A 107,765-nucleotide genomic window follows, 5' to 3' on the forward strand; every position below is an offset into this window, starting at 1 on the left:
CCTATTTTTCTGCACGTCGATCCTAGCTAACGAGATCTTGTCGCTTCGAGATTACGTCATTGTTGGTGGTAATTGTTGTCGAGCGAAGGTTAAGTCAGTCTTTTTTATCAGACAAGCAGCTTTTTTTTCCTGTTCAATTCATCAAAGAGAGCTTGCTTTTAAACGGCTCATTTGCTTTGATGATTAATATCATGAATTATGTTGTACTAAGATGTTAAAAAAACGTATAAAGCAGAGTTAGTTCAACACTGTTACTGTAAAATCAAATTTTACCTTAGCTCCTTTGTGGTATTTTCACAATACTTCCCTAGTAATATTTCTGTAGTCTGTAATATTTCTTATTGTGGCAACGAAATAGTGTAGTGTTTGTACAGTATTACTATAGTATTTTTGTGGTAGAATTTATATTATTGTAATACTTTGCTATCTCATTTCTTGTTCTAAATATGTTATGTCTATGTTCATTTGTCTTCAATTAGATTTTCATCCTCGAAATAATTTTTTATTTTTATAGCTTATCTATAAAAATACCGTTATATGTTTTGCAGAGAGCAGACAATTTTTTGCAATACGATGACTATTTTTCACCAAATGCATATTACACAAACCCCAATTGTATGTAACATCTTACATGCAATTATTTTTGTGTAAATTATGTATTAATTATAACTATAACCTTATCTTCTCTGTTCCTTTACCTCACTTTGAAGATGGAGTGTTATGCCAAATTTCATTGTCAGTTAAATTGTGTTAACCCATTTTGTAACTATGTCAGTAAATGTATATTCTATTCTATTATAAATGGTTTGCATTTATATAGTGTTTTTCAAGACCACGAGGGACTGCAAAAATACTATATGTTTTGTTTTTCGTACTTGGCCAATTTTCAACGTATTATTTTCATTTAATCAACTTTTCCCTTTTACATTTCTTCCTTTTCTTACTTGTATTCTCCTTGCTCTTCTCCTTAATGATTTACTTTCTTTTCCCGTTTTTACTTCCTTCTACCAACTCCCATCTTTCTGTATTTGTAACTTTCCTACCTGCTTTGCCAACAATTCATTCTCAACATAACATTTTTTCCTTCTGCACTTTCTAACACTGGCTTTTTAGCTTACCAGTTTAATGGGAAATTGACGTATAACCATCTCACTTAATTTTAGCTTCTTTTCAAACCAATTAAATGTACTATTTTAGCTTCACCTATTTAATGTGAAAATGACGTGTATCGATCTCATTTGTATTCCACTCAAAATAAATTATTATTCGCTCTTTTTCAATAATTTTGTACAAAAATGATTATCGCAAATCAATCTATTCCAATTTACTCAATTGGATTTTTCCTCATCTTTACAGTCCTTAATTTTCTAATTTTGAACTAAAAACCGGAATATTTTATCTTTATTTTGTTATTGTATCATTTTCAAGTGTTATTCTGGCATTAACTTCATTTAACGCATCTAAAATAACTCAAACATAATTTTTCTAAACTTTCCACTCCTGAATTTATCGTTTTCCAATTGAAAAAACAAAAATTGGACCGAAAAAATAATTTTGGGGAAGTCCTAGGCCCGCGGCCATTATGTTGCGCACCATTCGCGTGAAACGCCGATTTTCCAAAAAACGAACGTTTTCGATTCCTAACAAGATGTGCCATCGGTTCCACCCAATACAATATATTTTAAACGGTTGTACTCTTAAAAAAAAGGTTTATCTCGTTTCAATGTGCACTTCATTTGTGTCGCTTTTTCCTTTTTTTACGATATTTTCAAAACACAAAATAGACAACATAAAACATTGGAATTCAAGCGTGACAGGAAAGGATGCAGGGATGTGATTTTTCCGCTAATTCGCGGAATTCCGCTTTTTTTTATCTCCAAAAATAAAATTTTAAAATTTCCGATTTTTTAATTGGTAAAAAAAACGATTTCGTCTCGACACCATTCCATTTTAGTGTTTCCGTAACTGAAATGAAACGTACTTGCGATTGGTTGAAGTCTCCGTGTTGACCAATAAACGTGCTTGTTATAAAGGTGTAGGAGTATGCCATTGTTCATTTCTCACACGTTTTTGCCGATTGTTTAAAGAAAGATGTCCGAGATCGAACGCAAAGATGCTCCGCGAGTTAAAGAAATTGCTAAGATCGTAAAAACAAGTTTCGATCGGACTGGTTAGAGAAGGAATTATCTACAAATGTTGGTGACCCCGACGTGATCCAATGTAGCGAGCAGAGACGGGAGTCGTAGGCGGAGTGTCAAACAAAGGTGCCAACGAAAGCTGCTTTAATGACATTTAAACTGGCAATAACAAAACAAACACGAGAGTGGCCAGAACCGGCCGAATTAAGAGCCCCCCTCGGAACTCGCTAACTAAACAATGGTTCCGTGGGTGAATTGTGTACAACCCGCTACAGTACTTTCATTTATAATTAACATCTTCTGCTACAACAAAGACATTTGTGGTTTGTTCTAATATGAGTTACTTTTCATTTGGTCATGATACAATTATTTGTTCATGAAATTTGAACTCTTCAACATGATTTATGTGTTAACTTAGTAATCACATGAGTTAGATATGATGATATTCTCAGTGATAGTTTTTAAAAGCAAAGGCAGTCCAATGTTTTTTTAATGTGAGTGATTTTGAGTTGACTTAAACTGTAATTTTATATGGGATAGTTCAAAATACATTGAACATTTATGCTGTTGTTTTGTCTATTTCTTTGTCATCTGAGTGCATTGAAAGTACTTAAAAACACGGAAAACCCATGAGCTCCGGGGGGCTTCGCCCCACTTGTCCCCCCACCAAGGCACTGCCCTGGACCTAGCTGGGTGCCCGCGGCCCCCAGACCCCCGCCTAATTTTCAGATAATTTCACTTTGGTCAAATCACATCCCTGAGGATGACAACACAGATGACAGACATAGGGCCCACACAAATTATTTCGATTTACAGTGCACATTGAAGCAGTTTTTTATCTTAATTTTTATTTTGACCTGTTCATTTTAAAACGATTTAAAATAGGGGACTCTACCGACTGCAGATATTTAATATATTCACAATAGCGAACCAATTTAAACCTGTCTTCTCTCGTCCTACGATTTACGAGGCTAATTCCTCTAGTAGTATCATAGACTGCCGTTTTCTTTTCGGTTACCGGCTACTGAAATGAGGCCCATGCCTTCGAATTTCTTTGGGTAATACTAGTAATCAACCCCTACAGGCTACCGATCCCGTTAAGGGTGAAGCTAATTCTTTGAACCCGGAAACCGGCTCGTCAATATATGTATCACACATACACACACACAGATTATATATATATATATATACTGGACTGTCTCAGAAAATTAGAATATTGTGATAAAGTTCTTTAATTTCTGTAATGCAATTAAAAAAACAAAAATGTCATACATTCTTGATTCATTACACATCAACTGAACTATTTCAAGCCTTTTATTATTTTAATATTGCTGAATTTGGCTTACAGCTTAAGAAAACTCAAAAATACTATCTCAAAATATTAGAATATCATGAAAAAGTATACAAGTAGGCTATTCAACTAATCACTTGAATCATCTAATTAACTCGAAACACCTTGCGAGGGTTTCCTGAGCCTTAAAAACACCCAGCTTGGTTCAGTAAACTAAATCACAAGTTATGGGGAAGACTGCTTATCTGACTGCTGTCCAGAGGACCACCATTGATACCCTCCATCAGGAGGGTAAGACACAAAAAGAAATTTCTCAAAGAGCAGGCTGTTCACAGAGTGCAGTTTCAAAGCATATCCACAAAAAGTCTGTTGGAAGGGAAAAATGTGGCCGGAAACGCTGCACAACCAAGAGAGATGACCGCAGCCTTAACAAAATTGTGAAGAAGAGCCGCTTCCAGAATTTGGGGGAGCTTCAAAGACAATGGGCTGAAGCTGCATTCCAGGTATCAAAAGCCACAGTTCACAGACGTGTCCGGGAAATGGGCTACAATAGCCGTATTCCCATGGTCAAGCCACTTCTGAACTCAAGACAACGGAAGAAGCGTCTGACTTGGGCTATGGAGAAGAAGCACTGGACAGTTGCAGAGTGGTCCAAAGTCCTCTTTTCAGACGAAAGCAAGTTTTGCATTTTATTTGGAAGTCAAGGCGCCAGAGTCTGGAGAAAGGCTGGAGAGGAGCAAAATCCAAGTTGCTTGAAATCCAGTGTGAAGTTCGCACAGTCAGCAATGGTTTGGGGAGCCATGTTAGCTGCTGGTGTCGGTCCACTGTGTTTCATCAAGTCCAGAGTAAATGCAACTGTGTACCAAGAGATTTTAGAGCACTACATGCTTCCATCTGCTGAAAAGCTCTATGGAGATGAGGATTTCATTTTCCAGCATGATCTGGCACCCGCCCACAGTGCCAAAACCACCAGTAACTGGTGCACTGACCATGGCATCACTGTCCTTGATTGGCCTGCTAATTCCCCTGACCTGAACCCCATCGAGAATTTGTGGGGTATAGTTAAGAAGAAGATGAAAGACACCAGACCTACAAATGCAAATGAGCTGGAGGCCGCTATCGAAGCATCCTGGGCATCAATAACACCTCAGCAATGCCACAGGCTGATTGCCTCCATGCCACGCCGGATTGATGCAGTTATCCGTGCAAAAGGATTCCCAACCAAGTACTGAGTGCATCAATGGACATTTTCAAATGTTTGATTTAGTTTTGCTGCTATAAAATTATTTTTTTACTTGGTCTGAGGAAGTATTCTAATATTTTGAGATAGGATTTTTGAGGTTTCTTAAGCTGTAAGCCAAATTCAGCAATATTAAAATAATAAAAGGCTTGAAATAGTTCAGTTGATGTGTAATGAATCCAGAATGTATGACATTTTTGTTTTTTTAATTGCATTACAGAAAATAAAGAACTTTATCACAATATTCTAATTTTCTGAGACAGTCCAGTATATATGTGTGAACATACCCAAACATATTTGACTTAGTGAAGCACACCCTCGAACCTATTTGGTGGTTCGCTAATGAAGCCCCTATTTATCAACGTCTTCTTTCATTTTATGGCTTTTCTTGAAACTATTTTTAATCTTATACCTTGATACATGTTCTTACCTGAATAAATGCCAGTCTGGTTCTTTTGGAGCCTCCTTGAGTCGTCCAAGACTCCAGAATGCTAACATCGTGTTGCTAGACGCCATTTTGTCTTCCCCATGTGCTTCTTTGTTGTTTGTCTCTCAATCGGTCTCCATCGGACAACAACGGAGGTCCAAGCGTTTTTTTTTCGGCACCAAAATGATAAAGTTAAAACTTATATAAACTCTATGTTGGCAGAATTACTCAAATAAAAACAAGCAAGGTAAATAAATTTAATAGCACTGTCCGGTGGCCAATCGGGGCCACCACCTCGGGCGAGTGCCCCGGCAGCACTGCTCGGCCCCGTGTGTCTAGTTAACTTCACACAGAAAAAAGAAAAATACACCGGAATGCGACTTCAAAATAAAATAGTACAAGACTGATACACGTACAAAAGATGCAATTAGACTGATTATTGAAACGTTACTTCGTGTGTGTGTGTGTGTGTGTGTGTGTGTGTGTGTGTGTGTGTGTGTGTGTGTGTGTGTGTGAAAGATTGTTTTTATATTCCTAAATATAAAAACAAGTTATATTCACACAGTGAATTCTGAGAAATGTTACAACCAAAACGACCAACCAATCAGTTTAAAACACAATGTGAAATGACTTTTGAAAATCGAAAACGTAAATATTGCTTGCACCATGAAACACATGTCAAGCCATGTTTATTTGGACAACCCTTATTAACAAAAACTCATAGGGCTGCACAGACCATCATTACAACATCCCCTGATTTGAAACCTACATCCATTCATTATCTGCACCGCTTATCCTCACTAGGTAGTTGCCAGTCAGTTGCTGGGCACACAGGGACTGAGAACTTACTCGCTCATTCAGACCTAGGGACAATTTGGACTGGCCAATTAACCTGAAATGCATGTTTTTGGAATGTGGGAGGAAACGCACGCAAGCACAGGGAGGACATGCAAACTCCACATAGTAAAGCTGATAACTGGATTTGATCCTATGAAGTGTGTCCCGGACGCGATAACAACTCAGCCACCTGGTCGCCATTGAAACCTACAGTATGTCACAAAAAGAGAGTACACCCCTCACATTTCTGAACATATTTTACCATGTTTCATTGAACACTCTGAAGAAACATTACTTCAACCAGTGTATGAAACTTGTGACAAAAAGTTACCGGACGCTCGGGCAGACAACTCTGAAAAGTTTCCTGCCCAGCCATTAAGGTGCCTGCCCCATTTTTCACAACTTGAAACACAATAAGATGATTAATCGCAAAAAAGAAAAAAAAACATTGTTGCAAAGTATAAATGATTGGTAATCAAAATATATAACAGAACAACAATTAATTATAAAACTACTTATAACATTCATTGCTTGTATATGACATATGCCATCATTATATACCAGCATTTAAACATCTTCATTCATGCAATGTTTGCGTTACGTCATGTGCTACAGGCAACGTGAACTCCTTTCCACGATGCTTTTAATGTACATTTACTTTTTGTAGCGTCATAAATTTGGCTTCTTTTGAATCTTCCTTCTGGGGCTGAGGTTTTGGCTTGATTCCTAACCACTTCTCAATTTTTCTTGTGTTCTCTGTGCGTCTATTTGGAAAATGATATGTAAATGCATGACCTTAAAACGCTCAGGAAAGTCCGGAAGCACGAAGTTATAGGGTCTATGCACGACTTACTTCCACGGTCGAAGAAGGATGGTTAGTCATTTTCTGTCTATCGTAAACCGAATTAACAAAGCGCGAAATAGCGCCATGGCGGAGTTAACGTATACACGCTGCTTGTTGGAGTTGCCAAAGGATCAAGGTAAATTATGTCCAGAGAATTGTCTGCGCGTCCAAGGCAGCACCATAGACCAAACTTGAAAAAGCAAGAGCAGCCGTGTCACATTTCATGGAGGTCAGTCATGTTGCTTCAAGCAAAGCAGAAAACCTGGCAGAAAGACTCACCGGAGGAGCATGACAAACTGAACACATGAAGAAGGGTCTGCAGATAGAATCAATTGCCTTAAAGGGTTATGCCATTTTAAAAAATGTGAACTTAACCACGTGTCGGCTAGTGGTTCATCCAGATGTACCATGGTTGGGTGCATCACCTGATGGGCTGGTATATTACCCTATCGATCGATCATCATTTGGGCTGGTTCAAATTAAATGCCCAAATCAACCCCGTGAAACTTCATCCTGCAAAGTTACACGGATTGTACCTCAAAAGTACCTCAAAAAATTGATCATGGTGTGCATAAGCTTAAGGAAACCATTGCTATTTTTGGCAAGTCCAGGGGCAGTTGCTGATTACAGGACTTGAATGGTGTGACTTTGTTAGCTTTGCCAATGAAGACATTCGTGAGCAGCGCATTCACAGAGAAAATGCATTGTGTAAAAGAGTTGATTACGGTAGTTTTTCTTGTTTCTCTTTTACACACACACACACACACACACACACACGTCAAACTTACCTTTCAATGTGCAAATAAGTTGACATGGAACAAATTTCAAGACAATACATTTATTAAAGAAAACGTCAACATGCTGCAACGAGAGCCATGTGTGTAATTTAAAGAAAGCAAAAAACATAAGACAAAATTCAACACTAAAGCATATTCCTGGCAAGTTGTCAGGAGTCAAATATCTATACATATCTGTGGGCATTAGCTATCAGGTCCGTGCTTTGAAAATGTCGGCTACACACTCGAGAGCTACTTTTAACAATTAAGTCGTCTCTTCGATTATTGATGACCCACCGTTTTCGTAAATCGGTGTTTTGGGGAAAGGAATGGAAGTTTAGGACCAAATTACAAGTAGCCCATGCTTTAGATTAAGGTAGCAGTGGTGGCTGGCTGAACTGTCTCCCCGTTTTTTTAAAACAAACATTTGTGCATTTACAAGTCATTCTGACCTTGGTGGGCATAAGAAGAGTTGAAATGAGTAGCAAGTAACGTCCAAAAACAAATCCGTATTCGGCTTTGGCGGGTTTGTTGCTCGCGAAACATTGAGACCAGCGCTGACCGGAAACAACCATCCTGAGATTTTCCCGGAAATACGTTATCGTCTCGCGTACATAGAGCCTATTCCAGGGGTGGCGAACAAGTTTGACACAAAGAGCCGAAAATTTTAACCGTGAGAGTCAAAGAGCCACACCACGCACTGACCTGTCATGACAGACAGACACACACAATTAAAAACATATTATTTCCCATAACACACTCCTCTCCTTACAATACAACAAGTATTGTTCTTGTGTTAATTTCAAGGAAAGTGTCCACCCTCAATACACACAAAAAAACTAAACATGAAACAAGGCAAAGAGCCACAGCACTGTATATAGAAACTGGACAATTCCCGCCGCAATTGTAAGAGATGTGATTGATCTGGAAGATGATCCCGTCATGTATATATAACCCCGGTTGTTAGCATTATGAGTTGGCATAAAATTTTCAACCCAGAGAGATGTTTCTGTCATTTTTTTACTTGGTTCTGTGGGGGGACTCCGCCCCCCCAGACTCCCCCCCGGTACTGGCAAGTTCATTTCAGATGGGCCCATAATCGTTAACAACAAGGATATGCCTTGTGGAGGTTGACACCGATGCTGGATGGCAGCCACTTTGGACAACACTCCCTGAAGTTTCACAGGGTTGATATGAAATTGTGCATTGTGGTTGCAAAAAGGGTTGTACTGGGCACTGTAAATGTAAAAACAGCCTTAAAATGCACCGCACTGTGCAAATGCTCCTGTGACTGCAGCGATTAAATTCGTGTTCTGCAGTTGCAGGAAGAGTTCTGGAGTTTCAGGTCAACATCGTGTTGTAATTTCTTCTTAAATCAACACAAACTCCAATTAATCATCTGACTCCAATTTGTGACCTTTCCCAATCACCACTCATCCAAACAATTCGCGCGCTCTTTTCTGCATAGAAAGTTCTCAGAAGATGGCATTTTCACTTACGAGTGGATTTATTTCTAACACACAAATCAATACAGCTCTGCACGCCTCTCCTTCCAAAAGCCGACTCCTCTCCTTCTTCCGAGTTGCTCAGCAAATAATCTCCTCCGCCACTTGGCTGGATTCCATTGGTCTCCGTCCCGGAAGAATGGCGCGTCGACTCCGCCTGGTCGCGGCGAAGCCCGCTCCCATTGGTCTCCTGTTCCCGGAAGAATGGCGCGTCAACCTCCTCCACCTCGGCCCCCAGACAGCTGGTCACCTCCCACTGCCTGAGAGCTGCCTCACGTCAGAATCTGCTCCAGAAAACTTTTGCACAAAACACAGAGTCCAACAGAAAAACCCAAATTCAAACTTCCATATTCCTTTAATCGCAATCACCAAAAGTCGTGGTCCTGAGAATGAATGTACATACTTTATGTAATCTGTTCAACTGTTTACACCACATATCAACTTTAAGTTTTTAAATAGTTCAGGTTCTTTCGTATTTGTATTCATATAGTATAGGTTCTTAAAATCCAAGAGTTTTGTATAGATCTATCAAAATGTAGGATGATTTCCAAACCTTGACCTCCCAGCCTCCATAAAGTTGTCCTTTCAGAATGATATTAATATTAAAAATGGGTTTCTCATCCACATTTCCATCAAATGTCCATCCCAAGGTACACATGTATCAGATTCTATGCATAGAAATGCATTATACTGGAGGTCATTGACCCCTAGCTGACCCCAGAGATGAACTGTCAGAGTAATATAAATATTAAAAATGAGTTTCTCCAAGCCAGAAACATGGATATACACATCAAATCCACATTGCTATCAGATTTAGATCCTCAAATGTAAATATTTCTTATTTCATGCAAAGAAAGTTTTAATTTGTGGGGTCAATGACCTCTACCTGACCCCTGGAGAGACATATTGGTATTACATATAATTTTTCATGCCCAGGCATATGGAAGACATATTCAATTTACATGCTGCCACATTTAGGTGTTAATATACACCTAAATTTAATGCATAGAAATGTCATATTATGGAGGTCATGACCTCTGTCTAACCCCAGAGGTCAAACCGAGAATGGCTCCACATCTCAAATTAAAGTGTATGCCTTCAAGAACAAACCCTGATAGTTTCATGCTTTTTTCATTTGGTGCACAATTGTTATGATGATGAGAGCTTAACAGTCCACAAATAGGGGATATTAAATCAGAAAGAGGAACAAATCCATACAACGCTGTGTAGTACCAACCAAACCTCAAAATCACATCTTAAACTAAGTGCAGGTCAGCTAAAGTCGGGGTAATGTGATAAAATGTTGTTGTTTCCTAGTTAAAATCCTTGCTGCAGCATAAATGCAGAAACTGCATATGGAGAATAGCATTGAAACATTATAACTGATCCTCATTCATTATTACCAGTTGTGGTATCGGCAATTATTTCCACAGAGCTGCAAGTGTGCATGCAGCATCACGTTTCAGCATTTAAGTCAAACCCAATTTGTGAACCTTATAAGTAGACTTGTACAGTCGCGTATGTCAGAATAACTCCATAGAAGCCCAATAATTGCTTGAGACCTTCGACAAACTATAGTCATAAGAGGAATTTGTATGTTTTAATATATAAATAAAATTTGCCAACGGATCTCATACTGACGGTATTTGCGGCGTTGGGAATAATGGAGTTATAAATAATGCCGTTACTTTTCCAGTAACGGGGTAACTTAATTAATTACTTTTTCCGCCGTTACAACGCTGTTAATAACGGTCCAACGTGGTGCGTTACTTTGGATACACCGATTTGCTGTTCCCTTCCCAGTGTGTTTATGTTCACACCTTTTCGTATCATGTCCCCATTCAAAATTGCGACTACCATATAGTTAGACAGCAATTACAAACATAGTACTGTATTTACTAATGTGCCTAAAGAAAGGGCGAATGACAGCAATAAATTTGAACACCCCGACTCGTGACGTTCATGATATCTCTTGGAAGTGGGTGCCCACCAGTCAAGAGCTGGTTCCCTTTGAATGGCTAATTTTCTCCTGTGATTGCTCAAAAGCTTTTTAGGGATTATGTGCTGTTGACTTTGAATTGGTTGAGTGTAAATAGGTTACAACTATTTTGTATTTCATCTTTGTAGATTTATAAATAATTTCATGAATTTTCCTGTGTTTTTCAGTGGTAACGTTTGATAATTGTGCTTTATTTTCCCCCCTTTTAAGTCATTCATAATCAGTGATAATATGGGCGGCCAGCAGCCTAGTGGTTAGCGCGTCCACAACATAATTCTGAGGTCATGGGTTCAAATCCAGCTACCAGCCTTCCTGTGCAGAGCTGGCATGTCCTCCCCGTGCTTGTGAGGGTTTCCTACGGGCACTCCCACATTCCAAAAATCATGCATGTCAGGTTAATTGGCTGTGTGACTAGCGAGTGGTTGTATGTCTCTGTGTGCCCTGCGACTACCTGGCAACTAGTTCAGAAAGTCCCCTGTCCAAATAAATGCTATTATGTAATAGAATAACACATATGGGCGGCAGTAGCTCAGGAGGTAGAGCGATCGTTTTAGGATTAAGGGATCCCAGTTCGAATCCCCGCTTGTCCGTGTTACATGTCGAAGTGTCCTTGGGTAAGACACTGAACCCCCCAAACCCCCAATAAGCAGGTTAGCGCCTTACATGGCTGCAAGGCCGCTATTGGGAAATGTGAAGCACAATGTAAAGCGCTTTGGGAAGTCATTGACTTGAAAAGCGGTATATAAATGCAGATCATTTCATTTCATTTCATATGTCAAAAATGTTTAATTACAATGTGCATTATGTTATTATTTTTGGTAATATACATTTCTCTTTTTCCCTTTCTTTTTTTCGGTTTCTTTTTTATTCTTTTTTTTCTCATTTTTTTTTCTTTTTGTAATACCTTTCACACATACTTTTTTTTACTTCTTCCGGTCTAGCTTTTTTCTTGTTTTTTTTTTACTTTCATTTTTCTTGATTTTTTCCTTTTACCTTTTTCCTCTTTGTCCTGTTTTATTTTTTTCTTTTGTGTCTTTTTCCCCATTTTCTATTTTTTCTCTCTTTTTGCTCTATCCCCCTTATTAAATGTTTAGAGTTGTTTAGCAGCGTTAGATCCTGTGTTTTAAATACCTAATTTTTACATTTACATTTTTATTTGTTCAATTTCTATGACTTGTTGCATAATAATTGATAATACTGTACACAGTACAGATTAAACTTTAATCTGTGGTTCCCATGGTGGGCGGTGCCGCCCCTCCTGGGGGGGTGGAAAGATCTGGGGTGGGGGGTCAGTGAGGAAGAAAGGGGCGGTAGAGGGGCGGGAGTCCGAAGTCAAAGTCAGAAGTTTGAACGTTTGTTTGACGATTTGTACCCAACACATTAAGGCTCCACGATTAACCGAAATCAAATCGACATCGCAAATGTGACGTAGTGCGGTTGTGAAACTGCAAAGCACTGCGTTTTTTTTCAAGGTTTTGTGGTGAGTAATAGAGTTTTGGCCAACCACAATTGTTACTGTTCGAGTTTTAAAACCGCCGACCAATCAGAGGCAAGTTTTAATAGTAGAACAAGCCAATAAACGCCATTCAAAGTTTGCAAGCACCACACTATGCCACACCCACCATGTGAGCTCATTGAGTGTCATGGCGGACTCCGTAAAACATAGTCCCAGAGTCAACAAATGAGAAGGAAACGAAGCTTGCACCGAACAAGGGCGGTACATAACTTGTTTAGACCTATTTTCGTTTTAACAAAGCGGACGTGGAACAGAAAAAAACGCCCGTTGCGGAATTTGCTTTCGCGTAGTCGCTAGGTCCGGAGGAAACACAAGTAATTTGTACAAGCACCTTAAAATTATCACATATTAAAATACACGACATGTTAAAAAGGATTACAAGTAAAAGACAAAGAAGGTACATCTACAAGTGAACTGGGAGGTAACAAACCTCCATTCAAGCAGCATTAGCGCCTTTCACACCATACGAAAAACGTTTGCAAAGGCACAAAGACATAACCAATGCTGTGACTCTAGCTAAAAATAGTGTCCAACCCCAAACCTGCATAATTGATTAGAGGTAACACTTTTTATTTAAGCAAGTTAATAAGTGAAATGTTATAAGAGTAATAAATAGTTGTAGCAGTAGTGTTAGTAAGTTAGCAGGAATGGTGGGTTTGAATTAATAGTTGAATACATTTTTTTGCACTGATGAACATGCTGCAGTAGCACATGGTAAATTTTATACTACACTAATTGCAGACATGTTATGTTTACAGCCTTAAAAGTATGTGGATTATTTTAAGTGTGCTATGTTTACATTTTATAGCGTGCACAATTTATTTTGTTGTTATTTACTTCATTTTAGATGATTTTTTTAATGTTATTTAGTTCGATGTTGACTTTGTTATGAAGACAATAAATAATTGGAATGTTATTTTGTGGTGTTTTAGTTCTAAAATTCTCCAGAACACTATTTTAATAAGTTTGAAGTGCTATCTAGTGTATTTCTTAGGTGGGTGGATACTTTTATCGATTGAAGAATTGAAAATTTAAAAATGGTCAACAGAAAGCAACCCGAACAAAGCTCACCAGAAGATGGTTCTGTTTTCTGTAGGTTTAACATTTCAATATGGTTGAGTGTTATCCATCCATCCATCCATCCATTATCTGCATCACTTATCCTCAGTAGGGTCGCTGGGCTGCTGAAGCCCATCCCAGCTATCTTAGAGCAGTGGGCAGGGGATACCCTGAACTGGTTGCCAGCCAGTCGCAGGGCCCACAGAGACAGACAACTCACTCGCTCGCTCATCCACACCTAGGGACAATTTAAACCGGCCAATTAACCTGAAACGCATGTTTTTGGAATGTGGGTGGAAACCCACGCAAGCACGGGGAGAAAATGCAAACTCCACACAGGAGGTTTGCATACCTGTCAACCTCCACAGCTCCATGCCCTTACAAACTGTCACATTTTGCCTTACAAAATAATCTTACACCATATTTTTTTTCAAACGTGTTTATTTATGTAGTTTAACATGTTATATTGTACATGTGTTTAGTTATATCATATATACTGTTAATTAACATTATGTTGTGAGATACTGAGTTGCTCGACATGAATGAGGTTTATTATAAAAAAGTTCAAAAATTAAGTAGCTTGGACGTTCACTGTAGAAGAAAAAATACCTGCCAATATAATTAAGTAGAATAATACATTTTCTTATTACAATTATTAATTCATTTTCTGCATTAAATTATCGTTGGTAATATACTGATTAAAGGGATAACCACAAACCTGCCTATTTTCATTTTCTACTTTTATACTTACTTTTTTCTTAACTTCTTTATACAACATAATAATTCGTTACATAATGCATCGAAGCAAGTGAGCCGTTGGAGAGACGGCTCTCTTCAATGAGTTGAGCCGAAAAAGCCGGTTCTCTAAAAAGAGACGGACTTCCTTTCACTACACAACTCAGACTCATTTGACTTGATTGATTTACTGCTTCGTGATAGTCGGTGTATACCGGATGGTACCCATAATTGACATATATGCGTTTTTCCGTACAGATTTTCTTGTACGTCGTACACGTCTTGAAATGCATAATAAACGAAAACGTACAGGTTGACAGGTATAGGTTTGATCTCATGACCTCAGATCTGTACCGCACACGCGTAACCACTGCATCGCCGTGCTGCCCTAATTGAGTCTTCAAAAATTAAAAAAAATAAATTAACACAGTGTGGGAAGTCACTGGGGAACCAAGAGAGCGCCAGTCTGCAAAAATTTGGGAACCATTGGATTAAAGCAACAAAAACAATCTGAGGAGCAGAAAGAGACGTTTCTATTTAAGGAACCGAGCTAGAATGAACGCGCCTCCTACAGGGAGTACTAAGGGTATGTTCGTTTTGTGCACTTGATAATCCATCACCAACTCGACACCCGAAAGTCGATACCGAAACAATATCGAATTCGATGAAATTTTCAAGAGACTTACAATTTAATGTGTATTCAAATCAGTAAATTAATTGAACATGTTAATGAGGACATGTCGCAGCTGATGTCAGTTGCACGTCCAGGACACCACGTGAAAAAATCAAGCGCTATTAGATACTCAGTTGGAACTTCCTACTTGGCGAGTGCCAATGTTCACTAGTGCCTAACTCGTTAGGTAAGTATGGAAAGAGCTCACAGGGCTTCGTGGGTGAAATATGGCTCTGCAGTTTCATTATTTGTCGTTATTCTGGCTGTTTGGTTTCGGTTACCCAACAATGAGGTTCTGGACGGACGGCTGGACGTCGTGTTGTCGTCGCTTCTTCGCGCCGAGAGCAAAGTCGGAATAAATCAAGTTGCTCGTCCAAAAGTAGCCATCGGTAAGGGTTGTTCAGCACAGTTTAGCTCCTGCCGTATCAATAAATACCTAATTTATTTACATTCGAATTTGTACTTGTTCAATTTCTACGACAGCACAATTGTTGTGTTTTGTAACGTGTCATTAGTTTAAGGTAGGCCTAATTTGGTCTGTGGGAACTCGACATTCTTCAAGAATTGTGTTTCAAGCAAATGTCCTGCTTAATTGAAGTGATTTCAAAACGCAGGGTGTCAAGTTGCAATTAAATTATGAAGTCATATGCAAAATTCCAGTCCACACAACGTACATCGTCTTGTTCAAGTTTATTTTATCAGACGCCCCTCAGTCTGGTCTTGGATACACGTGCATTCGAATATTTTCAAGAAGTGCCAAAAACGTGCAGTTATTCAGAATGTTTACTTTCGTTAGCTAGATGTATTCGTGCGACATTGGTCCAAATAAGTAGATACATATGTATTGCATAAAGGTAAAGCTTTTCATTTAATCCTGGCATTATTGTACAACAGCATATTGAAATTAGTTATTATCATTTGTCTCCAACCTTTGGCCACTTGGAGCCACATGGACATACCATTATGTGGGTTAGCATGTACTTACATAATGCATGTATGTGCTCATGCTCGTTATGTGAAGCTTCTACGTGGCATCTATTGTAGTGTTTAGGATGTCTCGGTATGCGCCAGTTGACCAGAACTGCCTACATGAATACATTTCCCCGCTGGGCTTTTGGTTGTGTTGGTCATGATTGTTTTCTGTTGTTGGTGTCAAGGGATTTGTTCAGACCAAAAAAAGACAATCACTTTGGCCTGGACAGATCTATTGACACTAACAAAGATGTCATATAATGAAATTGTGAATATGTTTGATTGCTAATAGGATTTTCGAGAAGGTTTGTTCAAACCCTCACATTGTGTTTGCTGTTAATAACATCATATTGGAATATAATATTGTGAATGTGCTTGATTGCTGTTGTGATTGTCATGATTGTTTTTTTGTTATTAGTGTCAATAAATTTGTTCAAACCAAAAAAATAAACATTACCATCATGTTTCACGCACTTTACACAATTTCCATACACTAGGATTGGGAATATCGTTCCAAGTATCCATGTTATCGATAATAGGCAAGTAACTGAACCAAATCAACACTGTTGTCCTGGGATCAATACCTTGCTCCTACACCAAATTTCTCAAAGCATCGCTTTTTTATGTAGATAGTGCAGCATTGCATTCTCATCCAGCACCCTTGACCACTCAAGTGTATGCCTGATTGTGCAACTCACAGTCACACTTAGCACATTTTCCTACCTGGCTTGCTGTTGCATCCTACCTGCCAAGCAGAAGAGTAGGCAAAATTAATTCCTCCCCTACCAGAAGTGAGAAAAAATTGAGGCAGGCTTTTAGTGTAGTTTTTTTTGTAACTACAGAACAGGGAATATCATGTGTCATTTTTTGTGCTTAAGTGGTCTGCTACTGCAGTAACACCACCAATTGACACAAGCACTTGAAAAAAATGGAAACATGTTACTTTCCCTCAATCCGTTGTCTTATTGGCAACAGAGACAATTCACACATAGTAGCATTACATTATAGTTTATTTTTAAATATGTAATGAAATTGACTTTAGTTCTTTAGCTCAAATAGTGATACAATATTTGTATTCTGTTACATTGCTGCTTTTCGGTTTGACTTTCTTGGATTTAGTTCTGAAAAACTTGTAATAGAGATTTTTATTTCTTTTTTTGTACTGCTAAAGTTTGCAATGCCATTTAATGAACAAAATTAAACATTTCTAATGCCTAAATATTTGTACTGTATTTACAGAAATTATAAATTAACTCAAGGGGGAAGCGATCAATTATTCAATGATGACATTTGGAAGCAAAATCGAATCTGTATTGATCAATAGTCCCCCAGGTTTACTAGAATTAGACCGATTTAAAAAATAATCCCAGTATCACCCGCCCACTACTATCTATTGGTTTTCGTGCAGGTTTTGGGGGGTGTGTGGATCTGCTTGTGGACGGTGTGTCTCTCCTCCATAAAATTGGCCTCACACCCGCTGAGCAGCCACTTCATCATGACTACATAGAAAATGCTGAGCAACTGTCTCAGAGCTTTGCCTACTTTTTTGCTCCGGGGGCAGCAGCAGAGTAAGTAACTTTAAAGCTTTGTTTTAAATAATGTGTAAAGTCAATACTGCATGTTCATGTATGTACTTCTGTCATCAGTACGCCTGTGTAACTCCTAACATTTTTGGGCTCTACGTTTTTGTGTCAATAAGTTTACAGTTTAAAATACTCCCAAAATAGTGAGACAAATACATTTTGAACTTGCAAGAAGAACAAAGAAAACGTTACAAAACCCTAGATTTGTAAAAATCCAACCTTTTCCAAAAGCCCTTCTCAGAACCTGTTCTTATTTTATCAAAATCTCTTGAGTTACAAAAAGCAGACCAACCCTAAAGGGTGTGGATATTCAATGAACAACAACTTGATTGGCAAATCTTGACCATGATGCAACAGTGTGCATTCCCTCAACAATAGTCAAAATAATTATTTAAAGTGCACAATAATGTCTTTGCTGGTGTTCAATAGTTGAAAAAGGACTACATTGTCCATTGCAAGCAATTAGAATGAAAACAAATCTCAGAATAAACATTAAATTATGTTCTTATCATTCCCCTCTTTTTATTCAACATAATCAAAGTAACCAATCAACTCTGGTACTATAAACATTATTTAGTGTAGTAACCAAACATGTATTATCCTTCATAAGCTTTAAACAATTAAAAATGGCATAGTATGCTTTTTTTTGCATTTGTTCAATAGTAAAATAAAACCAAATTATTCATTGTAAGCAAGAAGAATTAAAAACAAATGTTCGACGAAACATTAAATGATTTTTAGTATCAGAATACTCAAATATGTCAAATTCAATCCATGCATAATCTCATGGTGGGTTTAGATTAGTCTATTTTGATTGTTATGAAACTAGGCATACTTTTTTATATTGATGGCAATTTTTTCAAATAAAATGCATTTATAGATATAAAATTAAAATAGTTTTTAGTCAATGTGTGCAAACTATAGATGGAATTTTAGTATGTTGACAAAAGGGTCCGTGACCACCCTAATGTAATCCCTATTTTCACAAACCCGACAAACCAGGTATTGTTGGAAAGGTAGTTAAACAAGGATCCTAATTAGCTGCAGGGTTTTCAAACCTACAACCTTCTTTAACACTAAAGTGTATATTGTTCGCCTGTTCCCTTCAGGTGTATTTGACACCATTGACACACATTTTTACAAAACTTTTATGTACATTTTGGAGTTCATTTATTGCCGACAATTTTTTTTAGAGCTCATGATTTTTGCAGCAAAAAGCCCAGAATATTAACATTTTGTGTAAAGATATAAGTTGGTGCACAATGTTGACTTTGTCAATCATATTCAGTTAAGTGCAGAGGTGGGTAGTAACAGAGTACATTTACTCGGTTATATTTACTTGAGTAAGTTTTGAGAAATTTTGTACTTCTGGGGGTATTTTTAGATCCCTATACTTTTACCCAAGTACATTTGTGAAGAAGAAACGGTACTTTTACTCCGCTATATTAGGCAACATTGAAGTCGTTACTTCGTTACTTAATAAACTCCCTCCATGTAAGTATGCGTCTGTCTTTATTATGACTGAGACTTCCGTCAGCCTCTACCATTTATAACCAATCAAACGTAGCAGCCTCATCACGTGACCATATTCAAATTGAACAGGGGAAATTTTGTTTACAGATGAAACCGATCGAAAAATGTCGCTTAGCAATACAGACTAAGAAATCACAAAACAGGAGGAGCCCCCCTGACCTCACATCAAAAGCATGTTTCCCTTAAAAAGGGTGCCAAACACCAGCTAGCTTGTCGTTATGCTTGCAGCGCCTGTGAAGTATTGGGGCTTTAATTGTGCTACTTTGTGCTACATGTGCTTATTTTATTTGATTTATATTATTATTTTTTTTTTAATTAAAGCTCTGAATTTACGTTGATTGTTTTAATCTACTTTTAAATTAAATGTATTTTTTTTGTTAATGAATGGACTTTGATAATTTGATGATCTGTTTTTTTTTAAACAATAAATATGATGTTGCTACAGTTACTCAGTACTTGAGTAATTTTTTTCACCAAGTACTTTTTTACTTTTACTCAAGTGAGTGGATGACTACTTTTACTTCTACTTGAGTAATATTATTCTGAAGTAACAGTACTTTTACTTGAGTAAAAAATTTGGCTACTCTTCCCACCTCTGGTTAAGTGTTCATTCAAAACCAAATCACCTCTATATTATCATCTCCTTTCATAAAACTGAACAAGAAACTTTTAAGTGCATTTGCTAACAATTCTAAAGCTACAAACGTCATTCATAACTAATTATAATGATGATAATATTTGCAAATTGAGTGTCAGGACCCTGTTGAAATTCAAGACTTATTGTCTTTCTCACTTGTTCTGTGTTCTATAAAATAAAGATTAATAAAATAACCAAAAATAATTTGAAGGTGGTGCCATTTAATCATTGACAACAGTCAAAATGGATCACCCGGATCAGCATTACAATTAATGAATCTTCTCATCTCATCTCATTAGCCGTACCGCTTATCCTCATTAGGGTCGCGGGGGGGGGGCTGGATTCCATCCCAGCCATCTCCGGGCAGTGGGCAGGGGACACCCTGAACTGGTTGCCAGCCAATCGCAGGGCACACAGGGACAGACAACTCATTCGCTCATTCACACCTAGGGACAATTTGGACCGGCTGAAATGCATGTTTTTGGAACGTGGGAGGAAACCGGAGTGCCCGGAGGAAACCCACGCAGGCACGGGGAGAACATACAAACTCCGCACAGGAAGTCTGGAGCTGGATTTGAACCCACGACAGGTTCCCATGACATGAACTGTGCCGCACAAGCGCTAACCACTGCGCCGCCGTGCTGCTTAATGAATCTTGTTGGAGTTTTTTTTCCTTTGTTATCTTTGAGTTGTAGTCAATGGCTAGATTCACACTGCAGAGTTTGATGCTCAATTCCGAATTTTTTGGAAACTCACCTTTCCATCTAAATACGACTTTTCTTGTGTGAAGGTGCCACAACTGTGAGACACATATCTCACGCAATGCACTTTTGTTTGCGGAAGAAACGCAGTTTTGGCGCTGAATTACTCAAGATGTTAACAGTGGCGCGTTTTCCCCCTAATACTATTTAAATCCAAAAACCTCGATTTCTTCTATTGAATGGCTTCTGTGTTGTGTGATTTGAACGTAATTATTGTTAAGAAACACTAGAGCTTTAAGAACAAACTCGAGCGACATGTTGTGAATCCTTGATGCAATGTCGGCTGTTCTGAGAGTTAAATATTAAACAAGTGTTCATTTTCCAAGAATGATGAATTTAATGTCCCTCCATCGTTTCTTCCGCCGTGATTTTTTATTTCTCTGCCACCTACCGCCTGGTTGAAGGCAGAATAGTGATGTTTACGACTAGTAGAGGTAAAATTATAAGCCCGGGCTTAAATTGTTAATCATTAAGTTGGGCCGGTCTGGCTTCTCTCACGTGAAGGATCTACACAGCATACCCTTACGTTTACTCAAGTAATTATTAAGATAAAGAAAATGCTTACCAAAATATCAGTTTAACTCAGAATCACTAAATCCTACCACACACAGACATCATTTCTGCTTCTTGCCGATAGCTTACAAGCTTTATAAACTTTATGCTTTTTCGCAAAATCTTTCACAATTTGAAGCTTGTAATCTGCAGAATTTGATTTTCTTTTCTGTCTCATTTTGTGCAGTTTCACTTTCGTTCATTTCGTTCAGTTAATTTAGGCAGTACATTTGCAGTGCACACTAAATTTAGGGGCCCGGCCCAAAGGAAACCCCAAGTTGGATAGTTCTGTCTAAACGCACATTTTGGCACTGAAGTACGCACGGCCGAAGTGAAACTTCGTGTTTACTTTAGCGGCAAATTAAAGCTTCAGGTTTATCAAATCAAGTTAATCCGTCGGGTTTGGGCGGGTTTGGGTTTATATACCAGCGACTTGGGTCGGGTTTGGCTAAATTTTTTAGACACGATTTTACCTCTACTGTTCATGATGCAAGTCACATGGATGCGTCTCAACTGTAACACAGCAGTCGCTTTCCAAAAGATGGGATACATATCGCGGCAGTAGCTCAGGAGGTAGAGCGCTCGGATCAAGGAATCCCAGTTCGAATCCCGGCTCGTCCGTGTTACATGTCGAAGTGTCCTTGGGTAAGACACTGAACCCCTAATACCCCCAATAAGCAGGTTAGCGCCTTACATGCCTGCAAGGCCGCTATTGGGAAATGTGGAGCACATTGTAAAGCGCTTTCGGAAGTCATTGACTTGAAAAGCGCTATATAAATGCAGATCATTTCATTTCATTTCGGACCCAATATGAAAATGGCCTAGGTCTGGTGTGAAAATAAGCGTATATGTGCCGTTCAGACGGACTTTAACACATTAGATACAAGTTGCGTCCGTGCATAAAAATCTGATTCCCCTGTAGTGTGAACCTAGCCTATGCGAGTTCATTAACATCACTAAATGGTTTACAGCCCTGCAGTTTGTCTGCTTCCCCCCCTCGGGATGTCTTCATAGCTGTGGCCAAAAAAATTTTAAAGTTTTTTTTTTTTGCTTTGGTTTTCCTCGTGTTGTTCCCAGGCGCTTTGTGCTAAATAAGACGCTCTTCGGCGAGCTGGTGGATGCATCCCGTGACCTACCTGGAAACCGATGGTCGGTTGGTGGAAACGCCCCTGTCATGGCCGGCCGCATGGCCAATGAGGGATGCGACGTGCTGCTAGGGGGAAGTTTCAGCCCGGACTTTACGGACGTCCTGTCAAAGCACATCACTGGTAATGAAGTGTAGACCATCACAAACTGCTGCAACCCCAAATGCCTGTCAAACTTTTTGTGTGCGCTGACTGCATTTTTGATTCACCAGTGGTCCCTAACCTTTTCTGTACCACGGACCGTTTTTAATGTCTGACAATTTTCTTTCGGCTAGGCCCAATAATAACATTAAAGAAAAAAACTGATGATGATAAGCCTAAATCCACTGGGGATGTAGATGCCATGTGAGAAGGCATTGCATTTTATCCCATCATCACACTTGCTACTCATTGTACCAAATGTTAGAAAGATAGAAATGCAACAAAAAAACCACCACAAGGAAAACAAACTATTTTACCCCCACAAGTTTGACTCTGTCGGACTTCGTTTTCTAGAACTACTTTCGGACGCCGTGCACCGCGGAGACCAACCGAGCTAGCGTCCGAATACGAGCCCACGGTGGCCGTTCGATTGATTTTGGAGCCGGGTTCAAATTGGTCACCCTGTCAAGCGAAGCTAGAGGGAGCTAATGTCGCTTAGCTTAACCATGTCCAAAACAGCAGCAGACCCCTGGGTACGATCATGTTCACCTACTATGCCAATCCACACCATTTAATGCCTATTTTGCCACTGCGTCTCATCTGTTCCCTCCGCCACTTGAACGCAGCAGGGTATAGAGGCAAACATGGCGGCACTGTTCTACAAAGCGATCATAGACCGGGTATAGAAGGTCCGGCAAAACAACAACCGGAGAGTCTGAGGGCGCTCGGGTGAGGGGATCAGCGGACGGTGCCGTCAAAGTAGCGTGGAATTTTTTAGATGGTGAGCAGGGACAAGGAACTTGAGGAAATCAAAAAGTCACTCAGCTTTATGATGGACAAAATGGATATAGGTACCAAACATCAAAATACAATCATGAGTTTAATGGCTGAAATCAAAGATCTAAACGACGAAAATATGAAGGACAAGAGGATTAATGCGCTAGAAGGTTGTGTAGCAGAACCGGAACGGTGCACCAGAATCATTATCTCATTGTTATCACCGGTCTGGACATCAAACCTCAGACCTATGCCAAGGCTGTGACAAATAAAAGTAATACAACGAAAGCTGTTTAAGAATCTGCTGAGCAACAGATCATTGCTTTTATGACTCATAAGGGGATATCTATCAATGCTGAGCACATAGAAGCATGCCATTCATTATCAAGAGGTGAGAACCAGCCTAAAGGTACCATACTGAGGTTTGTCAACAGGAAACAAATACATGAAATCCTTAAGTAAGTGAAAAAACTAAAAGGGACAAATGTTTATTTAAATGAACACTTAAGCGAAATTAAAAAAAACTGACATTGCAAGACAAGCTCAATTTTTGAGGAAAAAAATAAGATACAGGGAACTTGGACTTCAAATTGTAGAGTATACAAAAAGAAGCAAAAATTATATGGATACGAGAAATGCAGGAGCTGGACAGATTTGCCTGAAGGCCTGTATAGAGCCGTAAATACATATAATGACACTGGATAATCTCGGACAATGATGGATTCAAATGATACAATGGTATCCTGGACTGACAACATGGACACCTTTATTACAGATCACAATAAAAAAATCTATCAAAAAATCGGGCCTTAATTTGCCGGAACTGAGCATTATTGATTACACTGACTACAATAATTCACAATTGGATGAATTTGATCCTGACCACAAATTTCTATCAGCTAGCTCAGAAGATTTGCAAATACTATACTGTAAATTAATGTAATATTTATCAGAAGGGAAATTCTCAATAATTCACCTCATCAGTAGATGCATGTACACAAATTTTGAAGACATTACAGAATGGTTACAGCACTTTGAGAACCTGAACAGTTTCTGAAACGTGGTTCAATGAGGAAACGGGAGTTGATTTTGAATTAAATTACTATAGTTTGAACCATGTAAATAGAACAAACAAAGTAGGAGGAGTAGCAGCTATATATGTGCACAAAATATTTGAATCTAAGATTTAAAAAAAAGCATTTAATACCATTAATCAAAATATACTGTCTAAAAAACTGGAAAGGTATGGCATCAGGGGCTTGGCTTTACAATGGATTCATAGTTATGTGACGGGGAGGATGTAATATGTGAAAAGGCAAGAGTTGTCATCTGAATACTTTCCACAGGGTTCTATCCTGGGTCCCAAGTAATTTAATTTATTTATTAACAATATTTTTAATCTTTCAAAACTATTAAAATGAGTAATATTTGCAGACGACACTAACATTTTCTTTTTTTTTTAAACTTTTTATTTCTCACACCAATTTTGACAGAGGTTTGATTCCTCCATCATACATCAACACATAATATATACACTTGACACACTCATAAATAACAGAAGAAACAACAAAGAAGAAAAAAATACTATTAATAGAAAGGAAGAATAAACGTTCATACAATACATCCATACAAAAAGAAATATATATATATATATATATATATATATATATATATATAAAATAATAAATCAAAATATACACCCAAAAAAAAAAAACAACGCACATAATAAATAGGGGGAGGTGTTTAGACATCAAGTAAAATTTGTGTGATAGGCTTCCATCTTTTCTCAAATTGGTCAAGTTTCAGTTGAAGTCTTGCAGTGATTTTTTCCATAATGTACATTTGCTTTAATTTGTCTCTCCATTGTTTTATGTCAGGAGGTTGTGGTTTCAGCCAGGACACTGTGATCATTTTCTTTGCTACCAGAAGCATTACCCTTAGTATATATTTCTGTTGACCAGATAGTAATTCTTCTGGCAAAATTCCTATTACGTAAGCCTTTGGGTCCAACCGCAACTCCCAGCCCGTGATTAATTTTATTTCTCTCTGGATACTTCTCCAAAAATTTAATATTACAGGGCAATTCCAGAAAATATGCGTAAAGTCACCGACCCCCCCACAGTTACGCCAGCATAGATTTGAGGTATTTTTATATTTTGAAGTGATAGAGGGTGTATAGAAGAATCGCATTTTTACTTTCCATTCAAACTCCCTCCATGTCGGGCTGTTGGTCATTTTGTGTCCCTCTTTCAATGTTTTTTCCCATTCGTTGTCTTTTATCGCTACATTAGTTTCTTGTTCCCATTTTTCCTTAACTGCCATGTCCTCATTACTGAGATCCATTCTCAGGGCTTTATATAGTTTTGATATAACCCCCTTTATTGATTGTCCTTTTGTATACGATATTAATAATTCCTCTACCTTAGTTGGCTCCTTACATATTTTCCCCCATTCCTCGTGTTTCTGGAGGTAATGCCTTAGTTGCAAATATTTGTAAAAATCATTTCTGGGTAGGTCAAACTCTTGTTGGAGTTGTTCGAATGATTTCATTGCCTGTGCTTCCAATACTTGGGTAATCAACATCAGTCCTTTTTGGGCCCATTTTTGAAACCCTACTTCCATACCCCCAGGTTTAAAGTCTGGATTTTTCGCTATTTTGGTAGCCCTATTCACAGATCTTGATATTTTTAATTTTTTTTGTATTGTTGACCAAGTTTTAATAGTTCCCTTAATCCATTCATTCTGGATTTTTAATTTCTTCCACCTCGTGACTGATATGTATGGTAACGATTCCACCAGCATATTTGGACAAGATCGTTGCTCCATGTCCACCCATATCGCATCTTTGTCTGTAGTAATCCACAAGATGAGTGCTTTAATTTGAGCTGCCCAATAGTAATATTTAATATTGGGTAGGTCTAGGCCCCCCTTTTCTTTAGGAGCTAACAGGGTTTCGTATTTTATTCTAGGTTTCTTGTTTTGCCAAAGGAATTTTGCTATTAACTTATTTAACATTTTAAATGTGGATGCTGGGATCAGAATTGGAAGGGATTGAAACAGAAATAATAGTCTTGGTAATATGTTCATTCTGATTGTTTCTATCCTGCCGATAAGACTTAAGGGCAAAATTTCCCATTTTTCCAAATCTTTCCTTATTTCTTTTATCAACATTCCATAATTTGCATCAAACAGCTGTGTGGAATGTGGTGTAATGGTCACCCCCAAATATTTAAACCCTTTATTTGTCCATTTAAAATCAAACCTTTCAATCACATCTGTTGGACATTTTCCTGGTATCATCATTGCTATTGATTTGCTCTCATTATTTGAATACCCAGCTACTTCTCCATATATTTTAAGGCTCTCCAACAGTGGTGGTATTGATAACGAAGGTTCCTTCAGCATTACCAACAGGTCGTCTGCAAACAATGATATTTTATGTTCTGTTCCTCCTTCATCCAATATCCCCCTCATTTGCTCATTTTGTCTAATTGATTCTGCGAGTGGTTCTATGCTTATTGCAAACAAGAGTGGGCTTAAGCAATCCCCTTGCCGGACTCCTCTTTTGATTTCAAAGAAATCTGAACAGTGACCATTTACTCTAAGACGAGATTTCGGATTTTTATAGATTATTTTCACCCATTCAACAAATATTGGAGGGAAGCCAAAAGCTATAAGTGATTGATGTAAGAAGCTCCATTTCACCCTATCGAAAGCTTTTTGTGCATCCAAGCTCAGTAACATCGAGGGTTGGGTCTTAGATTTTGTGCTCGTAATTATGTTTAGTATCCTCCTAATATTGTTTGCACCCTGCCTTCCCGGAATAAACCCTGTTTGATCATTTCTAATTAATTTCGCTATAAATTTCTGCATTCTTTTTGCCAGTATGCTTGTAAGAATTTTTAGATCATTACAAAGTAAACTAACTGGTCTATAGCTTTCACACAATATTGGGTCTTTTCCTTCTTTGTGCAGGACTGTTATGATGTGGCTTCCGACCATGATTTGGGGGGATCTCCTTTTGTTAGAGCATAGTTAAATACTTTCTGCAGTACTGGTGTTAATTCTTCCTTAAAGCTTTTGTAGAACACCCCCGGGAATCCATCCGTTCCTGGTGATTTATTTATTTTTAAGTTATTTATTGTATCTTGTATTTCCTGTTTTGTAATGGGGTGAATAATTTCTAATGTATCCCCCCCTGTTAGTGTTGGTAAATGTAGTTTTCCTAAAAAGTTTTGTGCCGTGTAGTTATCTAAGTCATTTTCTGAGTCCTTGTATAATTCTTTATAATAATCTGCAAATGCTTCTGCTATACCTTTGGGTTTTACTAAACATTGTTTAGAGATAGGATGTTTTATTTGTGATATAATTCTATCTGTTTGGGCCTTTTTAAGTTGGAAGGCTAGCAGTCGACTGGCTCTATTGCCCATCTCATAGTATCTCTGGTTCACAAAGCGCAGAGCCCCTTCTGCTTTATTTGTCAAAAGTTCATCTAATTTGCTTCTGGTTGTTTTTAATACCTGTGATCTGGATTCATTTGGTGTTTTTTATGTTCTTCTTCTAGTTCCTTAATCTTATCCTCCAATTCCTTCTGATTCTTTAAGCGTATTCGTTTCAGCCGGGACGATATTTCTATTAATTTCCCCCTTATTACAGCTTTCCCTCCTTCCCATAATATTGTTGGAGAAACCTCATTGTTGTCATTGATTTGGAAATATTCTTTTATACACCGTTTTATTTCCTGTACTACGTTTTTATCTGAGAGGAGAGATACATTCATCCTCCAATACCTAAAATGGGGTTCATTGTCTAAACTTAATTTCAAAGTAATTGGAGAATGGTCACTTATAGTAATATTCTCTATACCACACTCTACTACTGTATGCATATGTTGTCTTGAAATGTAAAAGTAATCAATTCTCGAGTAGCTGCCATGCGGGTTTGAATAGAAAGTATAGTCTTTAGTTTGGGGATTCTTCTCTCTCCATGGATCTATCAATCCCAATTCTTTAGTTATGTTATTTAACATCCTCGACGTCTTTGTATTTGTTCCATGTACTGAAGGATACTTGTCCACTTTGCAATTCTGTACAGTGTTAAAGTCACCTCCTATAAGTAACATTCCCTTCGCACAGTTGGTTATTACTTTAGCTAATACTTGAAAAAAAGTCCCCTTTTCCTCAACTGGTGCATAAACATTCATTATTGATATTTCCCAACCGGCCATTGACCCTATAACCATTATATATCGCCCCAGATTGTCCTTCACTTCTTTTTCGACTTTAAACGCCACCCCTTTTCCAAGTAAAATTGCTACTCCCCTCCTTTTACCATAGGATGCGTAGAACACCTGGTTCACCCATTCTCTTTTTAGCTTCTTATGTTCAATCTTGGTCAAATGTGTCTCTTGTATTGAGCTCTGCAATGTCTTGAGTTGATTCAATATCTTTTTTCTCTTGATGGGGTGGTTTAGCCCATGTACATTATATGAAACAATATTTAGATTGCTCATGCTTTGTATTGAGTCTCACTGATTTTTGAAGCATACAGAAACACTACATTAATTACTAACACCTCCATTGACAAAACAAACCAAATTACTAACAAACATATTGACAAGCACACATAATTTCCCACCAAAAAGAAAAAAAACACACCCAAAAAACAAAAACCCATGTCTTCCAAGAGTCCAATTGGAGAGTTGTGGCTACCCTCCTGGAAATATGCACTCAGTGCGTGAACAACTTTTGTACCGTCGTCCATAGTTATAACTAACTAAATATTTTAAAGTAGCTCTATGCCAATATATATACATACATTGTTTTAATTTAAAGATAACAATTTTACTTGGTATTTTACTTACTTCTAACTTATTGAATTTATAATAGAAAGGGCATATATGGTCCTTACTCTTTCTCCCCAAATCCGAATATGGCTTCGTTTTGCTCCATAGGAGCTTGTAAGTCACCTTCTATGATGGGGGTGTTCCCTTGTCTTCCTCTCGATTCCGGTCACTGTGGTCCAAATGTTCTTTGACAACATCTTTTGCAGTGTCTCCGTGTTGTCCTCTTCCACTTCGATCCCCATTTCTTTTAGCAATGTTGCTGCCTCCATCAGTGTAGAGAATGTTCTTATTCCTGAGTCCAAAAACATCTTCAGCTGGGCGGGATATGGTGATTGTGCCTTTACGTTCTTTTCCTTTAACTTTTTGATAACGTCCCTTACTTGTTTCCTCTTTTTTTGGATTTCTGTGGTGTAATCTTGGTTGAAGTAAACGGTCTTGCCTTCGTACGTTGTCTTCTGCTTCCATGCTTCTTTCATTACGGATTCTTTCACTATGTAGTCGGTGAAACGTACGATAATTGCCCGTGGCAGTGCTTTACCTTGAAACTTGTTCCCCAGTGAGCGGTGTGCCCTCTCAATGCGCACATCCATATGTTCGGTTGTCGGAATGTTCGATTTAATAAAGTTTTTTATGAAGCCGATTGTGTCTTTTCTCTCGGCACCCTCGGGAATCCCATGTATCTTAATGTTGTTCCGTCGTGACACTTTGTTGCTAGTTTGGTGGTTTGTTGGAGCAAGGAGACTGTTAATTGCTCTAGTTTTGACGTTCGCTCTTCCGTGTTAGCATGTAGCTCCTCCATGCTTTCCACCCTCCGCTCCAGCAACACAGTGCGCTCCAGAAGTTCTTCGACGCTCTTTTCCAGTCTTGTCATCGCAGTCTTGCTTTCCCTTGCTGCTTCTGTGTGTTCTTGCCGTAATTTACGGATTTCGTGGAGGATGGCCGAGTCACGTCCCTCGTCGACCGATGCCATTCCTTCTGCTCCCTCGATCTTTTTCTCCTTAGCGCCCTTTTCCTCGACAAGTTTCCCCTTCTTGACCATGTTTTGTTGAATAATTTGTCTTTAATATGAGTCACAATTTATACCTTTTCTGTCTTTCTCCAAGTAAGTATTACATTACTCTTTAGTGATTTTTGTCAGAGCTACTTTCCTTGCTGCCGTCTACCTCATTGCGCCACCGGAAGTCCCCCGACACTAACATTTTCTATTCAACTGATAATTACGTTTATTTAGTAATCTGTATTAATTGTGAATTAATTCACTTAAAAGTATGGATGGATATAAATAAATTATCTTTAAATTTAAATAAAACCAAAGTAATATTCTTTGGTAATCGCAAGGCAAATCAAGATTTAGAAGTAAAAATGGGTGATGCTGCAATGGACGCTGTATCAGAAAGTTTTTAGGAGTCATAATAGGCAATAAATTAAGCTGGCAAACACACACCAGACACATACAAACTAAGGTATCTAAAAGCATTTCAATATTTATTGTATTGTTCTCTAGTTCTGCCATACTTGACATATTGTGCAGAAGTCTGGGACAATAATTACAAAAGTTCCCTACAGCCCTTTTTTATCCTCCAAAAACGTGCAACTAGAACCATACAAAGGGTAGGACATCGCGATCATACTAATATTTTATTCCCGCAATCCAAATTCTTAAAATTGGACGATTTAGTAAAATTTTTCACTTCACAACTGCTATTTAAGGTTAACAAAAACCGTGCCAGAAAACATCCAAAAATTATTCACTTGGAAAGAGGCAAGTTATAACTTAAGGGGCTGTAGTAAATTCAAAATCCCACTGGTGAGAACCACCAGTAAATGTATGTATGTGTCTGTGTGTGGAGTCAAATTTGGAACAATTTACGAGATCAAACAATGTCCAAATATTCACGTGGTCAAGTCATGTTTATTCCTATAGCCTTTAATCACAAGTGGTCTCAAAGGGCTGCACAGACCACAGACTATTATTAATACCATCCCCTGATCTAAAACCTACATGGGGGCAAGGAAAAATTCAAAAACCTCACCATGAGGAAAATGAAGAAACCTTGAGAAGGTAATCCTCTTTCCAGGATGACCAGGCTGCAATGGATGTTGCTTTAACAAATAATACACCGATATTGTCCACATGAAATATAGGTCATTCATAAGCTATAGAATAGAAGTGTGTTTTAAGCCTAGATTTAAACAGTTCCACTGAGGTCGAAGATCGAATCTCAGAGGACAGAGCACTCCACAACACCGGGGTCCGAATAGGGAACGCTCTCAAACTTGTGTTTCTCTTCTCGGCTCTTGAGATCACTAGTAGACCAGCATTTTCAGAGCAAAGGCTCTGGACCGCAACATTGGGGGAATTTAAATAGTGCAAACAAATGTGTGTTTAAATTTAAATACCAAATAAGATTATTGGCAGAATACAGAGATGACGAAAATGGGGTATGAGTAATACTCGAGATTGGAAATATTGCGTAGTAAATGGATGGTTTACAACTAGTTAACCTTGTTGTTATTGTTACTATTATACCATAACTGTTATCATTGCTTTTGTTGTTATTATCTTTGGTTTCTCAATGATATTTAGTGACTAGCAGCAGTATGATAGTAAATGGGTACTACGATGTTTAGTATACAACATGTGACTATTGTTATTATTATAATTATTGATATCCTACCCATGTAATATGTATCTGTGAGGTTTTGTTATATTTAGACACAAAAGAGGAGCTGTCTGTGAAATGTAATAAGAAAGATGATGGGGTAAGAAAAATAAGCATCTGGGTCTGCTTCTTACTACCCCTTTTTGAACATGTTAACATTTTTGTTGTTGAGTCATTGCGTTTGTCCTGTTTTTAATTTCTAATGTTCGAAATAAAGTTTTCATTCATTCAACTCTTTGGCGTATCTGATGACGGATCAAACTTGAAGGACATTAAATAAATACATTGTACATTTCCTTTTTGTATAGTGCTTATAATTTACGTTAGCAATAAATTATTTTAATCATGGCCCCACTCTTCAACAGTGTGGTAGAGTAATTAAAGATGGTGTGATGATGAGAAGAAAAAAATGAATGCCTTTTCCTATGTCATCTGCATTCCTAGTAGTTTTCGGATTTGATGCTCTCAGTGCTGCGATCCGGGTTTGATTCCTATTGCATTGAATGTTGTACAAATTTGGTTGAGGATATTTCTTGACTGATCAACCCTTGCTCAAATACCACAAAACATTTTGTGTAATATGCACCCAAACTTTGAGTTATTTTGTGGGTAAATGAAATGTGTTTTATATAAGGTATAAGCAAAATACTTTATTATGAAATAATAAGGCAATATGTGGCCTACCAGTTTTTTTGACCACAATGTAAAATAAATATGTACACCAATTAGAAAAATTGACTGTGAGGCCCACGCTTCCAGGACGAAGGGAAATTGGAGTGTATTTTTTTTTCCTGAAATCCAAAAACACTGAGAATGCTGTGAAAAGATGAAGCAACTGGAAGCTGTTTAACAGCACAGCAGCACTTTTTCACCAGACCCTGGGAGTCAAATAGAAATGTTACTAGGTGACGAGAGTGAATTTATCAAAGAGTGTTCAAAGAAGGCCAGGCTGAATACTTGGCCCTTGCACATTTTCAGCTTACCAAATCTGTCCCGCTTTCTGGAAAAGTTTGCCTTAAACCATTACTTTTTCTATTTCTCAGTTGCGGGCAACATTGTAGAAGAGCCAGACATTCATCTCATTCTGGAATATCCTGCTGGAGCAAAATGGGGGGATCATTTCTCCCGTAGAGCCAACAGGTGTGTCTGAGTTGGAAAAGAACACTGATCTAGTTCCTGTAAATTTGACCTTTTATTTTGCGAGCAGGTACATCGTCCACAGTGATGACCACAACCCATACCTGGCATCCATGGAAGAGTTCGCCAACAAGCTCAAAGGTTTTCATCCTGACCTCCTTGTAGTAGGTGGCTTGCAAATGATGGACAACTTTCCTTTCCGGTCAGGTAGTATAAAATCAAGGCAAGCATTTTATGGAGTCACTCATCTTGTGGAAGCTTTTAAACGAAGTTGTACATTAACTTAAGGCGAACGCGCCGCTCTGCTCTCCCGCCTGGCTGAAGTGCTGGCCACGTCTTCTCCCATGCTTGGTGTCCATTTTGAGATGGCTAGTTTTGTGGATGAGAGCATTATGGAAGACCTGCTGCATTATATCATCCCACAAGTATGTCAACATTTTGTTTGTGTAATCAAGGGGGTTCTAAAAGATCAAGGTCGATAGAAACAGACCTTAATCAATACTGCTGGGCGGGGCGCGAGGCCTCTGAAATTCTTTTTTTTTTTTTACTGTCTTGCAATAAAATGCAATTGCACCTCTACTACACTAGGTGGTAGTGGCTCTCTCATTGGCAGAATGGTTGTGGATGTTGGAGTTTGCTTTTAAAAAACATGTATATTATTGCATCTTTTTTTTTTAATAACTAAATCATTAAAATATAGACAGGCAAGTGTAGTTTACTTTAATAATCGTCTGCACGGTTAGACAACGTAGCTATGCGACCTTTCCTCCCTTCGCGAATACGTCAATGTTGCTGTACAAGTTTCCGTCTTTTTAGGGAAGGGTCTATTTCGGCTTGTCTCACAAAAAAGTTGCCTCCTTTGGCACCCAAACGGCTTTACAGTTTGTTTTTGTTGCGTTTCATCCATATATTACCAATTATTATGTAACATTGTGCACAAAATGATAACTCGTTTTTTGGTCTTATTTTTCTCCTTATTAAGTAAGGAGAAAAATAAGACAAAACAATTAGACAAAAATAAAAAACAAAGGAAAAATCTTTTTTTAAAAGAAAAAAGTCAAAAGCTAGAAAAAAGAAACTAAATGCTAGGAAGAAAGGAAAATGTTTTGTGGGGTCTGTTTGATCACTTTTGTGTTACATGCAAACAATTTGCAAACTATTTGAATTACTTTCATTTTTACAAACGTTGTACCTTTGCTTAAAAGTGTGTATAAATGGAGCTCTATTTTGTGTAACCAAATAAATAAATCCACAAAATGTTAGTATGTAACGAAGGATACTTTTTTAAAAACAGAAATCTCATGTAATAGTTATTGTAAAAACAACTGATATGTGGGCCATGCAACTTTTCGAATATTAAATTAGACAATTCATTAAAATTTTAAAAACTAACTAGTGTTGCCAGCAGAATGTAACTTGATAAGATGTCAGGTTTCGGACATGTTTGATAATGCCACACTTGGGATTGATGTTGCTCTCCGTTATTCTAATCAACGCTCACAGACTGATTGCTTAGTGTGATTGCTCAGATCCATGGAAGCCTACAGGAAACATTGGTGACACAATAGTGAAGGAGTGGCCCAGTCATATTCTGGATTTAAATCCACTTAAAATGTTGTGGTGTCACCTCAACAATTTTGCATAGAAAAGTGGGCCGAAATTCTTTCAAAGCGATGAGAAATTATCCTAAACATTTTATTTCTGTTATCACTGTCAAAGGTTCTTCAACTCACTAATATGTTCAGGGGGCAATTACTTTTTCATATAGGGCCGGATAGGTTTTGAATCAACATTTCAATAAGGCATTTTGTATTTCCTTTGGTAGTGTTTATGTGACAGTTAAAAATGGTTTGATGATGTGAAACCTTTAGGCATGATAAAAATGCAAAAAGACAACACAGAAATCGGGAAGTGGGCAGAAATTTTTATATGAACGATCAAATCATCTAACCTAAAAAGAGCCTCTTTAAATACTAAAATGGTGATCATGACGACTTTTGTGTATGATAAACAACTGCTCAGTCTTAAAGAAAGCATATTGCTGGTTCCTTAATCGTCATAAACTATAAAATGCATAGACTGCACATATTCTGATTGCCATCATGTTTCTTCTCACCCAGGCTGATTCTTTGGGGATGAATGAACAGGAACTTCCCAACTTACTGAGCCTCCTCAAAGGCTCCACTATCACAGTCCTGTCTGACCCAAACCCCAGAGTCGCGACTGTGCTGGACCAAATGAGAGAAGTCTACCGCATGGTTAATCAGCGCTACAAAGATGGCGAGCCCCAAGCGCAGGGCAAGCCCCTGACCCGCCTCCACGTGCACACCTTAGCCTTCCAGGCCATGATCGTGACTCGGGGCTCCCAGTGGAAGAACACCATGTCGGCCACCGCCAAGGCCTCGCTCACGGCCAACCGTCACGTGTGCGGTTCCGACCACATTGACCCCAGCAAGGCCCGACTCATCATGGACGAGTCTTTCTCCGTCAGCCGGCGGGAAGGCAGTCAGCGCATTCCACTGCAGGAAAGTCGCCCTGTCAGCTGCTGGAAAGAGGAAGACTACGAGATCTGCGTGGCGCCTGTGCTGGTTTGCACCAAAGTGTATCAGACGGCAGGCGGGGGAGACAACATTTCGGCTGCCGGTCTGGTGTTGCAGATTTGAGGGAGCCGAACCTAAGCACGATGTAACTCTGATCATTAGATGTGATGCAAAATACAGGCAAGGAATTATTAGCCCGTTAGCTGATAATAACAACAGGGGGCACTTAATAATTATAAGTGATAGCAATTATGTTTTAAGGGTTTCGTTGTTACCTTTCTGAACCTTTACGGGAAACGCAAATGGAATGCTCTTGAATGAGGAACTGTAGAGTAACAAGTGCTCTTTCTTGTTTTTAATTGTTTAGATCTCAAGCTGGTGACATGGTGGTAAGCACATTTGCCTCAAAGTGTCTGTGTTTAGTTGCCATGAACTGTCTACTGTACATTGTTGTCTCAGGCTTCCACCAAAATTCCCTAAAATATTCCTGAATGGACTGCATTAGGCGTGAGTGTAATAGACCTTTTATATATGCAGATCCCCTGTTAACTACTCCAACAGAAGCACTTTCATTCCAGTTAGCCAATCCAGTTACTTCATCATACGATCCCAGAGGTCAAAAACCTGTGAGCCCTATATGACTCGCAGATAAAAAGATTTATGCAATTTATCTATGTATTGCTCCATGCAAAGCCAAATGTTGAACATGCAAAGCTGAGACCACTAATGGCGTAAGGGTTTGGTCCAGTGTATATAGGACACAATTTTAACTACAGTTTAGAATCCAGGTGTCACACATACCCCGTTGTGGCTGTAAATCGCAAAACAATCTTGTACGTGGAAGTTCAATAAACAATTTATGTTCATTGTTGACACTTTTTAATGAAAAGCCACAGAACAGCCTTTAACCCAAGACAAAGGTATTAACCAGAGAATTTAGAGCAATTTCATTGGGTGAGTGGCAGTGTTCCTCTAAGCTGCGCGCGTGCGCAATTGCGCACTGCTCGCACATTCTCAGCACACAAGAAAATCTAGCCAGCGCACAAAAATGAGGGCTTAAAATTACTAATTAAGAAGCGACACAAGTCAAAGTTACAGTGCATGAAGGTAAAAATACACGGGTTCCCCTGACGCTGTGTCCTAAATGCGGTATTTTGAAGTCGAGTCGAAGGAGAACGAAGTTGAGTAAAGTTAGTAGAGTTTGTCGGGGAACCCGGCTTCGGCTCGGCTCACTAAAAGGAACCGTCTCTTTGGGGGCCTAAACGGCTCTTCGGCTGACTTAAAGGAAGGGGGGAATAGAACAAAAAGGAAAAATACCAAAATGAAAAAGAAGTGAAAAGCTGAGAAAAAAAGAAACAAAAGAGAAAAAAAGAAGGAAACATTTAGAAAAAAGCCAGAAAAAAGAAAAGAAAGAAATGTAGGAAAAAAAGTAACAGCTCGGAAAAAATAAACATAATGAAACGATTCAAATTGAATCGTTTCTTCTGGCGCCGTCACGAATGGCAGCCACTCCAGCAGCTCCCGTGTTATTTTCGATTGTTCTCGATTGTTCTCAGCTCAGGGATGCTGCTGGAAATGTGAATTTCCCTTCGGGGATGAACAAAGTATCTATCTATCTATCTATCTATCTAATGAGATTTTTTTAAAGGAATTTAAAAAAAAAAAGTAGAAACAAAACACGAAAAAAAGAAGAAAAAGTTTGTTTCATTCAAACAATTTCCAATTATATCAAGTGAATCTTATTGCCAACATCTTCCACTAAAAATGTGATTAAGTACAGTTCTGTATCTTACAACCGACTAAATTAGCCCCCAAAAATGTCAATATTATGCGACAAAATATGTCAGGAAATAAAAAGAAATGGAAATCTTGTGAAAGAATTGAAAGAACAAACAACAGTTGTAGGCCGTACAACCTTGGCAATAGTACATGAGTCCATTCATTCAAAAGAGAAAAATAATTTAGCATTGCCGGAAACTCAGCAAAATGCAACTTGATGTCAAGTTTTGGACATGTTTGATGATTAATTATCTTGCCACACTTGGGATTATGGTTGCTCACTGTTGTTTCAAGCGTTGCTCACCGACTTTGTGTGAACGCTCAGACTAGTGGAAAATTAGAGGGAACATTGGTGAGCGGTTGGAATTGGAAGAGCTATACACAGCGCATGCGCCCTTCTTTGCCCAGTACCGTCTTCACTTAGGGTAAATATGTTGGCATCCTTGATTGCAGTGTTTTGTGAAACTTCTACAAAAGAGCTTTGGAGGCACCCTGTTAAGAAATCATTACTTTGGACAAAAATGATTAAATGAGCCTCAACACTCTTAAATAACTGCGGCAGAGAGACCCATTTTAAGTAAAGTGGAACCTCTGTTTTCGAACGCTTCTCAGTTCGAACAAATCGGTTCTCGACCAAAAATTTCGAGAAATTCTTGCTTCGCCTTTCGTTTAAAAAATCTGAGTTCGAACGCCGGTACGCTGGGGGCGATGCTGAGCTGTGTACGGGTGTAGATTGCCCCCACCCCTCGTGAAGAACTGTTGTCACGTGAGCATGCACTTCTTTTTGCTTTCGTTTTGAATATCGGTGAAGGAAGTGTTTTAACCCCTAATTATGCCTCGGAAGAAGTTTGGTGCAAGCAGCAAAGTTGCTACAGGTGAAAAAAGAAGAGTAGTGCGTACAACTATTGCATTTAAGAAAGAAATAATAGCAAAATATGAAGGTGTGCGAGTTTCCGATCTTGCTATACATACAGCATGGCTTCTGCTGAGCACCACAAAGGTAAGAAATCCTATTCATAATTCTTTTCTTTATCCTTTAACCGCTCACCACTTGTTGTGGAGACCCGGGTGCTAAATGACGTGTAAACGACCTGATTTTTTTTATTTTTCCATGTTCATGTTAGTTCACGTTCGCGTTTCGTACGAAAGATTATGCTAACGCGAACGTACGATTAGCCTGGGTTACCTTCATGTTTATGTTCTTGCTAAACATTCAGGGTGTTGGAACGGATTAAAACGATTTTACATTACTTTTAATGGAAAAACAATTTTCCGCGATCGACCAAATTGGTTTTCGAACAGGGTTCTGGAACGGATTATGGTCGAGAACTGAGGTTCCACTGTAGTATATTTATATGTATATGAGACACAGGCTCTGGCATTATTATTTCATCAATTTAATTATATCATCCAACATCACACAGTGAAATAAAATGCGCTTATAAATTAGCTTTTGTCTGGGAAGTGGGTTTGGCAGTTTTGTTGTATTTTGTTTTAACTCTATGGTGTGGCTCCCTTTAAAAAAGACAAAAAAAAAAACCCATCCTTTTTGGGCTCTTTGGGTCAAAAAGGTTCCTGACCACGACACTATCATAACCACTCTGTTGAGCCTTTCCTGATTAGCTTGAGACGCGTTCTTAAGTTGTATCCTATCTTGAGTAGGTTAAGATAAAGTATCGAAGAGTAACAATTTTTTACGGTGTATAAATTGATGTTAGACTGGATGTAATTGACTAAGCATCAAACTATTTTAAATTGTTTGATTTTTTTTAAACGACTGTTTTTGTACATCTTGACTCCTTTTCCACAATTTGTCTTTTTGCTAACTACAAATGAATGCTGATGTACTGACTGCCTTAGCTTACACTGCTGCTTTATTGCGAACTCGCAGTTGAGTAAGTCAGTAGCTCCCATGCTGAGTGCGGTTAAGCACCTCGTTTGTTTGAATTGTTTAAGAATACAATTAACACAGACGACTCAATTGAGTAATATCTATAAATTTGAATGATTGAATAGTATGTAGAAATAAAAAAGAAATCTTATTGAGTCAACCCTGAAAACCACACCTGCCATCTATGTTGTGAAATGGAGATGAGTTGAAACTTCACTCCCAGAAAGTTGTATTTGATGACACATAATTAGAGAACTGCTGATGCTGAGTTTTCAATTAACATTGCTCTTTTTGTATTGTTCCTGTCTATTATGGGTTTGTGTGTTTTAAGGACCATAAAAAGGAGCGAGGTCTCCCTCCTACATTCCGCATGCACAAATATCTTTTCATCTTCTAATTTTGTAAACTTGGTTTTGGCCCGTTTACAGTGCAGCAAGTGTCAATAAGCTAATTTTACATTTTTCTCACATTCTGATTTGATGCTAGAGTTAATTAAAACGCGTGCTTGTGTGAAAGACAAATGGGTTTTAATATGTACACAGCTATAATAAAGCCAAGCTCATAGACTATTGCAATATTTTGTTTGAAAAGAAATTAATTCACTTTTAATCAAGATATCAGAATAATTTGACATTGTTGTTTGCTATAATCTCAGAAATCTTTAATGTCCATGCACAGTAAGTTTGACACATAACCTGTGAATATATGTTAACAAACTTCAGTCTTTTCTTTTCTGTTATAACTCGAGCTCCAAAATTGAAAAGTTCACCCGGGTATAATATGTTGCGCTTCAGTGGCTTTGTTGTCCCAATTATCAACTCAAATTATTTGCAATTCTGAGACTAATAAAACATTCCATTTTGTGATCATTTGTGTAGCTCAACTTCATCAACAGAAAAGTCATTAAAGGTGGGGTGCCTCTTTTGATGGGTCCACAAAAACGTAAAAGTTAAATCTCCATTAAGAACAATGCCCAACTGAGTTCAAAGAGCCATTATGTTTTAATTACCTTTGCCCCTATCTGCTTTGAATTTACTCTCATCAGGTCTGTGAGGGGCAGAGCAAATCCCCCCCAAAAAAGAGAATTCAAGCGTTTTTAAAAAATAAATGCAAAACGTCATAGTTGAAGACATAAGTTTTCAAATGATGCATTCCACCTTTAAAGCATGTGCAAGAATAGGACCAAATTATGATGCTGGTTTGTAACATGGAACTAAGAACTGATAAAGAATTTTATGTACATTTATTACAAATGCTCATTTTGCCATGCTACACTTCAGGGTCCATGATGAGATGGTTGAGCAAGTCTTTGCTGTAAATTAAATTGGTCTCATGATCAGTGAGGGCTGTCAGCATCTCATCCATCTCTTCTTGGGTGAAAGCCTCCCCTTATGTTGACCAAAAAAAATGCACAAAACAAGTTAATGTACAATAGCTGATCGTTTTTGACTACTATTTACTAAAATATTTTACCTTCCTCCATCATGTATTGTGACAAATCATCCGGGTCCAGGTAACCCTTCTTTTCTTCGTCAAGAACCTCAACACATAAGTATAAAAATAATTAAATTGTGAGGTACATGACATCCCCGGAACCCTAGTGGGGATAAGTGGTGCTAAAAATGAATATAAAAGGTCTGCATTTATATAACGCTTTTCAAGTCAATGAAGACCTTCCAAAGCGTTTTATATTGTGCTTCACACTTTTCCCTTTTACACACACACACACACTAACCAATAGCAGCAGCAACAACTTCCTTATCGGGGGGCATTAGGGATCTAGTATCTTGCACAAGGATACATAACATGGAGGAGCCAGGAATGAAACCTGCAACCTCCTGATCCCAACACAATCGTGTTACCTGCTGAGCTACTGCCGCCCCAATGAACATTTGACAACAGCCAACAATTGTACTCAATGGTCTTTATGCCACACCCCCCCGGTGAAAGTTAAGAATGTCAAAATACATTTCCAGTTTCTGTTCAGTCGAGCAAAATTTCTATGCTTGGAATTGATAGTGGCTCGATTTACCTTTGAATGTGTGTTAAGCAGCGGTGGTTTAAGGTTCAGAGCTTTGGGGGTGGGCAAACTACACCCCGCGGGACACATGCAGGCCTCTTCATCTGGCCAGCCATACGAAAAACAGTCAAAATATTATGAAGATAAACTAATTGTTGCCTGACCACCTCCTTTTTAATTATACTGGGTTTTTATTTGCTATTTATTACTGTTTGGTACTCCGTATACAGCGACCTTGTCCTGAAAGGCGCTTTAAAGTAGAATGAATTATATATATATATATATATATATATATATATATAGTGGGACCTTGCTACTTAACGGTTCCACATTCACGGTTTCAGAGCTTCGCAGATCTAAAAAAAAAAAGAAAAAAAATATTTAAAAAAATAAATAAATTTTAAAGCATTTTTGAAGGGGCGTCCCTACTTCGCGGTTCCACGGTTTTCAGAGCTTTGAGGGTCTAAAAATAATGATAATAAAATTAAATTGAAAAAAAAATAATAATATATATACCGGTATACTTATTTTAAAAAAAAAAAAAAATTTAAGCATTTTTGAAGGGGCGTCACTACTTTGAGGAGAAGTTTCAGTTGGCGTGTGTACAGCACAGTTCTGGAGGTCATGAGATTGAACCTCCTGTGTGGAGTCTGCATGTTCTCTCCATGCTTGCGTGCGTTTCCTCTGGGCACTCCTGTTTCCTCCCACATTACAAAAACATGCATGTCCGGTTAATCAGCCGGTTCGAATTGTGCCTCGGTGTAAATGAGCGAGTGTGTTGTCTGTCTCTATATGCCCTGCGACTGGCTGGCAACCAGTTCAGGGTGTCCCCTGCCCACTGCCTGAAGACAGCTGGGATGGGCTCCAGCACCCCCCCCCCACCCTTTTGAGGATCAGTGGTGCAGATAATGAATTAATGAATATATATATATATATATATAGATAGAGATAGATATAGATACTTTATTCATTCCCGCAGGGAAATTCACATTTCCAGCAGCATCCCTGAGCTGAGAACAGTACAATAATAAAGCAAAAAGAATACAATATACAAATACCCAATGTGACGTGCAAATGCCCACTGTAGCGTGTTATATAGAATATCTAAATAGTGCTACACAGAATACATATTGTAATAAAATTCGATAATATGCAATGTAGGGGGTGTGGTGTAATGTGGGCTTTTACTCTGCCGGGTAGAGTTGAAGAGCCTCATTGCATGAGGAAGAAAAGATCTCTTCAGTCTGTCCGTAGTACAAGACAGTGACAGCAGTCTGTCGCTGAAACTGCTCTTCTGTCTGGAGATAATGCTGTGTAGTGGATGGGATGGAGTGTCCATGATTGACCGCAGCTTTTCCAGTGCTGACTCTCAGCTACTTTTGTATTAGTGAATATAGTACTAGTGTTTTTTGTGTCTACAAAAATAGTATAGTACTACTTTAGTTGTATGTTTGTGGTATTTCTGTAGTCAGATTTTTGTTGTATTTTGGTAGTTTTTTTATAGTAATACTGTAAGGTTATTTTGAGGTATTATGTAGTACTTCTGCAGTAGTATCTTGTAGTATTACCATAGTACATTTTTTGTAGTATATCCGTAGTATTTTTGTAGTATTTCTGTCGAAATGTTTCTATAGAAGTAGCTTAAAGTATTTCCATACTAGTATCTTTGTAGCATTTCTTTAGTAATTTTGACTACTACTGGAGTTGTATTTTTGTACTATTTGCGTTGTAATATTTTTGTAATCTGATTTTTTTATCATAGTAATACTTTAGCAGCGTTTGACTAATATTTCTATAGTATTTTTTCCTATCAGAATGAAGACCAAATAATATGTGATGAACTAATTTAGTTTTGTGGTATTTTTGTTGCAGATACGCAAAGAGACAGTGGGGACAACATCAGCACCAAAAATGTTCTTTATTACTAGATCGATATTTGATATTAAATATGTCATTTTTGTTTGGAGGGGCGGATGAAGAAGCCTGACGGCCATGTGGCCCGCAGGTCGTAGTTTGCCCACCCTTGATCTGGTTGCTCAGCACCCCCGATACCCTGAACCCTAAATTGCCCCTGGATTGCAGGCTGAAGTTATCAAATGAGTAAGTAAAATACAAAAACAATTAAAATCAATATAACTATGTGCAGGGCGGCTCGACGGCTGAGTGTTTAGTGCGTCCGCGGCACAGTTCTGAGGTCACGGGACCAAATCTAACTACTGACCTTCCTTTGCGGAGTTTGCATGTGCCCTCCGTGCTTGCGGGTGTTTCCTCCGGGCACTTCGGTTTCCTCCCACATTCCAAAAACATGCCTGTCAGGTTAATGGGATGGTCCAAATTGTCCTTAGGTGTGAATGAGAGAGTGAGTTGTCTGTCCCTGTGTGCCCTGCGACTGTCTGGCAACCAGTTCAGGGTGTCCCCCGCTCACTGCCCGAAGATAGCTGGGATGGGCTCCAGCACCCCCGCGACCCTACTGAGGATAAGCGGTGCAGATAATGAAAGATGGTATGCAGTTTAACTATGTGCAAGTCTTACTTTATTTGATGTATTTTTTTGCTTAAATACCTTTTTTAAATGAAATAAGTTATTACATACATATCCCTGAAATTCCCTTTTGACCAGACAACTAGTATATAAAAAGAAAATATGGTAATATGCTGCCACCTAATACTATGGATGAATTTTACAGTTACCCGGCTGATCACTGGAAGAAAGCAAATATACTGAGCAAAGGTACTTTTTTGCAAAAACAAAAGCTGTCACGGCACGCTAGTGTAACCCGGAACACTGGTTGAAAAACAAGGTAATAAAAGTACACGCACGCCACATGCATGCACACGCACACACGCACAGAAAAAGAAGCTTGGAACTTGTTAAACAATGATGCATTCAATTCAACACAATTGTATGTGCCAATATTATTTTTATCTCGTTTTCATTTCCTCAAAATAACAATACACTTGATTTCTTTTTCTTTTTCTGATATTTAATGATAAAAAAAGTTTTATTTAATATAAAGGTAATTTAGACAAAAAGCTGTTATTGAAAAGGCTGGAGCTCTATTGTTTGAGGTAGACGGTGACATTTTTTTTCACTGGTTTGACAAGTGTGACTATGTTTCCAAGTATCTTTTTTCGCAAGGTAAGTAAACTTTATTACAGGGCAGGTGCTCTCACCTCAAACGCTTGAAGCAGAACGTCCTCAGAGATGGGAGGGAACCTTTAACATATGGACACATATACATCACAGAGAATAACTAGTTGGCTACGGTTAGTCATTGGCTAGCAAAATACTTCATCACACAGTGTATTTAGTTATGAAGAGTACCTTCCTCCTTCCTTGATCTCTAAGCACAAGGTAATACTTGCAAAACCAAAACAGGTCCAACACTTGATGTACAAGATTGTTCCGTATTAAATAAGCCATCTTACTTCTGCTCCATCAGAACCTTTGTCATGGCAGGTAGGAAGCGATCCAGGTGGATGAATCCAGTTTGGTCCTCCTCTTCCACCTGATTTAGCAAACACCATGTAAGCCGTTTGGGTGACAATTTGCAAATTGCTACACCCAAAATAATTCATAAACCGTACTAGGCACACGTTTTGGGGTGTTCGGCAACCATGCTGAAGAGCATGTGGTGAGGTAGACGACAAATACATGCATATATGTTGGTTTTGTTGAAAGACTAATGGTAGAAATTTTGATATGCTTTAAAAATGTGTTCTATGGGATATGCATAGATTGGGGAACCTATCAGCGGAAATACGGGGTGTTCTAAAAGTTTTGAGCACATCTGAAGTCCCCGTATCTCATTAACTTTGAATGGTAGTAAGGTAAACGTTGTGCCCTTGCAAAGCAAATTACATCAATTGGCAAAATGGATGAACTGCAGAAAAACAAAGAACACCACTTCTGAATTTAGAAGACTGAAATTTGAAAAGGACTTGGTCCAGGTTGCTATTCCTCAGTATTGCAATGTCACCTTTGTTGATTTTGTTTCACGTGTATTCAAAAAAGAAAAAATAGCACGATAAAAATCAGGTTACAAAAATTAAATGTATCAGGCAACAGATACTGCTCGAATCTTCACTTATTGACCACATAAATACCCCAATATAAAAAAGTATTATATTTTTTTTTGGTGCATTTGTAATCGATTTTGGGTTTTAAAAAGAGCAACTACTGTACAGTAATACATGTAGCTCCATATATATTTTGTAAACAATTATTTACCTCAGCTATAAAGTTGTGTAGGTCGGCCTGGCTGGGGAAGCCACCAAGAGAATAGATGATGGTGCCAATTTCGCTGTAATAAAAACATTTAAGTTATTGATTTACACTGAATTTGTTTTCTACTTTGCACTTAATTTATAAACAAACAAATAAATAAATGATTCCACAATGGCAGAATATGCACTAACCAACACTACCTTTTTACTAGTGCTTTTCTCCCCTCAAAAACGCCTACTGATTTTTTTAAAGAAAAATGTACATTTTTTCTAAACAAATCTTTCCTTGAGACTCATATTTTAGTGTAACCCTGTTTTATTTTGTAGGGAGTCTAAGTCTTTGTACGTCCAATTACATTAGATTTACGTTTTGGTAAAAGTTTGCCACTTCCAGTTTTAAAGGTGGAGTGCGTAGTTTGAGGTGTTCTTAAAAAGTTGAAACTTAAATATTTTCTCAATTACATATGTGTTGAACATGCCCAACTGAGTTCAAAGATCCATTATGCTTTGTTTTTCATTGCATGTATCTGATTTTATCTTACTTTCATCAGGCCTATTCAGGGCGGAACAATCCCCCAAACAAATTAAAAAAAGAAGGATTTATTCAAGCATGTCTAAGAAATGGACACACATTATGTATTACAGACGCTGCCCTCCTTACGAAACGAGATAGATGCCAGACAAACGTTCGTGAGTTGAATTTGTTTGTAAGTTGCTCCAGCGCTATATTTTATACGGAATGTATGTTTAAGGTTTATACAAGTATGTTTAAGGATTGAATAAGTAACCTGTATTCATTTGAAACTCAAAAATAAACGTTTGATAAAATAATGTGCTCTATAACGTTACAAAGCAGGCTGAATGATAAAGCATAGTACTGAAAAACAAAGCTACGCATTAGGCCTTGACATTCTGTGGTCTGTAAAGCCCTTTGAGACTCCTTGTGATTAATAGCGTCACAAATAAACACGACTTGACTATAAAGATAAATAATGTTAACTTACTTTTGGAAGAGTTAGGCGACTTCCTCCTCCGTGGTAGAGAGTGGACAAAAAAAAAGCGATCCAACAATTTTCTCAACAGCATCAAGCTTCCTTATTCCACTTTCATTTCAAAAGAAACAGCTCGCCTCTTCTTTACACTTTACACCAACCATATTGAATGGATGCACAAGATCTCATCTCATCTCATTAGGTGCACCGCTTATCCTCAGTAGGGTCGCGGGGGTGCTGGAGCCCATCCCAGCAATCATCGGGCAGTGGGCAGGGGACACCCTGAACTGGTTGCCAGCCAATCGCAGGGCACACAGGAACAGACAATTCACTCGCTCAGTCACACCTAGGGACAATTTGGACCGGCCAATCCACCTGAAATGCATGTCTCTGGAATCTGGGAGGAAATCGGAGTGCCCGGAGGAAACCCACGCAAGCACGGGGAGAACATACAAACTCCGCACAGTAAGTCCGGTAGCTGGATTTGAACCCACACAGGAGGTTCCCAAGACCTTAGAACTGTGCCGCACACGCACTAACCACTGCGCCGCCGTGCTGCCCGGATGCACAAGATATTAAACAATAAAAACGTCAAAGTTCTTAGCGTGCTAGAGATACAGTGCAGTGTGTATACATAAAAACCAGGAAGTAGAAGCTTGATCTCTTCTTCGGGGTGGATGCTGGGTGACCTCTCACAGTGCCAAGCAGCGGAAAGAAGCACGACAGCACTGTTATTTACTCGGATAAAAGTGCTCACAATACAAAATCTAATTTACAGCAATGTCCGGGTATTTTTCGACATCCCGAAAAAAATGTTCGTATGTACCATTGTTCATAACTTGAATGTTCGTAAGTAGGGGAGCGTCAGTACTCGGCTTCAAACTCCTAGCTTAAAGTAATAATTGCACCCTTTAGTTTTAAAATGCTGCACCCCACCTTTAAACAAGTATGTTTTATTTTTTTGGGGGGACGGCAGCGCAGTGGTTAGCGCGTGTGCGGCACAGTTCTGAGGTCATGAGATCCAACCTTCCTGTGTAGAGTTTGAATGTTCTTTCTGTGCTTCCGTGGGTTTCCTCCAGGCACTCCGGTTTCCTCCCACATTCCAAAAATATGCACGTCAGGTTAATTGGCCGGTCCAAAATTGTTCTTAGGTGTGAATGAGCGAGTGAGTTGTCTGTCTCTGTGTGCCCTGCGACTGGCTGGCAACCAGTTCAGGGTGTCCCCTGCCTGCTGCCCGAAGATAGCTGGGATGGGCTCCAGAACCCCCGTGACCCTACTGAGGATAAGTGGTGCAGATAATGGATGGATGTATGTTTTATCTTTTAAATTTTTGTAATATTATTAATGTCAAAAGGCTGGCATGTATTGAATATGTTGTTTTTGTGTTTTTTAATGGTGTTGTATGGAATTTGGAACTTTCATACTCGCTGATGCCGTCTTCTGGCATGTGTCATCATCGCAGTCTGTGACAAGCTATTGAGTTGCGCGTGCAAGTCCATGCATTTCTTAGATGTGCTTGAATAAACTATTCTTTTTTTAAATCTTCCATTTGATGTTTGGACAGTACTTAAAAATACATTTTCTTACTTATACTATTTTCATGCAACACTTACAAAAAACTGCGGTGACAAGCATAAACTCACTCTCAGACCCCCCTCCTCCAATCCGCGGCTCGAAAAGCTTTGCTAAAAATTTAGATAAAAGCAGAAATGCTTCGTGGCTAAAAAAATATAAGGTCTCTTTGAACTGGGTTGAGCATTTTTTACACATACTTATTAGATCAAATATTATATTTTAAACTTTTGAAGGATACATCAAAGCCAATCTTTAAATTTTCCGGCAAAAAGAAAAAATTGTCTTATCCAGCCAATAGTAGTAGCTCTTTTTATGCTCAATTTATTTTTTCTAATTTTGGTAGTAGTATCTACCAAATGCTCTATAGGATATTTCTTATTTTATTAGAGACCAGGGTTGGCGGATCAGTGTGTAATATTTAGGGCCTCCTAGTGGTACAAAAAACTTTTATTCAGTAAAAGAACATCAATATTGATTTAAATATTAGGCAAAAAGATAACTATCATACCAATGTTACTTTTTCATTAAAATAAATCATAGGTCGAGAATTTTGTATTTCTTTTACATAGTGGAATCCTTACTTAGGTCACCACCATGTATGTCTGCCGTTTGGTTGCTTGCTGTGGCACTGGTTTTCGTTTGCATGACTCAGTGCCATCTAGTGGTCAAATATTACACACTTGGTCTTTAACCGACTGTGGGCACTGTTGACGGTACCTGTCCTGCGTTTTGTTCATGGCAAATTTGTATAAGAAATAAAATAATGAAATAATTCAGAAAAAAAACAGATACAGAGACCCCTTGCTACTTTACGCTTAGGTTAATGCATTGATTTTGTCTTTGTTGTCAATATTGTATCATGCATTGTAAAGGGGCGCTTTGATGGTGTTCTGTTTTGGGTGAGTGCAATTCTGGAGTGGTTAATCAGGAAGAACGAAAGAAGCGCTAACCATTGCGCCGCCGTGTGGGCCCGATAACAATTTAATTTAAATATTTTGATAAAAGGTTTATATTTTAAAAGGACATTTTTATTTATTGAATGTTTGCTTCAAGGATATTTTTATTAATTGAATGTTCCCCTTTCTAAATTGAATTATGACCCTTTTGGGTAAAACACCGGAGCCTCCACAAACTTTGCCACCAGCCAAGCGAAAGTGGAGCGATAGCGGGGCTAGGAATCAAATGGACTGAACCATCAATGCAGTGGAGAACTGTATTTTTGACGCTACTGTGTCCCCGTTGCGGTTTGTTTTGTTTTACTTTTTAAAAATATTTGAGCTAGCATTTTTTATTATATTTATGCCTATCCTGTTCTTTATTAAGGGAAGGAGAGTTTTAAAAATGCTATCATTGTTGGGGGTTCTTGTCTTAAATTTGGGGGTGTTTGAGCAGGCCCATAATCGGGCTGGTTATGTCCATATATATACTGTAGATGTAAGGGAAATTGGGGTCTAAGTGTGCCTTTTATAATATAATACTTTATTATATATCTTTACACATTTATATATCTTTATATGTTTATGTACGTTTTTATATTTCTGTAATGTACTCAAAACCAGTTGAGCTTTCATGTTGTTCTCTGGAGCAAGCGCCTTCAAGGTCGGGACGGTAAGGTTCCCAAGCCAAAAAGCTACAATTCACATTCACTGTTAGACTCATGTTACCAAACAGGTGCAGGAAATCCTTTGCTATCCCATCTAGTTTCCCAAGCCAAAAAGGATAGAGTCTCTATAATTCAGACACTCGCTGTTAGACTCCTATCTGTTATGAAACAGGTGTATGGAACTCCCTTGCTAACCATCTCCAACTTGAAGGCCGCTGGGGACGTTCTGTGGAAGTTCGACTCCCAAATTCCAATATTCCATTGCTCATTTATTATACTCGAACGCTATCTAGCGACCAACATTATACGCTGCATTTCCTGTCTGAACCAATCAGAAACCTTACTGTGTCCTCCAATCAGAATCCATAAGTCCGTATAAAAAAGTTTCAATTTCAATTCACAATTTCAATTTACAAGAATGCAACATTGCCTTGTTTCTATGTGCTTGCTTTTCTTTAATAAACGAGTTTGATTATAACTTAAAAGTCTCTTAAATCATCTGGACATCGTTTTCAACCTGACAGTAGGTAAATATGTTTTTATCTATATGAGCCAATAATTTGTATATAATATTCCTTTGAATTAAAATGTAAAGTGTTTTTTTGTTAACATACAGTATATCTGAATTTCTTCCCGATAAAATTCCATCATAAGAGCTTGCTGCTGTTTCATTCATTCAAATTACTCCTCTATGGCTAAGTGGTCTGGTTTTGGGAAGAAAACTCCCAGGCTAAAAAAAAGGGGGGGTTTACCCCCGATGAGTGTGACTATCTGTGTGAGTGGCTGTGATACGCTGAGGTGACGGTTTGTATGTGCGTCTTGTGTATGCTGTCAGAAACGGCCAGGGCATGTGTAATATGTCAGAGGGCAGTCGTTCCATACTGTGCCTTCAATGGAGAAATTATTGGAAAGAGTCACAGATCCCATATTGGGTCTTGAGTATGTGTGGGAGTTTCGTAGCCCCAGCAAGACTGTCCAGCCACATTATGAGTGCAGGCTTTCCCAGGTGACCAACGTACAGCATGACATGGTCGCTCATGTCAAAAGCAAAAAGCACAACTACAAATATGTGGTAAGTCATTTGGCTCTCTAGGAGTCAAAATCAGCTTAATTTTAGTGTTTTGTCCAGACAAAAAGCTCTTTTTTGTAGTTTGTACTCAGTAGCTCTGCCCATGGTCACTAATCCAATCAGAAGGCGTGGTGTGGGTAGCGTCCGAGACTGAGTGTGAGAGGTGAGGGAGGGAGAGAGAGGCTTGGCTGCATTTGAGCAGAAATAATCGGTCCGTTGAATAAATATAAATGCAGATATTGATATCTGTCAAATTTCAAATATGAGTGCCGGTAATCGGCCTGCCTTTCAATCAGTCGACTTCTACAAAAAAACGCATTCATATTTTTCTTGAAAAATACATTTGTGGCAATGACGTTACATCCTATGCTTTTGAGTCATGGTAGTTTCAGGAGCGAGCAGCAGCAAGTCAACTGCAGGAGAGAGAGTGGGAAAGGTGAGATGGCACAACATTCATTTGGACAGGTAACTTAAATTAGTTTTACCTGGTTATATCAGTATCAGAAATTATTTCCCCCCCATTTTATTAACACTCCACTTATTGAAACATAAATATTTTGTTTGTTTGTTTGTTTGTACATGATTCAATTGTTTGTTTGTTTGTACATGATTCAAATTGAATCGTTTCTTCCGGCGCCGTCACGAATGGCAGCCACTCCAGCAGCTCCCGTGTTATTTTCGATTGTTCTCAGCTCAGGGATGCTATCTATCTATCTATCTATCTATCTATCTATCTATCTATCTATCTATCTATCTATCTATCTATCTATCTATCTATCTATCTATCTATCTATCTATCTATCTATCTATCTATCTATCTATCTATCTATCTATCTATCTATCTATCTATCTATCTATCTATCTATCTATCTATCTATCTATCTATCTAATCTACGTCTCAAGATCAAAACCGTTTCTGCGCACATATTCTAGCTTTTGGTGGCTCGTTACATAGAAAAGAAACTCATCAATTAAATTAAACTCTTAGGCATGGGTCCCAAACTCAGTTCTTGGCGGCCGCTGAGGCTAGAGTCGAGGTGAGCTGGGATGAGCTGGGACCAAATTGCGCATTCTGAATAAAATCTCTGGCTGTACTTGGCCAAGACACACTATATTGAAGAAATACATCAATAAAGCCCGGGCCACACAGGGGTGGACAGGCGTGCGTCTTGAAGTAAGTGGGTGCTCTTTGCTCATACCTGTAGTTGTGTGTCCATTCATTCATTAGCCGCTTATCCTCAATATGGTCACGGCCGTGTTGGAGCCCATCCCAGTTATCTTCGGGCAGCGGGCAGGGGACACCCTGAACTGGTTGCCAGCCAGTAGCAGGGCACAGAAAGACAGACGACTCACTCGCTCATTCACACCTAGGGACAATTTGGACCGGGCAATTAACCTGACATGCATGTTTTTGGAATGTGGGAGGAAACCGGAGTGCCCGGGAAAAAAACCACTCAAGCACAGGGAGAACATGAAAACTCCACACAGGAACTTTTGATCTCATGACTGTGCCCCAAATGCGCTAACCACTGCGCTGCCGTGCTGCCTGCTATGTGTCCAATTTTCTTTTATTTTGTCTAATGACAATAAAAGTATTAATTCAACTGCTATTATGTGTGTTATTATTTGTTGATCTATAATTGTTTCTATGTTACAGTCGTATAACCTCAGTCGGTAATGATGTCATCTCGAGGTAGTTTTAACCATTTCAGAGCTTTAAAGGTGGAATAGTACTTTGCAGATTTTCACTTTTCACTGGTGGTTCGTGTCCCCATCAACATCAAAAACTGAGAGATCTCTGTACCATATCAAGGAGGGGCGTTTAGACTCTTAGTGCACCATGAATTCGTTTATACAGCACTTTGAGTGGCTGCTTTACAAATACATTTGATTTGATATTCGACCGAATTCGATCATTGGTTTATGGAGACAACATATCATGAGCTCACCGGACATCGACAGTGTTGTTTGATTGGTAGTCAAATGCTTCAAAAGCTACTCGAATCTTGTTTTCGACTTCTGGGAGGAAGAACAAAATATAGACTCCGGTTGATTCATGTTTTCTTGGTTCTTTTTATGAGCTTGACATCATCCTGAAGTTTGTTGTGAGAAAAACCTCAACGCACCTGCACTTTGCGCGGTGGCCGCCATGTTGTTTGTTGTCGAACAGTTGCTGTGGCGACCATCGGTCACGTGATTTGTTGAAACGACAAAAGAAACACGACGGATAAAAATGAATGAAATGATCTGCTTTTATATAACGCTTTTCAAGTCAATGAAGACTTCCTAATGCGCTTTACAATGTGCTTCACATTTACCCATTCACCCACACTCACACACCAATGGCGGCCGTGCAGCCATACAAGGTTGCCAACCTGCTTATTGGGGTTATTAGGGGTTCAGTGTCTTTCCCAAGGACACTTCGACGTGTAAGACGGAGGAGCTGGTATTCGAACTGCGATCTCTTGATCCCAAGACGAGCGCTCTACCTCCTGAGATGGAGAGGTGGGACCAAGGACGGTTGGGGACAGGCAGAGGCTTGAAGAAGGTCATCTGGCGGCTGATTGAAAGACTTATTCCAGGAGCAGGTCTGACAGGCCTGGACGTATTCCCGGGTGTCCTTCACCAAGGAGGGCCACCAGAAGCGTCGAGAAAGGAGACTGCTAGTGCGAGCACACCCCGGGTGGCAGGCCAGGCGGGAGTCATGCCTCCATTTGAGAACTTCCGATTCGAGATACTCCGGAACGAACAGAGGACCGTCGGGGCTGGGACCCGGTTGGTCTTGGAGCGCCCTCCTCACACAGTCCTCGATGTCCCAGGTAAGCACAGCCACCACACGGGAAGCAGGGAGGATGGAGGCGGGAGAGGGCATCAGGTTTGACTTTGCGAGATCCCGGGCGGTAGGAAAGATTAGAGTTAAACCGAGCGAAAAATGGGGACAGAAAAATAGGGACCAGCAATACTGTCCCAAAATTGCTAAGTTAAATGAGAAAGAACTTTTAAACTGAATGAATCATGTGGTATAGTTCAATGGTAAATGGTCTGTATTCGTATTGCGCTTATCTAGTCTGAACACTTCCCAAAGTACTTTACAATGTACATCCCACTTAATCACTCACACATATAAACCTACACACTGATAGCGGTTTCACACGGATAGCACCTACCTGACGAATCGAACCTGTGACCTCTTGGTTCCAAAACCAGCGCTCTACCTCTGAAACTACTGCCATGATGATAGGTGAGACACAGCCCGGCATGACTCCCTTGACTGCAGGTGATATTGAAAAAAAAATCTGGAGAACTGGCCAGCCTGAACAACCTTCTTTATAGACTACATAACAGCACAAAAACTCCTTAACAAACAGAGAAAATGTTGCAGTTATATAGCCTACAAGCTGACTACAAAAGTCCCTGTTTTGTCATTCCTTCAATGGACAAGTGAGGCGATTTGCCATAAAGTTCCAGACTCTTGCAAAACAATTCTCAGAAACTCTTCAAAACAAGTTTAGAATATCTTGGTGTCTTCACTGAACTGAGACAGCTTCCCAAATCTGACCATCTATTTTTGATAAGAACTTACTGATTTTGACTTAAGCCCAAACGTCAGGTCAGAGTGACCAGAATCATGATTAATGTGTTTAGTTCATACAGATTTCCCACGACAGTCACTGATATCAATCATGTTAGAGGCTGATAAACACATTGAGGGGAAGATTATTGATTTATTATTGATGGGGGCGGCAGTAGCTCAGGAGGTAGAGCGATCGTTTTAGGATTAAGGGATCCCAGTTCGAATCCCGGCTTGTCCGTGTTACATGCCGAAGTGTCCTTGGGTAAGACACTGAACCCCCAATACTCCCAATAAGCAGGTTAGCGCCTTACATGGCTGCACTGATCACGGCCGCTATTGGGAAATGTGAAGCACAATGTAAAGCGCTTTGGGAAGTCATTGACTTGAAAAGCGCTATATAAATGCAGATCATTTCATTTCATTTCAGTGCACCAATAACACAACAATCAGGTGCACAATATGCAAACATCAATCATCTTTAGAAAGAACACACATTTTTAAACATAAAAAAACAAAACGAAGTGGTTTTAAAGTTTCAAAACATAAAAAAAAGAACATGTTTTTCTGGTATGAAATTATGGCTTCATTTTAACTTTAAGAGTGCATTTTTGTCATTTAAGACATTTGTCTACTACTGCAAACAATTTGCAAAAACGTGATATCCCAACATCAATTGCAACAGTCTGCAGTTCATATTTCGGGTAGAACCCTCTGCTCTTCAACTAAATTTTCTGGGACTTGATGTCCTCTGAATCGACTAATATGATGTTCGTCTTCTGTAACAACTTCTTGCTGTATTTGCTGTGGATTCATATGTCCGACGCGCTCCTCTTCCTTGGTTGCTTCCATTATCTCCCGCCTACTGTCAGTGCCGTCCGTCATCTCTTCTAGATTTGCTCCCTGAACATCAAAAGGTAAGTCGTTGTTGTCGTTGTTCTTTAGGGTCTAAGGGCAGAGAAGACCACAAAATGAGAGCCATTATTTTGAATAGTGTTTCTCAAAATAGGGGTACGGGCACAAACTTAGGTGGAACCTTGGAGGGTATGTGAGATTTTAAAATATATATTTTGAATATAAAGTAATTCTTTAATGATGCCATTATTTGTAGAACAGTTCAAAAGCAGTTCATACAAAATAATGTTTTATTAAATTCTCCATTAACTTTTTCCTCATCTACGATAATTTTAATCTATTTTCTTGTGAAAGAAGAAATAATTCTTAAAATGAGCTCTATTTTGAAAAGTATATTTTCTAACATACTAAAATGATACAATATTTTTTTTACCATTATTATCTTTTTACTTACATAACAATAAACATTCCATCAAGTTGACACTATTGTAGTAACTCAAAATAGCCGAGAACGAGAAGACATCAATGGATTTTGAACTAAAGGCCCGGAAGAAACACTCTCAGATAAGAAAAATGCCATCCCTTCCTAAACCTCCTCCAAGCCCTCTCTTTCTATTAAACATTTAAGGTTGCAAAAAACAGATCAGCTCTAAAGTAAACCCTTAAGGCTACAAAAAAACAGATCAGCTCTAAAGGGTGTAGGGATCAATGAACAGCAACATTATTGCTGATAGCAACTATGATGAAACACTGAAAACAACAACAGTGAGTCAAAATAAGGAACTGGCATCCCACAAAATCTCCTTTGCACTTGCCCAATAGTAACAAACCTATGAAATCTTAAAATTAATCTGCAAACAATTAAAAATGTCATTCATCAGCCATATCAGAATATTTTATACATTTCTTTTTTTATATAACTAGAAAAACACATTTTAAAAAAACGTTTTCTTTTCTTTTCTTTTTAAACAATTCTTAATTTTATGTTATGATAACGTGTGTGAAAAAACAACATAATGAAAGATTATTTTATGACAAAAGTAAAATATATATTAAATATGGAAAATTATTCAATATAATAAGAAGTTACTAAAAGTTTGCAAAATTATCTGGAAATGGACCATATATTTTTGCTGCATAAAAAGGAAATGTAACGATCAGTTTTTTAATGATGAAATAGAACACCACAATACAAATAAAGCTAGAAAATTAAATAAATCAATGGTGTTTAGCTGAAATTCAAAAGGTGACAGCGACTTATTGAAGGCTGCCTCAGCTTAGTCGTCCTCCCGATTTCCATCTCTATACTTAGATTTGATCGAAATCCACCCGGAATGAAAATGAAATTATGTTACAATATCTACGTGCTGTTTTGATTCTGTGAGTCATGACAACAGAATAGTAAAAATAATCTTGCCCAGTAGCAAGGAAGGGTAGAACACTGGCAGCATCTTTGCAAAGAAAGAAATTTGGTGAGCCACTAAAATGGCGCGTTTGTTTGACTTTTTGCGAGTCCATATCGGCAATGAGTAAAGTACTTTTTAATGAAAGCAAATAAATGGATGAAAATAGTGGCTCACATGTGTAGTTTATGTGTTAACTAAGGTAAACTTTAGAAGCATTTACTTTGAGACTAAGCATCCCTTTGAGACTCCTTGTGAATAAGGGCTGCCACCCTGCTGTCCCGAGAGCTCTGTCGCTATAACATCACCATGGCAGGGCTCTGTGAAGTACGATGGCAAGGCAATGGTGAAACAACAGCTGGCAACCATTGCTACATCTGGAGTGGCCCCGAGAGTCGGACCGGCCTTTACGGTGTGGCTCTTGCCATTCCAAAAGCCCTCCGGAGGTCCCTCATCAGCTGGACACCAATAAGCGACAGACTACTGTCTGCTCGATTCCTCCACCATCACGGCAAGATGACAGTGATCGTCGCCTACGCCCCCACCGATGTCGCTGATGAGGATGCGAAGGACACGTTCTTTGACCAACTCCACCAGGCTGTCAACCAAGCCCCACCACACAACGTCACCATCATCCTCACTGATGCCAACGCCACTCTATCCAGCAATGATCGGTCCCCCAGCTCACCTGTCGGCACCACCTTCGTTGACAGCACAACAAACGACAATGGCAACCGCCTCCTCCTCCTCTGCCACCAAAACAACCTTTGTGTTGCTGACACCTGGTTTCCCCGGAAATGCATCCATCACTGGACGTGGTACAGCCCAGATGGCAGAACCAGGAAGGCATTGGACCACATCCTGATATCACGACGCTGGAAGTCGTTTGTAACCAACTGCCGGGTGTTCAGAGGAGCACAGCTTGGCAACACAGACCATCGTCTGCTGGTGGCCCAGCTCAAGCTAAAGCTCCGAGCCAACCAGCACAAGACTCTGCCTCGCCTCGACTCCTCCCGACTCAGCGACCCCAACATTGCCAGAGACTTCAGTTGCTCCATCCGCCACTCTCTTGATACCCTGGCTCCTGACAAGCTGACAGACTGGGCGGCCTTCAAGGAAAGTGTCCTCCAGTCTGCTCACAATGTCCTCGGACGCCCGCGATCCTCCCCGAGAAAGCCCTGGATATCAGAGAGGACACTAAACATCATAGACCAGCGGCGTGAGGCCCGACTCCGAGGCGACCTCACAGAGTATCGGAGACTGAATCGCCTGCGCAATGTGGCCATTGCTGAAGATAGGGAGAGGTTTTGGCAGGCAGAAGCCCAACAGCTTGAGTCCGCGGCCAACAACAACAACATGAGCCGCGTATTCAGTCTACTACGCCAAGCCCGTAGCGGCCCACACATAAAGACAGCCCTGGTAAAGGACTCAGACGGCAACCTCATCATGACAGAAGCCAACTGCCTCGAGCGCTGGAAGGAGCACTTTAGCCTCCTCTTGCAGCACAGCACCATCCCGGCTGATCCCACCCTCCTAGGGGCTGCGAGCACAGCACCTCCTAACGACACCTGCTGCACAGACCCTGTAACACCCGAGGAAGTGAGAGCTGCTCTGAAGAAGCTGAACACCAAGAAAGCCCCCGGCATCTGTGCCATTACCGGCGAGATGCTCAAGGCCGGCGGTGATGGCATGGTGGAGTGGCTAACCCGCCTATTCAACCAGGTGTGGGAATCGGAGCAGCTGCCCACCGACTGGACCAGAGGAGTCATCTTGCCCTTCTGGAAATGCAAGGGCGACAGGCTTGTCTGTGGAAACCACAGAGGCATAACCTTACTCTCCATCCCGGGCAAGGTCTTTACCAGGATCTTGCTCAGCCGTGCCCTTCCAGCAATCAGAAGCTGCCGCCGTCCCCAGCAGGCTGGCTTTATGCCCAACCGCTCCACAACGGACCACATCTCTGCCGTCCGTTTGCTGATAGAAAAGACCCGTGAATTCCGTAAAGATCGCCATCTATATATCGGATTCATTGATCTGAAGGCCGCCTTTGACACTGTCTGCCACTCTTCACTGTGGAACATCCTCCAAGCTCTCAGAGCACCACCCAAGATCATAGCCCTGTTCAAGCTGCTCTACAGCAACGCAGAGAGCTGTGTCCGTATCAACGGCATTGACTCCGACTGGTTTGCTATCTCCAGCGGCGTTCGCCAAGGCTGCGTGGCTGCTCCCGACCTTTTTAATTGCATCATCGACCATCTGATGTTCAGGGTTAGTGAGCGCATCCCCGGAGTGTCTTTCGGCAACTACCACCTGACTGACCTGGAGTATGCTGACGACACCATCATTCTCAGCACTTCCTACAGCCAGCTGAGAGACGCTCTGGGCATTTACAGCGAAGAGGCAGCGCGGCTTGGCCTGCAAGTGAGTTGGACGAAAACCAAGTTCATGTATGTCGGTGATGGACCAGATCCACCTCCCATCCAAATTGGTAGCGACATTGTAGAGCCTGTCAAGAGCTTTGTATATCTGGGGTCCATGGTGACAGACAATGGGGACCTAAAACCAGAGATTCTCCGCAGAAGAGCCCTGGCAGCATCTGCTCTGCAGTCTCTCTGGAAACCACTCTGGCGGCACCAGACCATCGCACGCAAGACGAAGCTCCGCATTTACAACCTCGCCGTACTCCCTATCCTGCTTTATGGCTCAGAAACATGGCCCCTGAACGACACCCTGGCCACAAGAATCGATGGTTTTGATAGCAGGGCTCTCAGAACCATCGAGAACATCAGGTGGCCCCAGCGAGTCTCCAATAAAGAGCTCAGAGCCCGCACGTGCCAGCCCCAAGCATCTTCCTTGGTCGCACAACGCCGCACCCGCTGGTTTGGCCATGTCCTTCGTCTACCACCAGACCATCCGACACGAGCCATTCTCCGGTTTGACCCAAAGGCCGCAGGCTGGAGACGACCACGAGGGAAACCCCGCACTCGATGGCTCGACGTCGTTGCGGGCGACCTCCAACAACACGGAGTTGCCGTAGAGGATGCAGAACAGCTGGCACAAGACCGCCAGCATTGGAAAAACCTGGTTCATCTGGTCGGCTCAACGCACAGGGACGGGACCCCCCGACCTTCGCTGGAGCAATAAGTAAGTAAGTAGTAAGTGTAACATGTAACTTGAGTATGTCACTTAAATCTTCAGAAACACTGATTCAGAAGACTGCTTTTGTTTTGTTTTTACAAGACTCATCATTTGTTGATCGTACTTTGTTGACTTTAATGCATGAAACACAAAAATATTTAGAGCAGGGGTGGGCAACTGTTTGGAGTCAGGGGTCACATTGGGTTCAAATATTAGGGGACGATCCTGGAGACAGAACAAATTTTTTATTTAGGAATAAATATACAAGCAGCTGTTCTGTAGGAAATTTTCGATAGTAGTTGTTTCTGAATATAGTAGTACTGTAAATGGTATTTTTGTAATCGTAATTCTTCAGAATGGTTGTAGTATTCCCATCATCTCCAAACAGAAGAGCAGCTTCAGCGACAGACTGCTGTCACAGTCTTGTTCCACGGACAGACTGAGGAGATCATTTCTTCCTCATGCCATGAGGCTCTTTAACTCCACCCGGGGGAGTAAAAGCCCACATTAAACCACACCCCCACATTGCATGTTACCCTATTTTTATTACAGTGTGTATTTTATGTAGCACTATTTAAATACTCTATATCAACACGTTACATTGGGTATTGTTGGATCGTCTCGTACGTGTTCAAAGAAATGCAGGAATAAAAATGACATAAGAGGGAGTTCTTTTTATTGATACACAATTTCAACAAGAGACTCAGCGAATCAAAGATATGCGTGTGTCTTTATAGTTTTCAACATAGCACGTGTACCCGGTTTGGCCCCGTCCCTTTTCACGCCTGAATGCGTACATGCCCAGGTTTCCGTCCTTATTTGGAAGTGTTTTTAAGTTTATGCCAGTTTATGTCACCTTGCCCTTTGCCGTTATCTCTTGTCCTCCCTTGAGGAGGATTGTTTATCCGCTGAGACCTGTAAGCAAGTCTTTCTACATTTCTTTCCAAATGTATGCAAATCTATTCTACAAATGCAAGTTTATTTTCTACAACAGTATTTATGTATTATATTCCTTCTACTTTATTATTGTTTTATTTTCAACACATGGATACTGCTGGAAGTGTGAATTTCCCTACTGGGATGAATAAAGTATCGATGTATATATCTATCTATAGTAGTGTTTTTAATGTATTTTATTATTTTTATTTGTAATATTACTGTAGTCTTATTTTTTCGTATTTCTGGGGTAATATTTCTGTAGTAATATTTTTGTGGTATTCCTATAGATTTTTTATTTTCAGTATGAAAGCAAATCATATATGAGGTCCCTGTTTGTGTTTTGGTTCTAATTGATACATTTTAATCAACTGATTGATTTGCCGACTCATAAAGATGGAAACACACTAGACTTGGTTCTGACTCGAGGAGTCTCAACCTCAAACATGACGGTGTTACCGTCTACTACCGTTTTTTCTGATCATCATTTAGTTACGTTTGAGGTGCTAGCTAAATGTTGTATTAAAAAACTGGAGGATTTAGCGGACGCAGCATAAGCACTGGCATAGTTTCTGAGCTCTCTGATCTTCTTTCAGGAGTAGTTGTGTAGTTTCCTTTATATAAAGGCTCTATTGACTCGCTCATGAATGAGTTTAATGCAACCCTGGCTAGTGTCCCGGATTCCGTAGCGCCCCTACGCCTTAAATCAGGACCTAAAAAATGCACGCCTTGGTTTACTGATGAAACTAGATCGCTTAAACAAGAGTGCAGGAAATTTTGAAAGAAAATGGTGCGCTACCAAGCTTGAGGTTTTCCGTCAAACCTGGTGTGACAGCTTGTTAAAGTATAAAGCAGCCATTGCCTGTGAAAAATTTGATGACATTTTTCAAAGGTGATTACGGCATAGAAGAATAACCCCAAAATCCTTTTCGACAATGTAGCATCGCTAACGAGGCGACAGATTATGCCAGATAGTTCTACCCATTCAGCCCATGACTCTATGGTCTTCTTTAATAAGAAGATTTAACGCATACAGGAGGAAATTCCTAAAGACAATGTTAGTACATCACAATTTAAAGGTCTGAAATCTATAGATGCGTGACATGGTGGCTGTCCAGGGACTTTTTCCCGATTTAATGATCTGTCACTTGATAATCTTAAACAGGTGGTGAACCGACTACTTGCCTGTTTGACTTGCTTCCGGGTTCGCTGATTAAAGGTCTTTTTGGGATCCCTGGACATTCAGTTCTAAATATTATAAACATATCACTCCCCTCAGGTGTAGTTCCAGCGGCTTTTAAGTCCGCTGCTATTAAACCTACACTGAATCGACCCAACCTTGATCTAGAAAGTGTATCTAGTTATAGACCTGTGTCAAACCGACCGTTTCTTTCTAAAGTACTTGAAAAAATTGTGGCACAGCAGCTGTATGATTTTATATCCGAGAACAATCTTTTTGAATCAATGCAATCAGGATTCAGGGCTAACCACTCTGCTGAGACAGCCCTGATTGAGGAAACCAATGATCTTCTACTTCATCACTCTTGCTGCTGTTGGAGCTTAGTGCTGCCTTTGACACTGTGGGCCATAATATCTTACTAGAACGGTTGGAAAAATGGATTGGTCTCTCAGGAACCGTCCTCTTATGGTTTAGATCCTACCTCTCAGATAGGACGCACTGTGTTAAATATGGTGAAATGACACCTGTGGTGTTCTGCCGGGTTCAGTACTTGGCCCTCTTCTTTTCAGCATTTACATGCTTCCATTAGGTGATATTATTCGCAAATATAATATCAGTTTCCATTGCTACGCAGATGCCGCGCGCCCTCTGTTGGCTGTGGCTGCATCGGCTCGCTACAACGGGTCAGGTGTATCAACATTTCGTTCTGTGTACATTGTTACAAAGAATGACAATACAAAGGAAATTATTATTATTATTATTATTATGACACTCAACTATACCTTCCAATGGAGGAATCTGACACAGTAAACTGTGGAAATTTGGAGGCCTGCCTCGCTGAGATAAAAGAATGGATGTCACTCAACTTCTTGCGCCTTAACTCTGAAAAGACCGAAATGCTAGTTATTGGTCAATCTAAATGCAGTGACTTGTTCTCAAAAACGTCTCTGAACATTGACAAATGTAATATCACCCAGAGTGACTCAGTCAAAAATTTAGGTGTCATATTTGACCCCGATCTGTCCTTTCAAACACACGTTAAGAATATTACTAGAACTAGAGGTAAGATCGGGCCCAAAAAAAGCACCCGAGCCCGACGCAGGCCCGAGGGGTAATAAACCCGACCCGGACCGAGCCCGACTAATTAACTGGATTTGCTGGCCCGGCCCGAGGGGCCCGAAATTACATATTTTATTTATAAGGAGGGGTGATTTATGATAACAAATTAAACTCTGCCTTTTGTTACAACATCTAGACCTAAGTTAAATAAAACTGTATAAACATTTACATCTTTTATATTTCTGTGTCTGCACTGCAGATGTTACATTAAGCGACAATCTGTCATTGACGGGTTTTTTTTTTTTGAGGTAGCGAAAACATTTAAGGGCGTCCGTCATTTTGACGACTTGATCATTGGGCCATAATCCACAGCAGCAGTAGTAGTACGTCCTTAAGATTTTAGCGCACTTTCATTGAGGGGGTGTTGACGACGTGTTGTGCCCTTTTCCGACTCCTAGGAAAATTCCCCCCCCCCCCCCCCGATCGTATTCTTTATAAAACGCTTATTAAAACAATTGCTCCACACTTGACTCTTACCAGAGTGCGTTTTCCTCGTCAGTTCTCCTCTTTTGAGTTTATCCTTAACTTCTTGTTGGTCCGACTCCATATCGGGGATACCAGGCCAAAATCACGCGAATTTGCGGAGGGGAAGATTATTAAGAGGACAGCATTCACGTCACGTCACGTGCACAGAGCATGCTCTGGCTCCGTTAAAAGCAATTACAGCTCCTTCTCCGTTTTATCCAAATTATTTATTTTATAACAAGTATTCCTTGGTCTAGTATCCATACATAGTTTAAGTATATATTTTTAATGAACATTTAACACATTATTAATTAATTTAAAAAAAAAAAAAAAAAAAAAAAAAAAAGCAGGACCGAACCCGACCCGACCCGACCGTATGACTGACATTTCAGGCCCGACCCGGCCCGAAATTGCCTCGGGTTCGGGTTCGGGCTCGGGCCATAAATCTTAGCTCTAACTAGAACAGCTTTTTTCCATCTTCGCAATATTGCTAAAATTCGCCCAGTGCTGTCTCAGTCTGATGCGAAGATTATAATTCATGCGTTTGTTACCTCCCGTCTCGATTAATGTAATGCACTACTCTCCGGTCTCCCGAAGTCCAAAATCAAGAGCCTTCAGCTAGTACAAAATTCTGCAGCAAGGGTTTTAACTAAGAAAACAAAGTTTGATCACATTACCCCCATTTTAGCTAACCTGCATTGGTTCCCTGTTAGCTTAAGATGTGACTTTAAGGTTCTGTTGGTATTATATAAAATCATGCATGGACTTGCTCCCTCATATCTTTCAGATTTAATTTCCCCCTATGTTCCAGTTCGGAGCCTTCACTCTGAAAACGCTGGTCTACTAGTGATCCCAAGGGCCAAGAAGAGATCCACAGGTTCTAGAGCCATTCTCCATTCGGGCCCCGGTGCTGTGGAATGCTCTTCCCCCTGAGACTCGATCTGCAACCTCAGTGGAAATCTTTAAATCTAAGTTTAAAACCCACTTCTATTCTATAGCATATGAATAACATGTGTATCATTTGCCCTGATGTAGGTTTTAGATGAGGGGATGGTGTCATAATAGTCTGTAGTTTGCAATAGTCTTTGATCTGTGCAGCCCTTTGAGACGCTTTGTGATTAAGGGCTGTACAAATAAACATGACTTGACTAGTTTATTTACTTTGTGCTGATATTTTGATCAGTTTTTTTTGGAGGGCCGGATATAAAAGCCAGCCAGGCTACATGTGGCCCACGGACAGCAGTATGCCCACCCCTGATTTAGAGAGTTCAGAATGTTGCCCTACCTCTGCATGACCTGATGGGGGGGAAAGCAACTCTGAAGGGGCCAAGAGACCATCTCGGTTTGAATCCTGAGTCTGAAGGAGGAAATCCACCAAGGGCACAACCTAGAGAAATAATATCACCAACATCAATCACATTCAGTCTGACATATTCTGATCTTGCTCTAATTTGTATGTTTAAAGGGACACTGTGTAATAATAAACCGTTAGATGTTGCTGTATTGTGTAGTGCAAGAGTTGGCAACCTGCGGCTGAGGGGAAGCATGCCGAATGGCTCCATGGCACTTTTCCATAAATATTTACAAATTAAAAAAGCTGGGGGAGGGAAATGTATTTTTGTTTTATTGGTAATTTGGTTTGTGCACAGCCATGACATAAACCCTTTTAACGTTTTAAAAATATGTAGAATAAATAACATATTTCAACAATGGGTGTAACTATGAGATCAGCTGGTTCGAATTCACGGGTGGGAAGTGAAGGCTTTGACTGCTGCACTCTCACTGGTATCGGATTGTAAAATCACGGGATACAGGTTGTCGCCTCAAACGCAGCAAGGTCATGTATTGTGATGTGAAGTCGTGGCTCTCAGGTTTGAACTCCCGGCTGGAGAACATATCTGCAATGCAAAACTCCCAGGCTGCTTATCTCCACTTGTTTTCCTCTCTTTCCCACGTCTCCTGTGTAAGAGCCAAGCCGGCCCAAACTCCCCCCCTTTTAAAGGGTGTAGCGAATGTGGATAGGAAATAAATTATTCTAACAAACAATTAATTGACTAATCGAATTAAAGTTTTTCTTTTCAAAACTCGTCTCGCATTTTGGAGCACCACATACCTTTTTAGATCATTGTTAGGAAAACGGATGAAAAACCTTGTTTAGTTATTTGAAGGATGGCTTCACACTTTAGGTGAATTCTTTTTACCGTTTTGATAGTTCAATGTACTTTAATCAAGACACACACACTCTTGGATTAATGGACTTTTTTTAACTAATCATCTACTGAAGAATCTTAATTAGAACACAAAACAATAATAAGAAAATAAAACAAAGACAACTAGAAGCTGAGAACTTAAACTGGCACCATTTGGATATTAAACAACGTTGGCTTGATTTTTACGTTATTGTGTTTTGAGAGAGTTCCCCCTTCAACATCACACCAAAACTAATACCTAGCAACAACTAGATGTTCTGCGAAGTTCTGCTTTGATGAAGATGACGGCCCAGGAATCCTGGTGGGCTTGAGACCGGTTGGGACGAGGACCACTGGATGCAGAGTGTTGAAGCAGAGGTTGAATACTGGTGGCTTGAGGCTTCTCTGGGGTCGCTGGCTTTGTCCCACCGGTTTGGCCGCTAGCTTGATCAACCTCGGCTGCTGAATTGGCAAGATTCTCTGGCTGCTTGTTGAGCTCAGACATGGTCAGGACCAGCCAGGGTTTTGGTCCAGTTTTCTTGTTAGGATATGCCATCTTGCTGGCCAAATTCAGACTGCCCTTGCGGGGCGAGACGTGTACCAGCTCTGGCTTCCGGTCTCCTGAGAGGGGCGGACCCCCTGTGGTGGGGTTGTCAAGGCAACCTTTGATGCGCAAATGCAAGCTAAAAACGCACATTCCACCAGTATCAGTCAGATAACATTAAAGCGATTGACTTAAAACACAATATTCACTTCACATGTTTTGACATTGTCTGATCATTTTCTGACATTGCAAAACGGAATTCTGACCAAACGTTGAATACTCTACAAGGGTCACAAGTCAAGCAGGTAGATGTTTTAAATAAATCCCGAAGGTAAAAAGAGAAAATTAGCAGACATAAATCGAACTTAAACTGTATGAATGGGATTTTATTTATTTTACCTTTTCAAAAGGCTGCTATTTTATTCTTATACATGCATGCTCACATTTTGTTGCATGCACATGATGTATGTTCCATCTTCTTGTTGTTTCTTTTAAACTTCAAAATAAAAATGACATCTGCATGTATGTAGCCCTTTTTACGTCCATATGTTATATTATTATTATTATTATTATTATTATTCAGTAAAGCTAAATACCACAGCAGTAATACTATAATAATATAAAAGCACTAGAATAGAAATCTTAATACAGAAATACTGAAAAATACTAAAGATATACACCAAAAATTCTACTATGGAAATACTAAAAAAAATAAAAAAAATCTACAGTAATTCTAAAGAAATACAACAAAAAATATTGTATGGAAATACTACAAGGACACTAATACAGACATTGACATTGATTGATAGACATTTTTGGTGATAGTTGAAATCAATATTGTTTGGATAATAAGTGACATTTATTTTTACCACCAGGTCGCCCTACTTAATACACAATGTCCCTTTAACAATCTTGCCACATTTATCGTGATGTTTTTATTTTTTTCAGGTGTAAAAGATGGTACTGCATACAGTGGTACCTCTACTTTCATATTTAATTTGTTCTGGGAGTAGCTTTGTAACTTGAAACATTTGTAAGTAGGGACGCCTTTTGAATGAAGACATCCCCCACTCAAGAACCCTAACCCTAACCCTGCAACCCAGGTGTGTGGAGAGCTGAGGAGGCTGCGAACCAGCAAGGCAGCTCGTCCAGATTGAGTATCCCCCCGACTGCTGAAGGCCTGTGCGTTGGAGCTAGGAGACCCTCTACAGCGCATCTTCAACCTGAGCCTTGAACAGGGGAGGGTCCCTCAGCTGTGGAAAACATCCTGCATCATCCCAGTCCCAAAGAAATCAAGACCTGAGGAACTCAACGACTTCCGGCCGGTCGCCCTGACATCACATGTCATGAAAACCATGGAACGGTTGCTGCTGCACCACCTGAGGCTACAGGTCCGTAACGGCATCGACCCTCTGCAATTTGCTTACCAGGAGAAGGTGGGAGTGGAGGATGCTGTAGTCTACATGCTACACCGACTGACAGAGATGGGAGTTAGCTCACACCTTGTAGAATGGATTACGGACTACCTGACAGGCAGACCCTAGTATGTGAAACAGGGGGGCTGTACGTCGGACACTGTGGTTAGCAGCACAGGATCTCCGCAGGGGACCATGCTCTCTCCGTTCCTATTCACTCTGTATACATCGGACTTTCAGTACAACTCTGAGTCCTGCCACGTGCAAAAGTTTGCTGATGACACTGCGATCGTGGGATGTATCAGAAGTTGGCAGGAGGAGGAGTACAGGAAATTGATTCAGGACTTTGCCCAATGGAGCGACGCAAACCTTCAGGAGAACTAAAACTCACCCGGTTCCTCTAACCATCAAAGGAGAATGTGTAGAATTTGTCCAGACCTACAAATACCTGGGTGTGCAGCTGGACAACAAACTGGACTGGACTGCCAACACAGAAGCTCTATGTAGGAAAGGTCAAAGCCGACTTTAATTCCTCAGAAGGCTGTCCTCCTTCAACATCTGCAAAAAGCTCCTGAAAATATTCTATGAGACAGTTGTGGCAAGCGCCCTCTTCTATGCGGCAGCGTGTTGGGGAGGCAGCGTCATGAAGAAGGATGCCTCTCGTCTCAATAAACTGGCGAGGAAAGCGAGCTCTCTTGTGGGCACATAGCTGGACAGCCTGACAACAGTAGCTGAGAGACGGGCACTGAAAAAGCTGCGGTCAATCGTGGACATTTCATCACATCCACTACACAGCATTATCTCCAGACAGAAGAGCAGCTTCAGCGACAGACTGCTCTCACTGTTTTGTACCACAGACAGACTGATGAGATATTTTCTTTCTCATGCCATGAGGCTCTTTAACCCCACCCAGCGGAGTAAAGGCCCACATTAAACCACACCCCTACATTGCATGTTACCGTATTTTTATTGCAGTGTGTATTTTATGTAGCACTATTTAAATACTCAACACGCTACAGTGGGTATTAGCACGTCACATTGGGTATTTGTATATTGTATTCCTTTTGCTTTATTATTGTGATGTTCTCAGCGCAGGGATGCTGCTGGAAATGTGAATTTCCCTGCGGGGATGAATAAAGTATCTATCTATCTATCTATCTATCTATCTATCTATCTATCTATCTATCTATCTATCTATCTATCTATCTATCTATCTATCTATCTATCTATCTATCTATCTATCTATCTATCTATCTATCTATCTATCTATCTATCTATCTATCTAATACGTTCAAGCCCCGTAAAAGTATGATGTATATCTTTAATAAATTATATAAGGGCAACAGAACATGAAACAAATACATGTTAAAATTAGATTACCGCACAATAAGCCTTAAAAGGGGAACAAAAAATGATGAAGGATATAGAGAAGGGGTCGCTAACCTAGTGCCCGCTGACGCCCGCGGCGACATTATCACGTGCCCGTGGGCCCGTTCAAAAAACAGACCAAATCACGAAATATCGACGTTTAAAATGTGTTGCGTTTTGGTTTTTTTAAATGCATTTACAGTGATGTAAATTAAAAAACAAAAAGTATAAAAAATATATGAAAACCTAGAAAGAAAAAAAATAATAATAGTAGCAGAGTTTAATTATCTGAGAGCTCGGTCTTGCACGAAGAAGTCAAAATCGATTTCTACATACATAAACATGTCACAAAAGGGAAGAAACCTTATAATTTTCGTAATGAATGGGAGGAAGAATTCTTTTTTATCAATGTGAAAGAAAATTGCGACAGTCCGCTGCAAAGCGGCACAACAGGGAGCACCACTACAGCACTTGTCACAAAAATTTCCATGCTACCGTTATTACCCGCCCAACAAAGCACCAACTTTTATTTTTATTTAATTCAAAAAGAGCTTATTTTTGTTCCTACATAATTCATCATTTGTACAAACATGGTGCAGAGTTTATGAAACTCATGCTAGTGTCTTGAACAATTTAACGTGATTTCCGGCAAAATTTTGTGAAATTTTTCATTTTTCTTTTTTTGTTTCCTTTTGAGCATTTGTAATGGAAACAGTTGGAAAGGTAAAGAAGAGATAAAACATTGCATTGAACATGTGTATCTGTTTCTTACCTTGTTGAACCATTCTGAATAATTCTTAATCATTAAAAATCAGTTCTCAAGTAAAATATCAGTAAGATAGAAAATTTAATTAATTATTCAATGAAACATAATTCTTGTTTCGGAAGGGCGTTATCAATGTGCCCTTTGTGTTTACCCCGTGCCCTTGAAGTTGCTCTCGGCCTCAAAAAGGTTGGAAAACCCCTGATATAGAGCATCTGGGATTTACACATAGGCATTGGGTTGCCAGGTAGAACTTTGGAAGCGGCTAATGGCAGTGCGCACTGTACTGTATTTTTGACTTTGTATCCTAAAATGCCTTTGTAACTGGAGGCACTATTTTCCCATTCAGGTACTTGGTAGCCTAATTTTTCGTAAGTAGGGACATTCATGAATAGAGGTACCACTGTAACTGTTGAAAATATTTTGAAATCCTACGTGTGCACTGCTTCTCACCATGTCATTGATCTGTTCCTCAGCTGCATTTAGGGAGTTGTAGTCAGACAGTAGCTTCATCATCTCCAAGCCATCCAGCCGGTCACTGCGGTCAAAGTCGTAGAGGCGAAACAGGTAGAAGACCTCTGGCCACAAATCAGTAAAAACAAAAATAAATAAATCAATTTTGAGTTTGATGAAAAGTGCTGACGTTCACCTTCATCTCTTGAGTTGATATTTATGCCATCTTTTCTTGTCAACTCGATGTAACGTTGCAGCAACCTGTGGCAGATGTGACAGAAGATAAAATAATAATTCCAATCAGATGTATTACCCTGTTCACATTATTAAATAATTCAAGATTTGAATCAGTATCTTATCAGCAGTGTTGGGCAAGTTACTGTACCTTAAAAACGTAACTACTTATAGTTACTAACTACTTCTTCCAAAGAGTTAATTACTGAATTAATTTATGGTAAAAGTAACTAGTTACCATGGAAAGTAATTATTTTCGTTACTTACTAAGTTGTTTTGTGTTTATGTTTGAAATATTCTGAGTCAGTTGAATATAGAACAACAGACAGGTAGTTGTTTTATAAACTTGTAATATTTATTGCACCTCACTCGCATCAGATTTATCCTACTCTTGAAGTGCAACAAATATAAATATTAAACAATCAGCATGTACATAAATGCGCACAAAAACCTACGTGAACGTGCACGATAACCTATGTAAACACGCACGAAAAATTGTGTAAACAAGCACGAAAACATACATAAACATTCACAAAAAAGTACCTAAACATGCACAAAAACGTATGTAACCCCGCACAAAAACGTACACAAACACTCACAAAAAACGTACGTAAATACAAACAAAAAATGTTACGACCGGTACAAACAGTGGACCCAAATGAGCAACATTTCACATAACAATTTATTAAAGGATCGGGGGAATCTGACAGAGAGGAAAAAACAGAACGTATATAAACGCACACAAGAATGGAAATAAACGCACACAAGAACGGATATAAACGCATAAGAACGTACATGAACGCACACAAGAACGTACATAAACGTACACTAGAACATACATAATCGCACACAAGAATGTACATAAACGCACACAACAATGTACACAAATGCACACAAGAACGGAAATAAACGCACATGAACGTACATAATTGCACAAAAGAACGTACATAAATGCACACAAGGACGTACATGAACGTACATAAATGCACAAAAGAACGTACATAAATACACACAAGAACATATATAAACGCACACAAAAATGCACATCACGTGCCGCTTCCGTAACGGCGATTAAAAAAATCAGGGGCTTGCGTTTGGCGAATCCACAACGGTTTGGAGCAACGTCAATCATCCTGCCCTCCCAAACAGACTACGAGACTTGTCATGGATGGTGGCTCATGAAGTTCTCCCAGTCAGAGCTGTAATGCACCGCCGAGGAATGTCAGCGACTTCGACGTGCCCTCGACCTGGCTGTGGCGCCCAGGAGTCGGTGAGGCACCTTTTTTGTGAGTGCAGCGCTGCCAAGGTCTTGTGGACAATGGCCGAACAACTAGGAAAGTTCCCGGACTTGCCAGCAGGAGAGGTCCCTGATGCACAGTACGTGCTTTACGGGGTGAGTCGGTCGAGGAGGCATCGGAACGACTTTGCCAGGGACTGGCTCACTCTCGCCGCCATCAAGGACGCCATCTGGACCTCCAGAAACCTGCTGGTATGGAGGTGCAGGCAGATCCCCCCCGTGGCTGTGCTCCAAATGGCTGCAGATACCATACAATCTGCGAGCGGCGGGCCTAGGACGCAGCCATAAAGAAGACTCGTCTGTACCCACCCGGAGGGGGGAGCCGGAGCTACGCTGTGGGAGTCCCGGCAGCAACGGCCTGGGTTGTGGAACCCAGAAGGGAGAGGACCCACGCAGAAGGGAAAGGACCCACACAGAGGACTGGAAGAATGCTGCTTGGGAGGGTGGGATGGCAGAGCTATGCCCTTGCACAATAGTATTGCCTTTTACACGCTGGTTAACTACTGTTAAAAGAAAATAACTCTGAAATTGTTTAATTGATGTTGGAAATGTCAGGAAAAAATGTTAAAACGTCATATCGTCACGTCATATTGTCAAATATAAAAAAATTGTGAATATGCTTGATGGCTGTTTTGCTGCTGTTGGTGTCAGTGGATTTGTTCAGACCGAGGACAATCGACTTTGGCCTGGACGGATCTATTGACAATAACAAAGATGTTATATAATGAAATTGTGAATATGTTTGATTTTCGAGAAGGTTTGTTCAAACCTCACTTTGTGTTTGCTGTTAAAAACGTAATATTGGAATATAATATTGTGAATGTGCTTAATTACTGTTGAGATTGTCATGATTGTTTTCTGTTTTTAGTGTCAATAAATTTGTTCAAACCAAAAAAAAGATTACCCTGTTACTAAAACAATAATACTCTTATGTAACAGCGTTATTTTTAACGCCATTATTCCCAACACTGCTTATCAGTGTAGTACACATCGTCGTGGAAATACAGCAACTAAGGTCCACAATGACTAAACTACACGAGACTGTATTGACATACAACTTGTAGTTGTTGACATTACCTTCGCTCTTCTTCTCCCGAACCAAAAGGATTCGCCAGTACTTTGGAATTGAGGTGAGTGCTTTCTTGATCATCTCTTTGGAAAGATTTAAATTGTTGAAAGACACACATGAAAAATCACCCAATAATATTAAAAACTGTAAATACAACACAAATACACCACTTTTACACAATTTCACTACTACACGGATTTGCACCATGCATTGTCTTCTGCATTCTGATTGGCTGAACCAGGGGTCGGGAACCCATGACTCGGGTATATGACTCTTTTCATGAGTACATGAGGCTCTGAGGTAAAATTTAAATGTTGCACAATTCTCTGTGGCGTTCTTAAATTGGGTGATCCCCTTTTTGGTAGATGTGTGGCTAAAGCAGCACCAGAAGAACCTTGCTTCAGTCCATTCTATATAGGTTACATTCTCAACTACAGTTCACAGTCAGTGTCACACCAACATACCCCGTTTTGGCAGTACGTCTCTAAAAAATCCCTTGGAAGACCCCAAAACGCCAGCAAACAAATCACGACTTAAAAAGGGTGAAAAAATAAAGAAAAAAGGAAGAAAGTGGAAAAAAAGAAACAAAAAGAATACAGAAACAAAAGGAAAATGAGAGATAAAAGATTAAAAAAGAATAAACTTTACATTTTCAAACACAGTACCACTGAAAAACACAGAAAATCTAATTTATTTTTTTTATAAATCTACAAAAAAGCCAGGCCGCTGGAGAAAAGCATCAGGTGTGCAGGGAGACACCAACTTTGGTGTTCTGCAGCCAAAGTAACATCCGCTTTTGACCGTCCGTAATGGTAATAGTATTGTAACAGCGAAAAAAAGAACGAGTTAGATTTACCCGTTACTGAAAAAATAATGCTGCTACGTAACGCCTTTGTTTATAACAGAGTTGGTCCCGACACTGGCTCTCGCATTATTATTCTTAAAGAGTTTTGATCGATTCATCAAATATCACACAGTGAAAAAGAATGTGCGAAAGAATTAGCTTTTGTCTAGGGAGAGGGTTTGGTGGGTTTGTTGAATTTTGTCTTATAAGTTGAGACCCTCTCAAAAAAATAAGATCAAAATATTTTTGCTTTTATGGCTCTTTGGGTCAAAAAGGTTCCCGACCGCTGGGCTAAATAGTATCCACGCTTCTTTTCATTCTACAATAAGCTAGTGTACAGTTTCGCAAGATAGATCAATGGTCTGAAACCACTGGGCCATGCAGCGGTCACATCGGACTGAGGGGGAGGTCCGACGAATCTTCAAAGGGTTCGACACGGGATCCTCATCAGCCAATCCGACACGGACTTAGCCCGGAGAATGGGGTTAAAGCCTGTTCCCCTTCCAACACCAGTTCCTGCCCAAGCTCTGGACGCAAATTACAGAGCCAGTAAAAATGAGACTGTCCGGGAACCACCGCGAACGGATAAGTTTCCACCTGCTCCCTTCCCCAGGTCAACCGCTCGTCCTGGGACACCAGTGGCTGGTTCAGCACAACCCTCACGTCGACTGGCAGACGGGGGCGGTTCTGGAGTGGGGGCCTGCATGCCACCGTACCTGTCTGCACACAGCCTCTCATACTATCCGCTCTTTCATGATTACTGATGCGAGAGAGCACCATTGATGGCATAGGAAAGGTACTCGAACTGCAATGTAAAAAAATGTTACTGAACGTATGAAAAAGTGTAAAAACATAACAAAAAGTACCAAGAGGTACGAAAATACACAAAAATGAATGAAAAGTACTAGAAAGCCTCGGAATGTGTAGGACCTTCGCAAAGTTTTTTCATTTTCCAAATGCTGAACTTTTTGAGTTTTTTCTTTCCATTATGAAGGTTTTAGATCAAAGGATGATATAATAGTAGCCTGTAGTCTGTACATCCCTTTGAGACTCAAGGGAACACAAATAAACATGACTTGACTTGACGATACAGTAGATATTTGTAAAAAAAAAAAAAAACACTTATAAAGCATATTTGTTAAATAAATGCTTCAGCCTGTAAAACGTTCACAGATCAATTAACCATCTGGGTCGTAGGGGAACCACTTTCTGTGGTGTGTCTTTAGCCAGTACAGCCTAGCAGCACCCATCTGTATTTAATTGTATAATAATTGTAAAAAAATGTATGGGTTCTACTTCACAGATATTGATATTCATTTTATGGGGGTATCGTAAACCCGGCAAAATCAAGGGATTACTGCAGGGGTGTCAGAACTTCACCTTATCCCAGTGTTTGTTTTCAGTAAGCTTTTTGCAGCCGGCATGTTTCGTCTGGCAATGCCTCGTGTATTCTTTGAAAACAGCCACAGTTTTGGGGAAAATTAGGTTGACGCAGTTGTTTTGGATTTCGGTTAAAAATTACTTAATGTCGTGGAAGCTGCGGCTCTAACACTCAACTTTCCTTTTTTATTTACAGTCGCCATGTCGGAAATGGTATGGGCTAAAATTATCACAAAAAGCCAAGGCCAAAGGGCTACTGCCATCATCTGGTCAAATATTGATTTATTCAAATATTCATCTATTACAAATGTACTGTATACTGCGGTTAACATTACTGGTGGGCTACATTTTATTTATGACAGAGGCCGCCGGCCAGTAAAAATTTGATCACGGACTTTGGATCCACGGACTTTGGACATGGCTGCATTACTGCATAAAGCAATATTAATTAAAACCCAAATGATCTAAAATGAGCCAAAATATCTGGTTTACCTTTGAGGCGCAGTCTGTGAAAGATGAACCTGCAGGAACAGGGCCAGAACTAGGACTGAAGGGACCAGTATGTTCAGGTGTGTGGCCATGATCAAGCCTAAACAAACATGCTTGTGAGTCATGTTGTAGCGTGTTTATGTTTGAATTAAACAATGATGCAGCTACAACGCACTTTTTTCAAAGAGCACTCGTTAGCATGGGCGTAACTAGGCCTTTTGTGGGGGTGCGCAAATTCAACTCAAGCATCTCCAACAATTAGAGCATTTTAAAAACTTTATTTTCCTTAATAAAGGACAGAATAGGATAAATAGAATAAAAACACGAGCTAAAAGTAAAATAAAAGCAAAAATGTCAGCACCGCAGTGTCAGAAATTCTCCACAGCCTTGAAAAGGTTCAGTCCATTTGATTTTTAGCACCGCTCTCGCCTCCTTCTCCCGCTCCCCTTTCGCTCGGCTAGTGTCACTTGCTGCGGAATACGGGGAGGCTCTGGTGTATTACGGTGAGAGTATGGTATTATAAAATGAAAAGACTTTAGCAAAATATTTGAAATAAAATGTTATCATAATTGAATTTGACGTGTTTTTGTCACACAGCCGTTTGCGGCTGAATCACGGCTAAAATTTTGCGGTTTTTTTTTGCCCGTGGTTGCCCGCGATGGAAAATGCGCAAAATTGGCCAACCCGCTGTTCATCGGTGGTATGCCCGCAAAACAGACGCTGGCGACTGTTCCGCTTCCTCATCGCGTCATTTCTGCGTCATTTTCTCGTGTGGACCACGGGTATAAAAGCTCCCGAGCCGGTGTTGTGCCCAAATCCGACTCCTACGCATCCCAAACTACCCCCCCCCTCGCGCAAACGCGCATTCTGCTGCGATCGCTTTTGTTGGAAGCGTGCATTGACGTTGGTGACTTTTTCATCCGCGTTAACAAACGCATTTTGTAGAATACGATCGCACTTTATTGTTTAAATAAACGCGTTACATAGACTAGGATCTCCCAATTGTTATAATTAGCTCGCTTTATTGTTTTAATAAGCGTTTTATATAGAATACGATCGCTTTTGTTGGAAGCGCAGCAGAATGCGCGTTCACGCGAGGGGGGGAGGATTTTATATACGGTGTGCATTACCGTTCGATTACGTTCACAACAAAAACAAAGACAGAATGGTTTAAGTTGTATTACATTCCCAACAAATGCAAGACGAAGTGGTTTTGGTTATATGTTCGCCATTACATTCCCTAAAAGTGATATAAAAGTGAGATAAAACGAGGTAAAAGTGGTTGTAGTAGCGAGGGGATGCAAATCTCGGCAGGGATGTATTTCTCGGCATAACACCGGGCTGTAGAAATCATAACCGCTCAAGACACAGTACCGTGAAGATCAAGATTTCAAGCTATGGCACCGAAGAAGCCAATATGTCATTATTGTAATAGTTTTTCATTTAGATTTTATTATCTTGTTATGAAATGAAAATAAATGTCAAGAAATAAAAATGGATTAAGACGAGGTCACTACGGTGACGGGGATCCATGTTCACCCCTAGAAGTCTCGAGCACAACTGACTTGTGCTCGGCAAATCACGCTGTATATACGCGGAGAAAGGCGTTTGACCGTCACACGTGTAACACGCTAATTTCACGTAATAACACCGCGATACAGGCGCAGAACATGCTATTACCATGCTCCACCCACGATTACCCGCTGAAATTTCCCGTCCTACCCATGTGTAACCACGCCCTGGCCGCGGCCAGAGCACGTCGTTCCGCGTCATTTCCGCGTCATTACCTCGTGTGCCTCGTGTCCCCCTCAGTCCTTTAGCCCCAGAAGAAAGATTTAAAAGAAGCCAACAAAATTTATGACGCTTCAAAACGTAAACGTACATTAAAAGCATCGTGGAAGAGGAGTTCACGTGGCTTGTAGCGGACAACGCAATGCAAACATTGCATGAATGAAGATGAGTTAATACAGCTTCATACTGATGGCAGATGGAAAACAGCGATGTCATATACATGCAATAAATGTAATAAGTAGATTTATAATAAACTTAATTTTAAAGTGTTGTACTGTTATATATTCTGATTATCAATCCTTAATACTTAGCAACAATGTTTTTTTTTGCGATTAGTTGTCTTATTTTGTTTCAAGTTGTGAAACATGGGGCAGGCAACTTGATGGCTGAGCAGGCAACTTTTCAGAGTTGTCTGCCCTGTTGTCCGGTAACTTTTTGTCATGAGTTTCAGACACTGAGATTATTTTCACCCACCCTACAAATTTTTGAGGGAAGCCAAAGGCTATAAGTGTTTGATGTAAAAAGCTCCATTTCACCCTATCAAAAGCTTTTTGGGCGTCCAAACTCAGTAACATCGAGGGTTGGGCTTTATATTTTGTGCTCTAAATTATGTTCAATATTGTTTGCACCCTGTCTTCCCGGAATAAACCCTATTTGATCCGTTTCATTCTTCCCGCTATGAATTTCTGCATTCTTTTTGCCATTATGCTTGTAAGAATTTTTGAATTGTTACGCAGTAAATTAACTGGTCAATAGTAGCATTGGATCTTTTCCTTCTTTATGCAGGATTGTTATGATAGCTTCTGAACACGATTTGGGGGGGATCTCATAAATACTTTATGTAGTACTGGTGTTAATTCTTCCTTAAAGCTTTTGTAGAACACTCATGGGAATCCATCCATTTCTGGTGATTTATTTATTTTTAAGGTCTTTATTGTATCCTGTATTTCCTGTTTTGTAATGGGGCGAATAATTTCGAATGTATTCCCTCCTCATAAAGTTGGTAAATGTACTTTTTCCAATAAGTTTCGTGCCGCGCAGTTATCCAAACAATTTTCTAAGTCATTGTAAAAATCTTTATAATAATCTGCAAACGTTTCTGATATACCTTTGTGTTTTCCTAAACATTGTTTAGAAATAGGATGTTTTATTAGTGAAATAGTTCTATCTGTTTGGGCTTTTCTAAGTTGGACGGCTAATAACCGACTGGCCCTATGCCCATTTAATAATATCCCTGATTCGTAAAACGCAAAGCCCCTTCTGCCTTATTTGTTAGAAGTTCATCTAATGCATTCTTTTATGTTCTGCTTCTACTTCATAATCTTATCCTCCAATTCTTTTTGATTATTTAATCGGGCTCATTTAAATCGAGAAGATCTTTCAATTACTTTTCCACTTAATACAGATTTCCATCCCTCCCATAATATTGATGGAGAAACCTCCCCATTGTCATTGATTTGAAAATATTCCATTATACACTGCTTTATTTCCGATTCCACATTTTTATCTGATAGAAGAGACACATTCATCCTCCAATACCTAAAATGTGGTTAATTGTCCAAAATTAATTAAAGTAATTGCAGCATGGTCACCTATAGTCATATTTTCTATACCACACTCCACTACTATATGCATACGTTGTCTTGAAATGTTAAAGAAATAAATCCTTGAATAGCTCCCATGAAGTTTCGAATAGAAAATATATTCTTTAGTTGGGGGTTGGTGTCTCTCCAATGATCTATAAGACCCAATTCGTTAGTTACGCTATTAAAAACCTCTTTGTACATGGTCCATGTTCTGATGGGTACCTTTCCACTTTGCCAATTTATTGTTTTTAATGTAAAATATAGGCTAAAACTAAAACACATTCAACAGGTTTCAAAATGTATTTATTTTTATATCAGCTTCTTATTTTTAATAAAAAAAATGTTACAATAATAATACATATTATTTTATCCAATTTATTTTGCTTTCTTTTTAAGCATATTCTGTATTTTTCACATGTGACATGGTATATTATATTAATGGAGTACTGAAACCTTAAAAAGCTGGTATCAGCACTGATATCAATAATTGTGATCAGTGTTTGCCCAGCCCTAAATGAATGTTTTTCTTTAGCTTAATAAAAATACCTGACACAAAAAGAGCCATAGTCAACATGTTCCAAACTGTATTTATTTGGATGAAGTAGAATAGAACTTATTATTTATATTTTTGTTACAAGTGTTGCACAACCTAGATAAAAAGTGCCATCCTGATGGTGTTAGACCATTTACATTATAAAATACCACAGTAAAGATAATAAATTAAGGGTAATAATATAATTATAAGTAATACAAAAAATACATTTAAAAAGAAGAACCGCCCACTTATCCCTTGCCATGATTGAAAATTCCCGTTCAAGCATTTTCTAGTCGACATGTATTTATATGTGGTAGAATCTAGTGTAGTTTTGCAGCACATTTTATTAGTTTTTATTTTCCTCTTTATATAAGTTTTTGGAAAAAAAAATTATTCTTCATGCGTGACTTGGTATATTATTTTGATAAAGTGTTGAAAATGAGGAGGTACTTAATTGAAATCTACTTTAAAAAAAGTTTATAAGGTAAAATACAGGCGATTTTAGGTTCAAAGCTCTGGGGATGCTGAGCACCCAGAGTGTCTGGCTGGTTAAAACTTAGGGCCCGGTTACACAGCCGTTTGCGGCTGAATCACGGCCAGAAATTTCTGCCTGTGAGGCGGACGCTATTGGACGCTTTGAGATCGCCATACAGACGAGATACAGAAGTGCTTAACACGCGGTCGGAAATTCGCGCGCGGGTGGCAGCGCGAAAAAGTTTTGCGCTGCTCAATTCTTTAGAGCGCGGGTACACAGCCTTTCACGGGCGTATCGAGGCTGAACCACGGCCAGAAATTTCTAGCCGTGAAGCAGACGCTGTTGGGCGCTGTTGGACGCTTTGAGACCGCCATATAGACAAGATACAGCAGTGCTTTACTCGCGGTCGGAAATTCACACGCGGTTGGCCGCGCGAAAAAGTTTTGAGCTGCTCAAAACTTTGAGCACGTGTTAACCGCGGGCGGCACACGAGGTAATGACGCGGAAATGATGCGGAACGACGTGCTCTGGCCGCGGCCAGGGCGTGGTTACACATGGGTAGGACGGGAAATTTCAGCGGGTAATCGTGGGTGGAGCATGGTAATAGCATGTTCTGCGCCTGTATCGCGGTGTTATTACGTGAAATTAGCGTGTTACGCGTGTGACGGTCAAACGCCTTTCTGCGCGTATATTCAGCGCGATTTGCCGAGCACACATCAGTTGTGCTCGAGACGTCAAGGGGGTGAACATGGATCCCCGTCAGCGTAGTGACCTCGTCTTAATCCATTTTTATTTCTTGACATTTATTTTCATTTCATAACAAGATAATAAAATCAAAATGAAAAACTATTACAATAATAACATATTGGCTTCTTCGGTGCCATAGCTTGAAATCTTGATCTCACGGGACTGTGTCTTCAGCGGTTATGATTTCTACAGCCCGGTGTTATGCCGAGAAATACATCCCTGCCGAGATTTGCATCCCCTCGCTACTACAACCACTTTTACCTCGTTTTATCTCACTTTTATATCACTTTTAGGGAATGTAATGGCGAACATATAACCAAAACCACTTCGTCTTGCATTTGTTGGGAATGTAATACAACTTAAACCATTCCGTCTTTGTTTTTGTTGTGAACGTAATCGAACGGTAATGCACACCGTATATAAATCCTCCCCCCTTCGCGTGAACGCGCATTCTGCTGTGCTTCCAACAAAAGCGATCGTATTCTATATAAAACGCTTATTAAAACAATAAAGCGAGCCAATTATAACAATTGGGAGATCCTAGTCTATATAACGCGTTTATTTAAACAATAAAGTGCGATCGTATTCTACAAAATGCGTTTGTTAACGCAGATGAAAAAGTCACCAACGTCAATGCACGCTTCCAACAAAAGCGATCGCAGCAGAATGCGCGTTCACGCGAGGGGGGGTTGCGTAGGAGTCGGATTTGGGCACAACACCGGCTCGGGAGCTTTTATACCCGTGGTCCACACGAGAAAATGACGCGGAAATGACGCGATGAGGAAGCGGAACAGTCGCCGGCGTCTGTTTTGCGGGCATACCACCGATGAACAGCGGGTTGGCCAATTTTGCGCATTTTCCATCGCGGGCAACAACGGGCAAAAAAAAAACGCAAAATTTTAGCCGTGATTCAGCCGCAAACGGCTGTGTGACCGGCCCCTAAGCCTTATTGTAAGGGTAGAAGGAGTAGACTATTATTTCTGTTTCAGGCTCTTCCTATTCTGATTCCGGCATCCACATTTAAAGTTTTAAATAAATTGATATCAAAATTCTTTTGGCAAAATAAGAAACCGAGAATTAAAGTGGTTGCAAAACTATTTGGCCCCCTTGAACTTTGTGACCTTTTGCCACATCAGACTTCAAACATAAAGATATAAAACTGTAATTTCTTGTGAAGCATCAACAATAAGTGTGACACAATCATGAAGTGGAACACACTTTATTGGATATTTTAAACTTTTTTAACAAATAAAAAACAAAAAAGTGGGTGTGCAAAATTATTCAGCCCCATTGAGTTAATACTTTGTAGCGCCACCTTTTGCTGCGATTACAGCGTCATACGATTTAATCGGGGTATGGCTCTATCAGTTTTGCGCATCAATAAACTGATATTTTTGCCCATTCCTCCTTGCAAAACAGCTCGAGCTCAGTGAGGTTGGATGAAAAGGTGAACAGCAGTTTTCAGTTCTTTCCACAGATTCTCAATTGGATTGAGGTCTGGACTTTGACTTGGCCATTCTAACATCTTGATATGTTTTTGGTGAACCATTCCATTGTAGCTTTTGCTTTATGTTTGGGATAATTGTCATGTTGGAAGACAAATCTCTGTCCCAGTCTCAGGTCTTTTGCAGACTCCATCAGGTTTTCTTCCAGAATGGTCCTGTTTTTGGCTCCATCCATCTCCCCATCAATTTTAACCATATTCCCTGTCCCTGCTGAAGAAAAGCATGATGCTGCCACCACCATGTTTGACTGTGGGAGGTGTGTTAAGGGTGATGAGCTGTGCTGCTTTGACGCCAAACATAACGTCTCGCATTGCTGCCAAAAAGTTCAATTTTGGTCTCATCTGACCAGAGCACCTTCTTCCACGTGTTTGGTGTGTCTCTCAGGTGGCTCGAGCCAAACTTTAAACGTCACTTTTTATGGATATCTTTTAAGAAATGGCTTCCTTCTTGCCGCTCTTCCATAAAGGCCAGATTTGTGCAGTATACAAATGATTATTGTCCTATGGACAGATTCTCCCACCTCAGCTGTATACCTCTACAGTTCATCCAGAGTGATCATGGGCCTCTTGGTTGCATCTCTGATCAGTTTTCTCCTTTGGCCGCTTCGTACGCGAAGTTGCAGGGTTTCAGATAAAAAATGAGCCGACAGTTTACCAAGAAAGCGCGAACCTGGGCAGGATCGCCACAGAATTTCTCCGGTGCGCACACTCGCAGTTCTGCCGTTCCGATTGCGTGGGGGGTTGAGAGCGGCATGTCCGGAGAATGCGGTTGTATGCTCGGGGGCGGATTACCGGGAGGCGGAGCCGATAACGTCAGTTGTCTTGACAGTATCTCCGACATTTTTGCTACTTGCTGGTGTTGTTGTTTGAGGAGGTGTTGCTGTCGCTGTATTTGTTGGAGAAGGGTAGCAACGTCACTCGTTACTTGTTGGACCGTGCCCTCGGCCCATTGCAAGCGCTGCAAGGCGGAAGGAGGCTCTGAGCTGCCTCGATCACCGCTCTGAGAAACGTTCGCTGTATCCATTTCTGGTCTGCAACCCTGCAACTTCGCGTCCGAAGCGGCCAAAGTCACCATTAACCATTTGTCCGGAAGAGCCCGACTCTGGGGAAGGGCCGAATTCGAGCGAGGTTCAGAGGCGTGTTTCTCATTCGATTTCCTGGCCCAGGAGTGTCGTGATTGCCTAAGTGGAGCCACCTGGGGTAATCGTTTGGCGCGCTGGAGCGCGCTTCCTGATTGGATGGTGTTCCCCACTTCAGCTGTCAGCATCCAGAGATGGACGTTCGAGTGTACTCCTCGTATCTCTGTGTGTGACTCCAGATTACAAGGTACCCACGACTTATCTTGCCTGATTCATGCCTGCCTCTCGTTGTTTGACCTATTTCCGACCTACTCTCCCGCCCCGGCCATCGACTTACCTGCTACGCTGCACCTTACGTCTTCCGTCACTGAGCTGCCGTTCTGCCCGAAGAGGCTTTCGACCAACAAGCGCCGACGTCCCAAGCCTGCTCCAACGATCCTTTCTAATAAAAACTCTGAAACTAACGCTATTGGATCCGAGAGTCTGTTTTGGTTCATGACAAGGAGATCTTAAAGGTATTCTGTCACAAGCCAGAAACGGAGACAGGACCCATTAGCGTTCGTTTACTCAGTTTTATTGATGAAGAGAAAGAGCAGTGCTTGCTTCCACGATCCGATGATCGACGGACACGGGTAGCAGGTGGTAGGAACGCGGAAGTGGCACTTCCGTGTCGAGCGAGGATAACCGTAGGCAGCAGGGATACTGGTCGATAGCTGAAACGGGAGAGCAAGGGGGGTATCGAGTCCAGAAAATAGGTCGGCAATAGGTATCAGGCAGGAAACAGGGCAAAACAGGTCGATGGTCGGGATGGAAGAGCAGAGTAGGAACGGGTCCAGAAACAAGTCGGCAACAGGTATCAGGCAAAAGAAAACAGGGCAGGAAAATGTCGGAAGGTATGGAGCTTGCCTAGCTGGGAGCACAAGTTCGCAAACGGTCTGACAGCTTCCTCTTGGAAGCCGGGGGTTTAAAAAGAGTCTTTGAACCAATCAGCGCTCAGGGCTGTTGGTGCCAATTGGGCAGTCACAGGTGCCCTGAATCAGCAATCATGACAAGGGCAGGAAAATACTAAAGAAATATTACACAGATATTAGTATGGAAATACTTCAAAAATAATTCTACAGAAAGACTACAAAAAATACTACAGATATAATACAAAGATTCTACTACGGAAATTGTACAAAAAATAGTGTAGAAATACTGCAAAAATACTATGAAAAAATGAGTACAGTAATACAACAAAATACAGAAAAGCTACAAAAATGTGACTGCAAAAATACTAAAAAAAACAATCAAAAACAACATCAATCCATTAGAGGCACCGCTAATCCTCAGTAGGGTCGCAGGGGTGCTGGAGCCCATCCCAGCTATCTTCGGGCAGTGGGCATATCGATAGCAGTGCTAGAATCTAACGGACTGAACCATTTCAAGGCATCTGAGTATTTCTGACACTGCGTTGTTCATATTATTGTTTGTTTACTTTTTTTTTTTTTTTTTAGAAAATTATCAAACGTTTTCCATAATATTTATGCCTATCCTGTCCTTTATTAAGCGAAGGAGAGTTAAAAATGCAATAATTTGGGGGGGGGGTGCTTGGGTTATAACGGGCTAGTAAAGCCCATGGTGTATCATTTAACAAAATTAAAATATTATTTATTATTTATTTTGAACAAAGGAGGTTTTGAACTTCTTCACAGACTGATCTTCAGTACAACATAGTGTGAAAACACACTACAGTACAGAGAAAAGTTCCATGACAGTTATATAAAGCTCAACTATGCATTTTTTCAACTATTTCAGCTTCTTCTAAAAAGACAATGAAGAGTTTCCTAAAAGGACAGTTACCCTTTTGTCGGAGAGTTATGGGACAAAAATTAGCAAGAGCTTTATTATCAAAATGCTGCACTGTTATTATATTTGAATGATAAACGACTGTGTTCCAAATCTCACAAATGTCAAAAATATCACCTAGTGTGAAAGCCACGCGAGAGATAAAAAAAATATTTGAAAAACATAATGCACGTCATAACGGGAAACACGTGGTAATAAAGAGCACCAGTGCAAATGCACGACACTTTATGGAAAATGTGCATAGTCACGTACGTGCCAGGCAGGATGAAGTGAGTACACAGAAAGGTAAACTGTAAAATATTTTATTATTCAGGGGATGTTGTGTTCTCTTACCAGTAGTGGCGCCGCCTCCTCTTGATGCAAGTGCGCGAACGCGCCGCAGCTTCTGCTTTGCGTCAGATGCGCGATCCCAACTACCAGCGAATGGAAAGTGTGTTCTGGGCCACGTGGAAGATTCCTGCACGCATGCCCACAGTCAGCGTGTCGCGGCCACGTCCGCAGCGACATCCAGCTTTAATTATTTATTTTCCTTGCACACGTGAAAAGAAAGGATCTGCCCCAAAACCTTTAAAAGTATTGTACAGTAGCACGTTAAAGGGGCACTGTGTGATACAATGGGTGCAACCAACCCGATTTCTGGGTTGCTCAAGCACCCCATAAATTGTAGTATTATAGAATTTTAAAAACACATTTCCCTTAATAATTGACAGGTTTGTCACGTGTTGCCGGAAAGATCCAAATGCAGGACACAAGGAGACGGGAAAAGGGATGTGATAAAACCCAAACAGTTCATTAAAACAGCAAAAAAAGCATCATGAATTCACTAAATTATGGAGATGAACCCTTGTTTATGTGTGAACCACTGGTACATCCAACATTGCATTTCACACAACTCGATTTTCACAACATGTCGTAGAGCTAGACTTCACTATTTTAAACAATTGCAGCGGAACTCATTCACAAAACAATAGCATCCTCCAGTGGTAAACAACTACATGACATTCAAATCCCACCACAACTCCCCTCTTTCTGGGAAAGTCAAACCAATGTCAAAAAATTATCAGCAAATAATTGGATGATGTAACAATGATTTTTGCTGGAGTTTTCCAAATCTTCTCCCCGTCTTGTTTGTCGTTAATGTGATGGCCAGGCTGCAATTCAGGCAGAGGTGTGGGGAGTGCTGCCTGTTATAAATAAATCGGTACCCAGCCTTGTAGTCTTACTGCTTGGTGGTCAACTGTGGTCAGGCTCAGATGTTGTTGCAGCAAAGGAACAGTTGTTCTGATTTCACATCCAATCATCAGCTCAAGTGGGCTTTGTCCTATTGCTTCCATAGGTGTGGCTCTGTAGCTCACCAAGGCAAGTTGTGGGTCTGGTTGTCGAAGAAATCTTTTCGATTTGCAAAAACTCCTCTCAGTTGCTCATGTGGATTGACGATGGTGAGGACTAGATATTACGCGCTCAAAGTTGAACTCCTCACTGAATCCGCAAAATTTTGATGAAGCAAACTGAGGACCATTGTCAGTAATAATATACATTGGTGCATGCATCTATTTGGAATGGAACAGTGGTGCCATTAGTTATCAAACGTTTTAGCCACTTTTCATCATGACATTCACTGAAATTTTCCACTGCACCAAACACCAGATGGGTAACAACTTATAGCTAACTTTGAGATTTCTGGGTAGCACTAGTAATAGTATGTCACGACCAAATATTGTTTACAGTCCAGTACAATTTAACCGGAAACTATCTTCTGCCAAGGTCCAAGTGGCAATTTTGTTGTGTTGAGTGTTTTTTTTTCTCTGAAATGGTTTATTTTTGATGCAAAACACACATTTAGTTATGTCGTGATTGCCAATCTGGTGCACCTGCGGCAGCTTGATTGGCGCCAACAGCCCGGACAGCTGATTGGTGGACACTCTCTTTTTATACCCCCGGCTTCCTCTCAGTCTTTGTCAGATCGTTGCGAGCTGTTGTATTCCACTTAGTGAGCACTCCCGTCCAACTCCGTTCCTGCTGAACCTTTCGCCTGTCTGATCTTTGTTTTTGACCGGTTTCTGGACCTGACTACGCCCGTTCTGCCTGCCCCTGTTACCTGACCCGTTTTGCTTAGTTATCTGCCTGCCTCCTGCCTACGACCCCGATTACGAACTCGACATCGCCTCTGATCTCCAGCCCCGGCCAAACGACTTACCATTCCCGCCTGTCTTCGTCCGACACGGAAGTGTCGTTCCCGCCTCGCTCGCTCCAGTTTTCCATCAGTCCTCGGATCAAGCAAGCAAGCCTTACTCTCCCTCTCTTTTCAATAAAAACTGAGAAAAGTATGCTATTGAGTCCTGTGTCCGTTCTGGTCTGTGACAAGTTACAATTTCAGCAATGTCTCGGCTGATACCAGGCTACCACACTGTCATGTTTGCTGTTTTGTAAGTCCCTTATGACCTGTGTGTATTTTTGAGAATACATCTTTTTGCATTACATGTGGAATCACAATGCGGTTGTTGTTGTTGTTGTTGTTGAGTCACTCAAGGCACCTAAGGTAATCCTTAGTAGCGCTAGACTCGCCCGTGGGAGACTCCGTAGTTCTCCGAAGGAGAGGGGGCTGCGACTGTCCTGTGCTGCCAGGGCTGACGGGGTGTGACCCAAGCAAACCAAGCAGACGAAGCCTCTAACGTCCTTAGTACGTTCGGACAGGCCGGTGCATGATTTATGGAAGCCCCGTGGGCAGGTAGTACAGGTGATTGGGGTGTGGTCGCAGCGAATGGTTCGAAAGCACCACTGGCATTTGGACTGGGGGCCAGGGTTGCTCTCGAAGTCGCCCGCCCTAAGAAGAACAGAGAGAGGAGAGTAGAAGAGAGAGAAAGAGAGGGACAGATAGAAAGAGAGAAAGACAGACAGAGTAAAATGCAAAAAGGGGGAAAGGAGAGTGAGAGAGGTGACGAGAAGGGAACTGAAGAAGGAGGTCTGAGAGAAGCTTAAAATCTAGGTGCTTTTCAAGTCAATGAATACTCCCCAAAGCGCTTTACAATGTGCTTCACACTTACCCATTCACACACAAAACAAAAATGTGAGCTACGCAGCAAATGATTCAGTACATTTGATTTCTGGCACCACCCTCACCCCCCTCCTCGTGTCACTTGCGGCATAGCGTCGGAGTCTGTGGGCAGAGAGAGTCTGTTGAGGCTCCAGTGTATTACGTTGAGAGAAGAGCTGGCCCAAGGCATAAGTGATCTGAGTGGCTGCTTAAGGGCCCTCGACCACAAGACCTGTATGTGTATGTGTAAGTGTACTGTATTAGAAATAAATGAGTAAAAACTGGGCATAGCCTGCAAGTGTTTCTGGTAACCACTAAGTATAATTTTATGTTCAAGCCAAATCAAATCTAGTTTATTTGTTAAGCATTAATCACAAATATAGCGTCAAAGGGCTGTACAGCCCACAAACTACCGTATTTTCCGCACTATAGGGCGCACCGGGTTATAGGGCGCACCCCCAAAAAATAGTTTTTGGTCCTATATCTTCCATAGATAAGGCGCACCGGATTATAAGGCGCTACAATGGGAACGTCGACAAAACAGTCAGATGATTCAGTCAAACTGATTACCCCCTTAACATTCCCAAAGCTTGCAAAGAAGCAAATACGTGTCGTAGACACGTGCGGATGCGGTGTCCGTACGATGTCACTCAAATGCATCGTTTCAAATATCATTCGGAAGGTTAAAGTCTTGGGATTCAAGAAATGCCAACCATTCCTTAGTTTCTATTTTCTTTTTCGCTCGCAACTTTACTGTGCATATGACAATAAACACTTGGAATTGAGTTTAATTCACTCAACTCATCACAGTAACATCAAGATCATTCTAAAACAAGATACCGGGAAAATATAAGGCCGCATAGCTCACCTAAGTTCTCACGTTCAATGATGATACGCAATGATGGTCTTCTTACAACCGTGAGTGTAGTAAATCCAGGAGAGTAAAATATTTACAAATACAGACTAATGAAACATGTTTCTTTATGGCGTAGTTTAGCAAGCTTGCTATTCACAGTCATCTTTTTGGCCAATTGGAGGCTTTGCTTTGGCCCTCTAGCCTATCCGAGGCTCCGAATAACTTCAGCCAATAGCGATCGATTTAACTGATGATTGACACATCTTTTTCGGCCAATTGCAGGGTTTGTTTTGGCCCACTAGAGTATCCGAGGCTCCGAATAACTTCAGCAAATAGCGATCGATTTAACTGATGAATGACACATCTTTTTTGGCCAATTGCAGGGTTTGTTTTGGCCCTCTAGCCTATCCGAGGCTCCGAATAACTTCAGCCAATAGCGATCGATTCAAATGATGATTGACACATTGGTTAGCCAATGAAACGCCGGTATATAAATCCCAGCATACACCGCGGACTACTCCACGTTCGGGGGAAAATCGAGTCGGAGGCTGTTGCGTAAGTTGCGAGACCTTGCGACTTAATATTGAGCCATATATAAGGCGCACTGTATTATAAGGCGCATGGTCAGCTTTTGGGTGTGCCTTATAGTGCGGAAAATACGGTACTAATACACCACCCCCTGATCTAAAACCTACATATAATATATGTATTAACAGAATATCCGGTAAACAGATTCCTGTGGTCAACATCATTCATAACCACCAAGCTATTAGCTATAAGTGTGTTTTAAGTCCAGGTTAATAATTAATAATAATAAGCCAAATTACACTATTCTTTTCCTAAAAGATTTGCCAACAAGTCCCAATTGCAATAGAACTTATTAAAAAAAAATTCTCTACCTTCCGGCCTGACACTGAACTGAAGATTATATTATTAAGTTATTAATTGTTACCTTTATGTTTCTTTTTACATTTTTTTTCGTGGCACTGCGGATGAGTGGTTAGCGCGCCAGCCCCACGGTGCGGAGGCCCAAGGCTCAATTTCAGCTACCGGCCTCCCTGTGTGAAGTTTGCATGTTTTCCTTGTGCCTGCGTGGGTTTGCACCAGATATTCTCCTTTCCTTCCACAATCAAAAAACATGCACAAATAGGAAGTCCTAAACATTGTTGAATGATCCTAAATCAATTTAAGTGAAATTATATTTTAACCAGCCAGGCACTGTGGGTGCTCAACACCCCAAAGCTTTGAACCTTAAATCGTGCCTGTGTGATACTGTAATTGACAATGAGATGTTGCTGTAATGTGTAATGCAACCAAAAACAAGTGCTACAAAGCACAAGGAAGAATACAAACTATGTGCCCAGACTGTATTGGGTGCTGTCTGGGCCAAAGTTCTGGATTGGCTCTATCTTGTACCTGAAACGCTCTCATACATAAGAGTTAAAGAAAACACATGTCAAAAGCTCACACGCACATTGGCCAAATGCTTTCAGACACGCTAAACAAAGGTTACTATTATTATACACTAATCAAACAAACTCAAGCTTTTGAGATGTGTTTACTTTCACTCTGAGCATTTCAGGTGCAAGCGTGAGAGTCAATCCTGAATTATGGCCCAGACGGCATCCCAGGGGCGTTACCAGAGGGGGGCAGGGGTGGGCAGTCCACACCCACAGATTTGGTCTGCCTACCCAATGAAGAGTGGATGTAGGGAAAAATAAAACATAAGAAGAAGAAAAAAGGGGAAAATGAAGAACTAAAGAAGAAAAAAGAAGAAAAAAAGAAGAAAATTAGTAAAAAGCAAAGGAAAAAATAAACAAAAGAGAAGAAAAAATAAATAAAGGAATAAAATTAGGAAAAAAGGGGAAAAAAGACAGATTTGGGCAAGAAGGGGACAGTCCTTGATCAGTATATTACTAATATTAATGTAAATTACGCACAAAATGAATTAATGATTTTTTTGGGGGGTAATGAAATCTATCATTCTACCAAATTATAATGGCACTCTCCAGTGAACTTTTACCTCATTAAAACTTCGAACCTTTTTATACTAAATAACTTTAAAGTCAACTGGAATCCCAGGGTGAAGAAAACTGAATGTCAATTTGTATTATTTTCAGTGCAACAAATAAAATACAAAGTACAAGAATAATTTCAAACAATTTCTTTTTTAAAAAGGCTTCATCATAAAACACATCTCTGAAAAACAGTGAAAACCTAAAAAAAAGTATTTACAAATCTAAAAAAACCCCTGTTAAAATACAAAACACTTTTAACCTTTCAAATACTCAACAAAATAAAAGTCATCAACACAGAATCCCTGGAGAAAACCCTTATTGACCAAATGTAACGGGACACAGGTGGATGGTCTAGCTCCAGCTAGTGTTACACATTTGTTTTATATATTTTTAGTTTTTTTTTCTTGTTGGTTTTGTTGTTCTTTTACCTAATCTGCAAAATAGATGGTAAATGTCAGTCTCACACGACACTATTTACTTGTTGCCATTAAGAGTGATTTATTGAACAAGTCTCATTAAATCACGTGAGTTCCCGTGAGACTTGCCCCAAAACACCGTTCTCTGACCTGTGAGACTATGTTATCTAGTGGTGATATACCGGTACTTCACTTTTTCTGCTTTACAAAACAACACCAAAATCCCAAAATATAACATTTTAACTAGTCAGCAACCCTTGTTGCGCCACACTCTCGCCCTCAAACCTAAATGTCTCCGGACATTTAGTTAAAAAGGCAACTTACTACACACATTGACTTCTCCCTCTGAAATCCCACATAGTGTTGCTCTCGACAGGCATATGACCTGTAAATTAACATTCTGTACTTCCAACAGTAATATTCAGGAATCATGTTGTACCTCCTAACTAGATCACATACATCAAGCAGTTGAAATTTCAGCAAACCAGTTATCTTTAAAGATAAATATCCCAGTATAACAGAACTCCATTTTCGGCCGCTTAATTCCATTAGTCTGTTACCATTGTTGTCAGTTTACAGGATCCATCCAATAGGTTTCTAATATAATATCTTTACCTTGTATTCTCAGTATTCAGTGTCTTTGAAAGTAGATCGATTTCTTCAAATGTCTGTCTGCGTGTCTATTTTACATTAAGATCCAGCTTGGCCCAAGGTCGCCACGGTCTCTTGCAGGCTGAAGGCGTACTTTCACGCAGGTCATCAACTCCAACCTCAATCATCGATGGCTCACCCAGGGTCTCATAGGTTAGCATTCGTGTGCGACGCCGCTCCCTCTGCGAGTAGGCACTCACTACTGGTGATGCAGGCTCATCTTCCTCTGAGGTTGAATACTCTAATGATGGCTCTAGAAGATGATCAGCATTGTCATCGCTGTCCTCTGCTGGCGTGTGGTCATCGCCCAGCTCTGAAGCATTGTCATCTCCGTCCTCTGTGGGCATGTGGTCAACAATGTCCTGTCCTATGTCCTGTGGTGCAGGATCCTCGTGTAGATATTTAATCCCTGGCACGAAAGGCTCTACCTCAGGGTTTAGGTTTCCAGTCCTTTGGCTCTGTTGCGGTCGGGTAGGGAACTGACACACCAACTCACCCTCCTCACTGCTATCACTGTTGGAGCATTCCAATTGTTTAACAGTCTTCTGTACTCTTGTTATCCTCTGTGTGGAGTTTGCTCTTTTCTGTTCTGTGTCTCTTTCAGAGTGACTTAGGGGTAAGCTTTCACATGGAAGTAGGAGATTTCTGTGCAACACTCGACTTTTACCATTTCCCTCCGGTACCACCTCTTAAACAGGACTGTCACTAGCTCTTCTTTTCACCACCACATGGACTCGGTCCTCCCAATAGGATCGTAGCTTGCCCGGACACCCTCTTTCTGACAGATTACGGATGAGCACCCGTCCACCAGGCTCAAAGGCAGCTCCATGAACTCTTTTGTCATAACCAGCTTTACCCCGAGCAGCTTCCTTGGCTGCTGTGCTGGAGGCAATCGCGTATGCTTGTCTCATTCTGGTTTGCCAATCTTCAACGTAAGCTGCATAGCTTTCTTGTCCCTCTGTGGGTGGTATGTTGAAAAGCAGGTCGATAGGCAGGCAGGGTGTGTGGCCATAAAGCAGGTAATAGGGTGAGAATCCGGTGGACTCGCTGTGTGTGCAGTTGTATGCATGAATCATCTTGGTCAATGAACTTTGCCAGTCTGCTTTTTCTGTAGCTGTGAGAGTTGACAGAAGTGTCCTGTTAAAAAGCTCTACCTGTCCGTTGCCTTGTGGCAGATAGCAGGTAGTATGAGAGCCTCTCACACCACTACACCTCTGCACCTGGTCAATCAGTCGGTTCTGGAACTCGCCACCCATGTCATGATGAATGCGTTCAGGAAAACCCCAATGCAGAGCAAAATCATTGAACAACTTGTCAACCACCGTCTTGGCACTTTTGTTCTTGGTGGCATAGGCCTGTGCAAAGCGGGTGTAATGATCCATTACGACTAGGATATACTGGTACCCTTGTTTGCATGTCTCTAAGTGGAGGAAATCAACAGACACTATTTCGAAAGGGCGTGTCGATACAATGGGCATGAAAGGTGCCCTGGTTGTTTTGTGGGGTCGTTTAGTCTTCAGACACTCACGGACCTTGGTGACAAAGTGGTCTATGTCACTCTGCATACGGGCCCAATAAAACCGGTCTCTGATCAAGCTGTGTGTTCTGTCGACACCAGGATGTCCCATCTCACAGTGGAGTTCTTGGGGTGATATTCTTTTGGCAGGACAAGCTGACATTTGTCACCGGCTTTTCTGTAGAGGACACCTTTCCCATCGATATACAACTTGTTCCACTGTCTCAGCTGACTCCGTTTTGAGTACCTTGTTAAGAGGCTGCTGCTGATCGTTATTTTTTAACTGGAGGACTTGACTGATTACAGGGTCTCTCAGCTGACTTTCTCTGATTGTTACAAAGAATGACAATAAAGGAAATTATTATTATTATTATTATTATTTGCTCTGGTGTTAGAGGTTTGCTCAGGGTAGATAAGTCTCTCACTGCTGTTACCGCCTCTATAGACATTGACATGGCCCAAATGGAAGGTGTATCCCTTTGTATGGTCACTCCCTGCACAGATGCACTGACAACCTCCTGGTGAACCTCCTCTGTCTACGGGCATACGCGATAGGCCATCTGCATCAGCGTTTTGTTTGCCAGGGCGGTACTTTATTGAGAAGTTGAAATCTGACAACTCAGCAACCCACCTATGACCTGTGACATTAAGCTTAGCTGTTGAGAGGACATACTGTAGGTAAGGGGGTTGTTATCTGTATATACCGTGAAATAAAGAGCATAATACAAATAGTTGCGGAAATGCTCACAAATTGCCCACTTCATTGCTAAGAACTCTAGCTTCCCTGAGTGCTTGTGATAATTCTTTTCCGGTTGGTTATGTGTTCTGGACCCGTATCTAATCACAACCATTTTGCCGTTCTGCCTTTTATAAAGCACTGCACCCAGTCCCTCCTGGGATGCATCTCAATGCAAAGTGAATCGCTGGGTGAAGTCGGGGTACCCAAGAATGGGGGGCTTGATCAGCTTATCTATGAGGAAGTTTAGTGTCTCTTGGTGGGTAGGTGTCCAGTGTATGGGTGTGTTAGGTAGGAGGTTACCTTTATTTCTTTCGGTCCCATGCTTTCTGCTCACCTTTGGCTCTACTGGTGTTGTCTTGTCAGGCGGTGAAGAGAGTAGCTGGTACAGGGGTCTTGCTTTTCTGGAGAAGTTTGGTATAAAAGGCCGGTAGTATGATAAGAAGCCCATTGTTTGTCTCAGGTCAGAAACAGTGGCATGCAACCTCTCCTTTAAAGACTGCACTGGGGCGACTTCAGCGGGGTCCATTGTGTAGCCTTCCCCAGACACCATCCGTCCCAGGATTCTAACCTTTCACTTGAATACCTCACACTTATGTGGACTGAGCTTAACTCCATGTTTTTGGTATCGTTGTAACACAGATCTAATGTGGTTGACATGGTCCTCGAAGCTAGAACTGTGAACGAGATTATCATCAAGGTATGGTTGACATATGATATCCCTCAGACCCACAAGGCACTCTTCCATGTTACGCTGAAACTCAGCGGGGGCTGGTCCACTGATAAAGGCCCCAGGGCGTTATGAAGGCAGTAAGGTGTTGACTTTCCTCACTCAGGAACCCCTGGTGGTAGGCCTTCCCCTGATCCAAGACGGAGAACCAAGAGCTGCCTGTGAGCGAGTCTAGCATATCTTGGATTCGAGGGATTGGATGACAATCAGGGATGGATTTTCTGTTCAGCTCCCTATAATCACAGCAAAGTCTCAATGTCCCATCTTTCTTCCTCACACACACCACTGGTGATGCGTATGGAGATCTTGACTGGACAATCCAACCACGGTTCAGCAAGTCCTGAAGATATTCTTTGACCTCATTATGTAGTGGTTTGGGGACTGACATGTACGTTCTATTTACTGGAGTAGGGTCCTGAAGACTAATGTGAAGTTTCAGGGAAGGGATAAATCCTATGTCATCTTCGTCAAAGGCAAACGCATGACACTCCTCTCTCAGTAATTGCTTCACCGTGTCCCTCTGGTCATCAGTTCGGTGAAAATGATCAACTGGAGGATCCCACTGACTTGGTTTTGGTGTTTTTGGTTGGTGTACAGTGGGGTCCTTTTGCCGTTCACTTGCCTGTTTGGTGTCACTCTGTTTACACTTCTCTCTCCGTCTCTTTTGGTAATACCACTCTTTAACTGTACCATTCCCACTGGATAGGCAGTCTTGACTATCTGGAGGTGACCCAGGACCGTGCGTTTATTCAAGGTCAGGGTCTGCTTGCTGACCATCGCAATGGGGATCGGCACATAGTGGGTATAGTGATTAACCCCTGTTCATTGATGACCCCCTCGGGTAGGGCGGGTTCTTCACCAGGCACAAGTAGAAGGTTTTGACCTTGAAATTGTGCTCCACTACTAGCTTTCACATATACAACACTGACCTGTCCAGCTGCAAGTTGAATATTGTTCTTTGCCGTATGCTCAATTCCCACTTCTTCCTGAATCTCTTGGGACTGAACAAGTCTGAGCATTGACATAACTGATTTAAAAGTTACTGAAAATGCTTTGCTCACTTGGAGAAGTTTTTGACCTTGTCTCCGACATCAACCCCCCATTCAGCACAGCTTCTATTACATTAAAGCCAATTATAGGCTGCTCTGCAACGTTTGGGTCACTTGCCACTAGAGCGGGTACTAACAGTGGTTCTTCCATGTGGTCTACATCTTTGCCTAGCCTGAACTCCACCTCCACCCAACCCGGAAGGGTATTTCTGTTTGGTTTGTTGCCAGTCCAATCAAAATGTCTGATCCCAACAGTTCATCAATAGGTCTTACTTTGCGATGGGGTAAATTCACTTTCCTCAATTTCTCATTAATAATACTAGACTGTGCACCATCATCCCATAATGCCTCTTCATGGAATTGACCCCATCTAATTGACAATGGACAGTGCATCGCTTACCGATGAGGTCGAGGAGTTTGGCCTAGTGTCGGGGTGACAGATAGTTGGTGGAGCTCTGGAACGGAGACGTTATTTGGGTGAGAGCTGTGTGTTCAGTGGGACTCAGTGGGGGTTCATGTCCACGGGCTACTGAGTGTCCCGGCCCAGCAGCCCTCTTCCGTTTCCCTGCTGTTCTCTGCTCTGTCGACACCCTCTGGAGAGGTGGCCATCTTGTCCACACCTGAAGCAGTGTCTGCATGACTCCCCAATATGAGCCTCCCGACAGGCTCTGCATCCTCTTGGTCTGTCACTGATGTAGCCTGAAGATCTAGCCAGCTCTATCTGTTTGAGTCTTTTTGTTTGCCTCTGTACACTCCAAAACCATTTTTTTTCATTTCCAACAACTCTGCTCTGAGCCCTTCTATGAGGTGACTAGTTCTGGTATCCTAACCTGTGCTGTGTCCCTGATCTTTCTTAGTTTTGGCCCTGAGCTCAGCTCTGTTTGTTGCATCTCTGTGATCTTCTGGTGAAGTTTTATGGGCATGAGCTGACACCTCTGTTTGAATTTCACTGAATTTAGGATGCTTGTTCATTACCGTTTCCTTCAGTTTTTGCTGCCGTTCCTGCTCCAGGTTTGCTGCCTCATTTATTCGCTCAATCAATTCTTCATCTGTCACACTGGGACTTTTAAGGTACTGCTTAATCTGGAATTTTACAGCATCACTATACAGGCCTGTTTCAACAAAGCGGAGGAATTTTCTCTGAATAAGTTCAGGACTAAACTGCTCACCCTCATCTTCATTACTTAAGCTCCACATTACCTTCTCCTTCAGTTCAATTGCTCTAAACAGGAATGTTTGGGCTGATTCCTTTGGGTCTTGTGTAATGTTCATTAGCCGGTGTAACAAGTCAGAGGATGAGTCGACCTTGTAGTGACCTTTAAGAATAGTTTTAAGATTGCGCAGGGTCAGGTCTCTTTTTACCTCTAGCATGTCCCTCAGATGTAGGCCGGGGGTCACTGCACGTGTAACGCCTTCGATGATCTCTCCTTCTAAATGACCCTTAAGTTGTCCAGTGTCTATTTGGTTGATTAGGCTGGTGTAGGAGATTTTCTCTCTTTGGCCTGGTTCTCCGATCTGACCACAGATCCGAAATTCTCGTCTGAGAGTCACTTCAGGCAGTTTTATTTGAAGGTAGTGGCATTATGACTGTCTTTGTTTCCACCGCTGGTTCTCTGATCTTTTGTCTTCCTTCCGAGACAGCAATCTCCTCTTCAAGCAGTCGACGGGCTTCCTTCTCTTCCTCTTGCAGCTTGAGATATCTCTTTCAAGACCTCTAATTCTCACTTGATTCTTCCTTTTTCATGTTCTTCATCCATGACAGGATATATTGCAAGTACTGCTAAAATGCTGAGCAACTCTCCTCTCCCTCCTCCACTTTTTTTGCCAGTCTAATGAGGGCACGACGAGTTTCCTTTTCGAACCCTCCTAATGGCTCTGAGCACTTTAGCTGTTGACATGTGGAGATGAGCTCTGTTGTGTCCAACTCCAAAAGTTCTCTGCTTACTTTGTCCCGTAATTGCTCCATTTTTCCTTTTTACTCATCTCTCTAAATAATTAATAAAACACGTGATGTGTTGCAATCAAACCAGAATAGAAGCTCAGAGGGACTCTATGTAGAGCCACTGCTTCTACGCATTGAGAAGAGCCAGTTGAGGTGGCTCGGGCATCTGATAAGGATGCCTCCAGGACGGCTCCCTCAGGAGGTGTTCCGGGCATGTCTCACCAGCAGTAGGCCCGGGGACGACCCAGGACACGCTGGAGAGACTATGGCTGCGTCCCATTCTTCTCACTTTCACTCGCTATTTGCCCTAGTCACTCGGTTTTGCGCGTTCACGTGAAAATGGGATGTGTCCCAATATTCTCAAGACCGAGGGAGAAGTGCCCTCAACCCATGACATAACCATTTCAGATCGAGGGAGGTCGGTACCTCACTTGGAGCAAAGTGACTACCCAGAAGACTTTGCGAATTCTCAATATCAACAAACATGGCTGGAAAGGAACCGCAAAAAATGTAAGTAGTTTTCCTCAACTACACATGTGTTTGCAACGAAATGTATCGAGGTATCTTAGTTAGACATAAATGCAATAGAAAATCGTATTTTTGCGTTAAAACATGAACATTGCAAAATCACTACTTTAAACTGCACAAATTTACCGAGGGAGCCGCAAACAACTCTTCAACCGTAGAGTTGGATAACTGCAGAAAATCACGGTTCAGCCTATCCCTGTTTTTATCTTAAATGAGTCGTGCTTCACATCTACATGGCCAGTTGCTAAAGCAGTATAGTCACAATAACGTTCTGGTTATATGCGCTTGCTTACTGCACACAATTTCGGGTGTTGTGTTTTATTTACAATATGATTCTTTCATGTGAGATCAGAATGCAATAGTTTTCATCATGCATCATGAGTAATGTCTCCGAATTTCACGTGGAAATACAGATGAAACTAATAACTATCACATAGTCCACTGCCTTCTCTGTAAACACATATTGAATAAACTAATTACCATCTCAAAATGTTGTCCTAATGCAGAGACAATTCTAAAGCATATGTGATGCTGGCCAAAAAAAGGCTCTTCCAGCCATAAGAATAACATGTCAGGTTTGTGTATCTATTCACTATCAAACAATTATCCAGAACACATCCTATAATTTCCTGTCTCACATCAACTTGTTCAGCATCCTATGCACAGTTATTTTGTACAATACACCAGCATTAAGTAATTCTTGTTTTTTCCACCCAACCTAAAGGCCAATGTAGAACGTCCCGTGGAAGAGCTGGCCACCATCGCAGCTACCGCATCTTCCAATCCGGCGCCAAACCCCAAATCACCCAGAAAAAAAAGGAAGCACGATACACTCCTTGACTTTTTGAAAGAGGAGTCTGCCAGAGTGAAGAAAAGGCGCAAGGAAACTGAGGGCAAAACTCAGCGGTTCCTGATCCTTTTTGGGAAGCCCGTGGACAAATTTCCAGAACAGTGACATCTCTGCAATGTTTCCCTTTGTTTTATAATAAGAAAATATTTTATTAAGAATTCAATGAAGTTCCAGTTTGTGTTTTCCAGTTTTATGGAAGTATTGGTATATTTTTGTTTCATTTTGTGACACATTATTTATTTACTATTGTGTATTTCGGCCCAATGTGAGTTTGTTTTTCTGAAAGTAAACTATTATTTAACCCAGAGTGATTTGTAATTGTTTTCTGTCCAACAGTTACATAGTTCACACACAGTATCTCACATCATTATGAAATAAACCACCAAGGTGTTACTCCAAATAAAGACGTTTATTGAATAGTAATGCAGAAAAGCACAGGATGCAAATGTGGGTCTGACTTTTAGAGCCTGAAACATGGCTTTTGGGCAATTTATTCCATATTAACTAAGGACAATTCTGTGTACGGTGGACCAGGGAACACTGAAGACCCGTGACATCACACGGTAGGACAGACTGTGGGCCAGCCAGTACACATAGATCAGGACCTCCAGCCATGGTCCTGTTCCCTCTTCAGCAGCTCCTGCAGGGTCCACATGACCTTCTTGCTCAACCTTAAGTCCTGAATGAGTTCTGACTCCACAACAAACCACAAGCACAGGATGGGAACATTCCTGTCCAACCTGTCCATGCTTATGGGATGGCCACTCTGGAACACAACAGATAAGATAAACAATTTGGACATAAATGTGGGCATAGAAAAGAAAAAGACAGCTTTTACTGTGAGGTATGCATCATTAAAAAATTTAAAAATTATCTTTTTTTTATGACAACTGTTTTGAATTAAATTCCTTATGAACTAAGGTGTTTGGGTCCTACAGGGAAGTTTGGTGCCGATCATGTCAGCTTAAGGCTGAGGTGGACTGTTCTTGTGTTTGTTTACTTTTCATCGTGTCACACATTAAAGACCCCTGCTATTTGTCATAAAATGGCATTAAGATACTAATAAGTAGGTTGTCGTTTATGTCTACACAAACATAAGGTATTATGTGAATGTGCATTGTACGTTAACCCTTACTGTATTTGACCGAACGGGTCATTTTTTTTTAATGAGTGGACGTACCTTGTAAAGATGAATCAGTGCTACATAGCACCGAAGCAATCTTCAATATCGCGCATTTCTCCTCCGTTGATTGGAGACACGGAAAAGGTGATGAGCTTCCAGGCAATCGGTAATAACACAGCTGTAGCGAGCATTTTTAATGTTGCACGGACTCTCCTACCGCCACACCACAGGTTGAGACTCAAGTTGTTTACATGTGACGTAGGCCAATACGTCACTGAGGTCTACAGCCAATTCGTATTACGGCCATCTACTGGACTGGGGTGGAACCTTCCAAGTCCCGTCCAATTTCTCAGGGGACACTCTTCACTTTGCACTCCACTCACTGAGGGGACTTCCCTATGGAGGGACCTCACTGGAGGGTTCTCAGGGCCAAGTGAGAGGAATGGGATTGGGCCTATGTCTCTATGCTGGCCTGGGTACACCTCGGGATCCTGTCGGAGGAGCTGGAAGAAGTGTTTGGGGATAGGGAGGTCTTGGCTTCCCTGTTAAGGCTGCTGCCACCACAACCTGGAAGATAATGGATGGATGGAAGGATAGAATGGAATAGAATAGAATAGAATAGAATAGAATAGAATAGAATAGAATAGAATCATACCTGGGGGGCTGCAGTAGCTCAGGAGGTAGAGCGCTCGTCTTGGGATCAAGGGATCCCAGTTTGAATCACGGGATCCCAGTTCGAATCCCGGCTCGTCCGTGTTACATGTCGAAGTGTCCTTGGGTAAGACACTGAACCCCTAATACCCCCAATAAGCAGGTTAGCGCCTTACATGGCTGCAAGGCCGCTATTGGGAAATGTGGAGCACATTGTAAAGCGCTTTGTGAAGTCATTGACTTGAAAAGCGCTATATAAAAATGCAGATCATCATCATTTCATTTACCTGTCTCCCTGTACGGATGGATTAGTTTTTTATGCGTTTCATCATTGCTTGTAGCCTCTCTCATCGTGTGTAATCCATACCCGTGAACCTGTATGGTTTTGCCGTACAAAGTATATTTTTTAAGCATTTTAAGACGAGTACGACGTACAAGGAAATCTGTACGGAAAAACGCAAATTTGTCAATCGCATGCGTCTGCCACCAGGGGATTTCCCATCATGCATCATTCCGGAAAATAAAGATATAGTGTACGATTATTTTGTATTTTGTACGGGAAAATACGACAGTTTGTACGGGCATGGAGCCGTGGAGGTTGACAGGTATGTAGAATAGAATAGAATAGAATAGAATGAATGAATGAAAACTTTATTTCGAACATTAAAATAAAAACAGGACAAAAACAATGAGTCAACAACAAAATAATGTTACATAACATGTTCGAAAAGGGGTAGTCAGAAGCAGATGCTTTTTTTCCCTACCCCTTTATCTTCCCTATTAAATACATTTTACAAATATTCTTCTCCTCTTGATTCTAATATAACAAAATCTCATGGATATACTTATTACATAGGTTTAATATCAATAATTATAATAATTACAATCATCACATATTTTATACACTAATCTTCGTAATACCCATCCTTCAACGTCATAATGCCACTAGTTACCAAATATCACTGCGGCACCAATGATAATAACAACAATAAAAATGAACATAATATTTATAATAACATGTATGATATAATAATAGCAACAACAACAACAAGTTAACCATAGTTTTAAACGCAGTATTTTCAATCTCACTCATATCCCATTTTCTTCATCCCTGTATTTCGCCAGTAATGTTTTTTGTATTTACAGTAAATTTGAACACATGAATAGTTGGACATTGTTTGATCTCATCTTGTAAATTATTCCAAAGTTTGACTCCACACACAGACACACACATACTTTTCCTGGTTGTTCTCACCTTATATAATAATTTTTGGATGTTTTCTGGCACCATGTTTTTGTTGACCTTAAATAACAGTTGTGAAGTGAAAAACTTTATTGAATCATCCAATTTTAATAATTTGGACTGCATGAATAAATTATTAGTATGATCCCGATATCCTACCCTGTGTATGGTTCTTATTGCACGTTTTTGAATGATAAAAAGGGGCTGTAGTGAACTTTTGTAATTATTGCCCCAGACTTCTGCACAATATGTTAAGTATGGCAGAACTAAAGAACAATATAATAAATACAATACATTATAGTTTAATAGGAATTTGGCTTTATTAATTATTGAAATGCTTTTAGATACCTTAGTTTGTATGTGTCTGATGTGTGTTTTCCAACTTAATTTATTGTCTATTATGACCCCTAAAAACTTAATTTCTGATAGAATGTCTATTGAAGCACTATCTGTCATGATTACCCAAGTGGAGCCACCTGGGGTGATCATCTGTCGCGCGGGAATGCGCTCCCTGATTGGTTTATGTTCCCTTTTTAAGCTCGCTACGCCGAGACCTGTTTGTCTGAGGATTACTTCTGTACCCCGTAAGACTCTCCCGATTACATGTGCCTTCTTGTTTACCTGATTCTGCCTGCCTGCCTCCGATCCGACCTGCCTCCGATCCGACCTGCCTCCGATCCGACCTGCCTCCGATCCGACCTGCTTCCGTCCCTCGCTACGATCTTCTCTTCAGTCCCGGTAAACTCGACTTGCTTCCGTCCCACGCTACGATCTTCTCTCCAGTCCTGGTAAACTCGACCTGCCTCCGTCCCACGCTACGATTGGCTGCGTCTTCCGAAGTTGTCTTCACGTCGTTGCTGCTGCTGACGTTCTACGGTCATCACGTCTCCCGCTAACCCTGTACGCTTCCCCAAATAAAAGACTTGTAACGAACGCTCTAGGGTCTCCTGCTCTGTTCTGGTCCGCCCTGACAGAATCCTCAGACCAGAATGGACCCCGCGTTCGTACATGTGCCCCCTGACGACTATGAAAGCCAGAACCAGCAGCCCAATCCCCTTTAGAAGGTGCAGTTCGGCAAGTCATTTCCGACGTGGCGGAATTGGCTAAGCAAGTGAGTCAGTTACGGCTCGAGTGGGATCTGTTAGGTCGGGACTGGTCCTATCTCTCCAAAGTAATGACCCATCAAGCCACTTCATCGGCGCCCAACACTGACCGCCTTTCCCAGTTCATTCAGCGCAGGATTCGCTGAGCCGCGAAAAGTTTGGGGGAGATCCCGCTCAGATCCGCCCATTCATAGTAAATTGTAGATTAATATTTGATCCCCAGCCCCGCAATTTTGCTACGGAAGCAGCTAAGGTAGCGTTTGCCATTAATCACCTCACGGGAAGAGCGCGTCTTTGGGGAACGGCCGCCTACGAGAGAGGTGCTACGGCGTGCAAATCATTCAACCTCTTGGCTCAAGAGCTGATTAAGGTCTTTGACTCTGGTTCCTCATCGGTCGACGCGGCCCGCTCGATCATGAACATCCGCCAGGGGAGACGTTCCATTGCCGACTATGCTGTCGACTTTCGTACGCTAGCAGCACAAAGTGATTGGAATGAAGAGGCGCTGTTCGACGCCTACCTCCACAGTTTGTCCGGTTATCTCAAGGATGAATTAGTCTCCCACGCTCCTCCGGCAACACTTGACGAAGCTATTGACTTGACCGCCCGGATCGACCGTAGGGTTCAGGCGAGACGCCGAGAGAGGGAGGGTCCCAGCCAATCCGTCACCAGGCAAGTTCCAGAAGCTAATAATGTACTAAACCCCCGGGTTCCGTTCAGCCCCATCGTAGAAAGGATGGAGGTGGACCAGGTCCCGGTCATCCCCATCGAAGAAAGGATGGAGGTGGAATGGGTCTCTCTTTCCCCCGAGGAACGCTGGCGAAGATTTGTCAATCAATTATGTTTATACTGCGGTGGTAAGGGACATCGCGTGGCCACCTGTCCGGTAAAAGGCCAACGCTCGTCGGACGTAAGGGGCGTCCGATTGAACTCAGTCCTTGTATCTGCTCCCAAAGACGCTAGACCCGTTATCCAGGCTTCTCTCTTCCTCCCCGATTCTACGCAGACATTTCCAGCCCTGATTGACTCTGGCGCTGAGGTAAATATCCTTGATCTGTCCCTCGCACGCAAAATGGGGATACCTGTTAAACCCTTTCCTACCGATATCTGCTTGGGCTTTAGATGGTCACCTGTTAGGCACCGTGTCTCAAATAACTGAACCCATAGAATTACAGTTGTCTGGAAATCACCAAGAGAGGATCCGATTCCATTTGCTTCACTCCCCGAGCCAACCCCTCGTTCTGGGTCATCCATGGTTGGTCCAACACAACCCCCATTTCGACTGGCGCACTGGGTCGATACTAGAATGGGGCATGGACTGTCACCAAACCTGTCTGCGAGCCGCTCCTGACCCGGGTCACTCTACTTCCACAAGAGCTTCACCCAATCTGTCCAAGGTCCCAGTTTGTTACAACCACCTACGGGAAGTCTTCAGTAAAGCTAAGGACTCTTCCCTGCCACCCAATCGGCCTTATGACTGCGCAATGACTCCCATGCCTGCCTGTTCGACTCCCTTGCCTGCCTGTCCGACTCCGCGGCCTGCCAGTCCGACTCCGCGGCCTGCCAGTCCCACTCCGGCCTGCCTGTCCCACTCCGACTCTCCGGCCTGCCTGTCCGACTCCGCTGCCTGCCAGTCCGACTCCGCTGCCTGCCAGTCCGACTTCGACTCTCCGGCCTGCCAGTCCGACTCCACTGCTGGCCCTGATTCTGCCTGTTCTGATTCTGTCCTTTCTGCCTGCTCTGTTCGCCGGTTCTGATTCTGCCTGTCCTGTTTTTGCCGGTTCTGATTCTGCCTGTCCTGTCTCCGCCCCTGTCTTGCCTGATCTGATTCTGCCTGTCCTGTCTGAATCGCCGGTCCTGATTCTTCCTGTTTGCCCTCCGGACCCACCCTCTGCCGCCCCTTTGGATGCTGATGAGGGGGCTTCCCTCCATTCGGAGAGATTCTGAGAGGTACTGTGCTGTTACATAGTTCCCCGATTACTTGTGTTTCCCTGTGTCGTGTCTTGGATTAAATTTTTTTTTTCCTGGGGGACTTCTGGAGCCGTCCCTTGAGGGGGGGTTCTGTCATGATTACCCAAGTGGAGCCACCTGGGGTAATCATCTGACGCGCGGGAATGCGCTCCCTGATTGGTTTATGTTCCCTTTTTAAGCGCTACGCCGAGACCTGTTTGTCTGAGGATTACTTCTGTACCCCGTAAGACTCTCCCGATTACATGTGCCTTCTTGTTTACCTGATTCTGCCTGCCTGCCTCCGATCCGACCTGCTTCCGTCCCTCGCTACGATCTTCTCTCCAGTCCTGGTAAACTCGACCTGCCTCCGTCCCACGCTACGATTGGCTACGTCTTCCGAAGTAGTCTTCACGTCGTTGCTGCTGCTGACGTTCGACGGTCATCACGTCTCCCGCAAAGACTTGTAACGAACGCTCTGGGGTCTCCTGCTCTGTTCTGGTCCGCCCTGACACTATCACTTTTTATCAGTGACTCAAATTGCTTACTACTGCACTCTGGGATATTTGCAGCTATCTGTGGTCCAACATTTACAAAATAACTAGTGAAATTCTCCACAACTTGATTTAAATAATAATTTTCACTGTTCTTATCAATAAAATAGTTTGGATATGTATTACTTACATTATTTCCTTTTATTACACTATTTAATATATCCCAAATACCTTTGATATTACTTTTGTTATTAAGTAATGAATTGGTGTGGTATAATTTCTTGCTCGCTCTTATTATTCCTGTCAATAGTCTTTACTGTTATTACTTACAACGTAGTTCATAATGTTTATTGCGAGATTACACTTGGCACTCCAGGACAAAACGTGTAATAAATGACTCAAAAGAGAAAGATAAGATAATAAGAATGTTAGGATACATAGGCAAACACAGTATTTACAAGACACTGGCCTAAATCTCCAAGAATAGAATAGTCTTTACTGTAATTAATTGCAATGTTTACAGCAAGATTACACTTGGCACTCTAGGTTAAACACGTAAAAAAGATTTAAAGAAGACAAACAAAAAAATGACGAAAGCGATAAAAATAAGGCAAAAAACAATGTTAGGATACATAGGCAAACATAGTATTTACTAGACACTGGCCTAATTCTCTAGGAATAGAATAGAATAGAATAGAATAGAATAGAATAGAATAGAATAGAATAGTCTTTTTTGTCATTAATTACAAAGTAGTTAACAATGCTTAGAACGAGATTAGACATAGCACTCCAGGATACAAACGTAATAAAAATTTAAAGAAGAGAAGGAAAATAGAATAATGTCTTAAGAATAGTGCATTGTAATAATATTGCAATAAAGAGTAGTGCAATACATTGAGCAGAAACCAAAGAATCACCCCAAAATACATTCTGTCTACATACATTCTAAAAAGAAAATTGCGAAACTGCATGAAAAACATTTAGAAATTTGAATCTCTGTGAGGTACTATGAAGAGTGTAATAAATATAATGGCATCAAAATAATACCAGTATTATAATTATTATGTTAGTTCACCTCAACGTTGTTCCCGAATGTTCGCCACAGGAAAACGCTGTTACGCTGGTAATGGACTTTGATTTAAATCTACTTAACGCAATTCAATTCACGTATAGCTAGTTTTCCACTCATCTGATATTTTTATAGGTAACGATTTTTTGGGACTTGGAATTACTGTTATTTCAGTTGGATGCATGTTTTCCTGAGTAATATACCTTGTTGCAATTCTTAATAATAACCACTGGGAGGAGACAAACTAATTAGTAAAATAGCGCAGTACTGTACTTAGTTCCTTATGTTTCTGTGCATTTAAAAAACACGTTATCTTAAGAATCCAGTTCAGTTTCAATATTTAAGTGATTAGTACTTGTTTAGTGTGTTTTTTTTTTAAATATGTTGTGTATACAATTTCTTTATGCGATAGGAAGTAAAACAGATGTCAAATACACATAAAAAGGCATTTATTTCTTTACCTTTTTATATTAATAAATGCACTTCCAATTAAGGTTACAATGAATTCAAAATCCGACAAGAAAAAGCCGGATATCATATTGGTCCTGTCCCTTGACTGTCTAAACCAGGTGTCTTAAACGCAATTGAGTTGGGGTCTGGGTGAGCTTTGGCCAAACGAGGTTTTTCTCAAGAACAGCAATAACGATAACATTCTGCACTTTTTAAAGGGACAGGGTTTTATATTTATCCACTAGATGTCGTTGTAATGTGTAGTGCAACCAAAAACTCGGTTCAAGGAAGACTACAAACTACGGAGACTGAAAGTAAGCAATGAGCACCCTTTTTTGTTTACTCAGCATTTTACAAAGACAAAAATATAGGGAAAAAAAAATATACAAAAAAAAGAAAAGGAATGCAAATGGGAAAGAAGAAAAAATGAAAAGAGACAAAGAGAAAACAGGAATAAAAAGAAAAGTAGGGGTAAAGAAAGCAATAAAGGAAAATGGAAAAAAACAAAAGGAAAAAGGAACAAAAGAATAGAAAGGCATTGAGAAGAAAAAAAATGCAATTTTCTTTCTTTCTTTCTTTTTCTTTTTTTGTTTTTCTCTTTTCA

At 40.6% G+C, this 107,765-nt stretch overlaps 3 protein-coding genes across 5 annotated transcripts; 1 reads left to right on the forward strand and 2 right to left on the reverse strand.

Moving 5' to 3' along the window:
- The first annotated feature begins 14,987 nt into the window (after positions 1-14,987).
- Positions 14,988-36,192, forward strand: adpgk2 (ADP-dependent glucokinase 2). The gene is made up of 7 exons (XM_088334820.1): positions 14,988-15,429; positions 17,421-17,580; positions 22,156-22,346; positions 32,693-32,789; positions 32,857-32,993; positions 33,075-33,211; positions 34,907-36,192. The coding sequence occupies exons 1-7, from the start codon at positions 15,234-15,236 to the stop codon at positions 35,447-35,449; spliced, it is 1,461 nt and encodes a 486-aa protein (XP_088190946.1). The 5' UTR covers positions 14,988-15,233; the 3' UTR covers positions 35,450-36,192.
- Positions 36,193-40,222: 4,030 nt separating this feature from the next.
- drc8 (dynein regulatory complex subunit 8) lies at positions 40,223-52,650 on the reverse strand. Its single transcript, XM_088334823.1, has 7 exons — positions 52,608-52,650; positions 52,431-52,500; positions 45,247-45,319; positions 44,445-44,524; positions 44,190-44,232; positions 40,470-40,536; positions 40,223-40,384 (listed from the first exon to the last, which is right to left on the reverse strand). The coding sequence occupies exons 1-7, from the start codon at positions 52,630-52,632 to the stop codon at positions 40,266-40,268; spliced, it is 477 nt and encodes a 158-aa protein (XP_088190949.1). The 5' UTR covers positions 52,633-52,650; the 3' UTR covers positions 40,223-40,265.
- A 65-nt stretch (positions 52,651-52,715) lies between these two features.
- On the reverse strand, positions 52,716-85,155 carry cgref1 (cell growth regulator with EF-hand domain 1). 3 transcript variants are annotated; one of them, XR_015850368.1, is made up of 8 exons: positions 85,089-85,155; positions 75,194-75,290; positions 72,486-72,560; positions 70,074-70,138; positions 69,878-70,002; positions 64,431-64,532; positions 62,344-62,443; positions 54,954-55,000 (listed from the first exon to the last, which is right to left on the reverse strand). XR_015850368.1 is itself a non-coding variant. In XM_088334821.1 (7 exons), exons 2-7 carry the CDS (start codon positions 75,280-75,282, stop codon positions 54,746-54,748), a joined length of 711 nt encoding a protein of 236 aa, XP_088190947.1. In that variant the 5' UTR covers positions 75,283-75,290; positions 85,089-85,155; the 3' UTR covers positions 52,716-54,745. The 3 variants fall into 3 exon arrangements, 2 of the variants coding, with proteins under 2 accessions (XP_088190947.1, XP_088190948.1); XM_088334821.1 differs by lacking the exon at positions 62,344-62,443 and having other exon boundaries at positions 52,716-55,000; XM_088334822.1 differs by lacking the exon at positions 62,344-62,443 and having other exon boundaries at positions 52,716-55,000; positions 72,486-73,848; positions 73,919-75,290; positions 85,089-85,145.
- Between the last annotated feature and the right edge of the window lie 22,610 nt (positions 85,156-107,765).

This window comes from Urocampus carinirostris, chromosome 4, assembly GCF_059441175.1.
Source record: "Urocampus carinirostris isolate Australia breed hairy pipefish chromosome 4, RoL_Ucar_1.0, whole genome shotgun sequence".
Lineage (NCBI taxonomy): Eukaryota > Metazoa > Chordata > Actinopteri > Syngnathiformes > Syngnathidae > Urocampus > Urocampus carinirostris.

What these genes read in the sequence shown, in the direction of transcription:
- drc8 (XM_088334823.1), bottom strand. Translation starts at nt 52,632, where the DNA reads ATGGCGGCCACCGCGCAAAGTGCAG. An exon ending in AACAACACTGTCGATGTCCG is followed by an intron (nt 45,320 to 52,430) that starts GTGAGCTCATGA and finishes TTTTTATTACAG; the next exon opens with CGAAATTGGCACCATCATCT. An exon ending in ACAATACATGATGGAGGAAG is followed by an intron (nt 40,385 to 40,469) that starts GTAAAATATTTT and finishes GGTCAACATAAG; the next exon opens with GGGAGGCTTTCACCCAAGAA.
- adpgk2 (XM_088334820.1), top strand. Translation starts at nt 15,234, where the DNA reads ATGGAAAGAGCTCACAGGGCTTCGTGGGTGAAATATGGCTCTGCAGTT. An exon ending in TCGTCCAAAAGTAGCCATCG is followed by an intron (nt 15,430 to 17,420) that starts GTAAGGGTTGTT and finishes GTTTTCGTGCAG; the next exon opens with GTTTTGGGGGGTGTGTGGAT. An exon ending in TGCATTATATCATCCCACAA is followed by an intron (nt 33,212 to 34,906) that starts GTATGTCAACAT and finishes CTTCTCACCCAG; the next exon opens with GCTGATTCTTTGGGGATGAA.
- cgref1 (XM_088334821.1), bottom strand. Translation starts at nt 75,282, where the DNA reads ATGGCCACACACCTGAACATACTGGTCCCTTCAGTCCTAGTTCTGGCC. An exon ending in AGGAACAGATCAATGACATG is followed by an intron (nt 64,533 to 69,877) that starts GTGAGAAGCAGT and finishes TTATTTCTCTAG; the next exon opens with GTTGTGCCCTTGGTGGATTT. An exon ending in CCCCATCAGGTCATGCAGAG is followed by an intron (nt 55,001 to 64,430) that starts GTAGGGCAACAT and finishes CTCTGCCCTTAG; the next exon opens with ACCCTAAAGAACAACGACAA.